The sequence below is a fragment of the Melozone crissalis genome, unplaced genomic scaffold (genome assembly GCF_028551555.1).
Source record: "Melozone crissalis strain CALT ecotype California unplaced genomic scaffold, PUWL_Pcris_2 ptg000017l_1, whole genome shotgun sequence".
Lineage (NCBI taxonomy): Eukaryota > Metazoa > Chordata > Aves > Passeriformes > Passerellidae > Melozone > Melozone crissalis.
In genome coordinates, this window is record NW_026535795.1 from 2,307,370 (window position 1) to 2,446,777 (window position 139,408).

The 139,408-nt window shown below is 47.2% G+C and overlaps 7 protein-coding genes across 8 annotated transcripts; 5 read left to right on the forward strand and 2 right to left on the reverse strand.

Annotated features, from left to right (window-relative positions):
• Positions 1-30,109: 30,109 nt before the first annotated feature.
• Positions 30,110-33,953, forward strand: FAM210B (family with sequence similarity 210 member B). Its single transcript, XM_054274940.1, has 3 exons — positions 30,110-30,238; positions 32,036-32,208; positions 33,706-33,953. Exons 1-3 carry the CDS (start codon positions 30,110-30,112, stop codon positions 33,920-33,922), a joined length of 519 nt encoding a protein of 172 aa, XP_054130915.1. The 3' UTR covers positions 33,923-33,953.
• Positions 33,954-37,132: 3,179 nt separating this feature from the next.
• AURKA (aurora kinase A) lies at positions 37,133-41,862 on the reverse strand. The gene is made up of 8 exons (XM_054274934.1): positions 41,797-41,862; positions 40,854-41,133; positions 40,267-40,342; positions 39,467-39,658; positions 39,103-39,241; positions 38,631-38,779; positions 37,951-38,125; positions 37,133-37,660 (listed from the first exon to the last, which is right to left on the reverse strand). Exons 1-8 carry the CDS (start codon positions 41,848-41,850, stop codon positions 37,475-37,477), a joined length of 1,251 nt encoding a protein of 416 aa, XP_054130909.1. The 5' UTR covers positions 41,851-41,862; the 3' UTR covers positions 37,133-37,474.
• Positions 41,863-42,736: 874 nt separating this feature from the next.
• On the forward strand, positions 42,737-52,100 carry CSTF1 (cleavage stimulation factor subunit 1). Of its 2 annotated transcripts, XM_054274932.1 has the most exons (7): positions 42,737-43,087; positions 43,972-44,133; positions 44,846-45,041; positions 46,829-47,106; positions 48,251-48,448; positions 48,932-49,322; positions 51,827-52,100. In XM_054274932.1, exons 1-7 carry the CDS (start codon positions 42,968-42,970, stop codon positions 52,084-52,086), a joined length of 1,605 nt encoding a protein of 534 aa, XP_054130907.1. In that variant the 5' UTR covers positions 42,737-42,967; the 3' UTR covers positions 52,087-52,100. The 2 variants fall into 2 exon arrangements, with proteins under 2 accessions (XP_054130907.1, XP_054130908.1); XM_054274933.1 differs by lacking the exon at positions 43,972-44,133.
• Positions 52,101-58,660: 6,560 nt separating this feature from the next.
• CASS4 (Cas scaffold protein family member 4) lies at positions 58,661-74,530 on the forward strand. The gene is made up of 7 exons (XM_054274717.1): positions 58,661-58,672; positions 65,736-66,116; positions 69,550-69,654; positions 70,746-70,892; positions 71,391-72,710; positions 73,442-73,501; positions 74,117-74,530. Exons 1-7 carry the CDS (start codon positions 58,661-58,663, stop codon positions 74,528-74,530), a joined length of 2,439 nt encoding a protein of 812 aa, XP_054130692.1.
• Positions 74,531-76,780: 2,250 nt separating this feature from the next.
• Positions 76,781-100,813, forward strand: RTF2 (replication termination factor 2). The gene is made up of 9 exons (XM_054274668.1): positions 76,781-76,861; positions 77,647-77,741; positions 78,352-78,445; positions 79,136-79,275; positions 80,898-80,976; positions 94,575-94,688; positions 98,622-98,676; positions 98,768-98,860; positions 100,484-100,813. The coding sequence occupies exons 1-9, from the start codon at positions 76,793-76,795 to the stop codon at positions 100,663-100,665; spliced, it is 921 nt and encodes a 306-aa protein (XP_054130643.1). The 5' UTR covers positions 76,781-76,792; the 3' UTR covers positions 100,666-100,813.
• LOC128936010 (beta-1,3-galactosyl-O-glycosyl-glycoprotein beta-1,6-N-acetylglucosaminyltransferase 7-like) lies at positions 83,346-90,704 on the reverse strand. Its single transcript, XM_054274667.1, has 6 exons — positions 90,625-90,704; positions 87,838-88,140; positions 87,252-87,344; positions 85,547-86,577; positions 85,035-85,130; positions 83,346-84,298 (listed from the first exon to the last, which is right to left on the reverse strand). Exons 4-6 carry the CDS (start codon positions 86,520-86,522, stop codon positions 84,072-84,074), a joined length of 1,299 nt encoding a protein of 432 aa, XP_054130642.1. The 5' UTR covers positions 86,523-86,577; positions 87,252-87,344; positions 87,838-88,140; positions 90,625-90,704; the 3' UTR covers positions 83,346-84,071.
• A 25,314-nt stretch (positions 100,814-126,127) lies between the features above and the next one.
• On the forward strand, positions 126,128-134,964 carry TFAP2C (transcription factor AP-2 gamma). The gene is made up of 7 exons (XM_054274640.1): positions 126,128-126,203; positions 127,354-127,830; positions 128,030-128,081; positions 129,470-129,692; positions 130,842-130,960; positions 132,210-132,351; positions 134,302-134,964. The coding sequence occupies exons 1-7, from the start codon at positions 126,156-126,158 to the stop codon at positions 134,585-134,587; spliced, it is 1,347 nt and encodes a 448-aa protein (XP_054130615.1). The 5' UTR covers positions 126,128-126,155; the 3' UTR covers positions 134,588-134,964.
• Positions 134,965-139,408: the final 4,444 nt, after the last annotated feature.

A 139,408-nucleotide genomic window follows, 5' to 3' on the forward strand; every position in this document is an offset into this window, starting at 1 on the left:
ATTTAAGACAAATATTTGAATTCCTAAGAACAGGAGTTATCCCACTAAGTCAACTCCACACAGCATATTCTGCCAATTACAGACAGATTTGTTTCTTTCACATTAAATTCAGCACTGTGCAGGCAATTTCCCCATCAATAAGTGTCTAAATATTTTATAATTGACAGCATTTGTATTAATGGGCAAATAACCAAGTGAGGCACAGAACTCTGCAGCCAAACAAGGTCATTGTTCAGGCCATTGGTACAAACACTGCATTGCCACTGAAATAAAAATTTCTATTTGTTTGGGGCCTGGGTGGGGACCAGGGTTTGCTGTTTGGTGGCTTCACCTAAACCTAAATTTGGGAGGAAGCCACAGATGGGGTGTCACAAGAGACACTGGGAACCCCTTTGCTGTTTGCAGCCCAGAGCCCTGCACAGCACAGGGACACCAGGGGAGCAGCAACTGCCCCACAGCTCCCTGCCCCACTTCCAAGGGGAAAATCCACTCTTATGGGATGATTCAAGTCTTCAAAGTGAAACAGAGGGGGTTAAATGGGATATTGGGGAGGAATTGTGCCCTGGGAGGGTGCCCAGAGCAGCTGTGGCTGCCCTGCATCCCTGGCAGTGCCCAAGGACAGAGTTTGGAGCACCTGGCACAGTGGGAGTGTCCCTGCCATGGCAGGGGGGGCACTGGGTGGGTTTGAGGCCCCTCCCAACCCAAATTCCCAATTCCAGGATCCCCCAGCCCTGCCTGCAGCAGCAATGTGAGCACAGCACAGCTGCTCCTGGCAGGGCAATGCAGATTTTCCTCAACACCTCAAAGGGAAGATCAGGTAAAAAGAGAGGTAAGAGAAGGCTGGGTGGGCACAGAGTGTGAGCAGGCTGCAAAACAGCCCTGGGTGCACGGGGGGATGTGTGAGGTGTGGGAGAGGCCTGAGGGTGAATATCTGTGGTGCCAATCAGGACTCCACAAGTGTGAAATCAGGAGTCTGTAGCTAATTAAGACTTCATCCCTGTTCCTGTCTGATCTCCCAAAGCCTGCACGTTACTCCTGTCTTCAGCCTTCAAGACCAAAGAACCTCATCACAAAGCCCTTGTCTCTCACAGTGAGCCTGAGCTCATTCCTCACTTGGGCAAAACACCAGCCCTTGCCCTTGCAGCCTTTTATTGCCTCTGCTTCCAGTCAATTATGTGCTACTTGTGAACAAGTTTGCCTTTAGTAATCTTAAAATTGTACAGCATGTACTTGGAAAGGTCTAAATGTAAATCAAGGACTCGTAATTTCAGGGTTTGAAATGGCACAGGGGCGGTAAATAAATGTCATCTTTCATTTTCAAATTTCTCTGCATGAAAGGAACTGACTTGGGGAATCCAAAACTTTTTGGCAAAACAAACCAGAAAGGAGGCAGGACCAAATATGAGGCGTGCAGTAAATTTATTTGTAAGAAAGTAATTAATGTGTTTGAACATCCAGCTTGGTGTACAGAACTTAACCCAAACACTTCAGTGCTGTCATCACGAGGGACCTGCATTGTTTTGATGTTTGTGTAACAATCCATGTATTCCTCCTGAAGGACAGCTGTGTGTCTCAGTGAATCAGGGGCTATTTAAATCCACAAATCAAGGCAGAACAGCAGCCCCTGCATTGTGCTGTGACCTCAACACTCAGCTCCAGGGGAAGGCGACAGCAAAAATGGACACAGTGCTCATCAGTGATCACCAAAGCAGTGCTAAAACAGATTTTTTTTTTATTTTTTTTTTTTAACTGATTCTCTAAAATCAGTTTTCCTCTCAGGTTTGTTTAAGATGACAGGGACACCAAGAAGATGGGGTGGATGAGGCTGCTTTGGGTGTCCGTGCCCCTTGCCAGGCACAGCCCAGAGCTCTGGGCAGGCTCTCTGCTCTCCCCCTGCTCCTCTGCACCCCTCCCAAATGAAACCAAACAGACAAATAACTCCCCCCATCCCCTCAGTACTAAAAAAAAAAAATTTTTAAAAAGAAAATAAAATAAATAAAATATTTTATTTAAAAATAAAATTTAGAAAAATTGAGGTAGTAAAGAACTCAGACAAGTAAATGGAACATAATATTGGATTTCTGCAAGGCTTTTAACTGTTCAAATTCACTGGTACACTCAGGGAATATCTATAGTTATGTATATATTATCATGATGTCTTACACCTAACATGTAGATCCCTACAAGGAAATGTTTCCATTAACATTGTAGCTCATATTTAATTTTACTTAGAATAATGGAGATCATACAGATTGAAAAATCAAGAGCAACATATCTATTCATATGGGTCATAAATACTCTTCAATGAAATCAACATGGTGTCTTTCTATGAACCAGCTCTTATATAAAAACTTTGAATCATTAATTTCAAAGAACTGACTGAAAATTAAAAAAATCCTGATAGTCTGGAAATTCATAAGAAATTGGGTGTCTAAATCCAACACCAAATTTGACATGTTACATGTCACAAGGGTCTTTTCTTTTAAAATAAAACAGAGCTTCCCTGTTTAATGCTGGGAGAACTCCTAAAAAAACCCCAATAATCCATGTGTAACATGGCACAAAGCTGCCATGCCACAAATGAACCTGCAGCTGTGTGGCTCCAGTTGCTGGGATGTCATTGCTATTCCCCAAAAAATGCAGATGTGTGCCCAGGAGCAGCTCTGAGCATCTTCCTCTTGGCAAGCCCACTTTGGAGAGGCCAGAAGCAAACATTTAAAATCCACCCAGGTAAATTCAACCAGCCAGCATCACCCCACAGGGGATTCTTCATGAAATCAAAGCTCCCTTTGATTAAAATGAGAAGCAGCAGAAAAATGTGCGCTGAGGCACAGTTTAACAGTTCCTGTTAAATCAGGAATTGTGTGTATTTGCAGACAAAGGGACAGTTGCATATTTCTGTGGTGAAAAGCTTTTACTAATGAGCCATTGTTCTCTTTGGCTACCTGCATTTAGATTAAAAAACACACAGGGGTTTTGCTTTTAACGAAGCAAGAGAAGTTGAAACTGAAATTATTTCCAACTGAGAACAAGTACAAGTGGACTTGTGGGTGTAATAACAGTGCAAGCATTGTTTCCATCACTGATTCATGGAATTTAGCCTTTCTGTGGATGATCTGAGGTGCAATTTGATAAGTCTATCCTATTGTTATTGCCCAAAATCTATAGATTCTTTTGTTCTTAACACAAATCTCTTTAAAATAGGAACCACACCATAAATTCTGTAACAAAGATAATAACTACTAAATGCTATGTTTTAAATTCTGGGAAAATGGGAATGACATTGGAAACAAGCAAAACATCACAGAACAGTACATTTTTATCAAGAGATAAAGGAGTGTTCTTTCTTTTTCATAATTTCTATGAGTGGGTAATAAACAGGTACAAAATCTACTGAAATTAAACCAGGCACACATGGAATCAGACAGGGCACACATAAGTGACCAAATATTCTTTTTACAAACCAATTCACCAAGCAGAAAGGACATGATGTTCTCCAAGTTTCACTTCATTGCTTTCTTTTCTCATATCACATTATCTAACTTGGTCTGGAATTGATTTCTGCCTTCTCTGGGTGTTTATTTGGCAGCTTCACCAGGGGCTGACACACCACTGTGACTGCTCCTTGTAAAGGGTTTTTTCTCTTGTATTAAAATCCCTCCTTTGCTGGCTGACAGGAAAAGCTGCACTTCCCATGCTCAGCTATTTCCAGAGGCAAACCCAGAAATGAGGCAAGGGAACATTTGCCTCCACCCTGCTCCCTCAGCAAGAAGATTTTTATATTATTTTATCTACCACTGCTCATTCCCAAAAGGAAAACCTCCAAAAGATTCCAGAAAATTTTGCCCTGTGGCTTTGGCCTTTCTATTTTGGTATTGTTAATTTGTATTAGGTAAAACCATATTGTACTTGTAAGGGTTAAATGACAGATAAACCAATAATCCTTTCAAACTCAAAACTTAAAATACAGAGATTTAAAGCACCCAAGAGCAAATAATAAATTTAAATGACAAATAACCATTTATTTGTTTTATTTGTTCAAATAACAAAAAAAATATTGTAACAGGTGTCTCAGTTCTGTGTGATAGCAGAAGCACAGTGAAAATCAATGCCCTCCTTCAGAATGGAACTCATTATTTCTCAGGCAGGGTGGATTTTAAATATCATCTTTTGACCTCGTGCAGCTCCTCAGCAGAATCTAAGAGCTGTTAAATCACTGCCAGGCTGAAGGAAGGAGAAATATTCAAGCCCGGCTCAATTATGATGTGCAAAGCAATATGTGGAGAGGTGTTGGCTTTCCCACTGGGCACCTCAGGTTTGCTTTTCTTCAGGAAAGCTGCAGAAAGGGCTTGGCTTTCCCCTGGTAGATGCCTTGCAGACCCAAGTGGGACTCAAGTGGCGCCATGGACAGAAGGAACAGGATTTCTGATTCAGCCACCAAAACCTGCTGCTCAGGAGATCTCATCCTGCAAGGGGAGGTATCAGGGAATATGCAGGGGACCCCACACCTTCATCAAAGTCAAATAATGGAGCTGGAAAGGTTGGCAGGGAGGATATTTAGCAGGATTTTCAATAGAGAGCTCAGGGAGCAGAATTCCCTGGGAGGGCTGGAGCTGTGTGACAGTTCTGTGCTTTGTTTTCTTAAATGCTGTCCCTTTGGAAGTTCTCCTTAATGAAAAATTATTCAGCTATCCTGAAGTAATGCTTTCCTTTTAATGTGATAATTACTACCAATTTGCTGTCCAACTGCTGAGCAGAAAAGGCAAATAACTTGTGAGGCATATGCACAAATATTGCTATTGGGAAAATTAAATCACTGCTGGACTGCCCCTTCCTCGCCCTGCTGGGAGCTGGAATGAGCAGGACATGCCACACAAGGTCTAATATTACTTTTTCTGAAGAGATAAGTGCATCTGGGCAGCTCTGTAAATGGTGAGCAAGAGCCCTCCATGATCAAAACCACCAGATCAAAGAACCTGGAGCAATCTGATATTCTCAATAAAGGCAAAGACGGAATTAACTAAGAATACAGCTCCCACATTGAAGCAGCAGTGAATACGAGGTCATTAAGCCATCTGCATAATCAGTGAGCATGTGTTAAAAGCAAAAAGTAATTTCTGTAAGGGAGAAAAGTCTGGAAAAAGGCCTTTTCTGGTTGAAAAGTTGTAATTGTTCCCAAAAAAATTGCTTGGCACGCTCCTGTTAATGCTGTAATGAATGGATTTCAAACATCATTTTGTTTTCTTTGTGGATCCAACAGAGCCTTGTCCAGTGTGCTGGAAGCTGGATAATCACACCCACTCTGGCTGGATATTTATGGGGTCTAAGAAGCCAAAATGGGCATTTTCACATCCTGCAACTGGTAGCTCACAGTGAAAAACAGCAGCAGAACCTTCCAGTCCACATGAGTTATAGATGCATTTATACATATTTATATATATATCTATGCATTTATACCTGTGTGTGTATAAACCATGTTTCATTTCCCTTATGAAGCCACACTTGGAATCAGAGGCTGACAGTTCACAGAAAATCTGGAATTATCTGGGTTTTGCAGTCACCTTTGTGCCTTGCACACATGAAAGTTGTTTGTGTTCATGTTGTTTTAATGAGAATTTAAGCACCCTCCGTTCTGCTGCCTTACACCCAGCTAGTTTCAATTAAAATGTGGAAAACAAACGAGACCCACACATTTACAAGGGTCATTTGAAGAGAAACTGGCACAAAGCAATTTAGAATTTACTTAGGAAGATGAACCAAGACCAGGACCAGGACCAGGATCAGGAGCAGGAGCAGGAGCAGGATGAGGATCAGGATCAGGATGAGGATCAGGATCAGGATCAGGATCAGGATCAGGATCAAGATGAGGATCAGGGCCAAGACCAGGACCAGGACCAGGATCAGGATCAGGATCAGGACCAGAACCAGGATCAGGATCAAGATGAGGATCAGGGCCAGGACCAGGACCAGGATCAGGATCAAGATCAGGATCAGGATCAGGACCAGGATCAGGATCAGGATCAATATCAGGACCAGAATTAGGACCAGGACCAGAACCAGGATCAGAACCAGGACCAAGACCAGAATCAGGACCAGAACCAGGATCAGGATCAGGACCAGAACCAGGATCAGGACCAGGACCAGGATCAGGACCAGGACCAGGACCAGGATCAGGATCAGGACCAGAACCAGGACCAGGATCAGGACCAGGATCAGGACCAGGACCAGGACCAGAACCAAGACCAAGACCAGAACCAGAACCAGGATCAGGACCAGGACCAGAACCAGGATCAGGACCAGAACCAGGACAAGGATCAGGATCAGGACCAGAACCAGGACCAAGACCAGAACCAGGACCAGGACCAGAACCAGGACCAGGATCAGGATCAGGACCAGGCTCTCCACAGGCTCTCCACAAAGGCCCTGTCCTGCAGGAGGGCCTGGTTTTAAGCAGCTCCCACCAGCAATTCTGCTTTCTCCACCTGGCCACAAGTGTTTATGGACTCAGTGTTTCCCTGAGATTCATGCTGATCAACTCTAGAAGGAAATCAGCATTAGGAAGCAGAACAACAAATAATTGCCACGGACCAGTACTGCAAAACAGCCAATTTGGCTGAGATTCAAATGAAAAATTACTATTGCTTGGCCTTCATTTGCTATCTGCTGTATCAGAAGCTGTTATTAATCATATTCCTAGTTCAGACTCCAGAAATCGTACAGTTTAATACCCAGCAGGAAGTGATACATCCACATAATCACCAGAGTGTACATATTTTGGCTGAATAATTGCTTTCTTTCGAGGGAGGAAGATTGTGGCCCATCACAATTCTTGTTTTGACAAAAAACTTCATTTTAAACAGACACCACTATGGGAAGAGTCACTCAAGTGGAAAAATATAAGTATTGGATGGAACAGTGCACATTAAATGGCAATTAGAGCAGTTCCTTATTAAAAGCCAAACCCAAACCAAACCACATGCCCAAGACAAATTACAAATCAATTACCTCTTGCTGTCAAGCACATGATAATTAAAGCTTGCTTGATGCCACACTGTGAGAGACTGGCAGGGGTTTTCTAGTCTGAAAAATGCTGCAAGCTCTGACTTGTTACACTGGCCCACTTCAGTAGCAAAAATGCTTGAGAATGCCCAAAAACTGCTCCCAAAATCCATCAGAGGGCTCAGGGTGCTGCTGGGAGCCTCACTGGGAGGAGAACCCCAGAAATGGGACTGGGAGCAGCCACAAGACACAGCAGCAATGCAATGGCCCGTTGGTCACTGTGTGGTGTGGCTGCTGAAATGCAAGTATTTCCAACCCTAAACTCTCCATCAAATAAAATTAAACAGCCACTGCTGGCCGTGGGCATTGAAGGAAATGTCCACGGAGAATGAATGGGAGGAAAATCATTTCCAGTGCGTCAGCATCTTATATCATCAGTGATTCTGTTCATGCTGCTGTTATTGCCCAGGATGGTGGCAGTGGCACCGTCCCTGTGCTCCCTCAGGACGCAGATTTGTGCTCTGGCTGTCCCCTGGCTGCTCTCGTTTGTGACACGCTGCCACAATTCCACATCCGTGCCTCTCGTTCTCCTGTTCCTGTTAGAAAATGGGGGTTTTTGGACAATAGATGATTGTTCTCTCTCTGGGGGGCTCCTGCAAAGACAAAAAACCAGCTGTGAGGCTCACAGTGGTGCTTCTGAACAGTGGGGAGAGATCATCCCAAAATTTCACTCTGATTTACCCTGGCTGTGCCAGCCTGATTACATTTTCACTGCAGCCATGCTGCCACTTAAAAGTTTGCCATAATGCACTGCAAAGGGATTTTTTTTTCTCCTCCATATAAAAGGAAGGAAGACTGGAAAGATCCTGCTACATCTGTGATCAAAAGCAGACTTCACACACTTTTTAGCAAGTTTCAAAATGACCAAGACAGGATTTTGTGATTACTGCTGCAAGTACTAGGTCAGAGAAGAGTGTGAAAGAGTTAAAGGAGGAAAGCTTGTGCCACACATGGTAAATATTTCATGCTGAATTTATCTAAGAGACCTCTTTTCCTCAATACCTTGTTCAGCTGCTGGTTTTCCACACAGGTTTGAGGTAACTCCCCTCAGGAGGGGCTGCAGGAGAATTCCTGTTGGCAGAGCAAGTGGGGAGGCCCAAAGCAAGAGGTTCCTCCAACCCCTTCAAAAACTGAAGAATCAAACATTTTCCTGCCCCTTGCCAAGAGTTTTGATTATTTTTGATGTTTAGAGGTGGACTTTGATGTTTAGAGGCAGTGTGGGGTTCACAAGTAGACTCAATGAGCTTAAAGCACCCTCACCATTATTGATCCAACCTCAGAAATTCCATGGCTCTACAGACTCCCCCTGACAGCTGCTCCAGGGGGTTACATCCTCTTTGTTCCCCACACACCCTGATGGTGCAGCTCATGCCAAAGCTTTGCCATGCCATGGTGCAGCTCATGCCAAAGACCAGCAGCTCCATGTCGGAACTGGGAAGAGCTGTAATACAAACACTAATTTAATTTAGAGACTTAATTCTTCCCTCTCTTCTGTTCTCTTGTCCTCCAGGAGATGAATTCATGTTTTATGGAGGTATTTTTATGCTGCAGGGATAAGGGTGTAACTACAGAGTAAAACAGGACACACCAAAAGTTCCAAGAACCAGGAACACTCAGTTCTTTCCTTTCCTAGGACCTGTTGGCACAAAAGGATGGTGTGGGGTTTTTTTTCATCTTCTCACCTCTACTATCAATAGCAAAGATCATCCTCACAGCAGTTTCAGAGGAGGAGGTGACTGGAGGACATAACACAGCACTGTTTTCAAGGAAAATTGTTTTCAGGTCCCTGCCAAGCACCATCAATACATTAATCATGGTTGTGCTGACACAGCCAGGCAGGCACAGCCCTCCAGCAGTGCTCTGCCCACTGGCTGCTGCTGGGGCTGCTTTTATCATCCTTGAATATATAAATCACTAACAAATATTTCTGTTTTATCACAGAAAAACTCCTCAGTGTCCACCTGGTGTTGGTTACACCATCCAAGACCAGCATGTAGGAAACAGAAACAAAGATAAATAGCTCCTGCAGATTGTTTTTCATTATTGTGAAAATGAGATCCTTGATGGAAGCTTCAAACCAAGCACTACTTGGATAACCACAGAAAAATTAAAGCTGGGGAAATCTTTGCAGCCATTCAGTTCTGCAGCCTTTACAAGAAATTCACCTGCGCAAGAAGAAAACCAGGTGGGTCCTGGCAGTGGGGGAAATGTGCTCCAGCCTGAGCAGCTGGGCAGGAGCTCGGTTTGGTGGAGCTCTGGGATTATCCAGGCCTTTGTGCAGGCTGTGAGTGACCCCGCAGGGACCCAGAGCTGGATCCGTGTGCAGGTAGGCATACCTGAAACTCTCCAGATCCTTCATCAGCCAGGCCTCAAGGCAGGAGCAGCCTGGTGGCCTTGCACTGGAGAGTTCCCTCCTTGGGCAGGGAACAGGGAGTCCTTGTCCCTGTCTGCTTACAGAGACAGGCACCCCAGCAGGCACGGACAGTGTGCAGGGACACTGTGCAGGGACAGTGCTGTGACACTGTGCAGGGACAATGGTGTAACAGTGTGCAGGGACAATGTGCAGGGACAGTGCTGTGACACTGTGCAGGGACAATGGTGTAACAGTGTGCAGGGACAATGTGCAGGGACAGTGCTGTGACAATGTGCAGGGACAGTGTGCTGTGACAATGTGGTGTAACAATGTGCAGGGACACTGCTGTGACACTGTGCAGGGACAGTGTGCAGGGACTATGTGGTGTAACAATGTGCAGGGACAATGGTGTAACAGTGTGCAGGGACACTGTGCTGTGACAGTGCTGTGACACTGCTGTGACAATGTGCTGTGACAATGACACTCTGCTGTGACAATGACACTGTGCTGTGACAATGTGCTGTATCCCTTTTCTCTATGGAGACATGGTGCTTCAATATTAACCCCCCAAACTGAGGAATTTCTGTTATCTTGCACAAGATTTTTACTGTCAAATCTACAATCCTTAACTGCAAATTTACAGCTTTCAGAAACCTCCCAGAATCACAAACACATGGTAAGAAAACTTCCTCTTTTTTTTTTTTTTGTTTTGTTTGCTTGTTTCATGGTATCTAAAGATAAAAAGATAAAATAATTTTTCATGAACTTGAGTGTTAATCCTTCCCCATGTCTTGTAGATGAACTTTTTTTGCAGTATCTAAAGGGGCTTCAAGAGAGCTGGAGAGGAGCTTTCACAAGGGCAAGGAGTGACAGAGAATGGCTTCAAGTTGACAGCGGGAAGACTGGGATTAATTACAAGGAAAAAATTAAATATTAACTGAGAGGGTGGTGATGCCCTGGCCCAGGTGCCCAGAGCAGCTGTGGCTGCCCCTGGGTCCCTGGCAGTGCCCAAGGCCAGGCTGGGCAGGGCTGGGAGCAGCCTGGGACAGTGGGAGATCAGGGGGTGGAGATCCCTTTGAGCTGCCTCTCAAAGCAAATCGTTCTGTGAATGGAAATGTTCCAGACAAGAACATTTTCTGTTTCCTGTGCTGGTGACGTGGATGTTATGGCACACTGCACTCCAAGCACTTGCAGCAACCATTTAATGCTTTCATTTTTTTCATTATATGTAATTTGGGACTCCTGGATAAGGAAGTGTGGAGTGCATGGATAACCAAGCCAGCTAAAAGCTTTCAATTAGCTCAGTACATCGTTCAGTGCAATTAACATCAACAGGAGTTTGGATTTATACTTTTGTAAGCCAGCTTCTGAAACAGCTGCAGTGCTTAACTTTTAAAATCATTTCAGCATCACAACAACCTCAAAACTCCTGCTGCACTCAGGGAACTGAAGTAGGCTCCTTTCCACTAAAATTAGTGCAATTATAGCTGCCATAATGATGCCCCAAGCAGAGTGGAGAGCCTGTGGGCATTTTATTTTCTGTCCAAGAACAAGTTGGAGGCTATTTCTCCCTCTAAAAGCCTCAGGGAACCAGGAAGTTTTGTGAGAGAAGTAAAGCAGCAGAATGGAGACTTGTTCAATCTCTGACCCAGCATCCTGTGCCACACACAGAGATAAAAGTCTTTAAAAGAGAAGAAGCCAATCCATGCCAGGGTGGAAGATGTGCCCACACCTCTGGGCACTGCCAGCCCAGCCGTCCTTGAGGATGGCTCCACTCGGGGTGCTGGACACTGCTGGCAGGGCAGCAGAGCTGTTTGTGCAGCCTGGGGGAAATGAGGTCCTCAGAACCCACCTGGAGATTCTCCTGCAGGAGCCCTGCAGCTCCTGAGCTGCCTGACATGACCAGCCCGAGCTTCTCCTCTCACTGAGAGGGACCAGCCCTGCTTCGAGCAGCACAAATTACCAGCAAAGCCTCCAAAAGCACTGCTACATGCTGCTTAAATATTTTGCATCATTAATGACGGAAAAAATCCCAGTTTCATTAAATGCCACTGCCCAATTAGAAAGACCAAGAAACAAAAATGCCCAACATTTATACTGCTTTTTTATAATGAGCTGGGTCCTGATTCTGAGCACAATGTGGGATCTCTGAGCTTATCCAAAGTGCCTTTTTCCCAGCTGCATCTGTTATTCCTTTTGCAGGATAACTGATCATTTAGCTGCAGAGGATGCTCTGCTTTTTTTGTGCTCTCCTCTGGCTGCTGCAAACTCTGCTTTTCCCCCCAGAGCAACTTAATGAAGTTACTATGCATTGTTACTCTGCCAAGGGACACAGGGAGAGTGCTCAGCTTGCATTCGAGCTCAGAGAGAGGCAGAAACCAAAATGGGCAGAAACAGGAATGGGAATGGGATTAGGAATGGGAATGGGAATGGGAATGGGAATAGGAATAGGAATAGGAATAGGAATAGGAATAGGAAAGGAATGGAATAGGAATGGGAATGGGAATAGGAATAGGAATAGGAATGGAATAGGAATAGGAATAGGAATAGGAATAGGAATAGGAATAGGAATAGGAGCTGGTGTTCCTGTGAGAGGAGCCTGCAACCACAGAATTCCTGGCTACAACTACTCAGGCAGCAGGACTGGGCTCCAGATAATCCAAACACCAAAATTTTTGGTAATCTGAAGCATTTCTTTTTAATTTTTCCTATAAAGAAGTGCAGTGCTTAATCCATTTATTGGTTTAATTAACGAGTCATCGTGGCTGGTGGTTTGTCCTTATGGCTCACTGAGAATGGAGAAGTCAGTGGCACCAATGCCAGGGTGTGGGGGACAGCTGTGGTGGCTCTGTCACTTTTCTGTAGCTCAAGGCCACTCTGGATGTCACAGCCAGGAAGAAGAGAGCTCTGGCAAAGCTCAGCAATAGCTGAAGAATTTTGTTTCTGTTATAGAGTCTTGGAGTCACTAAGGATGGAAAGAACCTCCAGGAGCCCAAGCTGTGCCTGATCCCACCTTGTCACCAGCCCAGAGCACAGAGTGCCACATCCAGGGGTTCCTGGGACACCTGCAGGGGTGGGAAAGCACAGTGGCACCAACCCCAAACACATCAAGCCACGGCCCTCAAGTGAGCAAAAGTGCTCAGACACAATTCTGTAATTCCCAATTTGTTCCTTAACTGCTCTGCTTCCATTTTCTTTCATTTTTACATGGCGAACCAAGTGCTAATGAGCCTTGTGAATGGATGAGGAAAGGCAGAGCTGTGTCACTTCCTTGGTGTGTGCTGCATTGGAGACTCTCCTGGCACTCAGCTTCATTCTCTGCTCCCTCCTGATTCCCTGGAGCTCCATGACACGGCAGGGAGAGAACAGGAACAGCAGGAGCGGTGGCAGCCTCAGCACTGAGAGCTCTTGCTGATCACCAAAGGACTTGTGCAATCTCTGCCTTTATTTCGGAAATGGCCCCGTGAATGTGTCAGGTGCCTCCTTCAGGAGAGACAGCATCCTACAGACTGGCAGAGCTTCGGGCTGGGAAATGACACAGGAATGGAAAAACAAAGATCCTTAGGAAAGGATTTTTCACATGGAATGGGAAACAAAGATCTTTGGAAAAGGATTTTTCACATGGAATGGGAAACAAAGATCCTTGGAAAAGGATTTTTCACATGGAATGGGAAACAAAGATCTTTGGAAAAGGATTTTTCACAAGGAATGAAAAACAAAGATCCTTGGAAAAGGATTTTTCACATGGAATGGGAAACAAAGATCTTTGGAAAAGGATTTTTCACAAGGAATGAAAAACAAAGATCTTTGGAAAAGGATTTTTCACATGGAGTGGAAAACAAAGATCCTTGGAAAACGATTTTTCACAAGGAATGGGAAACAAAAATCTTTGGAAAAGGATTTTTCCAGATCTAGTAAAGTCCTGCTGGAAAAAGGAGCAGATCAGGGTAACTGTTAGCACAAGCAAGTTCAAATCTGCTGCTCCAATCCATTTATTGGGCTGCTTGGATGAAAAGCTGAACTAAATTGCATTGATTTGTAATAACTTGCCCAAACTCACTCAGAAAATCCATCTGATGACCTAATATATCCTTATGGATGGAGAATGTCCCATTCTCTTCCTCCTCCCAGTCTCCAATAACTCTGAACTGGGAAGAACAGAAGTGTGTTGCTTGAATTTCAGTGGGAGGCTTCTCAGAGTGCAGCATCTGTGCAGATTTCAAAGGTTTCTGAATGAAAAGAATCAGGAGATAAATGAGAATGAACTAACTCATCAGCATAATCAAAATAATAATTTAGTCACATTACAACTCAGACAGAAACAACAGCCCAAATGGGAAGCAGGATATAATTAGCCTCACTTTCCAGCAGTATTAATGAACCTAACAATCTGGTTAACATAGCTGCTTAGTAATTGATGCACGCAAATTTAATGTTTCTATTGCCATCAGTGGCAAAGAGAAGTTTGAGAGGAAATGACAGAATCTGTTTGAATGGATGCTCTGCAAGGTGAAAGGCAGAGCCCTGAGTGCTGTTTTGGCAGCCTGAATCCCAGCCTGATTCATCAGCTCAGGAACAGCTGCAGGACCCGGCCTGACCTGGGGATTGCGTGGGTTTGGGTCCCATCTCCACTGGGTGGAGTCTGAGCAACCTGGGAATGGTTCAGGATTCTGCTGAATCCTCGGCTGGGTCAGGATTCCACATCCAACACCCATTGCTGCTTTTTGGGAGATGGAATTGGATGTACAGAATCTTTACATGTTTACAAGGGCTGCTCTGAAAAAGCAACAAAAGTAATCCTGTGTATTTTTAAAAAGCAGGGTAGAATAGGGGAGAAATAAATCCATCAGACCACAAATTAATTTGCCACACAGGTAAAATAAACGTCACTATTTGATCATCACACGAGATTCATCACAATGGAAAAAAAAAGCCAAAACCAAGAATAATTAAGCCAATGTGCATATCAGATTCTGAATTGAGGGTAGAATAGGGGAGAAATAAATCCATCAGACCACAAATGAATTTGCCACACAGGTAAAATAAACGTCACTATTTGATCATCACACAAGATTCATCACAATGGAAAAAAAAAAGCCAAAACCAAGAATAATTAAGCCAATGTGCATATCAGATTCTGAACTGAGCAAATTTGCTGCACTGAGCCTAGAATTTAAATGATCTTGTCTGTGGATGACTAAAGGTTACTGCTCTCACAGTTCAAATGGAAAAATGTGTTCATCAAAAACATATCTATTAGCCTCACAACAGTAAGCACTCTGTGAATACAAAGAAGTTTCTTAGGAATAGGTAATGCTGAAGGTTTACCCAGAAATGGGGAGCTGCCAATTTTCAGAAACAATTACTCAATTTGCCAGCAAACATATTTTCCTTCCTAGCTCTGGAAGGAGAGGTCTGGTTGTACTCACTCACTAATGCCCATGTTTGCAGCTCTATATACTTCGGTATTTTTAATTTTCTGGTAACTTGTCTTGATATAATTTTAGAGATTCTATTAAATATTTTATAGAGCAGCCCATTGTAAATCAATCTCCGACATAATGTACCATTATTTCCCATAGATCTTTTTCTGCAGCTCAAAAGCATTTCAATAAAGCTCTAAAAGCCCTGGCAATGACAACACTCCGTGTTGTGCATCACCATGGCAATGCTTCAGAAAATAGCTTTGATTTGGGGTCGGAAAGATCAAACATTAGATTAGATTGAAAGTACAGAGTTCATCCTGATACAACCTGAAACTATCGTGGCCTAACTGGGCGTTCTCAGCTGCTGAGGCTGCAGGCAAGGCTGGGGCAGGAGGAATCCTGCTGGATGCTGAGGGGATTCAGATCTTCCACAGGACACGGTCAGAAAGTCTCAGAGCAGGGTTGAGGTCCAGTTCCCCAGAGCCTGGAATTCAAAGTTTGAGCCAAAAGGCAAAATTTCAGAAGAATTAATAAGAATTCAAAAGAAGAAACTGTTCTGCATTGTCTGTGGCTTTGTGTATCACTTACCCTTTCACTTAATGCTGCAATGATGCAGCTGGACTGCTCTGAGGTGTGAATGGTGCTTTTGCCTTGGTGTGAAAGAGAAAATAACGTGGCACATTTGAAAGTTTTCCTGCTCAGTTATCACCCCCAGAGCCCGCTGTGGGTAAGCCCTGCTGTGACAAACAGCCCTGCTGTGGCCTGGGCACAGCCTGGATGTGCTTTGGGTCCCCTGAGAGCACATCCCAGTCCCAGCTCTTCTGCAGTTCATCCCTCCGCACCCCCAAACCCTGACAGAGCTCCCCCAGGCTGGCAGCTCCATGGTTAATCTCAGCCCTAGAAAAGCACGACAGCAAGAAAGGAACTTTTTTATTAGAGAGGGTCGGTTGAGAGGTTTTTTGTGTTGCTTTATTGTGGGCTGTTTGTTTGGTTGTTTGGTTTTTTTTAACCACAGATATTTTTTCAAGCACAAAAAAAAAGCCCCCATCCTTGTTTGTGGGGTCAAGGTGGGTAGAAGAAACCCACAGATTGTTTCTTCCTCCTTTCCTCCTCCCCTCTTAGGATAACTTCACAACTTGATTCAAAGGAACAGGCGTTGTTTCGAGTCCAGTGAAGTTCCTTCCTGCCCTCTGCCATGCAATATTCTCTCTCCATGGGAAGGATCCCTCTTCAAAACCTCCTCTCACTCTGCCTGCACTCAGGGCACTCAACCTCGGGGTGTCCCAGCACTCAGAGGCTGCTGCTCCCTGCAGACAAAAAAGAAATCAAGGGCTCCGTGGCAGGAATTTCGCTTTATCACACAAAGGATTTTTAAGGACTCTTCCAGAGCTGGCAACTTGCAGAGGTCAGCTCTGCCACCCCAGGGTACAAAACCACGGGAGCACAGAAAATGGAAGAAGGGGACAAAGGATGGATGTGGAGGAGGCAGGGAGTTATCACCGGGCAGTTCAATCCCAGCTCTGTGTGTGAGATATGGCTGCTTCAATTCAAAAATGGCAAAAATATGTGAAGGGAGAAAAATCCTGTGTTAGCTTGGAGGCTGGGGTGGCCACCCTGGAGAGCCCGTGCAAGGTTTCATCAGTGCCAGCTGAAAATCAAACACAGAGACAAAGAAACAAATGACCTGTGAGTGATACAGGGGAGAATTCATCAGCAATGCTTAGCTGCAGACTGAGGGTGACTCAGAGCCAGGATATACAAAAGAGAGATGTCAAAGCAACGAAAAACAAAAGAAAATTTAAAATATTCCCTGGTCTTTCCAAAAGCTTGTGTCATCCATGTACTCTTTTATAAACACAAAAGCAATTGAAATTGTAGATATTCCATTGGACAGTAAGGCTGTGTTTAAGAGCACTGTCCAGGCTCCATTCTCACCCAGGGACATAAAATGAGACATGGAGCTGCTCATGCAGTAATGCCAGCTTTGTAAAACCAAGAGATGACTTATTTACTGGTTAGTACTCTGCCAGACTATCCCTTCTTCCTGGGAAAGCCAGGATTTAATGTGAGCTTTGCTGCCAGCAGAGCTGCAGGATGGGGCACTCAGCCTGTTCCCTCCCTGGGGATAATTCAGAATATCCACGTGTGAGCCTCCTCTCTGCCTTCTCAGAACCCCAGAATCCCAAAAAGCCCATCTAAAGCCACGGGAAATCACATTTCCTTCAGCTTTTCTTCCAGCGGGCAGTCCAAAGAGTTTTCAATTTGGAAATCGTTCTATTAACTTCAAATTCTTTGCTCATTTCTATGGGCAGCTCTCCGCTAAAGGAGATGAGGTTTTTGTCTTCAGCTCCGTGAATTTCAATCACTTCAGCTAAATTCAGATTACCTGATAATGGATGAATCACATCCAGGTCATTAACAGCTGCACCTTCTGGAGATGGCGCTGAGCTCCGAGGGGAATTTGAAGGAATTGGATGATTTTCTCCTTCACCTTCCTGGCCGAGAGAGTGCCCAGAGCTCAGGAGATATCCCAGTGTGAGCCTGAAGGTGCACCAGGCTGCTGAGGCGCTGCCAGAGCATTAATTAGTCCTTCATTAAGGCTCGGGATCTGCATATTGGATTAATGCTCAGAGCAGCTGGCCAGCAAGGAGCTGTCCCACACCCCGTGGGCAGCCAGCAGGACACAAGGCAGCACCAAGCAGCCCACAGTGCTCGTTAAAAAGCACTTTACAAAGGGATTTATTCTTCAATAAAAACAAAATTTCATGTGAATGAGGAAGCAGCTACGTTCAAACATTTCTGCAGCAGAGGACAAGCGCTGTTTGGGTTTTTTACAGAGATGCGAATGCAGCTTTGAAGTACTTGCTCACCGCCAGAATTCTTTTTATGTGCTTCAAGAAGTGTTCAAAAAAGCCACCAAATTTTTCTGAGGTACAATTAAACCTGAGCCTGAGAGCTCACAGTAGTCTTACACTGTGGCTTACAAAAGAATGTGAAGAAGAAATCTGAATTGTTTGCAAATCAGAGACAAGTCTGTTAATCAGATTTTTTCCTGTGCTCAGACACCCCAAGAAACCCCAAAACCCCCAAAGCAGAACCAGAATTCATTACAGGTTATTCATCTGGGTTTGTTTTCTAGTTGCAACCTCTGAGCATTCAAATGTGCAACCTTCAGGTCCTTTCATATTAACAAAGATATGAGAATGGGAATGTCACAAACTCTGTAACCTTTATGAAATGCACAACTGCATGTTTAGAACAAAATTGTATATTTAGAAGAGAAAAACAGTTGGTGATGTTCCATGATCTTCAAAAAATGTCCAGAAAGTTGAATATTGGACACTCTTGACCTTTCTAATGCACAAAAATACAAAAATGCTTCAGCTACAGAAGAAAAATGTAAAGTTTGCCCCTGATATTCTACAGCAGGAAATAAAAAGCTGGATGAGGTGAGGTTTTTAAGTTAACATTAGGAATGTTTTTCCCTAAAAGTAAAGGTGCCTTCATTCATTTGAAGCATTTGTAACAACTAAATTAAAAGCATGTAATCATGTAATAGAGACCCTAATTTGAGAGCACCTATGGCTGCTGCCTTAGGAATTCAATTCAGATGTTGATACCAACCAGTTAAATATAATGCTGGTACCCACCAAAATTATTCCAAATTTTATCTTCACTCCATTTAAAGTTTGCAGGAAATTATTTTAAGCACTTTTTGAAAGCTCCAGCGGCTTATGCAAGAACCCCTATTGTTAACCTAGATGGAAAACACTTTTCTAGCTGGCATTTCACATCATTTAAAAAAAAATAAATCTACTGCTGAGCGTGAATATACATCTTAACATTTCAATTGGATTGGCATTGTCCACTGAAGTATTTCCTGTGAACTAATTATCTCCTCATTCCTTCAACTAAAAATCTGAACAGCCCCAAGGTTTTTTAAGCATTTCTTGCTCACACCATGGTCTGTGCAAGGTCAGGCTGTGTTTGGCAGCGTGGGCAGAGGCAAATGTTGCCATGTGCACCCAGGGTCACATTTTCTGTCTGTTCCAGCCTAAAAGGGAAACTTTCTGAAAGGAGGGAAATTCCAGTTCCTGGTGCTGGAGCTGCTCAGTGCAGAAGAGTTCAGAGGAGCAGGCAGGAGTGGCACAGGGGTGTCACCCTGGTTTTTTAAGATTTTCTCAGCTTTCTGATGTTGACATTCTTGCAGTGAACTTTCTCACACACTTTCTGTAAATAACTCATTGTTTTGCATTCCTTTATGGAAGAAGAGAGAGTTGACAGACTGTTGGTCTGTCCAGTGTCATTGGAGAGGTGGCACTGTCACCCTCCAATCCGCTGTCACTTTTAGAAAACTGTAAATGTTAAAGTCAGAAAATAAACTTCCTTTTTTCCTTCACCTTGAGAACAGCAGTGTGAGCTTGTGTTCTTTCATGTCCTATAGGGACACAGGGGAGCCAGGGCTGCCTCTCTGCTTCTGGAGACAACAGCTGGTTCTGGAGAAACAGCTGTGCAGACAGCTGGGGAGAAATCCTGTTCCAAGAGAAACTGGGAGACACCTGAGGAGAACATCTGGTTTCAAGAGAAACAGCTGTGGAGACATCTGAGGAGAAATCCTATTCCAAGAGAAGCTGTGGGAGACACCTGGGGAGAACATCTGGTACCACGATAAACAGCTATGGGAGACATCTGGGGAGAACATCTGGTTTCAAGAGAAACAGCTGTGCAGACACCTGGGTACAATATCTGAACAGCTGTGCAGACATCTGGGGAGAATTCCTATTCCAAGAGAAACTGTGGGAGACACCTGGGGAGAAATCCTGTTCCAAGAGGAACTGTGGGAGACTGGAGAAAAGAGAAAAGAGCTGCACCAGAGCCACTGTGGGCCCTCTGAACCTCCCCCACTCTGTGACACCAGAGCAGCACGAGCTCCAGACTATTCCTTCCCCATTTCACATGTGTGCACTTGCTGGAGGTGACTCAGGAGCTGCTTTATGGAAGTTATTGATCCGGGGTCCATCAGCTGCTAAAAATTCCTGTCTGCCACTGGTGGGTGAGAAAATCTACTCAGCTATCACAGCTGGATGACACTGTCCCCAAAAGCAGAGGACAGCTGACCTGGCTCTTAATTAACATAACCTGGCTCTTAATTAACAGTTTCTATTAATTTCATCATCCCCAGCCCTGGTGGTGATGTCACACTGGAGCAACAGTGACCCAGCTAAAAGTGACGCTGCCCAGGCAGTTCCAGTCTTGTTGCATTAATAAAGGACATTTTCTGTAGTCACTATCCCCTGGCAGCTGCTCCTCAAATCACTTCTGCCCCCATTCCCACCCTCTGCTGCTTCTCAGATCATTTCTGCCCCCATTCCCAGCCTGTTCTTTCCCTTCCCTGCCCCTGCAGTTACCAGGAAAGGCAGAGGGTTTTTCCAGGCTGGTTTCCTCTTTTTTTCACTGCCTGTTTCCACGCCAGGTTATTATTCTGGGGTCTCTGTGAGTGCTGAATGCTCTGTTTGTCACTTCAGTGCCATCTCTTCAACTTCAAAATGGACCAAAGGGTTCATAATTTCCTCCTAAATTCTTGAGTTTATTCTGAAAATAAAAAGAAATTATCTGAACTGAGCTCAAGCCCTTTCTGCTTGCTGAGAATTAAATACTGATATTAAATACTGGCTTACAAAAACTGCCATGTTCATCAGGAGAGTTCCTCTGCAAGTAAAACGAAGATAAAACAGAATTATAAATGCTCACGAGACTTCTGTCTGCACAGTGTTTTCCTGTCACAAGCATTTAGAAACACTTAATCCCTCACAAAATCAGAATTAAACATTTCTGGGCCCCATTGCATCAGAGTGTGAACTGCTTCACCCCAGCTTTTAGAATCAATTATTTTGGTGTAAAAATCCACAAAAGATGTGTACATTTTTCTCCCATTCTTTAAATAGCTTTTAATGTTATTTCCATGGGAACCACTCAGAAGCCCATGCCTGATGTTTGTGGGTTCAAGGATCATCCAGGAGCTCCAAACCCCAAAGGCTGCATCAACAAGCTGAATTCCTAAGGTCCATTCCCAGCAATTGAGACACACTGATGTTTATTTACTTCCCAAGCCAGCAGAAAACAGAGCTGCTTAGCCCAGAGAAGTTTAGAGCACAGAATGTGTATTTTAGGGCTTTTTCTCTAGTACAATTACTTGTCCTGCCGTACTGTCTGAGGCAGCTGAAAGCTTTTAAATAACAGGCAAAATTGGGTTTTGTAACACCAAAAATGAGGAATTCTTTCTTTTCAGGCCAGCAAAATTTGTTCCCACATTGGCAGCAGCAGGACTTCTCCCAAACCAAAGCCTCTTGGTTAGCTGTGGTGAATGTCACATCCATTAAAAGCTGATTATTCCCCAAACAACTCAGAACAAAGCAGGCAGCACCAGAGAAAGCTCAGGGTTTCTGGTTATTAGCAAACTCTTCAGTTTCTCAAGGGTTTAATACATCTGACACCCAATTAGAAGCAAAATATTCTCCCAATTCATTATTTTTCTTAATTACCTTGAAAGCATTTCTAGAAGGCAAGTGACCAATTAGTCTGTGGGGTGAGACACCACAGAAACCACTTGGGGCTTGCACAGGACTGGATCTGCTCTTCTGTCAGACTGGCAATTAAGGCACAGATCACTCTGATTTACATCCATTTTATAATTGCAGCACTACTCGTGTCACTGAGCTGCACCCAGCTAAACCAAGAGTGTTTGCAGGTTGAGTTTCTTTGGGATCTTTTGGAATTGGGTTATTTTTCCAGGTTTCTGGAAGAAGATCTGTTCACAGACAGCTTTTCTTCTAACCTTCCCTTCCATTTCTTCTGTTTCTTCTTTGCCTTGAATGCTTAATAACTTTTGTACAACATTCAAGGTCCTTATAGCTTTCCATTTTTCAGCTCTCCTTTCTGATTCCCCTTTTAAATTCACCTTACTCTATGTCCTTGCTCTTCTTTCCCATTTTACCAACTCTGGGATCACAACGGTGTAATTAAGAATTTGCCTCAGCGAGCTCAAGCGAGCAGTCTGCGACAAACCAATAAATTTGCTAAATCCATGAATAATAAGTGAATTCTCATGCCCTATCCCATAGGATAACAAATAACGAGGAATGTGTTACTCATTATTAATAGGAAATAATGAATAATGGGATATTGGGAAGGATTTCCTCGCTGTGAGGGAGGTGAGATCCTGGAACAGAGGGCTCAGAGCAGCTGTGGCTGCCCCTGGATCCCTGGAATGCCCAAGGCCAGGCTGGGCAGGGCTGGGAGTACCTGGGGCAGTGGAAGGTGTCCATGGCAGGGGTGGGATGGGCTGGTCTTTAGGATCCCTCCCAACCCAAACCATTCCACTCCCCACAAGGGCTGGGCAGTGAGGGTGCTGGGCTGGGGCCACTCTCACCCTGGCAGAGCCCAGGGCCTGTCCCCATCCCTGCTCCAGGATCTGGCTGCCCCAAGGCTGCTGGAGGAGCCCCTTCCCACCGGCTGGTTTTACAGCAGTGAGTCACAAATGCACTTCAGAATTCAGCTCCCCAGAGCAGCCCAGCTGTGGAAAGCCAGCAGTGCCATCCATTGACTGAAGGATGTAAGGCAAGAGCTGGCAGGGCACAAATACCATCTGCAGGCTGGAAACATCCCTCTGGTGCAGGGATCTTGGCAAAGTCTTCCTGACTGGAGCCTGGTCTCCAGCAAGTTCCTGCAGTTCCTCTTCAGGTTTGTTAAAGGCTATGACAGCTGTCAGGTATGTTAAAGGATGTGTCAGGTATGTCAAAGGATGTGCCAGCTGTCAGGTATGTTAAAGGATGTGTCAGGTATGTCAAAGGATGTGCCAGCTGTCAGGTGTTAAAGGATTTCACTGATACACACAGAACATCTCTGCTCACACCCAGCGTGAGGGATGGGCACCTGTGCCAGTGTGACAGAGAACACACCAAATCACAGGTGGGCACACTCCCAGAGCCACAGAGAGCCTCTCTGCTCCTCCTGAGATCACACAGTCAGCACCACCATGAAGGAAGAACAGAACACTCCTGGCACTATAACACAGCTGGGAGCATACCCAGGGCCCCAGGAAAGGTTCCTTGCTTTGTAAGGTCTCAAAGCCAACAATCTCAGACACAATGACTCTATTTATAGTGGTTCTACTTCACCAATTCACACTTGAAAACATGGCATAAATCTTTTACAAATGATAGGTTAGATGCTTTAACAGAATGTTCCCCATTGTTAAATGTTAGAAAGATCTGCAGACCAAAAAGCTGCTTATAGCTGTGCCTGCAATTGACATTGTTCCCTAGCCATGGGTTGGTTCTAAGCTACTCACATCTGTGAAATGCCTGTAGAGATGCAATATTATCATTATTTAGAGTCTGGTTATTCAAGTAGGTTCAATTTTTGGTGTATCTCAAATTCTGGCTGAAAAGGAGAGCAGAAGAAGACACTAAAAGAAGGCACCAGCTCTCCTGCTGGTGTCAGGACACTCAAAATCACAGAAACATGGAATGGTTTGAGTTGGAACTTAAAGACCACCCCAGCTATGGCAGGGACACCTCCCACCATCCCAGGCTGCTCCAAGCCCTGTCCAGCCTGGCCTTGAGCACTGCCAGGGATCCAGGGGCAGCCACAGCTGCTCTGGGCACCTGTGCCAGGGCCTCACCTCCCTCTCAGACAAGAATTATTTGTAAATATCCCATCTAACCCTGTACCAGGTGCAAGAACAGAGATAAGGTGCAAGCATGGGGCCTCCCCTTGTGCAGAATTGCTGTTTGTCCTTCTGCAGAGCGTAGGGCCGGCAGGGTTTGAGGACCCCGTGGTCCCTTTCTCCTGCTGTAGGGCTGTTCACAGGCGGGTTTCTCCCGGCCAGTCCCACCAGGACCTGCTGTACAAAGCAAAGGTGTGTGTCCCTTGGAGCACAGAGTGCGTCACTCCTCCCCAAGGCCGTGTCCCAGCACAGCACCTGCAAGATGTGACAATTTCCAGTCACCTCGGACGAACAGGGGCTAATCACCGTGCCCAGCAATTCCCAGCAGCCTTTTGCGAGTACAGATTGAATATTGCATTGCACTGAACCGTCTGACCAGAATCTCATTATGGCATTATGCAGTGAGAGGTGGAAAAGAGGGAATGTGGCCTTGGCTGGTACTTGTTCCATTTAAATGGACTGACAATTGGCTTTACAGCAATATTGGTGAGGAGCAAAGGGCAGCAAAATCTGCCCTTGGGAATGTGAGTTATGGGCTGCTACAAGAGGATGTTATCAACTATTTACACAGCTTTCCAGCCTGAAGGGGAAAGAACAACTGGCTCTTATACTGGGAAAACAATTTGAAATTGCTGAACATTTAGAAAAACAAACACAAACCACGTAGAATGGTTTGGGTTGGAGGAGATTTTCAGGATCATCCCGTCCCACCATGGTCAGGGACACCTCCTACTGTCCCAGGCTGACCCAAGCCCCATCCAACCTGGCCTTGGACAATCTCTTCCCTAACTGCCTGGAACATTTCTTGCCTAATTTTTCTTAAGTTCTCATGAAGCTAAATTATCATCAGTAGGGAGAGGAATCAAAAATTAAATCTAAAGTAGTGGCTTTTAAATTTAAAGAAGAATCTCAATGCAAATTTAAAAGTCCATGGGAATCAAATGAGGTGTGAAACACCTTGGTGAGGCAAAGCAGTTTAAACACTCAGCTGCCAAATTTAGCCCCATCATTTTTCACCATCACAAAATACCACTTTGCCTGCGTTAGTGGCAGCAGATGTTAAACAGAACTCGGCACACAGCATCATTTGCAGCCTCTCAGTGTTTAGCAATCAGCACAAGACATTGCACTTTTGCTGGGCTGCTCCAAGTTTGAAAGCTCATTTCTAGAGGTGCGGGTCTGGAGCAGACACCTCACCTCAGAGTGGGCTGCACTGAATGACAAATAGAGTGGGCTGCACTGAATGATAAATAAATAACCATCAAAAATCTTCTCCAAATGCCAAAGCCCAGGTACAGGAGTGACTATTTGCACTTCAGTGCAACATAAATATCAATCTAAAGGTAGAAAATGATAAATTCTTCACAGACATGAGTTATGCAAACTTTGCTGGGTACCAAAATGTGGAAGGATAGAATGTAAGAAAATAAAGATAGCGCAGAAGGTGGTCTCACACCTGAGGAGTTGCAGCTGCACCAATCACCAAAGATTAGGAACAGGCCTGCCCTTAACAGGCCACAGCTGCGTCCAATACAAAGAGTGCTACAAAAGAGTGGGTTAGCTGGGTGAGGGGAGAGAGATGGAGTTTGTTGGCTGTGCTGAGAAGGAGGAGCCGCCACCCATGAGAAATCACTGAGAAGTTATGGGACTTTTGCAATAAGATGGCAACACCAAAAAAGATGAGTTTACGTTAAAGCCTGTGTTCCGATGGAGAACGGCTCCTTGACAACCACATCTCAAGGAACCAGCAGTGGGTACAGCAGTCGTTGCTCCTCACACGTGGCCCAGGTGAGTGGTTTCAGCAAGGTGAGAGCTGCAGTGCTGCTGTGAAGGGAGGTTTGTGTGCCCCAGAGCTGCCAGAGCCAGGGCAGAAGGAGCTGTTGGGACATGGAGCTGAGCCACCCTTAGGGTGACACACAGCGGGTGCCAAGGAAGAGGTTCTGCTGTCACCGCTGTAGTTCAGCTGCCCTGTGAGGAAATAACCTCCCTGCTCTGCCGGGCTGTCAATCGCACACCCGGCAGGATGTGATTTGCACTCACACGTACCCAAAAGGCTGCACATCACACCGGCCAAATGGAAAAACATCTCATCAGAGGATCACTGGTGAGGATCTTGTGGAGAGGAGAATTAATGCTGCTGCCTTGTGTCAACCAAGGTGTTGGAAAATATACCAAGTTTAATTTTTTTTTTTTTATTTTATAACTTTAGTCAGTTTTCACAGGATCATGGAATGAACTGGGTTGGAAAAGGCTTTTGGTATCATCAAGTGCAGCCTGTGTTCGCTTTTGCCCTGGGGAAGGGAATTAGAGTTTCTATCCATGAGCATTGTCTCAACAGACTGAGAGTGGTACAGAGGACACTCAAAGGAGAACATCCATCAACAGCAATTAACGAACCATCAGCTCCAAACAACAGCCTGGGGTGGTCTGAGGCACCTGGTCTGGGAAGAAGAGATAAGAATGAGGAGCAAATTAGCATCAGAAGTGATCTGTAACCAATAGGAAACCAAACACTGAGAACTACGTGGCTTGCAACCAATGAATCCCTGTGGGTTTTGACTGCATAAAATTGGTGGAAAATCCAGTCAAATCCATGTGTCATGGAATGATTTTCTCTGCATACCCGGGCTGTGTGTAGGTGAAATTATTTCTGTGATACATCCTGGCCAGAAATAGAGTAGGGTTAAAGAGCAAGACCTGCTGGGTAGGGGAAGTTCCCCATTGTGCAGAGGATCCCACAAGTCATCATGTAAATTTCCCGATTAAGGAGGATTTGAGTTGAACCCACTGTTCCCCTTGCTTGGACAATCAGGGATTCCCACATCTCCAGGATAGGCCCACACAGCCCCGTCCTTCAAGGATTTCCAGGTAAAATAAACAAGTAATTCCTTCTTTGCTGTCCTGTTGAGAAGTTTTTCTTGCCCTGAAGTCCTCTCAAAGATGAAAATGCCTGGGCTGGATTTCAGTGGATTTAGCAATCCTAGCACTGCACTCTTCTCCCATTTGAACAGAAGATACCAGGAGTTAATGACTTTCTACTGGTTTTGCTTGAGAAGAACGATGTCCCTGAAAGCTGATTGCATGTACCCAAGGATCCGTGACCCAGAACTTCACTAATAAGTATGTTTATCAACTGCAGATGGATATTCCTTTCCTGATATCATTTTTATTCTTATTCAACTTATCAACTACCCCATTATCTTGTCTTCATGATTCAAACACTCTGGGAACATGATGTGAAAAAGCCAATGTACTAAAGAACAGGGCTACTTAAAACTAGTTCACATACCATGCCCTTAATTTACTATAATATGAAAAAATTTACCCTAGCTTCTGTTCAAAATGAGGTTCATGATCAGTTCACAGCTCATCTCATTACATTTCTATGCATGACATTACTACATCTGTATTAATACTAAATGACACAGCTTCCAGCACGAAGAAGAAATTGCCTCCCACTCTCACACAGGAACCACTTCCTACGTGTCCATTAGAAGGCATTAAATTTTGGTGCCAGCACATTCACAATCCCTGAATTATTTGTAGATTAAAAAATTCTAAAAACATGTAATGAATCTGCTCTCATGCAATTTAGAAAACTTAGCAGACTTCTAAGATTTCTTCATCATCAAAACATCCTTGTAGGTTGGCTAAGACATTCTCCCAAGCTGTTACTGAATTACTGATCTCATTTATCCCTGCAAATGGATTTAACTCCTAAAGCTGCTCACTGCAGTCCCACAGGCAGCAGTGGTTGTATTTAGCTTGGGCTCTCAGCAAAGCACAGACTGAACAACTCTGCATCCTGGATTTCTGGTTACAGAAATTGTACATCAGAGCACACTTCAGTTCTGGCACTGTTCCTACAGCACTGTCAAACCAAGAGAGATTTTGACTTCAGAAAGTCAAATTATGGAAGGGAAATTGTTATCTAAGAGGTTTATAATAGATACCTTGATAAAGAGTACCCCCTGTGTCACTACATAATACACATTCTGATAAAAACATGACAAACCTTTCTGACAAATTATAGAGGATGGTCATTATGGAAAAGTCTTTGCCTCACAGGAATTCAAATGCATCTCCTGGTGATATTTTACCTACTGCCTCTTCAATAGCTCTCAGCTCAATTCCCAGCTTCCCTTTTACTGATGATAAACAGTGACTGCAATAACACAAATAACACAAAACCAGAGCAGCACTCTCTGCCTGTAGGAAAATTGCAAATGGAAAATAAGAGTTTATCTATGTAGGGACAGGCTGAGGGATGGAACAGGGGTTCAGACAGAGCACAAATGTAGTAGATAAAGTGTGTCAGTAATTTAGGTTTATTTTTAAATAACATATCCCTGAGCCATCTGGAATTGGGGTTCACATCTCCACACCCCACACTTGTGTTTCAGGACTGCAGGACACACTGTTGAGATCTGTGCATTTTTTTAGCATTTTGTAGCATGCCTCTTTTCAGTGTATCTTATATTTAGTGCAGACACCAAAACATTTTGAGATGTGTTTGTAGATATGTGTGTCTGTGCAGAAGCCTTTTCTTGAGCTGTTTCTGAAAGCTGTACCTTCTCCCCTTGGTTTTAGTTACAATGAGCAGGACAGATCTAATGTCTTTTTCTTATAAACCATCTTCACATTAAGGTGTCTCCAGCCTGGCTGTTTGCTCCCTTTTCACTGAGCATATATCACTGGCTGTTTATCATATTGTTCCTTCCTGCTTCCAAACAAAACCTCCCACTGAGATTTGGGGGCAGCAGACAGCCAGGCTGTGCATATACAAGTGCCAGCCCTAATGCTTTCATGCCTCATTAAGTGACCTCCTGCTCTTTTCTGCACTTGCCCAGGATTTTTGGCTGTCCAGCAGCAGCCACACATCTGTCACAGGAGAGCAGCTCCCTGGTCTCTGTCCCAGAGAGGCTCTGATGGATCTCCCAGGCAGACACAGTGTTCCTATGCAGAGCCCAGAGCTGCCCCTGACATCTCCTTTGCTGAGACCAGAATTAACTCCTGGGATTTTTTTATTATTTAGAAAGAAAACAGACAAAGTTATAGTGTGGTCTGCTCAGAGCACTGCCATGCCAATATCACCTGTCTGCTCCAGTGGTGTTGGTGTGTAAGTGTGTAAACAGTCACAGAAAACACACAGCAAATTGCTTTGGAGCAGTAATAAACATTGAAATTGTGTTCTGAGAATTGTGTTCTTCTCCAAAGCATTCAGAGAGGGGCTGGATTTATGAAGCAAGAACTACAGGCAGTGTAAAGCATGGAACTGGCAGTGCTGTTGAGACAGAACAGGTTGTTTCAATACAAGAAAAGCTCTCAGCCTCTCTTCCCCTGAGATCCTTTCTGAAACCCATCTGTTCTGTGGAGCCTTGCACTCGACAGCAGCCACCCAGCAGCACTGCACCACGCCGTGCTGGCCTGTGCAGCTCCACTCCGGGCTCCTGAACGGCAAATTCCTCTTATTTATCGACACAGTCCTCCCATTGTCCTCAGGCCTGTGTGCTCGCATGGCTGTGGAAACACAGCGTGCCTGAAGAGGAAAGGCTTTGCAGCTGGCAGAGAGCAGGATTTCATTGCTGGGGCTCGACCTGGGGAGGCAGTGTCAGTGATAGTCACCCTTCACCCTGCCATGAGCAGCTGTGTCTGTGGTGGCACAGAAAAATGCATTTTTTTCTGCATTGCAGAAAAATTATGGGATGAAACCCTTGTGATCACAGTTATGAGGGCAAGCTTGTGACAGCTCCCAGCTGTGTCGGGTGGTCATGCACTGGAGGAACGGGTGGCATCCAGAGGGACCTGGACAGGCTTCAGAGGTGAGACTGTGAACCTGGTGAAGCTCATTCAGCAAGGCCACACGCAAGGTGCTGTGACAGGACCCAGGGACTGGCTGGAGCTGTGCCAGGGAGGGTTAGGCTGGATTTTGGGAAAGGTTCTTCCCCAGAGGTGCTGGGCACTGCCCAGGCTCCCCAGGAAATGGGCACTGACCAAGGTGCACATTCAGACAGCGCTGCCAGGGATGGGATTGTTGCAATTTTTGGGATTGTTGGGCTGTGAATTTCCCCTCTCTATGTTTGAAGCCATTCTCCCTCGCCCTGTCACTGCAGTTCCTGAGGAAGAATCCCTCTCGTTTGTTGGGGAATGTTGGGGCGTTCTGTGCAGAACCTGGAGCTGAACTGGATCATCCTTGTGGGTGCAGCCCAACTCGGGATATTCTGTAGCTCTGTGACCATTTATAAGTGCTTGGAGTGACATGATGAGAGGACATGACTTCAAAATGAAAGAGGGAAGGATTAGACGGGATATTAGGACGAAATAATTGGCGGTGAGGCCCTAACACAGGCTGCCAAGAGGAGCCGAGACTGCCGCATCGCTGAGGTGTCCGAGAGAAACGGTCGGGACGAACCCCCGGTGCCACAGCACATCCGCGCCTCACCAACGCGAACGCTGCGGCTTTAAGGAGGCGGTCGGGGCGTGTGCCCGGCCCGTCATGCCGCTCGGGGGGCCGGGCCGCTGCCGTGTGCCGGCGGTGCCGCCATGTACCGCCTGTGCCGGCCGTCCCCGCTGCTGTCGCCGCTGCTGTCGCCGCTCCGCCTGCCCCGCTCCCCCTGCCCCGCCTGGGCCGCGCTGCCGCCGGGGCCGGGCCCGCGCCGCGCCCGCGCCAAGGTACGTGAGGGCTGAGGGGCCGCCTGCCCGGTGGCGCTGAACGCCCCTGTCTCACCCTGCTCCTCGGCTTTTTGGGGTGTATTTCCGTGTTTTTCACCTCAATCCCCTCTTCCAGCCCCCGTGGGATCAATAAATCCTGTTTATCGTGTTTCTGTGGGAGCTGGTTCGCACCTGCTGGTGGGCACGTTGGCAGTGTGAGCTTTAATGTCTGCAGCGTAATTTGCAGCGTGGTTTCTGCTGCCTCGTTGTGAAGGATCACGGGGTGTTTTAGGTGTGTTTTCATGCTTCAAATCGCCTGAATGATGCGAATAAAATCGGCTTTTTAGCTGGAATATTGTCGCAGAGTGACATGGAAATTGGCAGCGGCTTTACTTGCTAAGCTGGGCATTATTCCCTACGTGACTGCCCTGGATACTCCAAATTATATCTGTTGAAATGGTTCTTTTTTTATGTTTTGCTTCAATACCATTCCTGGTGTGCGAGCCTGTGAATACAGGGGAATTGGAATGGACTTGAAATATCAGAACAAGCAATTTTTCAGTCCTTATGATCCATCCCTAAGACCCAGAGTTTATGCGTCACAAAAGAAAAATCCGAAGTTTTAGAACGACAAGAATCAGGATAAGCTAAGCTACACAATTTCCTGTTTCTGTATTTGTATGACTTCCTGTCAAAATGAAATACAGAGTTACACAAATAATTACAAAAGAGAAAACCAGCAAACAAGTGTGGGGTTAGGGTTTGGGCGGGTGGTGTGCTTGCCTTGAGGGTTGTAAGACTGTCTTATATGCTAATTTACACTCTTAGCAAGTGCAATAATTAATCAAGAATATTTTTCTTCGAATTTGTATACCTTGAAACCACAGTGGGACAGTGGTGGCAGGCACCTGGTGGCTCTGCCTGTCCTGTGGTGGTGTCACATCCTCACAACTGCTGCTAAGCTCAGCTGGAAAGAAAGGACTCCTCTAATGTTTCCTGACTAGAGACAAATCCTGAGGTTTTTGTGGAAATGTTTTCTTCCTGTCAGTATTTCTTCTCTGGCAAGCATGGAGAGTTTCCAAGGGCTGCCAGCACAGCTGCCCTCCTTTGATTTCTTTTCAGATTGCTTTGGGATATGGTTTAGTACGAAGTTCTGCACTTGAGAGGTACCCAAATAGAAATCTATCAATGACTTCTGCTGTGACAAATATTTTCAGTGCAGTTGGGCTCTCAGCACCAGCCCTGGACTGTCCCTGCAGTTGTTGTCTACACCATAGCAGCAGAATTACTTGTGGCTGTCAACACTTGCAGTTCTCCCTTTGATCAGCTCATCCATTAAGGGTGATTTAAAGGAACTTAAACTTGGGATCTCTTCCATCGGGGAGCTGTTGTTTAGCGGTACCAGGCGGGCTTGCAGTGCCCCTGGAACAAAGAGCGGTGCTGCTTCGGGGAGTCACTGGGTGAGGCTGGGCAGCGGGTGGAAGCAAATAGCTCTCACACCTCAGTCTCGTGGCTCCAGCAGCTGTCTGGGCGTGCCTTGGCACACATTGGGATCAAATAATCTGCTTTTAATTATGAAACCTGAATTGTGTAAGAGTTTACACCACGATCAGTGCATTCCTTTGACAGGAATAGGTGGGAGAAGGGAGCTTGTCTGGGCTCTGCCCCAGCATCTGCTGTGCTGATGTGCAGGAGCAGAAGTGAGTTTCTGTCTTCCCAAATCACTCTGTGGGCAAAACACTTCTTTCATAATTTCAGCTAAGTGTAATATGATCTTTGCTTTATGCTAACAAATACTTCTAATTGTTTTCTTTTTAGGATGCAGCTGAACCCCTCAAAAACGCAGCCACTGATCCCAGTGCTGAAAACAAGAAACTCAACAAATCCCAGCAGCTGAAACAAATTTTTAAAGAGTACGGTGCTGTAGGGGTTTCCTTCCATGTTGGAATTTCCTTAGTATCTCTGGGAATCTTCTACCTGGCTGTGTCAAGGTGAGGTTTCTACAGCTGTCTGTCACCTCTAGGTAGTGATAAAAGTAAAATAAATATTTACCATTGTGCTCATCCCTGACAGGAGACAGGCACTTTATGCCTGTTGGACCTTCCCTCCTGCATTTTGAGTATGGATGGGTCCATAAATGGACCTGATCTCCCATCAGGCATGAGACAGCAGAGTTGTACATGCACATTTTGCACAGGTTCATCAGCAGGGAAAACAGCAGGCACAGCACCACCATAACTGACCAGAGAGAAAATGTATTTGTTCTGCAGATAGCTTTTGTTCTTGTTTGGTCTGGGGAGATAGAGCCATGCAAAAGTGCTCTGGGGCTTAGAGATAAAGGTATTTTTCTGGGTGTTGAACACAGTTTGTGCAGTTGAACTGCAGAAAATAACAGCCACTAGAAGAGGATTAGAGTGAAAATACAGGAGTCAGGTGGGGAATTGTGTGTGTGGCTTTGTTGGAATGCGTGTTACACAAGGTATTCCAGCTGAGGAGACGGGGGAACATGTTATTACCCCAAACAGTCCCTGCTGCTCATTCCTGACTCCAGTGGGAATAGATGAATGCCTCATTTCTCCTGTTTACTGCATTGTGGCACAGGGTGACAACATTTTTTTCCTTCAAGTCTGGTTGAATCCCTGATGAAATCTGCTATGTCTGTATTAATGAATTTGGTGGATAATGCCCATTTGAGCTCCTCAACACTTCCTTCCCTTGCTAGATTTTAGCTAATTTGTCATTTTGTAACCCTAAGCCTAACAGCAGGTACCTCATTTGGTTTGTGCTTAGGTGATACATTTCCCCAAGACGCAGAATATAGTTTAATATAAATTTGGGAAGATGAAACTCCAACACAGATTCACAGTAACTCTTTAAGTATCACTTTGCAGAGAAACTTCACAGTACTTCTTTAAGAATCACTTTGCAGAGAAACTCCATCTCTAAAGTCTAAGTAGAACCGTGACACATGAAACTTTGTGAGCAAGCCCCCAGCAGTTTGTGTTTTTAATCCTAATCTAAAGCAGCATCTCCTCTCTGCCATGGCATGGACATGAACATGGTGCTCATGGGCTGTGCCACAGCACCTGCTGTGCTGATGGGGAGGAGCAGAAGTGAGTTTGTCTTCCCAAATCATTCTGTGTGCAAGACACTTCTTTCATAATTTCTGCTAAGTGTAATATAGATTCACACTAACTCTTTAAGAATCGCTGCAGAGAAGCTCCATCTCCAAAGGCTGAGTAGAACCGTGATACATGAACCTTTGTGAGCAAACCCCTAGCAGTTCATATGTTTAGTCCTAACCTAAAGCAGCATCTCCTCTCTGCCAACTTCACTTAAGTTACTTCACAGTAACTCTTTAAGAATCGCTGCAGACAAACTTCATCTCTGAAGGCTGAGTAGAGCTGTGACACATGAACCTTTATGAGCAAACCCCTAGCAGTTTATATTTTCCATGCTAACCTAAAGCAGCACCTCTCTCTCCGCAGCGGCGTGGACATGAGCGCGGTGCTGCTCAAGCTGGGTTTCAGCGAGGCCTCTCTGCAGTCCCGGATGGCAGCTGGCACCAGCACCTTCGTGCTGGCCTATGCTGTGCACAAGCTCTTCGCCCCCGTGCGCATCAGCATCACCGTGGTGTCCGTGCCCTTCGTGGTGCGCTACTGCCGCAAGGCTGGCCTCTTCAAACCCCCTGCCTCCAGCCCCTGAGCCCCTGACTGGCCTCTTCAAACCCCCTGCCTCCAGCCCCTGAGCCCCTGGCTGGCCTCTTCAAACCCCCTGAGCCCCTGGCTGGCCTCTTCAAGCCCCCTGCCTCCAGCCCCTGAGCCCCTGGCCAGCCTCTTCAAACCCCCTGAGCCCCTGGCTGGCCTCTTCAAACCCCCTGAGCCCCTGGCTGGCCTCTTCAAGCCCCCTGCCTCCAGCCCCTGAGCTCTTCAAACCCCCTGCCTCCAGCCCCTGAGCCCCTGGCCAGCCTCTTCAAACCCCCTGAGCCCCTGGCTGGCCTCTTCAAGCCCCCTGCCTCCAGCCCCTGAGCTCCTGAGCCCCTGGCTGGCCTCTTCAAACCCCCTGCCTCCAGCCCCTGAGCCCCTGGCTGGCCTCTTCAAACCCCCTGAGCCCCTGGCTGGCCTCTTCAAACCCCCTGCCTCCAGCCCCTGAGCTCCTGAGCCCCTGGCTGGCCTCTTCAAACCCCCTGAGCCCCTGGCCGGCCTCTTCAAACCCCCTGCTTCCAGCCCCTGAGCCCCTGGCCAGCCTCTTCAAACCCCCTGCCTCCAGCCCCTGAGCCCCTGGCTGGCCTCTTCAAACCCCCTGCCTCCAGCCCCTGAGCCCCTGGCTGGCCTCTTCAAACCCCCTGAGCCCCTGGCCGGCCTCTTCAAACCCCCTGCCTCCAGCCCCTGAGCCCCTGGCTGGCCTCTTCAAACCCCCTGCCTCCAGCCCCTGAGCCCCTGGCTGGCCTCTTCAAACCCCCTGAGCCCCTGGCTGGCCTCTTCAAACCCCCTGCCTCCAGCCCCTGAGCTCCTGCCCTGCTCTCCAGGGCAGACACACAGCTCTGTAGGGCAAACGTTTCTTTCAAAGACTGCTCTGGGTTCAGGTCAATCTCATCTTGGTTTCTCACTTGTTCCTTCACTGTGAAAAATGCTGTCCCTGTCTCCTGTCCCTTTTGCTGCTTATTCTTAGGACAAACCTGTTCAAATGGGAATATAAATGCTTGACAGTGAGCATAGTTCTGGGTCTTTATAAGCCAGCTTTTGAGCCTTTTTTTTTTCTCTTTTAAAAACAGTCATAGCTTTCATTTTTTGCTGTGTAGCTGGGAAACTGAGAGTCTCTTTCTAGCAGAATAAACAAAATCTCACTACATGGGTACTTCTCTTGATAAGGGTGGTATTGGAATCTAAAGTGGCAGGTGGGTGTTCCTTCTGTTAGAAGAGGCTTTTGTTATAGCCCTTCTTGCAGTACAACACAGGCACTGAACTGACTTCTGTAGGAGTACCCATATGATAAAGTATTGCAGTCATAATTGGTTTAGGCACAATAGGTGAAGCACTGTTCTGAAACTGTGCGTGTTGCTTCCATAGTCAGGGATTTTATTGTTTGAAAATGTGCTGGCTGGGAGCCAGCCTTACTAAAGTCCCTTTGTTTTTAAATGTCTATAGACTCAGAAGAAGCCCTGAGCCTACTGCAATCAGTGTAACCAGACTTACCCATGTGAACATACTCCAAACAGCATCAAGGCAGAGAGCAGCTGGGGGGTTTTAATAGTTTGAGATCTGGCTTTGTGCTGGAAACACTTTTCTAAAAGTCTAAACTAACCCCAGCTGCTTTCTGCTCCCGTGGGTGAAACTCAAATCATCTGCACCAGAAGTGCAAACATTCCAAATCCCAGCTTCCCAGGAAGAATTCCCGTGCTTTGGGCTGAGACTGGTGAATGTAGCAATGAGGGGGCTTTGCCTTTCCCTAGGGGGACACTGTGGTGTTAGGATGTACTTACAGGGGTGGATATTCCACTCTAGCTGCAGCCTGATCCTACAGCTGATAAATTATTGTCACACTGGGGTAGGCCTGGGTTTGTGTCAGGCCTGTGCTGCTGTGAGAGCCTGAGCAAGAGCTGGGGCTGTTTGGGACCTGCTGGCTGCTCTGAGTTATCTCTGTGCTTGCACTTACCCAGAGTGGCTCTGACAGATCTGATTATACAGAACTCTGATTTAAGTAAAATAGCAGGAAGATACTCTGAAATAGCTTTCTAGTTTTGCTAAAATTTAGTGAATAGAGGAAGAAAGGGTGGAGTTTTGATAAGAGCTGGCTGAGGGAAGAAAGGAGCAAATAACTTCTTGTTATCATCAGCCTCCTGCCCTCCCTCAGCCAGAACATTAAATTGCACCTTAACTCCTTCCCCCCCACAGAAATGCCCAGGTTTCATGTGGATCAAGGATAAGAATTCCAAAATAACTCTGAGGCAGCCTTGTTTACTTCAGTTAGAATAATTTCTGAGAAAGATGCTTTGTCTTAAATGTAATAAGGAAGGAATATTCAAAGTTTTTTCAAAATCATACAAAATCATTTAAAACAATAAAATCATTTACAAGCCAGTAGAAGGCACCCAGCACTAGAGTTTTCTTCTGTAAAGAAACAGCTTCATATAAATTGTGGCCAGAATTCTGATTACTTTTGTGGTTGTATATACTACTGGCAGTTTGTTTAGATGAAGATTTTTGCAAAGTATATTTTAAATTAATTTGAGAATATATTTTGAATTCTGGAATCCTTGCTTGTAGAAGGATCATTTTTTAAAACTGTTTGTAAAATAGCAAAGTCTTATTCTGAAAAGACAATAAATTGCTTTCTCTTAGTTTGCTTTAAGTGTTTTCCTGGAAAAGAGTTGGCATTGATTTTGGTGGCAAGGGGCCTGACCCTTGGTGCATTTTAAGGAGTGTCTAATAAACATCTGGTCTTGCTCTTTGCTGTTACCCAACAATCTGAAAGTACTCCTGAGAGAAAGGGCTGGGAAATGTTTGAATAAATTAATTGGAAAAAGGACAGAGCAGGCCAAGCTCTGAATAAACCAAGCAGGTGAAGTAGCAACACATTTGGTACTTACCTTACAACCCTAAATTGGGGCTGTGGGATGGTCAATGACTGCGTGGCACCAGCACTTTGAGCTTCCCTTCTGACAGAGGTGGGAATTCTGCTTTGGGAATTCACCCCTGGGAGCAGCAGCTCAGCTGTGCTGGTGCTCACCAAGCAGTGCCACAAGGAAGCTCACCCTGCTGGATGCAGTATAACAAGTCTTTATTTTACAAATTGAGTGCTCACATTTAAAACTAGAGACAAAACCAATTGCCACATCATTTTTGGAACACTTGAAAAAGGCATTCAGCTCAGTTTCAGGTTACACCACAGGTTACACCCTGAGCAGCCCAGGGAGGGAGGAGCAGGCATCTCCAGGATATTGCACTGTTCCATAAGCCAGAACAACTTCCTCGTGGTGGAACAACAACCATTTCAGCACAAGAGCCTCCAACAGCTTCATACTTACACCAGCAAACTGGCCCACATGGAACTGGTTTCAAGTACATTAAATATTCCACAAGCTCCAAAGAAAAGTCAAATAATTTTATGCTGCAATTCGAGTTTAAGACACCAGCCAACCCAAGGATTTGCATCCCAATTGCCACTAATTCCAAGACCTGCTTTTCCTATTTTAAGCATTACAGTAGTCACAGTACAGGGCTCCTCTTGTCCATCCCACAAGTCACCCTCCTCAAGCTATGTTTTGGAGGGGGCAGCACCATCACTCTTCCTGCTGGTGGGAGTCTTGGTGGAGTTTGCTGTGATCCAGGGATGGAGCAGCACATCCTTCAGGGGCAGCCGGTGGAAGGGGTTGTGCTTCAGGAGCTTGGAAATCAAATCCCTTGCACCTTCTGTTACAAATGGAGGAAACTTGAATTCCACCTAAGGAAAAAAAGGACAGTAACAATCATGCAAAAGTTCTTTAGCAATAACCAAATGATAGAACCAAAGGGCTCTCCTCAAGTTACCCCTTGAAAGCTGTGCCAGCCTTGCGGGCTGTGCACCTTCTGCCTATTGCTAAAATAACTTCATTATAACCCCAAACAAGCTTCTCACTGCTTGTGAAAATTTGTATATTCTTATGTTTGGCTTCATTATGCTTCAAAGTTTGCTGAAACCTCTCTAGAACTAAAAGCATGGCCCAGCTAATCCAGATAAGCACTGGCACTTACCCTTGAAATAGCTCTGTAGGTTTCTTGATAGGTTTTTGTTTCAAAAGGTGGTTTCCCTACAAGGAACTCATAGCACAGAACTCCCAGGCTCCAAATATCCACCTTTTCATCATGTGTTCTTCCCTCAATCATTTCAGGAGGTAGGTAGTCAAGTGTTCCACAGAGAGTTGTTCTCCTGAAGAAAAGTCCAAGTTAATTATTGATTAAGATAATTAAAGGATATATTTCAAGAGCCAGATAAGAAGTAATGCTGGTAATAATCTGTACCTCAGCACCACCCAGAACAGCTGGGAAAGAAAAGCCAGCAGGGCATTTTCTACTTCTGAAAGTAACTCAGTCCCTGCAATCAGTCAGTCCCAGCTCCTTTCTTCACCCCACGTGCTAGAACAAACCTGTTCCTCCCTTCTCAGGTGCAATTTCCCACTGTCTCAGAAATAACCAAATTGCCACAATAATGTTTGAGTCCAAGTGCAGGTACACCAACATTCCTCTGAGGGTCAGCAAGGTTTGAACTAAAACCCAGGACAACAACCCTCTGTCACACCAGGTGCCTGTCAGGCCCTTTGTCACAGCAGCATTCCCCAGGATTTCCAGAAGCTCCCATGAACCTCCCTTCCACAGCTGTGTGACAAAACTGACTCTACAGAAGGATTTCAGTGCACAAGAGACTGAATTCTCACCTAGAGGATGGAGCATGCACAGACCACCCAAAGTCAGCAATTTTTAACTCTCCATTGGATCCCAGCAGCAAGTTCTCTGGCTTGATGTCCCTGTGGATCACACGCTTGGAGTGACAGTACGAGAGGGCATCTGCCAGTTCTGTGATGTACTGGGTGCAGAAAGAACAACCTTTAAGCCACAATCTTTAAGATACTCTCACTTGAGTTATCTGGCTGCAGCAGGCATAATTATAATTTTAACTTAAAGCAATTATTCCTTAACCCTTGAAGCCTGGCAATCCAGGCTGTGCCTTGCAATATTAAACAATTCTGAACATAAATTCCTGCACAGCCCTACGTCTCCCCAGTCATTCCCTGCCCAGATGCCAACCAGCAGCTAAGGAATCTCAGTTCCCCCAGAACTGAAGGGCTGGCTCTGTCCTGCAGAGATCCCAGACACAAGAGGAATGGAGAGGAAGTTGGAACAACCTACAGTAGCAGTTCTTTGCTCATCAAACTTGGTGAGCCTCTGGAGCTCCCTGTAGACCTCCCCACGAGGTGCATGCTCCAGGATCAGGTAGACTCTTGTCACATCATGGAAGTAGCCATACAATCTGAGAATGTTGGGGTGCCTGCAAAGAGAGTTCAGTGTTCTTCTGAATCCAGTGTTTGTCCAAAACCTTTAATTTCCCTGTCCTGCTCCCCCCACTTCCAAGGAAAGCATGGAATTTCAGCTCATCCATGTTCCTTCAGTTCACAACACACAAAATTTTATCATAAAGAAATCTTATCATAATGAAGGTTACTTTGTTTATTGGCATGCAAACAAAGCAGAGTGAATAGCCACTAAACCTTACCTAAGGTGAGACTGTATTTCCACTTCTCTTCGCAGCTGATGCTCCACACCAGCCTCCTCAAGCTGTGTTTTAAAGAGCACTTTCAGTGCAAGAATGAATTTGCTCTGTTTTTCACGTGCCAGGTACACATTCCCAAATTTTCCTTTCCCCAGAGGACGACCAATTTCAAAATCATCAAGGGACCATTGCCTTCTGCAAGAGGAAAGTTAAAAGCTGGAGTTGTGTTGGCTTTGACTCCAATTTACAGTTTATAACATTCCTGTTCAAGAGATGTTGAGTGCTCTAAACTAGATTTTAGTCTTTATGAAAACACCAAGAGAATGAAGGCATTGAGATTTCAAAAGGAAGTTCCAAAAGCTATTTTCTTCCCTCCTGAGGCTTCTGCAGACACTGCACCAACCACACTAGAACAAAATGAAGACTGTTTACCAAGCTGGGCTCCTTAGATACTCCTAACCCAGACACATCACCAGGGCATGGCAAAACAACCTGAAGTTGCCATAAACAAACCCGGCTTCATCCCAAATTAGCCTGCAGCCTCCTGCCCAGATGAAGGAGGTTTTGTTTTCAGGAGCACATCTCGTGACTGGGGCAGAGCTATCAGTGCTCTCTCCTGGGACGAGCTACTCTGCATTTAGCCCAAAGTTTTCTTTAGATTACAGCAAGTCCTTGCTCCTGGCAATTACCAGGTCAAAGGCTGCTTTCCTTGTGTGTGCCTGCACAGTGTGGGGGTCACCAGGCTCCAGAGCAAAGGAGCTCAAGCAGGGCTCTGTTATCTAGAGGTTAGGCACAGAACTTACTTTTTAGTCTCTTCACTTTTCTTCTTGGTCTCTTCAGTTTTCTGTTTTGAGGTGTTTTCTGCTTCAGGATTCTGTGCTGTGTACAGAGAAGGAAATCAATTCATGAACCAGACCCATGGGAACACATCTAACCCCTGAGCATCATCCGGAGCAGCTTTTAGAATCCTTTCCATGACAATTTAAGCAACCTAGCACAGCTGACTGCTGGGAAACAAACAGCCCTGGCAAAATGCAACTTAAAAGGCTTTCTGAGCATAAAAACCCATTAATTCTTTCCCCTCCCCAAACAAAAGTATCCTTGTGCATGAATCTTGGAAAATTTGTGAGGTCTCAACACAAATTACATTAACACCCAGCTGGCTGCTGAGCACCTGGAAGTTTTTAACACTATATTGTCTCTAATTGGTTAATTCAGAGATAAATTCACAAGGATGGTGCAGCAACACCCAAGGTGAACCATGTGCTGCTCTTCTGTTTGGGGGCACAACAAAGAACTTCGCTCCAGGACCATCCCTGGATCAGCAGCAGCTTTAGGAGCATCCTGAGTGTCACAGCTGGGCTCACAGGGAAATCACCCTCACAATTACCAGGTGCTGCAGCCTGGGGAGGTTTCTCACTGCTCTTGCTGGCAGCCTGAGGTCTCACAGTGGCCTGCTGGGGCGCTTTGGGCCGGGGCTGCTGCGCTGTTTTGTTGCTGGGTGGTTTTAAGGCTGTCAGTGCAGGTTTTTGGGGCTGCACTGGGACTCGCTGGGCGAAGTTTGCAGGACACAGAACTCGGGCTGGAGCTCCACTGGTGAGTGAGCGGCTCTGGGCTGAGGGCTGTGACACGGGGACACGCTTGGGGGCATCCCCGATGGGATTGGCGACCTTCAGAGAGAAAGGAGAACGTGTTAATTGTGCAGCAGCACAGCAGAACCTTCACAGTCCCACTCAGGATGGCAAAACCACACAGAAGCACTTCAACAGAAACGCTAAAAAACATGCATTGAGTAGTTAATTAAAAGGAAATTTTGCTTATGCTATTCCAAAAACTTACCAGGCCTATTTGGTTTTATATAAACTAGTCAGACAGTGTCTGTATTTCTAAATGGAAAAAAAGACAATAATCAGGGTGATCTTGAGCACTGCTGCACATGTGTATCCATAGTAACGTTTGCACAGTGCTTGCTTTTAGAAACTCTATCTAAAACAATTTGATTATACACATGCACTTTCTCTTTAAGGGCTCTTAAATACTTATAATATAAAGAGGATTTCCCCATGTAATAAGATATGCTAACATTAACAGTAGTTTTTAAAAATCAGCTATGGGTTGTTTTCTCTAGGTGAAAGCTACTGAAAGACAAATTACTAGTTTGAAACCTGTAATTAATATGAAACAGGGAGAAACAAACCCAAAAAGTAAAAACTAAAGACCAGCCCTTGAACAGACCAGAATTTTAATGGCAAACTCCCAGGCATAGAGAAAAAGGATGCAGCAGAGGAAGCTACTCAGGCAGAGGCACACAAACCGCGTATTTCACACCTCACCTTGGCAGCGCGGCCTGAGTACGCGGCGTGGTTCTCCTTCATGTTCCTGTCCATAGCGCCAGAGCGGGAGCGGCCCGTGCGGCTCGGGCTGAGGGCGAGAGGGGCTCGGTGAGCGGAGCACAGGGAATCCGGGTCCCTTATCGATGACCACTCGTTACCGACAGCGGGCCGGGACCGATCCCCCCTGCCCGCCCCACGCTCCCGCGGAGCCGCCGCCGCCTCAGGGCCGCCGGAGCTGTTTGAATTCAAACTGCCGCGCCTTAAATACCCCTTTAAACCCCCGCCGCCCGCCATTGGCCGCGCTCCCGCGGCCCGCGCGCGCTGATTGGCTCATCCCGGGGGCGGCCCGCCCGCCCATTGGCTGCCGGACGCGCTCCGCCGCGCCGCGAGGGGCGCACGCGCCGCGCCCGCCCCTCCGCCGGCGTTGTCGCCGCGCGGCGCGTTACGCAGTTTGCGTAGCGCCGCGCCCCCCGGCGCGCGCCGCCCGCGCACTTCCCGCCGGCCGAGCCGCCGCTTCCGCTACGCAAATCGCGTAACGCGCCGCGCTCCCACCTGTGGCCGCCGCCGCCTCCGCTCCGCTCCGCGCCCGGGAGCGCTGCCAGGTCAGTCCCGCTGCCGCCAGACTCCCCCCGAGACACCCCCGTCCACCCCCGGGCCAGGCCGGGGAGCGGCGCTGCTGCCACCGCGCGTGGGGCCGAGCGCGAGCGGGGCCATTGTGTGGGTGCCCCCCCGGACGGGCCGAGCAGGGCCGGAGCCTCCCGGTGCGTCCCGGCCGAGCCGCCCCGGGCAGCGCCACGTGCCGCCAGCGCTGCGGGCCGAGCGCCAAGCGCCAAGGCACCGCCCGGGCCGGACCCCTCGCACCGCAGCCCCCGGCAGCGCCCAGAGCCGCGCGGCTCCCGAGGGGACGCCGGGACAGCGGGAGCGTGGCCGGTCAGCGAACGCGGCCCGCGAGCAGCGCAGCGAGCGCGGCGTGAGGCGCTGCCAGCCCGGAGCCCGCGGGTCCCCGCGAGGCGCTGCGGAGCGAGGAAACTCCAGCCGGCGCTCGGGGCTTGCGAAGAACTGCGATCCAAGGGAACTTTTCAGTGTCTCCGCGGTGCTGAAAACAAGAGCGAAGGAGAGCCTGGTTGTGTGTGTTGGTGTTTACAAGTGGTTCAGGATAGGTAAAAAGAAGATGTCGGGTCGCCGTGTCGCTGCAGCGTGTGACAGACGACAGCTGCCCCGGGGCATGGGGAGCATGGCAGCCCCGCTGCTCGACCCGCGCCCGCTCCGGCTGCCCTTTCTCGAGGCTGACGTGAGTAGCACTCGGGGAGGGGACGGTTTGCGCTGGGGACGGGGCCGGGCCGGGCAGCAGCGCCAGCCGCTTCATTCCCAGCCCGTTCACGTCGCCGTGTTTGGGATCCGGGGTCTGGCGGAAGCGGCGCTCCGGAGCTTTGCGGCTGCGACACAAAAGAAGCCCCGGGCTCCCCCCGCGCCCGCTGGGGGCCGGGCCAGCGCCGCTCCCCCGCCCGCGATCCCGCCCCGAGCGCGGCTCTGCGGCCTCCGCTAGGGCCCCGCTGCCCCCGGAAGGGGAACGGGATGGACCCTCGGGATCCCCGGAAGGGGAGGAATGGGGAGAGCGACCCCCGGGATCCCTGGAAAGGAGAATGGGGAGCGGGACCCCCGCAGGGGCCGGAATGGAGAGAAGGGACCCCCGGAAGGGGCGAAATGGCGAGAGGGGCCCCCAGGACCCCCGGAAGGGGGAACGGCGAGAAGGACCCCGGGATCGCCAGCGCGGCGAGGGGGGCGGAATAGGGATCGGGGTCCACAAAGCGGGGTCGGGGATCGGGACCCCCAGAGCGGGAACGGGGATCGAGGCCCCCCAAAGTGGGGTTGGGGATGGGGGTCCCCAAAGCGGCGTCGGGGTCCCTGGAGCGGGGTTGAGGATGGGGGTCCCCGGAGCGAGGTCGGGAATGGTGGTCCCCAAAACGGGATCGTGTTCCCCGAAGCGGGGTCGGGGATGGGGGTCCCCAAAACGGGATCGAGGCCCCCAAAGCGGGGTCGGGGGTCCCCAAAACGGGACCGGGGTCCCCGCGGTCTCCCCCCCGTCCCCCACCGCGGGGGGCTCCCGCCTCCCGCACGTGACGCGGGGGGTGTGGCGCTCACGTGACGCCGCCCCGTTGTGTCGCCCCCCCCAAGAGCCGCCTCCCATCGATGTGCGGGCGCTCGATGCAGCAGCCTTCGCGGAGGAGCGTCCTGCGGGCCCGGCCGCCCCCGCCGCTGCCGCCGCCGCCGCTCGATGCGCTCCGCGCTCCCGCCGCCATCTTAGGGGCAGAGCGCGGGCGGCAGAAGGAAGGCTCGGTACGTACCGGCACCGCCGGGGCCGCCCGCCCGCGGCTCCGGCACCGCCCGCGCGGGGCCGCGGCCCCTCCGCGCCGGCGGGAGGGCGGGGAGGGCGCGGGGCGGGCGGCGGGGCCGGCGCGGCGCCGGGCTGTGCTGTGCTGTGCTGCGCGCCCCGTGCATCCATCCATCGGAGCCCGGGCCCGCCGGCAGCACCGGCGGCTCCGCTGGCACATGCTGCCGCCTCTGCTCCGCTCGGCACGGCCCGCCTCGCTGTGTGGGCCAGGTTTGCATTGACACAGAGAACAAGCGCAACAGGTTTTTCCTCCCCTTTTCCTTCCCTTTCCCCCCCTCTTTTCCTCCCTCTTACCTCCCCCTTTTCCTCTCGTTTTCCTTTCTTTTCTCCTCTCTCTTTTTCCTCTTTTCTCCCCTCTCTTCTTCCCCGTTCTTCCCTGTCTTCCTCCCCTGTCTCCGTTCTTTTCCTGTCCTTTTCTTCCCTTTCCTCCTGCCTCTTCCTCCCCCTTCTCCCTTTTCCTTCCCTTTCTCCCACCTTTTCTTCACCCTTTCCTCTTCTTTCTCTCCCTTTTTCCTCCTCTTTCCCCTTGCTTTTCTTTCCCCATCTCTGCTCTCCACCAAAACCACAGCAGTATTTAGTGCCTGCCCTGAGGTTTGTTCCAAGGTTCTGGTGGTTTCATGCAACTCTCTTGTATGTGATTTCTGTTCTTCATTCCAGGCCCCCCCAAGGCAGTCCCTGCTCACAATGTATAGGACAAAAGTCAGTTTGAAAGACCGCCAGCAACTTTACAAACTGATAATTAGCCAGCTGCTTTATGATGGATACATCAACATTGCCAATGGCTTGATAAATGAGATCAAACCACAGTCTGTGTGTGCACCCTCTGAACAACTGCTGCACCTAATTAAGTTAGGTAAGCTGGAATCAAAAGCTGACATAAAAGTCTAGTTTCTAATTCCCCAGTGAGTTAAGAGGTTGGTGTTACTGCAAAGACACCTTTGATGCAAAGGTGGTGTCTGGTAATAGCACAGCACTTGTACATCTGGTACAGCCTTTGCCTCTGTGGGGTTTGAAGGGCATTCCTGTTTCATTACCAACAAACCAGATCCCTGAGTGCTGCCCAAATCTGTTTGGCCTCCTCTTAGGACACTCAGGGTTCTGGGGGAGTGGCAGAACACCCCAGTGAATGGGATCACTGACCGCCAGATCTGAGGGAAGATCACACCCTCACAGTTCTGCTGACTTCAGAAAGAAATAATTCCAATCTGGCTGTTCCTGACAGTGTTGGAGAGGGAGCAAGTCCTTCCATTGGCAATCTTTGCTGGCTTTTATAGATCAGTCCCCAGGAGACAGCTGCACACTCTGGGGTCTCAGCAGGGCTGTCACCTGTTCTCTCCCTGTGCTTCCCTCTGGAAGTGCCACAGTGTGGGGATAGCAGGGAAACCCCTGAGCTGCTGTTGGAAGAAGCTGGCCAAGTCCTGGAAGAGCTCTGGCCATGACACCGTGTGTAACTCAACTGGTTCTGCTGCCTGAACTAGCTGAGTTCTGAGGGTACAAATCTGTGAAGCTTTGTGTCTGTTTGAAATGCAAATTCTAGACTTGAAAGCAGCAAAAAGATCACCACTGGACTGAAAACTCCTGTGTCTGCCCTGTTGCCTCTCCCAGTGCTGAACTCTCTGGTCTGCAGCTGCATCCTGGAAATAAAGATAATTGTCTGGGAAGTGGGCTTGGAGACCAGCAGGCTTTTCCCTTACAGTGCAGGGATAGTTTGGCTTCAGAGTAATTAAATAGGAAAAGAATCAGTAAATACTTTGGGTTTTATACTTTAAAACTCATGTAACAGTGTTGGGGCTTGTTGCTCCTCTGTGACCACAGGGCTGTGACTGATTGTCAGTGCATTTATCAGCACTTCCCAATCTGATAAATTCCCAGAGCATTGGTTGATCAGCCCTTCCTACTCCTCACTGGGGTATTCCCAGAGCATTGATCATTCCCAGTCCTCACTGGGGGAATTCCAGAGCATTGATCAGCACTTCCCAGTCCTTACTGGGGTATTCCCAGAGCATTGATCAGCCTTTCCCAGTCCTCACTGGGGTATTCCCAGAGCATTGATCAGCCTTTCCCAATCGTCACTGGAGTATTCCCAGAGCATTGATCAGCCTTTCCCAATCGTCACTGGGGTATTCCCAGAGCATTGATCAGCCTTTCCCAGTCGTCACTGGGGTATTCCCAGAGCATTGATCAGCCTTTCCCAATCGTCACTGGGGTATTCCCAGAGCATTGATCAGCCTTTCCCAGTCCTCACTGGGGCACTCCCAGAGCATTGATCAGCCTTTCCCAATCGTCACTGGGGTATTCCCAGAGCATTGATCAGCCTTTCCCAGTCCTCACTGGGGTACTCCCAGAGCATTGATCATCCTTTCCCAATCGTCACTGGGGTATTCCCAGAGCATTGATCAGCCTTTCCCAGTCCTCACTGGGGTATTCCCAGATCATTTATCAGCCTTTCCCAGTCCTCACTGGGGCACTCCCAGAGCTCCTGAGGAGCTGTGCCAGCTCCAGCCCAGCTGTCCCTCACTCCTCCCCAGAGCTGTGGGACCAAACCCGCTCTGCCAGCTCAGCTCTCCCCCCAGGGCTGCCTTTCCCAGGAGCGTGGCAGGCTCTGAGGAGCAGTGCTGAGTGCCACCCTGCTGTCCCCAGGCATGGAGAACGATGACAGTGCCGTGCAGTATGCCATCGGCCGCTCGGACACCGTGGCGCCGGGCACCGGCATCGACCTGGAGTTCGATGCTGACGTGCAGACCATGTCCCCCGAGGCCTCCGAGTACGAGACCTGCTATGTGACATCCCACAAGGGACCCTGCCGCGTGGCCACCTACAGCAGAGACGGGCAGCTGATAGCCACGGGCTCGGCCGACGCCTCCATCAAAATCCTGGACACCGAGAGGATGCTGGCCAAGAGCGCCATGCCCATCGAGGTGAGGGCTTGTACCAGGTGGGAATTGTGTCTGTGCCATGCCCATCGAGGTGAGGGGTTGTACCAGGCTGGGAATTGTGTCTGTGCCATGCCCATTGAGGTGAGGGGTTGTACCAGGTGGGAATTGTGTGTGTGCCATGCCCATCGAGGTGAGGGCTTGTACCAGGTGGGAATTGTGTCTGTGCCATGCCCATTGAGGTGAGGGGTTGTACCACGCTGGGAATCACATCCATGCCATGGCCATTGAAATAATGAGTTGTAATCAATTGAAATCCTGTTCGTGCTATGCCCACTGGAATAATGGATTGTCATCACTCTGAGAATCCTGCCCATGCCATGCCTATTGGGATAATGAATTGTAATCAATTTGAATCCCATCCATGCCATGCCCACTGGGATAATCGATTGTAACCACTCTGGGAGTTCTCTCCATTTCATATCTGTACCTTGTGGCTGCCTCAGTGGGTTGGACTAAATACCTGTCTCAGCATATTCCCTACTTCAGCAGCTGCTCATAAAGTCCCTTTGAAGGAGGAAGAACCAGGGCAAGGACACTGGTGTCACCCCTGGCAGCAGGGAGAGAGCTGAGCCAGGAGTGGCTTCTGCTGGGTGCTGATTGTGGCTGTGATGTCTGAGCACAGTTCATGTTAAACCCACCTGTGGCCTTGCAGCCCCCTGGCCACCTGTGTTTTCTCTGGGTATTTCAGAACTGTTTCACACATTGCTTTGCTTTATGTTTTTCCAAGGCAGTTATCAGGTGGCAATGAAAAGTGGGATTTTTTTGCACAGAGCACACACCAGATTCTCAGCAGAGAGCTGCAGGTTTGGTGCAGCTTCTCTTGATTCTTCTCAGCAGTCAGTGTTTTGCTTTGGGCTGTTTATGAAGGTGATGTTTTCTTGCACCAGTTGTCTGCTACTGAAGTAGTTTGTCCTTGAGCCAAGTTGTTTTGACCTTCATAAAGACACAGGGATCTTATTTGTTGACCTATAAAGGGCCTTCAGATAACCAAGGGAACAGATTGTGTGCCTGGTTGTGTCAGAGAGGAGCTGCTGTTCAGCCACTCTGGCAAGCCTAAAACCTACTTTTCCTGTCAGAAACCTGCTTTATTTTCCAAGAGCAGCAACCTGTTGAATGTTGTTTGTAGGTGATGATGAATGAGACAGCCCAGCAGAACATGGAGAACCACCCGGTGATCCGGACTCTGTACGATCACGTGGATGAGGTGACGTGTTTGGCTTTCCACCCAACAGAACAGATCCTGGCTTCTGGCTCAAGGGACTACACACTGAAATTGTTTGATTATTCAAAGCCTTCTGCCAAAAGAGCCTTCAAGTACATCCAGGTGAGACACTGCTCAGAGCAGGCACGGCTCAGATGTCTGAGTGCCGAGGTGGTGTGGGCTGAGCTGTGCCTCAGGTGATCAGGGGTGCAGGAGCTCACAGGCACAGCATTTGCAGACCTTACAGAGATGGTGTCTCAATTCTGTGCGTCATGGACACTTGTATTTAAGAATAGAACCTGCCAGCTTTTTATTCATTAGACCAACTCTAATCTGAATTGACTTGGAAGTCAGTTCTGTTACTTTGATTTGGACGAATATTTGGGGTTAGATGGTGGGCTTGGGGGGGGATGATATCCTAAAATAAGGAGGCACTGCAGGCTGCTCTAGGACAAAAACAATGCAGCCTGTCATTTCAATCCCACAGGAAACATTTTCCATTTTGTGCTGATAATTCCAGTAGGTTTTTTAGCACTTTATCAGCACCAACCCTTCCAGCTGAGCTTTTTCCCCTCCTCACCCCGCCGTGTGTTTGTAACCCCCCAGGAAGCAGAGATGTTACGCTCCATTTCTTTCCACCCTTCTGGGGATTTCATCCTGGTGGGAACCCAGCACCCAACCCTTCGTCTGTACGACATCAACACCTTCCAGTGCTTCGTGTCCTGCAACCCCCAGGACCAGCACACGGACGCCATCTGCTCCGTCAACTACAACGCCAGCGCCAACATGTACGTGACAGGCAGCAAGGATGGCTGCATCAAACTCTGGGATGGGGTCTCCAACCGCTGCATCACCACCTTTGAGAAGGCACATGATGGAGCTGAAGTCTGTTCTGCTATTTTTTCCAAAAATTCCAAGTATATTTTGTCCAGTGGGAAAGACTCTGTGGCTAAGCTCTGGGAGATATCCACCGGGCGGACGCTGGTGAAATACACAGGTATGTGGCAGGTGACCTTCCAGACACTTTCTTTTCCAGGTGCTGAGCTGTGGCAGGGCTGGAAATACTGTCAGAAAATAATAATTCCTAAAGGCAGTGGAGAAACTGCTGCTTTGAGCATAAATTGCCCAGGATTTTTGAAAACATTTCCATTAGACCAATTCCAGAAGAGAAGCTTGAAGCTTCTTTGTATCAGTGTACAAATATTTTAGTCTGAGTAGATTTTGGAGAATTTTCTGACATCATTACTCACTGCATTGTTCTGGAGGGAAGTTATCACTGAATTGGGGAAAAATAAGAAGAAACACTGAAGCTACTTCAGGGCAGTTGATGTAATCATTAACTCTGTGGCTCTGTAGCCATGGCAGTGCTCTGAAATGTACCTGCAGCTGGTTTGTTCCCTTTTTTGTGTATTTTTCCCCAGGGATGCAGTTGTGTGTAAGGTACTCTGACAGTGCCATGCTTGGATTCAGCAGGATTTAGGGAATAATGAAGGCTGTGGAAGCTTTGCATGTGACAGCAGCTGTGTGAGAAGCTTTGGGGTCAAGCACTGATGTGTTTAAGCAATAGGAGCACAAAAGATGCTGGAAATGGAAATGGTGTGTGTCAGCTTTTGGGGTTTGCAGTCAGCTCTGCTGGGAGCAGCCAGCAGGGAGCAGCACCTTCCCGGGAAACCCTGCAGGATCCCGGGAGGGTCTGTGGGAAGCACTCTTTATCTGAGGGCATGGCCAAGGCAGCTCATACTGCCTGTGCTGTGTGAGAAACGCACCGAAAGGTCCTCAAGGATTGTCAGGCTCTCTGGGTTCTCCTCTCCTTGGTCACAGCTGAAAGCCTCATGCGGAAATATCAGGCAGAAATACTCCTAGGTAAAGGATTGGACATGGCACAGCTGGAGAAGGTATTCCTTCTGTCCTCTAAGGAATTTTAGCATCTATACACGGGCAGCAGAGGAATTTCCCCATGGAAAGGGTGGTCAGGGGCTGCCCAGGGAGGTTTGGAGGTGTCCAGGGAACACCTGGAGGTGGCACTCAGTGCTCTGGTGATAAGGTGGGGATGGGGCACAGGCTGGACTCAAATCTTTCTGGTCCTGTGATACAACTACAAAAGAATATTTGTTATTGCACCACCTGTTGCTTGTGGAAGTAGTAGAATAGCAGAGAAAATTGATAGAAAATTGATGCTTAGGGAAAATGACTCAGAGATGTGGTGGTGTTCACAGGGGTCCCAGGACGAGGGAAGAGATGAGAATCTTGACTCTGTGTTTCAGAAGGCTGGTTTATTATTTTATGATATATATTATATTAAAAGAAAATTATGTATTATATTAAAAGAAACTTATGTGTTAAAACTATAGTAAAAGAATAGAAGAAAGGATTTCATCAGAAGGCTAGCAAGGAATAGAAAGGAATAATAAAATCTTGTGACTGACCAGAGAGTTTGACACAGCTGGACTGTGATTGGCCATTAATTAGAAACAACCACATGAGACCAATCACAGATGCACCTGTTGCATTCCACAGGAGCAGATCGTCATTGTTTGTTTCATTTCTGCATTCATTTCTTCTCTCAGCTTCTTAGGAGAAAGGATTTTTCATAAAATACATCCGTGACACTTAGCTATGAAAACTCCTAACGCCCCTGTTGTGCTGTGTGTGTATAAAACATGCCTGTGACACACATGTATGAAAGCTCCTAACCCCCCGTTGTGCTGTGTGTGTATAGAACACGTCTGTGACACACATGTATGAAATCTCCTAACCCCCATTGTGCTGTGTGTGTATAGAACATGTCTGTGACACACATGTATGACAGCTCCTAACCCCCATTGTGCTGTGTGTGTATAAAATACATCCATGACACATGTATGGAAACTCCTCATGCCCCCATTGTGCCGTGTGTGTATAAAACATGCCTGTGACACACATGTATGAAATCTAACCCCGTTGTGCTGTGTGTATAAAACACGTCTGTGACACACATGTATGAAAGCTCCTAACCCCCGTTGTGTTGTGTGTGTATAAAACACGCCTGTGACACACATGTATGAAAGCTCCTAACCCCCGTTGTGCTGTGTGTGTATAGAACACGCCTGTGACACACATGTATGACAGCTCCTAACCCCCGTTGTGCTGTGTGTGTATAGAACACGCCTGTGACACACATGTATGACAGCTCCTAACCCCCGTTGTGCTGTGTGTGTATAGAACACGCCTGTGACACACATGTATGAAAGCTCCTAACCCCCGTTGTGCTGTGTGTGTATAAAATAAATTCATGACACATGTATGAAAGCTCCTAACCCCCGTTGTGCTGTGTGTGTATAGAACACGCCTGTGACACACATGTATGACAGCTCCTAACCCCCGTTGTGCTGTGTGTGTATAGAACACGCCTGTGACACACACGTATGACAGCTCCTAACCCCCGTTGTGCTGTGTGTGTATAGAACACGCCTGTGACACACACGTATGACAGCTCCTAACCCCGTTGTGCCGTGTGCGCAGGTGCAGGTCTGAGCGGGCGCCAGGTGCACAGGACTCAGGCTGTGTTCAACCACACGGAGGACTACGTGCTGCTGCCCGACGAGAGGACCATCAGCCTGTGCTGCTGGGACTCGCGCACGGCCGAGCGCAGGAACCTGCTGTCGCTGGGCCACAACAGCATCGTGCGCTGCATCGTGCACTCGCCCACCAACCCCGGCTTCATGACCTGCAGCGACGACTACCGGGCCAGGTTCTGGTACCGGAGATCCACCACGGACTGAGGCGGCTCTGCAGGGCTGGGCCGCTGGCATTCTGTCACACCTGGCAGGAAAATTGCGAATATTGAGACTTTGCACCCCACGCTAAATTTTTTATTAGTGTGCGTGGTTTAATTTTTTGTAAGTCATCTCTAATTGTACTGAAGGGAGGGGGTGGAGGATGAAATGATCCTGGCAGGAAGGGCTAAGCTTGTTCCCCTGCCTGGAATCACACACGTGATAATGGGACTGTGTCCTGCTCAGAAGGAGCCGGTTCTGCTCTGTGTTGTGTCTGTGCAATCCCTCTGAACTCTGGCAGAGAAGAGATCACACAAAGAGCAGCAGAACTTGGTGTAGAAACTTTAACAAAGCCTTAAGCTGCCTTCAGCCACAATTCATTATTTGTAAAGCTCTGGTTTGTATCCTTCAGTCTGGGGTTTTGGTGAATTCTTTTGTGTTTTTTGTTTCTTGGCCGAGTAGGCCTGCGGTTCTGAGTTGTGCCATAAGAATTCTAACAGGATTTTCAATTGTTTAGATGAATTCAAGAAATGGTCTTCTAGTTCTCGTGTTAAAGTCAGACTTCATCTCGTCCTCTTCTGAATTTATCTTAACAAGTGGGACCTCAAAGTGAATTCCTAATAGTTTTAAGGAATATCCACATTGCAATTCAAATGTGACAGTGCTGCTGCAAGTGAAAATAATTTTGCCTTAGAGACCTTTAATATCCTCTCAAAGAAAGAAACCTGTGCATCTGAATTTTTGTATGTGTACCTCAGAAATGTCACTGTTTCATTTGACTGAGAAATCTTCATCTATGTCTTACACAGCACTTCAATGACATTCTTTTTTAATTAGTCACAAACCCAGTGCCCATTGTTGAGAAACTGTGCTTAAAACTTCTCCAAGTTGGAAAATTCACTACTTATTCTCCCAGAGATCTGCCTGAGCAGAGCCTTAAATTTGTTTTTTGAGGCCTCCTCGTGCAGAGCTCCTGGGCATCACAGCTGGGAGGCTCCTTGGGTCAGAGCTCAGCACTTGCCTTGGTGAGGGTTTTGAAATTGAGGTGGTTCTTGCTGCTGGATTAACTTCCATTATTACACTGAGGAATTGTCAAGGGCTGGTGAGGGTACAGCTTTTGTCTGTATTTAAATAAAGATTGCCTTTTAAAAAGCTCTTTGATACATAAAGAAGGAATTGTATTTGTTTTCTGTAAAACAAAGGAGAAATGGTCAAATATGGGAGGCTGGGGCTTGGGAATGATGCATTTGTTGTGTTCCACCTGTATCAGGTACAATTACAGACTTGAGATGTAGAATGTGGGAGATTTTTATTTAAATAATGAAATTTAATTTTCTCTTGAGAAGCTCCCTCTGTGCAGAACATTTCTGAGGCTGGATCCTCTTTGCTCCTCCTGTGCCTCTGTGTCCTCACCCTTCAGGGGCAGTGGTGCTGAGGGTTGGTGGTGCTGGTGCCTTTTTGGTGGGGAAACCAGGAGAGGCAGAGCTGGGGGCAGGGAAAGGGAAGTCCTGGCACAGTCACTGAGGCGTGATGTGGGATGGGTGACAGCAGTGGCTTTTTTACTTTTTGGAGTGCCACCTTCTTTTTAATTCTGCTAAAGCACCTGTCTGTAATTCATGCACTTGTTAGTGGTGTTTGGAATCTGCTTTTACCACCCTCTTTTTGTGGTTCATGTGTTGAAACACCGCTGTGGCTGTGAACTGGGGGAGCTCTCACCTCAAGCTTCCGTAGCTCTGGGGGCTTGAACTCACAGGGCAAGAGCAAAAAGTCACTTCTTCAACACAAAACCATCCTGGCCTTGGCACTTTGCTGCCTTTCCATATCCTGCACATCCTCCTGAGGCCACGAGGTTGTTGGAGAAAGAAGGGCTGGGAGAAACAACTAATCCTGTTGAGGGAGAAAACCCCAGGGTGAAATTCAGTGCGCATGGCCGGGCTGGATGGGCTCGGCACAGCCTGCTCTGCTGGAAGGTGTCCCTGCCCATTGAATGAGGTGGTCCCTGAGCCCCTTCCAAGCCAAAGCATTCCCTGACTCTGGGAACACCTTTCCCTGTGCGACTCTGGAGCTGCCTGGAATTCCTGACACTCCTGCTGCTCATGCTGAGAGCTGAGACTGCCTGGAAAGCCGGAGGAGCTGCAGTGGAATCCTGCCCTGCTGGCCCTGAGGCAGGGCTGCCTTATCAGGGCAGTGCAGCTCCTCGCTGTGCCACAGCCCTGCTCTCACTGCTGCAAAAGAGGAAACAGGAGCAGGGGCAGAGGGCTCACACTTCCCACTGCTCAACTGCGACAAGCTGCTGCAGGAAGACCGAGGAAAATCCCGCTTGACGCGGCGCTTTCTTACTCCAGTCGCCAAAAGGGCTTTTCTTGGGTTTCACTCTGCCCTCCTTTCACCTCTGCTGTCTCAGATATTATCTATCACACATGAGCAGCTTGTCTGCAGGCTGCGAGTGCTGCTAGGGCAGAGCTGCCAGATGCACTTGGCTGAGGGGAGATCCCCACACGGGCACGGCTCGAGGGTCCCCATCCCTCTGGTTCCTCTGGTTCTCTGTGCTGCTCCAGGCGCACAATGACAACCATGGATAAAATCCCCAGGAGCAGCACACCTGCAAAGGTAGGGCTGGGTTTTGGGTAGGGAAGGGTTTGGTGGTTGAATTCAGTGGGATTCTTGGTGATGTTGGAGTGGCAGCGATGAGATCCCTCCAGGTCTGGCTCTTCATGGCCAGAGAGACACTGAGGGGCTGGAGCTGTCCAGGGCAGGGAATGGAGCTGGGAGGGAATGGAGAATTCCTGAGGAGTGGGAAGGGAATGGAGAATCCCTGAGGAGCTGGAAGGGAATGGAGAATTCCTGAGGGGCTGGGAAGGGAATGGAGAATTCCTGAGGGAACTGGGAAGGGAATGGAGAATTCCTGAGGAGTGGGAAGGGAACGGAGAATCCCTGAGGAGTGGGAAGGGAATGGAGAATCCCTGAGGAGTGGGAAGGGAATGGAGAATTGCTGAGGGGTGGGAAGGGGCTCACCTGGAGCACAGGGGGATCCCCAGGGATCTTTTCCCTCTCTGCAATTCCCTGCCAGGAGGGGACAGGAGCAGGAACAGGGACAGGAGCAGAGGGAACGGCCCCAGGGCAGCTCAGGGTGGGCACAGCAGGAATTTCCCCATGGAAAGGGGGTCAGACACTGGAAATGCCCAGGAGGGTTCAGTGCCCATCCTGGAGGTGCCCCAGGAACTCCTGGAGGTGGCACTCAGGGCTCTGGGCTGGCACAGGGTGGGGATGGGCACAGCTGGCACTCAGAGGTCTCAGAGGTCTCTGCAAGCCTCATTCTGTGGCTCTGTGAAGTTTTTGGATTCCTCATCTTGGGGAGACAGAAGGCTCCTGTACCTGATGTCCCCCTGTGCTTTTCATGGTGACAAAATCACTGACTGGGAGGAACATGATCTTGGTGAGGATGCTGGATAAAGCAGAATTGAGCTGGAAATAAACACATTTTGAAATTATAAAGATACAAAGTCAAGGTTGCACCTTACTGCTGTGCTGCAGTGACATCGGAGACACGGATCCTTTCTCTGCCAGCCCTGGTGCCCTCTTGCATGACAGAATTTCTTTCTGTTACATGCAAACCAGAAAACATTTTGAAACACTCTGTGTTCCTATTTTGAAAGACAGGACCCAGTGTATAAGGTTTGTTGCATTTATTTCTGTATCCACATTCCATCTAGATTAATTCTCTGTAGATCAGAGGCCCTGCTGCAGCTGTAAGGGTTGGAGAATGCTGAAATCTTGATTCAGAGTCAATGCCTTGCTGTCCTGCTCTCTGCAAGCACAATAAGTGACTGGAATTAGGATTTTCATTGTGGATTATGATCTCAGTGTTTACTGCAAACAAACTGCCTCCTGGAAATTTAATACAAAATGTGGTGGGGGAAAAAGCTTAGTAGGAGCTCAATGAGTCATTTTTTTTTACACTCCAAATTTTCCATCAAGGCTTGTAAAGATTAGGGGGCAACTTTTCACATTGAGTCATCAGTAACTGAGGCAGGGTATTTTTCATACCTATATAGAACAATTTTCTATTTTTACATATATTTCCAGTTCTCTTGAGTGGATTGTCAATAAACCAATGTAATGGTAGCAAACTGATCGCCTGTTCTGCTGTGAGCATTGTAGACATGGCCAGAGTGCACCCAGTCAACTTCAGCTGAGTAATAAACCACCAAAATTATTTCTGCAACATCATTGACGAACTCTTTATAAGTCCCCTACCACCCTGGCAGTATGTTTATTATAATACTTGAATGATATAAAAATACAAAGGGTTTTTTTATTTCTCTCTGGACTCCCTGAAGTGTCAGCAGCGTGGCTGTGACAGGAAATGCTCTGCAATGATCCCTGTGCCCCAGCTATTGCACCTGCAGGGGAAAGCCCCTGTGAGGAGCTCGGGGTGAGTTCAGCAGGGCTGTTGTTTTGTTTGGTTGTTGTTGTCGCGTCTCCAGGGCCAGCACAGGAAGCCTCGCAGCCCTTGCTGCAACCTCAAACCCCTCCGAGCTCCTGCAGGGCCACAGCTTTGGCCGAGGGAAAACGGGAGAGTCCTTGGACGTGCTCCAAGCGGATCTGGAGTTTTTCTCTCCCCTAAAATGCCCCATTCACATCTCCCCTCCTCATCCATGAATCCATACTCGTGGGGGTGACAGAGACTCCGTGCCCAGGTCAGAGGGAGCTCCCCTGCCCAGCCCTGGCACCTGGGGGGAGCTGGGGCTGCTGGGGAGGGCCCAGAGGAGGCTCCAGGGTGGGCAGAGGGATGGAGCAGAGCTGGCATTGCTCACCTGCACAGGAGAAGCTCTGGGGTGAGCTCAGGGTGGCCTTGCGGGGCCTGAAGGAGCTGCAGGAAAGAGGATTGACAAGGAACAGCAAACAGGGAATGGCTTCAAACTGACAGAGAATAGGTTTAGGTGGGATATTAGGGAAAAATCCCTATGAGGGTGCTGAGCCCTGGCACAGGTGCCCAGAGCAGCCCCTGGATCCCTGGCAGTGCCCAAGGCCAGTCTGGAGCCCCCTGGGACAGTGGGAGGTGTCTGCATAGCAGGAATTCCCTCTGGGGTTCATTCATGGGAACATTTAATCGTATTTTAAAGCAGTTCTGTGGCCACAAGCTGTGGGTTTGTAACTGATACCACCCCATCACTTCAAATGCTGGAGCACCTGAGAAACTCCAGGGCAGCAAATGAACGGCTCCTGATCAGCTGCATGAGGCGTCTGAAGGGCTCAAGCTGCTGCTCCTGGTGTTTAAAAAATAAAAAAGAAAGAAGAGAAAAACCACAAAGGCATTGAAACGGGCTGGTTTGTGCCAGGAATTCTTTCTCCTCTGGACAGCAGCTCCCACCCCAGAGGTATAGATTTGGTTGATGAAGGTTTTCAATTCAGCATTTTCTATTCAAGATATTAAAGTCTTTTCTAGCTGCAGGATTGTGGCTTTGGGAGCCAATGTCTAATTTAATCTTGAAGCTACTGTGGAAAGAGGAAGGAAGAGGCTTTTACCAGAGAAAAGCCAACGTGTACAAAGGCAAAACCAGTAAAAATTTGCCAACCCTCAAGATATCCTGAGTCCAAAGTGGTAAAACCTGTGCACCAGCATGACCAGGACTCAGCTGCTGCCAAGCAAATAGCAACCAGTAATAATTTTAAATAACATTATACCTTAATAATATTCAAGGATTTTTTTAAAATAGTCTAAGAAAGAAAGCCCTTCAGCTGCAGGTCATGTTGAGCTTTCCTCCTTGGCTTTTCTGCCTCTGCAGGGGGAGGTGGTTTTGCAGGGGATTTATAACCACCAAGGGGATCTGTTCAGTTTTCTAAAGACTGATTAGAAGTGTATCAAAACTCACAGCACTTTGAAGTTAAAAAAAAAATAAATTTAAAAACCTAAACAAACAAACAAAAAGCAAAACACAACAAACCAGGAGTAAAAAACGCTGCAGAAAAACGCTTCCCAATGCAGCCCTTTTCGTGGTGCAGCCCGGGTTTTGTGTTAGAGCAGGGCAGGCTCTCCCTGCAGGGCTCTGTGTGTCCTGCACATCACCAGCTGCAGCCAGAGCTGCCTGCAGACAATTCTGCCACGTAATGAGCTCCCCCCATTGCCAGCGCTGCTGTCCTGGGGCTCCCAGAGCAGGAGGAGGCAGAGGCTGAGCTTTGCCTCCCCCGGCTCCCAGGCAGAGCCTGCAGAGCTGCCTGAGCCGCCGGCAGGGCTGGGACATCCTCCTCATCCTCCTCATCCTCCTCATCCTCCTCATCCTCCTCATCCTCCTCCTCCTCCTCCTCCTCATCCTCCTCCTCATCCTCCTCATCCTCATCCTCCTCCTCCTCCTCCTCCTCCTCCTCCTCATCCTCATCCTCCTCCTCATCCTCCTCATCCTCATCCTCCTCCTCCTCCTCCTCCTCATCCTCCTCATCCTCATCCTCCTCCTCATCCTCCTCATCCTCCTCATCCTCCTCATCCTCCTCCTCATCCTCCTCCTCCTCATCCTCCTCATCCTCCTCATCCTCCTCCTCCTCCTCCTCAGGTGATGGACTAACAGGGACACACAGCAAAATGAAGGTCAGTGTGAGTTCTGGGCTCTTTTCTTTCTGCTGCAGTTGATTCAGTGACTTTCCTGATTCCATTTGTAGTGGGCAGAGGGTAAAATCTGCATCTGGCGGGGTCTCTTTGCAGTGTGTGTGTGTGTTCAGCTGATTTGCACATCACTAACTGAATTTTTAAAATATAACCCAAATTAACCGTTTCTCAAGAGCACCAGCGTGGCAGAGGAGAGTGAGGGTTTGCTCTGTGTGCATTGAGTAATGACAAGTTTATTAGAAATGATCAGGAGTGACTCAGACTGGTCACTTCCACATTTTCTTGGGGAAAAAAAAACGAAGTTAAGAGTTGAGCAGTGCTTTACCTCAAAAGAGATGATGGTTTTGCATTGACTCCTAGAAAATGGGTAATGGAAATGTCTCAAGAATTGAGGTCACTGTGTGATGAGGAAAAAGCCAAGTAATTTCAGTCTGAGCTCTGTGAGCCTGGGAAAGCCTTTGCACTCGAGGGTGAGGACTGGCCACATCCTGCAGGGGAGGAAAGCAGCGCTCATTTTTGGGAAATACTCCTTTTTGGGAAATACTCATTTTTGGGAAATACTCTTTTCTCCTGGTGTGGGGGGGGATGAGTGATGGATCAAACCCATTCTGCAGCCGTTTGTGCCTGGGCTTTGTGCAGAGCAGGGCTGGGGCTGTGACAGGGGTGGCTCAGCTGGGCAGGCAGGCAGGGCTGGGCTGTCACCGTGTGTCCCCTGCTAATGACAGCCAGGGAGCAGAGCCCAGCTGCTGCCCGGACCTGGGCACTCTCACCGGGGATTAGCCCAGCTGCAAACCCCCTCTGCCCGGAGAAACGTGACAACTTCAGCGGTACCCACTCAGAAACCATCCACTCCTCCGTTTATTCAGTGCATCTCACTCATCTCACAAACACGACCCTTGCAGGGCTGGGCAGAGGGCAGGGTCAGGACAAGAATTTGGGGGTGAGGACAAGATTTTGGGGGTGAGGACAAGATTTTGGGGGTGAGAACAAGATTTTGGGGGCTGCTCAGTGCAGCCAGGAAGATGCAGCTGTGGGAGTTGTGCTGCTGCTGCTTCTGGGTGGATCAGAATTCCCCACCCTGCCCTCAGCTCCCCACTGCTGCCACAGCAGGGAAAAAGGGCACAGCATGCAGGGACAGCAGCCTGGCACCTCCAGCAGCAGGGATTCCTGAAAATTTCTATTTTTCAATGAAAAATGTCCATTTGCTCCTGCTGAGCTTCCCTGGGGATGTTTTGCCTGATTCACAGGAGGGTGAGGACCCTGCTATGGGGAGGACACTTGTAACATCAGGACTTTCTGTATCTGCAAAGCCACATCTAGAAATAAATGTAGTGAGGTGTAGTTAAGATACTAAAAGGTTTAAAAAAATTTAAAAACCCTGAAGTGATTGGGTGTAAATGGGAAAAAGAAAGGTTTGAGGACCCACACCCCTGGAATGGGCAGTTTATTCTCCCTTGAGCTTGGGCATGAGAGCACTCCTGTAAAAATGCTCTGAGTGGGGTGAAATCCTGGCTGCACTTTCCCCTTCTTGTGATTTTAACACACACAGAATTTGAATGACTTCATTTGTGGAGAAAAGAGAGTTCGGGGGAAATTAGCAGAACTGCAGCTTGTAATTCCCACCTCTGCAGCAGTGCCGTGTGAAGCTGCAGGATTTGTAAGCTTCGTTTTTTTAAGTGCTGCTTCTGTATTTGATCAAATTTAAAATTCAAAACCTGTGATCAACACCTGCTTCCACCCCCACAAAATCAATAAAAGCAACAAAAGCAAGTCCTGATGTTCATCCCTCCTCGAAGCTCACACAAAACTTCTGCATGAGCTGAACATTTCTTTTCCAAAACACACAAACAAAGCAAAGAAATGCAGAAGGACTTTCTGCAGGTCACAGGAAATGCTGCACATGCAGGTGGAGAATGATCTGAGCTTTTAAGGTAAATTTTCCTCTTTTCCTGTGGATGTTGATGTGAACCCTCTACAATTAGCTGAGCAAAACTTCAGTGACTCAGAGTGGTCTGGGGTTCACAGGGAATTCTCAGGGAAGGCTGTTCCCAGCTCAGGGATGCTGGGGGATGTTTATTTCTGCAGCTTTGCTGGGAGGTGAAGAGATTAACTGGAAGCTGCTCTGTAAACATGTCAGAGGTGTCTCTGATGGATGAGCAGAACTGTTTAGCAAACACAGCCCTCTATCTCTTCCTCCTCAAATATTTTAAGTCCCACTTTCCTGCAGTAAAAGAGCTCACTCATATATTGATGTGCAACATGAGAAATATTTCAATCCACAAAAACTCCCAGGATTAAAGTGGGAGTTTGTTCTCAGTTTATAGAGAATAAACTCCCAGTTTATGTACATGATCTCAACAGGGGTTTTTAAGAAGCAAATTGAAGATAGTAAATGAAAAATATATTTTTTATCTGAAATGCTGTGAAATAGTGCAGTACCCATTCACATGGAATAATACAGGGTAGCAAATTGAGATTTCCAAATACAAACTGAGTGGGATGGGGGCATAGAGAAATAATTTTGTGAGGCTTGTGGTGAAGATGCTGAAATTCTCACGTGCTGAACATCACTGTGTCCACTTGGATTTTTCTAGCAATGTTTTTATATATTTAATAATGATATTTTTTCTCTGTTGCATGAAGATCAGGCTTGGGATAGGAGAGGCACCAGGAGATTTTAGTAACAGTGGGACGTTCCATCCTTAGCATAAATATCTATTGTGTACACAGAGCACAGATGTCACTCTGAGGGTATAAAATTTTACATTATAGACCTGGGCACTGATCAGCTTTACTGCCCTTAATTACAGTTTCTCCATTAATAAACATGAGGGAGCAGCTTTCATCCCTACTGCTCCCAGGGGCTGCCAGGGCTGGGCAAGGATCTGCAAACAACAAAGATGAGACCAGTCCAGTTTGGAGGGGAATTACCCTGTCCACATCTGAGCCACAATCCAATAAGGAGATGCACTTGCAGCAGGATGAGAACTTTTGGGGTGAAGCTGTTCCAGGACCTGCACTGTCACTCCCCCAGTGTGGGACCCGCCTGCCTTGCCCTGTGGGCTCTGGGGTCCCAGTGCCTCGGCAGGGGCTGCAGGGGACACTCTTTGGTCTTTTCCAGCTTGTGTAAACCCACCCAGTGAGAGCAGAGCGCCAGCACTGCCTCTCAAGGTGCTTTTTGTGGGGCTTTTTGATGTTCTCTGTCTTAGGAGAGGTTTTGCAAGGCTGCCGATGGGGATGAGGCAGCAAGCAAAGAAGGAAAATCACTTGGACCTCACCTGGGCTGCTTTAGTGCTTTTTACACGTTGGGTATTTAAGGACACAACACACAAAGCACCAGAGAACGCTGCACAGCCAGATATCAGGGATACCAGGGTATCAGTGCTGGGTATCAGGGAAATGCAGCTCCCAGTGGCCCAGCACAGCCCCTGCTCCCTGAGCATCCCGAGGGCTCGGGGTCTGGGAATGCAGCCCTTGTTTGGAGCCAGGGCAGGGCAGGGATGTGGTGCTCACAGGGGGATCCCTCACAGACCCCCGGGGAGCTGGGGGAGCAGGCAGGGCCGGGCTCTGCCCACAGCCCTGCAGAGAACCCCGACCGTGGCCCTGCAGGCACAGGGGCAGCGAGCACCCACCCCCTGAGCTGCTGCTGGGCTGCTGAAACGCTCTGCACCTTCCTGAAATGCTCTGCACCTTCCTGACACACTCTATTCCTTGCTGACATACTCTGCACCTTGCTGAAATACTGTACATTTTGCTGAAATACTGAAATACGACGGGGGATGGCAAAGATGTGCTCTCCAGATCCACAGTATTGAGGGTTTGTCCTGAAACTTGGAATTTAATTTAATTAAGCCCTGCCTTAGCTGGAAAACCTTTAGGGTTTGTTTTTTGGGTTTAATTTCCTTTCTAATCTCTTCTTTTTGAGAGCTCCACTGACCCCGCCTGTGCATGGTCTGACAATCTCAGTTCAGTCATGTTCTACAGACCGGAGTTTAGGGTTTGTCTCCATCACTTCTCTGGTCAAAGTTTTCATTTTTCCCTCCCATCTCTCTGGATGGGATATGAGATGATCCATGAACAGATCTGTTTTATAGCCAGGTCAGGTCTCCCAGAGTGCCCTATGATTTAATTGATTCATTAATAATCTCCTGCTTGGCTTGATTTGGGATGATTCTAGAGGTCCTGGGTTTGTGTTGATCACAGATGTCAGCTCCAGAAATGCAAAATCTGAGCCACAGTGTTCAGCCTCAGCCTGGCTCGGGCTGGGGGCTGCTGGCCCAAATATAAATATCTGCACATCTTCATTGGCCAAGCCAAAGGATTGTGTGCTGTGCCTCCAGCAGGGACCCCTCTGATGGAAAGGTTTGGGTCTCTGGTTATAAAATGAGGCTCAGCAGCATCTTGAGGGTGCTGTTTCCACAGGAAAAGGGAAATGTCAATATTTAGATGCCTTCTAAAACCACAGTGTGAACCAAAGGTTTCTCTCAGCTGTGTGGGTGCACGTAGGAAGGGCAACCTTGCTGTGTGTGCCCACCAAGGCTCACACCCTGAGCCCAGCCTTGCTGTGTGTGCCCAGCCAGGCTCAGACTGAGCCCAGCCTTGCTGTGTGTGCCCCTCCAGGCTCACACCCTGAGCCCAGCCTTGCTGGCCCTTCACCCTTTTCCTGTGTGTGCCTGGATGAGGCTCTTCATGTGGAAAAGGGGCAGAAGAAGAGGGTCTGTCCCTCAGGAGTGTGTCTGTGCAGTACCCAGCCCAAGGAGCCAGCAGTGTTGAAGGATAACAGGAAAAGTTGGCTGTTCTCCTTTTTTTGAGAGGACCTGTCCCTCAGGAGTGTGGTTGTGCAGCACCCAGCCCAAGGAGCCAGCAGTGTTTATGGATAACATGAAAAGTTGGCTGTTCTCCATTTTTTTGTCAGTGTGGAGCCCCAGCCTGGCCCAGGGGGGATTCCTGACTCCAACATTTGGCATTGTCCCCATCCAAAGTGACTCCCATGTTCCAGGCACGAGCCAGGCTGGAGCAGGAGGCCAAGGGGGCTGCTGTCCCCCCTGGCAGCTGCCCCGTCCCACAAAAAGCCATTGTTCAGGAAATGCCTGCAGCCAACAGCGGGCCCTGGTCGCCAGCTGAGCTGACACATTTGAGTTCTTGTGCTGCAGCCTCAGGCCAGCTGCTGCCTCACAGCAAATGCTCTGCACAAAAATACAGGGCATCACGTTTCCTATTTGGGTGCTATCTCTCTGGACATTACTTGCACTTTCTGATAAGGAATTCATGCTGAGGCACAGCCAGTGTCCCACTGACCTGGGAGCAGACAGTCCATTTTAAAGCTAAAAGCAGTATCTATCTTGTACTGAAAAAAACCTAAAAAATGACATCCACAGCTTTCTCTACCCTTTGCAAAAAAGCCTCAGGTGACTGAAGCTACCTGCTGGCTCTGGCTGCCCCATCCCTGGAAGGCTGGACAGGGCTTGGAGCACCCTGGGACAGTGGAAGGTGTCCCTGCCATGGCAGGGGTGGGATGGGATGTTATTTAATGTCCCTTCCCACCCAAATCATTCCATGATTCTGTGATCTTGTAATGAGTAATTATGAGATGAAGAATTCACAGACAATGGGAAAAATGCCTATTTTTCATATAGGGATCACAGACTAGATCCCTGTTTTTCATGTAGGGATCACAGAACAGATCCCTGGTTTTTATATAGGGATCACAGAATAGATCCCTGTTTTTCATATAGGGATCACAGAACAGATCCCTAGTTTTCATATAGGGATCACAGAATAGATCCCTATTTTTTTCTATAGGGATCACAGACTAGATCCCTGTTTTTCATATAGGGATCACAGAACAGATCCCTATTTTTCATATAGGGATCACAGAATAGATCCCTGTTTTTTGTATAAGCCATTAGGGTTGAAAAGGACCTCTGGAGATCACCGAGTCCAGCCCCAGCCCCAAGGCAGGGTGACAAGGCAGGAATGCACCCACCCAGGTGGATTTGGGTGTCTCCAGAGAGGCAGATCCACACCCTCCCTGGGCAGCTGTTCCAGGGCTCTCATGGAAAGAGGTTCTTCCTCATTTTGAGGTGGAGCTTCTTGTGTTTTAGCTTACAAATTCAATATATGTAAGTCTAATATAATAAATCTAAATAATGATTAGCAGTGCTCTTTAAAGGCCTCAAGCAGGAAAAGGTGATGAAGAAACGTATCACAGTAATTTTATTATCTATTTCTTTATTGCACTGACCATAGCAGACACAAAGTATGGGAATAAATCACACGGACTCCATTTTCTTCAAGGTGGAACAAGCCCATTCTTTATTCACATAACTCCTTTTTATACAGTTTTACAGACCTGGTGTGGGACTCCCAATTGATCAGGAGCTTGCTTGTTAATTATTTTATTGGTCATTAACAAGTTGTTATCCTGTATTGATTGGTCACTCAAACCCCAGTGTGGACATGCAGGAAAAGTTGTTTGTGAGGGATAGTTTTCATTTCTCTATCTAATGGTGTGAAAACTGTTTGCTTTTCACCCAGGAATAGATTGTTATGTTAACAAACAGCTCATACCAGGATTGTTTTACATGGGAACTTGCACAGTGCCAGCTTGTCTTAGAGGAAAAACAGGCCAGCCAGAGCAGCCTGATTTTATGAAGCCTTTCTTGATGATTTTCCTGCCTTACTGCAACCACAAAGTGCCACATTTAACTGTGATGGCAAAGATGTGCTCTCCAGCTCCACAGTATGGAGGGTCTGTCCTGAAAGTTGGAATTTAATTAAGCCCTGCCTTAGCTGGAAAACCTTTAGGGTTTGTTTTTTGGGTTTTATTTCCTTTCTAATCTCTTTTGAAGAGCTCCACTGACCCTGCTTGATGATTTTCCAGCTCAGTGCTGGAGAGAAGCTGTTCAACGTGCAGAGGGGTGGGTGAATCAAACCGAGACCCAGGTGGGGAAAGGATCCCAGCAGGGTGGGAACAGCAGGGTGGAAGTGAGGCCTGGCATGGGTATGACAGTGTGACAGTGTGACAGTGTGGGTGTGCTCGTGTCCCCAGCACAGCCTGGCCAAGGCGCTCTACGACAACAAGGCGGAGTGCTCGGACGAGCTGGCGTTCCGCAGAGGGGACATCGTGACGGTGCTGGAGCAGCACGTGGCGGGCAGCCAGGGCTGGTGGCACTGCTCCCTGCACGGCCACCACGGGCTGGCCCCTGCCAACCGCCTGCAGCTGCTGCCGCCCTGCCCGGAGCCGCCAGCCGCACACGGCATCTACCAGGTGCCCTCCGTGCCCTCCGTGCCAACAATGCCCACGGTGCCCACGGCGCCCTCGGCCACCTACGAGAAGATGGAGGGCTGGGTCCAGCCCCAGCTCGTGTACCAGGTGCCAGCCCTGGCGGCACAGCTGCTCAGCGAGAGGACCAAGCACTCCACGCACCAGGTGAGCTCCCAAAAACCAGGTGTTGGTGTTAAAATAATGGCTGGGAGGGGGGAATAAGGAAACCTGAGATTTTCAGTGGAGTTTGCAGCTAAGGGATGGATAGTGTTTAGGAAATTCCCATCAATTTATGAATGCTCAGCGAGAGGACCAAGCGCTCCACACACCAGGTGAGCTCGAAAAACTCAGATGTTTTGTTAAAACAATGGCTGGGGGCACGGAAATAAGGAAACCTGGGATTTTCAGTGCAGTTTGCAGCAGAAGAATGGATGGTGTTTAGGAAATACCCCTCAGTTTATAGCATGGGGTGAGAAATGCTGCTCTGGGTGACAGATTCTCTACATTCTGTGCTCCCTCACCTTTCTGACAGTTTGAAACAGCTGTAAAACAGGGCAGGAAGTAAAGAATATACCATTTGTTTGGGAGAATCTATAAATTATTTACAAAGTTAAAATAACAAGACACAGAACCTTCTCCAGCAGCCATCCAGAGCCCTCCGGGCACATGTGGAGTCTTTACATCCATCTGCACAGGAACACGATTCATAATTTTTTAAAAAATCACCCTTTGGTGTGTGATTGCTGGGTTTGCTCTGGGTTTTACTGTCTCCAGCAGCTCAGCAAGCTCAGAATGCTGCTGCCTGTCTTTTGTGCTGTCATTTGCACCAAGCAGCAGCCCCTGCCAGACACAGAAGGACACAAAGTTTTGCTCTGTGCCCTCAGTTTCTCTCCCAGCCCTTTATTGCTGCTGCTGAGATGTTGACCAAGGTGTACAGGAGGAGAGCTGCCACCAGTTCCCCCAGTTACAGAGGAGAACAAACTGGTTTTCCAGAGTTTCATTACAGCTCCATAGCCTGGCTCTTCTTTCTCTCAGTTTGACTTTCAAGCATACATGGAACATGCAATTTGATTACATCTCACTGGTTTTTACCATCAAAACCTTGTGCTTTCTTCAGGAAAAAAATGAGTGGGGAATGTTTCATAATGAAAGGGAAATAGAGCAGGTGGGGACAGAGTTTGAGTGTGAGGTTTTGTTCAGTTCTGTGAGCTCTCCAGCCCTGGGTGGCTCTTTATCCTGTGTATGGAAATCACATTTGAAATGCTAATTGAGAAAGGAAAAGGAAGAAGGTTCAGCTATATGGTGTTTTAGGCTGATTTAATGATGGTTTGATTTATGGGGCTCATTGAGCCCCCTTGCCTCCTGCTGTGGGGAAGGCCAGTGATGGAAACCTCCTTGCTGCTTCCTGCTGGGTGCCAGCTGGGGGCTGGAAAACAACAAACTCAGGGCATCCCTGGTGACCAGAACCTCCTTTTCAGCTGCACTGCACAACCACAGCTCAAACTCAAACCGAGTACAGCTACACGAGACTCCTCTGCACTTGCTGTCATTGATTTCCCCACATTCCTGACCCTCAAGGAGCCTCTGGCAAACTGAATCAGAGACTGGCATCCATTTTCCATGTTGTGCCAGCAAATCAGGTGGAAAATGTCATCTATTCATTATGTGGATGAATGGTCTGGCAGAGCAGCTCCTTGGCTCTCCCTGCCTCATTTCATGAGTTTATCCACCTAAGCTGTGCCTTGTCTGAGAATGACAAAGAATGGAGAATGACAAAGAATGGAGAATGACAAAGAATGGAGAATGAAAAAGAATGGAGAATGACAAAGAATGAAGAATGAAAAAGAATGAAGAATGAAAAAGAAATGTCCCATTTGATGGTTATCCAGAAGCTGAGAGTGGGGCTGCCTGTGGCACAGTGTCCCAGCTGTCCCCACACCAGCTGCACCCCGGTGGTCACGGGCTGTCCCCAAGGCAGGGGAGCTCAGGGAGCACAGAACAATCCAGACCATCCCACAGAGATCCTGTGGCACAGCTGGCAAAGCTCCTGCCATACTCAGCTGTGCTCTGAGCAGCTGGGAAAAGCCACTGTGAGTCTTTGGGGGAGCTGAGTGAAAGCAGTGAAACAAGAATGAATCCCTCAGAGCCGGGGTGTTTCACCCCACAGAGAAACCTCCTTGCTTCTGCCTCACACCCAGGGCACCTTCTGGTTCTACTGCCACTGACAGGACTGGCCAAAAGTGCCAACATGTAACATCCAGTGAGTTTCCTTTCTGCTGGATTGTCAGATTTGTCCATCTGGAAGCAGACCTGGCCTAAGGATGGTTTTTACCTTTTACCCTTTCACTCAGGGAAGTTGTGCCTCTGATTGTAAGGAAGATGCTCGAATTCAGGCACAGGCTGCCCAGGATTCCCCATCCCTGGAGGAGTTCCAGCCCACACTGGAGGGGGTTTGGAGCAGCCTGGGATAGTGGAAGGTGTCCCTGTCCTTTGCAGGGGGTGGAAGAGATGGTCTTGCAGATCCCTCCCAACCCAAACCATTTTGTGGCTCTGTGATTCTCTATCACAGCACTCAGGGGATTTGTGCTCACTCCTCATTCCCTGTTCCCACATGAGAGCTGAACCAGGCAGAGTGAAGCTGCACTCTTCCTCCTCTCCCATATTTCCCCCACATTTAGCTGCTGCAGGACTTGCACGATGGGAATCACTCCCTCCAGTTCAAAACCAGTTTAACATTTCCTGTAACACCTCACCCCAGCAGTGTTTCTGGAGGTCAGTGCTTTGCTGAGGGCAGCCAGGCTCAAGGCAGGCTGGATGAACAAAATTCCATCTTTTGGTGGTTGATTCTAAAAATCTAAAAGAAATCTAAAAAATCTAAAATCTAAAGAAAAGTCCTAACCCAGCATTCATATTTTGTGACATAAATTGTCCCACAGATCTGGTCATGGCTGCTCAAATTATGTTTTAATCAATCTGACTGCAAAGATACAATTCCCTGTTGATGGAGCCGGACAGGACATCAAGGTTTAATCCTTCCAAATGAGTCATTTGTTCATAACTACAGAGTAATGCTCAGCCTGCACTTTTCTGCTGCTCTGACATTAAATTGGCTTGACCCAATGACTGTGGCCTTGGAGAAGTCGAAATTTCCCCACTTCCTTTTTTAAGTGGTTCTGCTTTTGGGCAGTTTAAAGCTTTAAGTGATAACTGCAGCTGGATTTTCTCCAAATCTTTTCTGCCCTGTGGTTAGTAAGGCAGATTGTCTTTGTGCCAGGTCAGATCTTATCTAAAATGCACCAGAAATGCTGGTGAGGGAGAATTATTTGAGAATAAACATGCTATTGCCTGTGAGGTCAGCTCCTGTCTCTCACTTTCAGTGAAGAGCTGAAGGTTTTTATCATTTAAGAGTGATTACTCCAACAGTGGATTTTTGGGATTACATCAGTGGATTTTTCAGCTGAATGACTTTTCAAAGCTTCTTGCTGATGCAGTTGTTTAATAATAATAATAATAATAATAATAATAATAATAATAATAAATACTACTATTATTAATATTATTAATATTGTTATTATTACTATTTTTTCTCCCCTCCAAGCACCTGCTTACCCTGCCCAGAGCCTGCAGGGCCTCAGCCCCCAACATCAGGGGTGAGGTGTACGATGTCCCCTCCTCGCAGCACCGAGGGTCCCCCCTGCCACAGGTGAGTCCTGTCCCCTCCCTCCCTGCAGCTGCCACCCTGGAGCACCTCAGAGCACATCTGCAGCTCAGTTCTACTGTCACCCTGTTTGCTTTTTGCCAAATTGGGAAGAAAATCATCTGGTTTTAGCTCAAAACCTCAGTTCTCCAGAGTTTCTTAAATATTTAGAGCAATGTGTCTTAAGTCTGCTGCATATCTAATAAATATTTCCATTTTTTCTGTCAGTAAGGCATTTCCCCATGGATTCTGAAGCAGAGGGGTTGACACTGATACAGAAAATTCAGTAAGACATCAGTAGTGTCACCCTCTCTGCCTTGGAATTATAATAGAAAAAATGGAAGTGCTTACTAGAAATGCACCAGATTTAAGACACGTTGCTCTCTAAATTTCTGAGAAACTCAGGAGAACTGAGGTTTTGAGCTAAAAATAGATTATTTTCTTCCCAATTTTACAGAAAGCAAATAGGGTGACAGTAGAATTGACCTGTCTCCCTCTCTGCCTTGGAATCCATGAGGAAATGTGGTGCTGTCATTTGCTGGGGGTGATTTGGGAGTGTTCAGAGAAGAGTCACAAGCCCACGTCCACAAGAAATTAAATGTCACCCCACCATCCTCCTCCTGGGAAAAACACACCCTGGATTTGGTCACACCACTGTGACGTGTCCTGTTACACAATCCTGTCCCTGCTGCTGCTGTCCCACTGCCCTGAGCTCAGTGAATGTCACATGTCACCCTGATTTTTTAAGATTTTCTAAACCTTCTGATGGTTACATTCTTGTAACGAACTTTCTCACACACTTTATGTAAATAACTCATTGTTTTGCATTCTTTTATGGAGGAGGAAAAATCTGATAGACTGTTGGTTTGTCCAGTGTCATTGGAGAGGTGGCACTGTCACCCTCCAACCCGCTGTCACTTTTGGAAACCTATAAATGTTGGAGTGCAGGCTTGAGCCCATCATTATCCACAGATTTCCTGGGTGATCCTTGCTCAGACCCAACCCACTCATGTCTCGCCCAAAGCCTTTGATCCCACTCAGGGCCCCAGTGGGCTCTAAAAGGATTAAAATAAACAATTTATTTTCCTTTTGAGCAGAGTGGTGCCACTCCCCCCAGCACAAGGAAGGGCTCCATGCTGGGCAGATCCACTGAGAGCTTCCAGGCAGAGCAGAAGCAGCTTTACAAGACCCCATCCAAGGCAGAAAGAGGAGGAGCTGGCAGCCAGGACTCACCAGCAGGCAATGTAAGTAATGCTTGGTGGGCACACAATAATCTGTCACTCCTGCCTTGGAGCAGGGACAGGTTTCCCATCTCTTCCCCACTGTTTCTTACACAACAGAAGGTCCTGAATGCCCCTTTCCCAGCGTAGACTCCAGCTGTACACACAAATATCTGTATGAAGCAAAAATTAAATTTATTAGTGTTTGAGCATATTCAGTTATGTCTGTTGGTGATTTATTGCTTGAAAAGGTGTGCATGTGAGGGGGGAAAAATCAAGTGTCTACAGATTTCACTGGCTGGGGACTCTGCTGTAGGATCTAATCACCTGTGCTCCAAATACTTTACCTTTTATACATGCAGCTTGTGCATGCTAGAAAATAAAAAATACAGGCAGCCTTTCTGTGGTGCTGTTCCATCGACATCAGTGGAGCTGCACACATTTGTGTGCTCTGAGAATTCAGTTCTGCTTCTCATTCTCATTTATAAAGATGGCTTATGAACCCTCTGTGCTCTGTTGCAGTTATATGATGTCCCTCCCAAAAGAGAGCTCGATGACTCAGGAAATAAATCTCAGAGGAAGTTCTGGGGCCATTACAACACCTTGCCAAACCCTCGGAAGTCCGAATGGATTTACGATATCCCAGTATCCCCTGAAAATTCCGGATTCAAACCCAGCCCTCCCGGGCAGGCTGGGGAGAAGCAGGTGCTGTATGACATTCCCCCAGCCAGGTACAAGGCTCCAGCTGAAGCCAAGGCTGGGAACCCACAGCTGTACGACATTCCACCGCCAGCACAGCGGAAATTAACGCTTCCAGAAATCCCCCTGTACGACGTCCCACCCTCACGGGACGCGCTCCTCCTGCCACACAACGGCAGCTCTGAGCTGCCCCCGAGGCTCCTGGCTGCCAAGGCTGACAGCCAGATCTCTGAGGAGAGCGTTTATGATATTCCCAAAGGTTTGCCCAGTGCTGGGCACTGCAAGAAAGAGATGGAAAACAACAGTGACCAAGCACACGGTGCTTCTCCACAGCTCTCCATGGATGCCAAGTCGGAAAATGACACTTTGTGTGTCTCTAGCGTGGACAGCAGAAGCAGCACTCTCTCCTCATCCTCCAACCCTTCTGCTGAGTCGTTTTCTAGGCTGTCACCATCACCAGAGCCTGTCCAAGAGATCAAACTGGAGCTGGAAGCAGCCATCGAGACCCTGACCCGGCTGCAGCACGGCGTGTCCAGCTCCGTCGCCAGTTTAATGATCTTTGTGAGCAGCAAGTGGAGGTTGCAGGAGCACCTGGAGAAAAACCTGGAGGAGATCCACAGAGCAGTGGACCACATAAAGGTGTCACTGGGAGAATTCCTGGCCTTTGCTCAAGCCCTGAAGGGAAACGCCTCCAACGTCACGGATAGCAACCTGCAGGCCAGAATTAAAAAGCAGCTGGAAATCCTCATGAACTCCTATAAAATATTGACAGAAACGAGGGAAGCTCTCAACAGCTGCAGCTGGGCCCTGGAGGCTTTGGTGCTCAGGAAGCCCCAGAGCAACCCTGATGACCTGGATCGCTTTGTTATGGTGGCCAGGACAATTCCAGATGATATCAAGAGGTTTGTGTCCATCATCATCGCCAATGGGAAACTGCTCTTCAAGAGGAATGAGAAAGAGCAAGAAAAGAAGCAACCAAAAGTGAATCCGGAATGCAAAATGGCAAAACAGATCCCAATGCCAAGAAGAGTAGAAATTGAGTCACTGCAGAGAAATGCTCCTGAGAAACCCAGCCAAAGCCAGGTCCCTGTGCAGAAACCAGAGGAAAACTGCAGTGAGGATTGTGATTATGTCCAGTTACAGGTCAGTGGCACCGGGGTTTCCTCTCTTCACTACTCACCCTTTGCAGATGTTGGGCTGTTCACTAGCAGCACTATTTTACTTAGCAGTGCCACATTCAGTTTGCACTACATCCCCCTTTCCAGATTTACAAAGATCCAGGATTTTGGGACAGTGCTGGATGGCACGTGTACAATGAGCAGTAATTTTAATCAACAGAGGAAATCAAGTATTTTTATCATTCTTGCCAGCTTGAATTCATTTGGGAAGTAGGTTTCATTGGAAGTTAGCAATACCTTACTTCTCTTTTTTCTCTTCCTGCCACTACATTGTGTTTGGCACGACAAGAGATGTTCCTTCCTAACTTGGATGGAAATCTCATTTGCATAGAAATTAAACTCTGTGAATTATCTGTTGGAACAATTCTGGATGATTGTAAGAATCTCCTCAGAATCACTAAAGTATCTACTAAGAATATCTCCCTTAGTTTCCCAAAGAAATGCTGTTTGTCCTTAAAATTTAGGGAATGTTACACTGAAATGTTTTGTTGATGTTGGTTTCAGTCTCAGATCTTGCAGGATCATTTTTAGGAGGAAAAAACCTGCAGCTCCTTCTAAAAAATCCCCCATTTCTATTTGCAACATGAAGGCTGCAGAGCAAGTAATTGTTTCCCCATGAAATAAGAGAAAACCACATTTATATTTAAATACTTTATGTAGTTGTTTCAACTTTGCTTTCATTTTAATTTGCAACAGGCACAGAAAGTCATTTCAGGTAAAGAAGTAGCAAAGAAGAGTACAGAGTCAAACTCAAAGGTATTTCTGACTTTGAAAATATTATTTATGAGGGCTTTTAGTCTCTGATTTCTGTGCTTGCTAAAACTCAGAGTAATTTGCATTCAGGCATGCATCTCTACACATAGAGTCCTATCTGCTTCTCAGAGATCATTTCCCAGAATTACCACTGAAAACCGGTGAAGAGCACTTATTTTCCACTCCAGTTTAAAGTCATACAGTTTATTTTATTGCCTTTCAGCATCATTTGAGATAAGGCTGTGAGAATCAGTATTTCAAAGTACCTTATCCTGCACTGGCACTAAACTGACTCCTGTTTTGTGCATTTTAATCATTCATAACCCCAATTAGGTCCATTAAAGATCAATGTTTTGTATTATTTGAAAGCTTCAAGGCCAGACTGTGTAAAGGACTGATGTTCAGCTGCAGCACTTTGTGTGCTATCCAATATTAAAACTGTATTTAGGGGAAAAAAGCAATCAGGAGAATTTCCAACACTTTGTGGAAAGAGAAATTACTGTAAAGGCTCCGGGGTGTGGCGATTTGGAGACCACAAAAATTCAGGGTAGAGCAACCAAAGAACCACCAGCGTGTGACACCAGGCTGAATATTTTCCTGTTTTAACTCTTTCTCCAGGTCTTGCCATGTTCAAAAAAGACTGAAAACGCCAGCAGGCAGGAGCCTGGCAGGAGAATGCCCCTCCCCGAGCACTGCAGGCTGTGCTTCGCCGCCCTGCACAAGGCCCTGGGCGTGTTCAGCGCCAGCCTCAGCAGCCAGCAGCCCCCCGAAATCTTCATCTCCCACAGCAAGCTCATCATCATGGTGGGCCAGAGGCTGGTGGATGCCCTGTGCCAGGAGAGCCAGGACAGGGAGGCCCGCAGCGACATCCTGCACAGCAGCAGCCGCTTCTGCAGCCTGCTCAAGAACCTGGCCCTGGCCACCAAAAGCGCCGCCCTGAAATTCCCCAACGCCGAAGCCAGCCGGGAGCTGCGGGAGCAGGCCGAGCAGCTGGCCCAGTACACGCAGCAGTTCAGGGCCATGATGGACTGAGGGGCCACTGCTGCTCCTGGGCACCGGGGAACACCCTGAGCTCCACCAGGGACTCCCTGGCAGCAGGTGGAGATCTCCCCACTCAGAACTCCCACTAGGAGTTCCCTGGGTGCTGCTTCTGGTGCAGATCCCCACTCTGAATTCCCTCCAGGAACTCTCTGGGTGCTGGTGCAGATCCCCTCACTCAGAATTTCCACCAGGGACTCCCTGGGTGCTGGTTCTGGTGCAGATCCCCACTCTGAGTTCCACCAGGGACTCCCTGGGTGCTGGTTCTGTTGAAGATCCCCACACTCAGAATTCCCACCAGGGACTCCCTGGGTGCTGGTTCTGGTGAACATCCCCACCCTGAGCTCCACCAGGGACTACCTGTGGGATCCCCTCATTCAGAATTCCCACCAGGAGCTCCCTGGGTGCTGGTTCTGGTGAACATCCCCACTCTGAGCTCCACCAGGAACTCCCTGGGTGCTGGTGCAGATGCCTACACTCAGAATTCCTACCAGGAATGCCCTGGGTGCTGATTCAGGTGAAGATTCCCCCACTCAGAATTCCCTCCAGGAATTCCCTGAGTGCTGGTTGAGGTGAAGATCTCCCCCACTTGGAATTCCCACCAGGAATTGCCTGGGAGCAGTTGAAGATCCCCACACTCAGAACTCTCACCAGGAATTCCCTGGTTCAGGTACAGATCCCCTCACTCAGAATTCCCTCCAGGAACACCCTGGTAGCAGATGGAGATTCCCCACTCAGAATTCCCACTAGGAATTCCCTGGGTGTTGGTTCAGGTGCAGATCCCCTCAAGCAGAATTCCCACCAGGAATTTCCCTGGTAGCAGGTGAACATCCCCCCATTCAGAATTCCCACCACGAGCTCCCTGGGTGCCACTGCAGTTGAAGATCCCCACAGCAGCTGATGCAGAATTAAATCTGCACTTTCTTCTCCACTGTTCACATCCTGCCTGGAAATGTCATTGTCACAGTGGCCAGGTGGGAATGTTTGCTGTGTATTGGAGCAAAAGCTGTTGATTATTGGACTGATTTCTTATTTTTTTGTTCTCTATGTATGTCTGATAAATGTATTTTCCTTTTCAATTGTTTTTTTCTATTCCTGTAAAGTCTGTCTTTAAACGTAGCTGCACAATGTTCTGTAACTTATCCCAATATCGATTGTTTCCTGAGGACTTTACTCAAAGGTTTTAATTACAAGGTTGTTTGGGTTTGTTTTTTTTAAACAGTTGCAAAGCTAATTTGTGGTTTTAACAAATGCAACACGGTACAAAATCTGGTGAATAGGAAATGCACCAGGCTGGTACCTGAGCACAGAGGGAAACTTTGGGAGAAGCCCTGACTCTGATAAATTCCCAGGGAGCACACCATCCTCTGTCACAGCCTGGAGCTTAGAGCACTCATCCAGCTGAGAAAAACCCATTTATTTCTAAATAAATAATCACTAAAGGCGCAGAGGCTTGGGGCAGCTGGACAGGAGATGTTGTTCCCTGCTGGGGGCTCCAGCCCAGCCCTCAGAGCATCGGCCTGCACAGCTTTTTAATTTTATCCCTTAATTTTCTGGACAAGAACATTTCAGGGTGTGACAAAGACACTGCAGCCTCACGGGGCTACACCCGCGCTCACTGTAGTTCTAATTAATTTATTTTACGGCTGCTGGGTGTCCGCCCTCACAAGGGACAATCACGGTGTGAGCAGCCCCGACGACCCGCTGCCCCCTCAGCACGGTTCTCCTTGTATCCCTCGTGTTTTCGGGGTGATTTATCGCCGACATGGGTCACTATATCGCGACATCGCTCTCGGGGCAGCGCTCGCATCCCACAGGGAATTCCTGTGGGTTAAACTCGCTCCGGTACCGCGGTGACAGCGCTGAGGGCGGGACGCGCCTCCTCAGCGCCCCCGCCAGCCCGCACCGCCCCGGGAGCGCCCGCTTTGGCCGGAAATCCTCCCAAAATGGGTGTCCCGGGGGATTTCCTCATAAAAATAAAGGATAAACCCGCGGAAAAGGGGCGGGAAGGGCGCTGGGAACACCCCCTCCTCCCCCCACGCGCTGAGTTGGTACGTTCCGCACGCCCCCGGTCTCGGCGCGATGGGCTCGCCCGTCCCGCCCCGCCCTACAGCCATGGCCACGCCCCCAGCCGCTCGTTGCTAAGCAACAATAGCGCCGCTAAGTGATCGTTGCTAGGCAACAGCGTCATTGGAATGCGCCGGAAATGGGTCTGCGTAACCGGAAGTGCGCGAGGAAGGAGAACCCGGAAGCGCCATGGGATGCGATGGCGGCACCATCCCCAAGCGGCACGAGCTGGTCAAGGGACCCCGCAAAGTCGAGAAGGTCCGGGGGGGGATATCCGTGAGGGCCGGGGGGCTGCGGGGACGGGGAGGCCCGGCCCGGGGGCCCTGTGTTAGTGTGGCGCTGGGGGCGGCTCAGGGCGGGCCCTGTGTGCTGTGGGGAGGGAATGGAGAATCCCTGAGGGAGCTGGAAGGGAATGGAGAATTCCTGAGGGAGCTGGGAAGGGAATGGAGAATTCCTGAAGAGTGGGAAGGGAATGGAGAATTCCTGAGGAGCTGGAAGGGAATGGAGAATTCCTGAGGGTCTGGGAAGGGAATGGAGAATTCCTGAGGAGTGGGAAGGGAATGGAGAATCCCTGAGGAGTGGGAAGGGAATGGAGAATTCCTGAGGGTCTGGGAAGGGAATGGAGAATCCCTGAGGAGTGGGAAGGGGATGGAGAATTGCTGAGGGGTGGGAAGGGGCTCACCTGGAGCACAGGAGGATCCCCAGGGATCTTTTCCCTCTCTGCAATTCCCTGCCAGGAGGGGACAGGAGCAGGAGCAGGGACAGGAGCAGAGGGAACGGCCCCAGGGCAGCTCAGGGTGGGCACAGCAGGAATTTCCCCATGGAAAGGGGGTCAGACACTGGAACTGCCCAAGGAGGTGCTGGAGAACTGATCAGGAATTTTGCCAAAATCTTTGGCTGAAGTTATTTTATGAATTAACTCTGAGTGCACAAAGCAGGTTTGGTGAGAAAGCTGGGATTTGATGAATGCTTCACGTATGAGCTGATTTTATGCTTAAATAATTTACAAGTTTTTTAACTAATGAGTGTTTTTCTCCCTGCAGGTTGACAAAGTTGCTGAGTTGGTGGCCAGGTGGTTCTACTGTGCCCTGAGCCAGGAGAAGCTGCGCCGGCCCATCGTGGCCTGTGAGCTGGGCAGGTGGGAATGTGCCAGGGACTCCTCAGGACTTAAAATAAAATTATAAATTCTAAATACAACGTTAAATAATGCTGTAAAAATTAATCAAAATATATTAAAGTAATTTTATATGCAAATGTAAAATCCATTAAAATTTTAAGTATAAATTCTAAATGCAAAATTAAATAATATAAAGTTAATTTAAATATATCAAAATCAATTTTAATGTAGTATATTAAATATTAATTATATAATGCATTGTAACATTATAGTAGTATATTATATTTTTCATTATAACATTATATTAGCATATTAAAAATAATTAAATGGAGAAATATATAATCGATTATATAATTTAATTTAATTTATTAATAATTTAAGTTGATGAATAATTAAACTTATAGATAGAAAATTATAAATACAAAATTAAATAATATCAATTTAATACAGATATATTAAAACTAATTTTAATGTCATGTATTAAATATTAATTATATATTATAGCATTATATTAATATATTAAAATTACTTAAATATAAAAATATAGAATAAATGAAAGTTATAAATATAAAATTATAAGTACAAAACACTGTGGCAACCCAATATAACCACTGGGATTTTTATGTTGCAGGCTGTACAACAAAGATGCCATCATTGAATATTTGTTGGACAAATCCCCTGATAAAACCCCCATGGAATCTGCATCCCATATCAAGAGCATTAAGGTAAACAGCTTGTGTTTAACTTCATGGGAAGTCAAAACAAAATGTTAATTCATGAGTCCTGCTGTAACTATAGATTAAAGTGTTCAAACAACAAAACACAATGGCAAAAATGTTAGGGATTGTTATAAGGGTGGCTCAAAAATCATGAGGAAAAAAGCTGAAGGTTTCACAGAATTCCCTGAATGACCAAGTTGAGGAGATCGTAAAGATCATCGAGTCCAGCCCAGGCCCAGCACCTCAACTGAACCCTGGCACCCAGTGCCACATCCAGGCTTTGTCAAACACCCCCAGGGATGGGGACTCCAGCACCTCCCTGGGCAGAACATTCCAGAGCTTGATCACCTTGCTGGAAAAAACCTTTTTCTAAAATCCAGCCTGTATTTCCCTTGGGCAGCTGGACACTGTGTCCTCTGGTTGTGTCAGTTCCTGGAGAAAGAGCCCAGCCCAGCTGAGCACAGGCACCTTTCAGGGGGGGTTTAAAGAGTGATGGGGACACCCCTGAGTCTCCTTTCCTGCAGGCTGAGCACCCCCAGCTCCCTCAGGGCTCCTCTGAGGGTTTGTGCTCCCAGCCCCTCTCCAGCCCCTCCATGTCCTCCCCAGACTGAGGGCCCAGAGCTGGCCCAGCACTCCAGCTGTGCCCCCAGCAGTGCCCTCCTGTTCCTGATGCAGGTTTGTGTTTTTCCTTTGCAGAACGTGACAGAGCTGCAGCTGGTGGATAACCCAGCCTGGTGTGGGGACAAGGAGAGCATCAAGGGGGACAAGTACGACGACCTGCAGGCTGCACGCTTCATCTGCCCCGTGGTGGGGCTGGAGATGAACGGCAGGCACAGGTCAGGGCTCTGCAAACTGCACTCAGAGCAGGGAAACTGCCTGGGAATGGGAACCAGGAGCTAACCAGGGCTGGGGGGGAATATCTGCCTGGCTGGCTGTTGGAGATTTTTGCTCAGACATGGCTTGAAGGAAAAAGGCCATGAAAATATACAGCTGATGGAAAAGTAAAAGGCTGCTGTAAGCAGCTAATTCTCACAGCCTGTTTCTGTAAACAACAAGAGTTCTCAGGCATGTTTATGTAAACAGCAGAAGTTCTCAGGTTGTTTTTAATAACAAGTAAATATCTTGTCCTCGGATAAGGTATGGGAAAGCAAAAGTGACAAACATGAAGGCCTTGAGAACCTTTCATACCAGGGTTCTCAGGCAGTTTTCTCATAACAGGTGAACATTCTATCTTTGGCTGTTTTGGGAAAGTAAAAGTAAGTTTTGAGAACACAAATCTTGGTATTGAAAACAAAAGGAGGGGTTGATGTGTAATCTCTGACCTATGGTGAGCTCGAATTTTGCAATATGCATGAAGTTAATTAACACTGTTATAAAAGGTGGCTGATTTGATCAATAAATCGGAGTCGATGCTGATCAGCAAAGATGGGTTGTCTCCCTTCTCTTTCAACAGCTGGCAGCTTTAAAGGTTGAACTTTCAGAGTTCAAGAGGCTTCTGGGTGTCCTTTCATGGTATATTTAAGAGGAAAGATAAAAGTTCACCTTTTCCTGAATGAATTGAGATGTATAATGAAGGAGAAAGGGCAATGTTGGCAGAGGAAAATGCCTAAAGGTTGTTGGGGGCTGAAGCACAGGAGATGGGATGTGACCTCCCCTGGAGTCACATCAAGCAGTTGGAGTCATGGATTGATTTGGGTTGGGAGGGACCTTAAAGCTCCTCCAGTGCCGCCCCTGCCATGGCAGGGACACCTTCCACTGTCCCAGAGGGCTCCAGCCTGGCCTTGGGCACTGCCAGGGATCCAGGGGCAGCCCCAGCTGCTCTGGGCAAGGATATTCCTGCCCAGTATCCATCCATCCCTGCCCCCTGGCTGTCTGAAGCCATTCCCTGTGTGCTGTCCCTCCATCCCTGTCCAAACTCTCTCTCCATCTTTCTGCAGCTCCTCCAGGCCCTGCAGGGCCACACTGAGCTCACCCCAAAGTTTCTCCTCTGAACAATCCCAGCTTTCCCAGCCTTTGCTCACATTCTGTCTCTCCCTGTGCCAGATCAGACTGGAGATGGATTCTCTGTCCCAGCCCTGCAGTAAATCTGTATTTTACTGCTCTGGGGCAGGGGATTTCCTCACAGCCTGGTTGGGGCAGAGCAGCAACTTCTGTGTCACCTGAGGGATGACAAGAGGAGTTCACAGCTAATGGTTGCAAAGAATTTCTTCTCCAGAGAGGGATTAGCCAGGAGATACTCAAGATAAAAAACCAAAATACCTCTTGTGGTTTAATGTAGCCAGTATTTTTCATTCATTTTTTACTTTGTGCAAATTAATAATAAATTAATTACCCACTTAACTATGCTGATAATTTGATTAGGTGCAAGAACTTGTAAAGAAGGTGGGCTGTGACCTGCCAGCACTGCACAGATCTCTCTTAATTCCCCAAAAATTATTGTGTTGTCTTTTGTTGGCAGGTTTTGCTTCCTGAGGAACTGTGGCTGTGTGTTCTCTGAGCGTGCTCTCAAGGAAATCAAAGCAGAAGTTTGTCACAAGGTGAGTTTTGCCAGCTGTGGAAGCAGCTGGGCCATGTGTGTGTTTATACAATTGTATTTGCTGCTCTAAAAAGGGAGTTTTTAATCTCAGTATGCAAATTGAAATGGAACTTGTGAAAGTTCTGTTCCATGATGGCCTTAAGTATTTCTACATGGCCTTTTAAATTAAAAAAATATTCTAAATAATTACAAAAGTGAGTATTTTTGTTCTCAGAGTTATATTTAGCAGTTACTGCTTTTTTCCCAATATTTGGTACTAATTTCAGTTTTTTTAAAGGGTGATTGGTTTGGTTCTGGGAGTTTTGTTTGATGGGTAATTTTTGGCATTGCTTTTTTTGTTATTTTTGGGTGGGGCCAACTTTGTAGAATTCTCAGCAGTTCTATAAATTATTGCAGGAAATACTGACCTAATTTCACATAGGTGATCTCATTGTACAGGTTTTTTTGTAGCTAAGGACAATGATAAAATGAGCAAATACCCTTTTTTCCTATCACTACTTTCATTATCAGCAAGATTGGGCAGTTATTTAATTTCTGTGAACACCCTGATATTGTATAAAATATGGAATATATTTATATTAAACAAGACCTGGGAAGGAAACACTTTTGTCTTGGTAAATTGTTGAATTTTGTAAGGTTTAATCTCGTATTTCTGCTTTCAGTGCTCATTTTGTTCTGTCCTAATGGCTTTGTTTCCTCTTGGCATATGCATTTATATTTAATGAGGTTTTTTTGTTAGCATTTAAATTTTTGTTGATGGATGGGTGTAACCAGAGCACAAAATGCAGGAATGAGATGTTTTGTCCAGGGTTTGCCCAGTCTGATAATTTTATAAAAACCAAATGAATCTCACATATTTTTCCCTGGCCTTTTTTCAGTAATGAGTATTTAACATGGAGCTGGAAATTCTTCATAACATTCAGAAAGATTCTTCTAGAAATAATTGATAAAGAAGTTCCTATGCATGTCAAATATGTTAGAAGTGTGTGGGGACAGGATAGAGGTGATGGGATTGGTGCTGGAGTCCTTCTGGGGGTCACTTTGAGAGTTACATTCAACTTTCAGAAATGTAATCAAAGATTGCATTTAAAATGTACTTTCTTGGATCACTCCAAAGTTTATTCTGGACTTGTTTTCAGAGTCAAGTAAACACAGACTTGAACTAGTGCCCTAAATATTCAGCTCTGTGCCATACCAAACACTTAACCCCAGGTTTAATTTAGATATGAAGTTTTTCTGAATTTATGCCATGGCTGTCAGAGGCAGAGCTGAGTGTGCAGCAGTGGTTCCTGGGTCACTTTGGAACTTTCTGCTCCTCGGGCACCAAATTAACAAATATTTGCTGAGGGCTGACTGAGCAACTCTCAACATAATAACCCAGAATTCATGAAAGCTTTCCATGTGTGTTTCAAGGTGATGTGGTCATGTAATCACAATAATGAGCTGAATACTATTTATTATTACTTGAGAATGGTTTAATGATGATTTTCCTAAAATTTTGTTTCAAATCCAAAATCCTTTCAGCAAAGAAGGTCATGCTGCAAAGATATTCCAAGTCATACCAAAATTGTATTTTCAGAGGCCTTTTTGTGCTGTTTTTTTGCCTGGTTCAGTTTTTGCAAAAGGAGCCCATGATATACAGTGCCTGGCTATTGAACTTTTCATTTTAATTCAATTTGCAAGTGATGCACAACAATTTTTCTATGTGGTGGTGCCAGGGGTGAAAGCTGGAGACTGGATTTGCTGCACTGATGGCAATGAGGAACCTTCCATTCTCATTTTAAAAGACATCGTGGAGTGGATAAATGCTGGCAGTGCCCCACAGTGGACTGGAGAGAAATTAATTATGAATATTGCTGTGATTAGTACATGCCAGACATCCATTAGCTTCAGTCATGGTTTGGAGAGAGACTCCCAACAAGCTCAGCATGAACATGTGCCTGGCTTTTATTTTCCTTTTCTTTTTTAGCTTTATTCCCCTCCATAAAAAAAACTATCTCCAGCAATATTTATCCTCAGGATAAGTCCTGGATTATCCATGAAACCCAGCACAGGCCTTTGGGTTGAGTTTGTAAATAAATAGGGACCAGATGGCCTTTCTTTAGGTTAAAGTTCATTTGCAGAAATGATGTTTCCAATAAACTTGTGTGGGAAAATGAGGAGTAAAGTTCCAGCAACCTGGGAATAAGTTTGGAACAAGGAAATTCCATGTCCTGTTGTTGGGTCATTTGATTTTTTTGGGAACAGGCTCAATCTGTAGCCAGTTTTCTTGTAAAAACTCAGGGATGTTTTGGGTGCATATAGAAGATTGCATTGAAATTGCTCCTTTTAAAATTTTATTATTTATTTATTTCATTTTTATTTGCAGTTTTTAATCAAGTGAGTTGTCCAGGTGTTACTGCACTCGCTGGAGGCTCTTTGCTTCTCTCAGTCAGGGATGGAAAAACATTTGAAAAATGGCTTTTTGCTCAGTTTTCCTGTAATCCCTGGCCTCACATTTTCCCTGTCTCCTTGCCCTAAACTCCTGCAGAGACTCAAACAGAGACTTGGAGATAAACATGTGCTGCAGGATCCTTCTGTCATTAGGAGCAAAGCCTGGAAGAGCAGCAGTGATGTTGCCATGCTACAAAATGAAATTAGGGACGTGGCTGGCCATGGGAAACAAAAACAACTCCTCACCCCCCAGTGGCATGGGCTGTGTCACAAGCTGCTTGTCACTTATGTACAAGCTCTGAAATTTTAACATCAACTTCGTTATTCAAAACATTTCACGAGACATTCAGTGGCCATGACTTTAATCTGTTATTTCTCTGTATTTTATCTTTGTTCAGTCACTGCTTCCATTTTATTATTTTCATGCTTTGGCTGTGAACATGAGGAATATTAATTTTCCAGCTAAACAAGTCACTTAATGAACTATGAACTTCCCCCCTTGAATTCTGGCATTGTTTGGGAACGAACCCATCGCTACGGGAATAAACAAACCCGTTTATGTGCCGGATTGTGCTTTACCCTCGATGCACAGAGTGAAGCTGTGGCTGTGAATATCCGCATTTCCTGCAGTTTGCTGCCCAGGACGTGCTGTGAGGGGCTGGCTCACACATCCAGCTGCATGTTGAAGGGGCTGTGCTCCTGCAGGCGCCAGTGCTGCTCGATGGGCACCCGAGCCTGGCGCAGCGCCTTGAGCCGCAGCCGCCGCTCCAGGCACTCCAGGGCCAGCGGGTTGCTGCCAGCCTCAAACTTGTTGGCAAACAGGTGGGGGGACTCAATAATCCACTGCAGGTCCCCCAGGCCATAAATGCAGATGTCTCTGACGTAATGACCTGCCGAGATAAATTGGAGAGGTGTGGCAGCAGCGGGAAGATGAGCGGAAGCGTTTTTTAAAAGAGTTTTTCACCTTTGGATTTCTGCATAGAAATGGAGCTGGAGGATAATGCCACAATTTATAAAGACATTTAGAATGTTTATGTTTTACATAAATAGATGTTTGTTACCTCCAGCTGCTTCCCTGCCATGTTGCTCTGCTCAATAAATTCTTGTAGGTGGGCATCAGATGTTCTGAGCTCCTGCTGGGATTCCCTGCTCAATCACACCCGGGCTCAGCTTGCACACTTGGGGATTTTAATTATTTCTGCATGCTTTCCATGTGGCCAGCACTATTCTGTCCTATTGTTGTTCAGATTGAAGGGATTCAAGCCAATATTGATGAAAGTTCCTGACAAACATCCTTGTCAGGTAAAGCCCCTCCACTGAGACCTGATCAGACAAATTAGTGCATTGGTAATTAGGGGCTGAAAGAAGGGTTGTCAGTGGATAGATACTGTGCTCATATCAAAATATATAAAATATGTAACTCATATATTAATTTAACATATATATCAAAATCTCTTCAATTGGATATAGTGCAGTAATTTACAGGGTGCTTTGTTTTATTTAACACTTTCAAAATAAATTATATATGACCACTGAGGCACATTTAACAGCTGCATTAAATAATATGTAATCAATTAATGCTCACCAGTGAATGAAATTTAAGTTCATGATCAAAACTGACGTTACCTTTGCAGCCTTTGTGTGAGAGCCCTTCTTGATCTTTCCATTTAATGGCTCTTAGGTCTCCGTCCCAGCCTGCATTGGGTGTAGCCCCTGGAGCATCTTTCAAAACAAAAGGCTCTGATAAGATTCTTTTCTACTTATTACAGGGAAAATTTTCACTGCTGGACATTTCTTAACTGCACTCACATTAAGTATTTATTTGCAGATATTTATGTCATAAGAACAAGGTATCGTTCTCAGTATTATTGCTTTTTAAAATTTCTTTAGAGCAAAAGCTTTCATGCAGCAAAAGCCTTCTTTTTAACCAGCATTTTTCCAAATCCTGGTCTGCACTGCCATAGCCATTTCCTGCAATCAAGCTTTGTTTCTCAGCCACCAGAGATGACTTTTCAAAAGGGCAGCAGCAAAGCTGAAGGAATTATTTTATTTCTGCATTTCAGAGCTGTTCAGCTCCGAGCTCACAGCCTCTCCCCGCCCTGCTGGGTTGATTTGTGGCACAAATGCCCAACTCTTACCAGGTAATCGATTGAGGGTGACCCAGTAGTGCTCATCAGGGCTGTAGGTGTCCCTGGACCACTCCAGCAGAGCTTTAGCCCGGGCATCACTCAGGGTGAACTGCACAAAGGCCCTGCTGAGGATGTAATAGGCACTGCCAAAATAGATGGTGAGGTTGTGCGGGGGCTGAGCCTTCCTGACCTTTGCTGGGTACACGTAGGGCACTCCCGAGTGCACAAACTCCCTGTAGCTGACCTCTGTCCTGTGCTTCACATGCAGCGGCTGCACTATCCCAGGAGTGACGTTCTTACCATTCCACTTGGTTTTTATATATTCTATGATTTCTTTATTTGTTTTCAGGGGGTAGTCTTGCCCACACAAATTAATAACATAATTCCACTGAACTTTGGAGTTAACGAGGTCTCTCATGCAATTAATGTCAGCTTGTAATCTTGAAAACCCTGCATAAACGACGTGTTCTCTTTTGGAGGAAATGAAAATATTTTCAAAGCAGTTAACGATGTTCTGTACAGCAGTTTTATAACCTCTGGGTGACTTTTCATCAATGTGGATGCAGTAAATATTCTGAGGCATATAAATAGCTCTTAGCAGCCTCACAAACATTTCCAGCTCCTTGTGAATTGTAATAATGTATGCCAAGGAGAAATTTCCTTCTTCCTCTGACAGTGGGCTGGTGATAAAATGCAAAGTCTTCGGCACTGTGGAGCAGCTGCAGGAAGTCTGAATGCAGCTGAGGGCTTTGGGCTGGTAGGACTTCTGACAAAAGTTTCCAATTTTAGAGGCTGCAGGTTTCCCCACAAAAAGTGCAGAGCAGAGTTCATCGGGGTAAAAACCACACTCTGCTCTTTTGACCTGGAATTTTTGCTCATCTGACTCATCATAAAGTGGAACCGTCAGGTAAATGAAGGTGTAGATGGACATACAGGCAGCAACACACACTAAAAATCTGGATTTCTTTGCATGAAGTGGGTTCATCTTTTACTTCCAGCTCCTGTCTTCTTATCATACTCCAATTAAACGTTCAGATCATCTGAAAGGAAAAGTGAGATAGAGGGAAAGAACCTGTTTATTTTTTTAATAGATGCCACGTTTGTGCTGCATTTATAAATGTTGGGATTGCTACCAGGAGGAACTGTGTGCGCCCACTCAGCACTCAGCCCTGGCAATGCAGAGCCACAAGACAGGAATTTTGTCTTTCCAGGACAAAATGATCTCAAAATGGTACAAAAGGACCCAAAATGGCTTTGAATTCTTCCCTGCTTGACCAAGGTCTGAGCCCCTCAGGTGGGAGATCCCTGTGCTCAGAAGTGAGCTCTGAGTGCTCAGGAGCTGCTGCTGCTGAGATTTCCTCAAGGCCTGGGAAACTTGAAGTTCTGCCAGAGGATCAGAATTCAGTAAATTAAATCAACAGAAAATTTATTAAATAAACAGAAGGAAGAGGCTAAAACGTAATCCAGAAAATACACTGGGTTTTATCCTTATAAAGTCAGCTAATGTTTCTGACTCTGAGATTTTTATTTTTTCTTTCCTCTGACAGCTTTGTATTTGAGCTTTGGAAAACTGAACAAGGGGACAACACTCATTTCTTATTTTTGGTATCTGTGCAGACCCTGAGATAAGGACAGTGCCAGTATTGGTATTCTGAGATAACCAATTTGCAGCAGTAGTAGCACAGGAGTTTTTCCAATGTGGTTTTTTCCTTACCTTTGCCTTGTTGAACAGTCAGAAGAATGAGAGTGCAGCAGTCCTGAATCCCACAGCAATTACATGAAGTCTTTATCCTTGAAGCACAAAGTTCTAGAGAAAAATACCAAGGAGAAGGTGCATCAATTCCCATTGAGCTCAATAGTTAATTTTTTAAAAGATTCTAAATTCATTTTAAAGGTAATTAATTTTCTCTTTCATTCAATTATTTTCTTAAACAAAATTTGCATTGAAATATTTTACATGTTGCAGCTGTCAAAATCATGAAGTTTTTGGCTTTACACAGGAACAGAGAAAACCAGATTTTTATACAGATAGTTTCATTAGAAGAATGCTGCTGTGGTTAGAAGGCTCGAGGTTTTCATTAGAAAGAAGTGGAAAATACTTTTTTTTAATAAAACATTCAGTATGTTCTTTAAAAGCGTGAAAATAGAGAGGGCATTGTAGTTAAAGCAGCAACAAGACATGAAATTGAAAAAGCATCAAGAAAACAAACTGAACCCAGGGAAGGGATCCTCCTTATTCCCACATTTTTAAGATCTTGTTAGGCTGTTGGGAAGGAATGTATTTATCTTTTTCTCCTTACTGGTATGCACTGGATTTCATGCTGGAATGGTGCCTCCTTCCCTCTGGCATTGCAGAAAGCAGAGCTGCCTGTTAGGTGCAGGGCTCCTCCATCTTCCTGGGATGTTCTTCAGGCAGCTCAAAGCAAAACAGGAGGCAGGCAGCTCCCAGGAGGGGATTTCAGCCTTGCAGCTCCTCAGGGATCCATTTACTGGGTAAACAACCTTGATGGGAGCCTTCCATCCACCCGAGCAAAACGCTGCAGCAAATCAGGTCCGTGGCAACCTCTGGGTGCTGTGCAGAAAGCAGCAGAGCAGGGATGCCACTGCAAGGGGAAAAGCAGCATTTCTGCATTAAAAATGACATTAAATCCATTAATTTGATTTTCACAGAAGCCTCTCTGTGCCAGAGCCCACAGGGGTTTCTTGAGGACCATGATGTTCATACCCAGGGGCTGGATTTGGGGAAACACTGATTTCTGTGGAGCCCTAATTACCCTCATTACACAATATTACTTGAACTTATGAAGAAGAAGGTAAAGAAGAATGTGAAGAAGGACTACCTTCTGCTCTAAAACTTCTATTTTGCTTTATATATATATTACTATATTCGAAACCTTTAAATTTTAAGTTTTCTATTATGTGATATTGCACACTTCTATTCAAACTACACACTTAGAATCTTAGTTCTGTTATTTAATTTTGGAAGCTTTTTTATGGCTTCAGGTTAAATGTACTGTTCTCTTGGGGGTTAGTGTCTGGTAGTACAGAAAGTTTAAAATTCTCAGCAGCTAGGATTCTAACAGAGCTGGACTTGGATAAACTCTTTATTCTGAGGGAAAAATTGGCAGGAGGAACATTGAGGTTCCTTTGAATTAGCGAATGTCATGAGATCTCTGTGGTGTCACAGGGAAGGTTCATTCTGAATATAAGAATTACACTAAAAACAGCAGGCAGCTGTAAAAATATTTAGGATTTTATACCTGATTAAATATAAAACATCTTAACACCAAGACTGTGGGTTCATCACTGTACAGATCATTTACTTGGGGGTTGAACTCAATGATCCTTGTGGGTCCCTTCCAACTTGGAATATTCTCTGAACCTGTCCAGAATGAGGGTGCTTGGGAGGTTTTTTTCCTTAAATACATTTTGGACAGGTTGCAAAGTGTAATTGCAGAGAGCCAAGCTGTAAGATGCTTGTTTCATACCCCTGAATTTTTATTACCCTGCAAGTAATAGCTGCTGGGGCTTTTCAGGCTGTTAAGTGCTTACCATGGATTTTTTCCTACCGGACTGTGTGACATCTAGAAACTGTATTTTTATGGCAGCATAAAAGTACACAAACAGCCCATAATCAGGTAAGAGCAGCAATTCCTCTCCAGTGTTAACATGTTTATGGGGAACTGCAAGAGCATTTGACATCTTTCAGCCTCGGGAGGATATTATGGAATAAAAGCTTTTTGGTACCAGACCTAGAGCTGGAATTGCAGCTGTCAGTGCCACTGGATATGAAATTTGTTGTTTAGCAGCATTCTCTCAGCCCTGTCTGCTGGAAGGATTTTTATCCCAAATTTCCTGCTGCCCTTGAGGAGCAAGAGATCCTGTTGGGAATGTCCACTGTCCATGATGACCCTGCTGGGACTGTCTTGCCCTTGAGTCTCGTTATGTAAGAGTGCCATGACAAGGATTTTCTGTTAGCAGAATGTCTCTGAAACTCAGCATTTCTTACTTATGCACAGATTTTCTAAATCTAGAGTTGTATGAATTTTTAAAACTCCTGCAAGTAGTGTGTGACATTCTTGGAATAACAGAAAAAACAGCAGAGATTTCCAAGCACCTTTGTGGATGCTTTTAAGGACATGGCTTTACAGAAAATTGCTGTAAGCCTAAGATACTCCATCTCAATTAACAAAGTAAACTCTAGAGGAAAGGGGAATGATGATGATGCCTGGAAAAGGCTGTGAAATGGAGACCCCATTAGCACACACTGTGCCTTTTGTGGTATCAACTCCTTTTGCTTTTTGCCATTGCATTTAGGACTGCATCACTGCACCTCAAATCATTCTGGTTTCTCTGTGCTCTTTGCTTTTGCCTAATGTTAAAGTTTAGATCAAGTTTGCTTCGTATGACCTTGTAATTTATTGATACAAATGACTTGGGAATGCTTCATCTTCTAATGAAATGCTGAAAAAGCATTAAATACTGCATTAAATACTTATTTCAACTTTTTTACAGCTGATTTTTTTTTTTGTTTGAAAGGTATTTACACAGGTATTAATGTAGACATTTTATAAACAAGAGAAGACTAATTCAATCCTTTTAAAAATGTTAAAATCAGTTCTTTTAAACGCTTTTCCCACTGCTTTGTTTTTTGTTTAAAAGGGGGTCAGAACATGGAGTCTGCTTCTGGACTTTGAGATGCATTGAGTAAAAACAGTTCTCCATCAAACCCAGTTATTTAAATAATTATTTTAAAAAACTGCGTAATTTGCATATACAGCCAATTTATGAAGTTTTAGTGTTTGTCTTTGCTATTTTTCCTCTTTTCCTGTTACGTTTTTTCCCCTTGTGTATTTGACCTCACAGTAATTTAAAACAAAAACAATGCAAGCTACTTAAACCCTTAAGTTCTAGAACTGTAAAATGATAAGTTGCATAAATACTGTGATTTTTAGAATACAATTAGCACTAATGACCTCCATCCTTCGTAAAGAAGGAAAGGAAGTGTAAAGCTTAGCGTAGCGTTTTCTCAGTAAAATGACCACTTTACATAAGGAAAAAGCAAGAAGAAAGAGATGCAGCCTTACCTGGTCCAGGAGACGGCAGCATAATAATAATTATAATAATAAAAAAGATGATTTTGGGGCTCATTGTCCTTCAGCAGGGCTGGCGGCGCCGTTAACCATTAACGGAGCGCTCCATCCCGCAGTGCTGTCCGGGAACGCTGCAGAACAGCCGGAACCGGGCTGGGAATATTAACCCAGGGGCTGGGAATATCACCCAGGAGAAGGGGATATCACCCAAGGGCTGGGAATATCACCCAGGGGCTGGGAATATCACCCAGGAGCAGGAACAACGCCGTGTGTGCCCCCTGATCCCACCTGAGCCCCCCGAGCTGCGGCTGCAGCCCTGGGAGCTGCCGCTGCCGCTGCCGCCTCCTCTTCCTCCTCCTCCTCCTCCTCCCCCTGGCCTTAACTGTTCGCCTGCCGAAACTTTCCGGTTCTGCTGCCCGGCATTCGCAGGGGACTGGCAGCTGAAAAGAGAATAAATCTCCTTGAAAAGGATGTCTCTTGAAAAGAGAAATATCTCCTGGAAGCACAGACCTCTCCTGGGAGAAGCGGCTTAGCGGGAGTTAGAAAGAATTAAAGTGTTAAGTCAGCGAAAGAATTCAGTGTGAGTGCCTCTTATAAATGTAACAGCCTCTGCAAAACGGGGATCAAGCTCTGAGATAAGACAAAAAGGGTTTGACTGGAACTGCTGGCACTTTTGCAGAGCAGGGTCTGGCCCTGGTGGGTCAGGAAATAAGGAGGAGGTTTAGGTGTGACTGCTGTGGCTGAACGCTTCTGTCAGCAAAGGAGCAGCCCTGCTGGGCCAGGAAAATGAGAAGAGCTGATACAAAAGGCTAGAAAAACAGATTGGTAATGGATAGGAAACAGAAGGTTAATAAAAAACCATAATTATAAATCACAGCTATAAACAGAATGTAAGCGTTGTAGCAGTAAAGGGAGGTGTGTGTGATAAATATGTGTGGTGGAACCGTGTGACGTGTTTGGAACACTCAGATAAAGAAACCACAAGTTCTGTAAGATACCAGCCCTTCAAACTCTAATTTTTAGATTAGCAAACAAACAAGGGCAGACCCCAGAATTGTAAAATTACAAAAGTTTGTGTGAAATGTACTCCAGGCAGAAATGCAGCAGGAGGTGTTAACCCTATGTGCTCTCTGGTGCAGAAAGGTTTGCTGTGCAATGCTCTGCTGTGGAGCAGATTCCTTTGAACCTTCACACACACACTGTTTGCTGTTACAGCCTTTTAAAGGTTCTTTAATAAGTGGAAAGTTGAGGTTAAATGTGCTGGGATTGGGAGGAAACATTCTGATAAAAATAGCATGTTGGTCTGAAATAAACAGAGATAACCTCGAAGTTCAGGCGCAGCTGAAGGTATGACAGGTACAAAATTATCAGTGATTTGAAGAGAAACTCTGTAAATTGAGGCTTTTTTTTGAGCTGGTTTGGGAGCAAATGCTGCAGCTCCTGAGTGGAAGTTCACATTCTGTGAATGACTAGGTGGGAAATTTCCACTGCTCCCAACTTGTCCTTTGCTCCCTGACCCATTGCATGTCTGGCTTAGGTGACATTTAAAAAAAAAAAAACATGTTCAGCAAATCTTACACTCCTGAACATTTAATGGCTAAACCTCTGGAAAATTCTCTTTCTTAAAACAAGTTTTAGTTAAATGTGGCAAGCAAGAATAATTTTTAATACATGAGCTTGTGTGGCTGGGAGATGAACAATGAGATGATCAATGTCCCTGTTTGAAGAGGGACACTCAGGTTGTGGCCATCCATGTCCCATATCCTGGTGGGAATTTTGCATTTCCTGGTAATGATCATGTTCAGGAGAACTGCAGGAATTCACTGTTAAAATGTGGGAAAGAGCCTTTAGGTTTCTCTGAAGACGCCAGGCAGTAACACTGGTGTAAATACTTAGACATGAAAACATATCTGCCTGTTGTTTATTTGTGTTACATTAAGACTGGAGTAGTCATGCACAGAACTACATTTTAGATGCCATAAAAAAAAATAAATGTGTCCGTGTAGTTTACAGCAGGAAATAATGTACAACTCTTTTTTTAGGCAGCTGAAACTGTAAACTCTAGAATTCGGAAAGTCATCTTAAATTAAGAGTTCATTAGTACTTTAAAAATCTTGTATTTTATACTTTAATGTAATTTAGGAATGTCCACTATTCAAGCTGCTAAAAACTCAGCAAGTGCCTTCATATATATTTAAAGGCCCAGGATAAACAAGGCACAGCAGAGGAGACCCTGTGATATCATAAAAGAAACATCTGCCCCAAGACCTTAATTAATCTGAAGGAAGAAACATCTGAATTTGCAGAACTGAAACTTCTTTCTGCTTTTTATCTCATTAAGATGTTTAGAAGGGTATGGTCTCTGACATAATCCAATGTTGTCATGGCAAATTTTTTTTTTTTTTCAGGGAATGGAAAGAACACTGTCCTCATTTCCTTGTTTCTTGTAAATACTTTTCAGTTTTGAACAATTCAGCCTGTGTTTTCCAGAAGGGAACCTGAATTTGCTTGCTCTTTTAAAAATGCGACATTTAATGGAATTAGTCTGCTGACAAAATGTTTGAAAAATGCTGTGTCAGGAAACCACCCCAGAAAAGAAATTGTGGGGTTTCTGTAAAGGAATTTGTGGAGCTTCTTTAGAGCCAAGTCAGCTGCCAGCTTCTGTCACAGAGTGAAGACTGAAATTCTTGATTTTGACTTTGAATTTCTTCAATTCTTGATTTGACTTTCAATTTTGACAATCAATTTCTTGATTTTGGACTGAAATTCTTGATTTTTTTTCTTCTCACTCCCAAGTGTGAGATCACCCCAGGCTGGGATTTCTCCATGAGTAGAAATGGAGAAATGTGAGCTACTCCCCCATTTCCTGGGTGTGACTTTTCCTCTTCCTGCCTGCTGTGCCTCTCTCTAACCCTGGTTCTCCTCTCAGTCTCAGGTTCATTTTTGAAGCTGTGCTCAGCACTTGAGCAAAGTCCTGCCCATATGTCCTCTCATTTGTTTAATTCCTCCTGCAAATACAGGAGTAACCTTTCTAAACCTTCATTTAGAAAAAGGAGATTAATGGCAGAGGTAGGATTATAAATTAATCTTGCAGATTAATAGAAAGCATTTAACAAGATAACAAAAAAACAAAACCCAAAACCAACCAAGCAAGCAAGCAAAAACCAAAAACCCAAAAACAAACAAACAACCCCAAAAAACCAACCACAAAAAAACCCAGAACAAAAACAAATAAACAAAAAAAAAGGCAAGTTGAGATCTTAGACAAGAAAACGTCATGGTCAATGGGCTGGTACATCAAATTATTGCAAATGTGCACAGGAAAACATTTGTGCCTTCAACCATGAAACATGTGGAGGTACACAGAGCACATTACAGCCATTATCCAGATTAATTTATGAAAGAAGTTGGAAACTTGGGAGTGTTTGATAAATCAGATAAGGGTATGGTCTCTGTGATACAATCCAGTGAGGCAGCCAGGCAAGGGTAATGAATTATTCTGCTTTTATGACTCCTTTTTATTCCCACAGTAAAATTAAATCAAACAACCAAAGAAACCCAAATAAAAAAACCCTTCATGTTTTTCTGTTTACCAGTTGAAGAGAAAAATTGCTGGCTGTTCCACATGTGGAGGAATAACACCTTTGCTCCCATCAGTTATTATTTCTTATCGAAGGTGAAAGACAAATTCAAGAGCAGAATGGCATCCGGCTCTTAATCAGATGCATTCATAACTAAAAATCAGAAAGTACTTTTGGGTTTTAGCTGTGGGATTCAGTAAATTGAGTAGATTCTAATTAGGAATACTTTCAAGTTTGTTTGTGCCAGTAAAACAAGGAAACCATGAAAAGAAAATACACACATAAAATAATTAGTTCAGAGTGTTGTTTATAGGAGACAGAAAAAGAAATATGCAATTTTGTCCTTTCTTTTCTTTCATGAAGTGTGGTGTTCCCTTTCAAGAGGAAGATGTGATTGTCCTTAATGGTAATAAAGAGGATGTGGAAATTCTGAAGAAAAGGATGGAGGAAAGAAGACTTAAAAGTAAATTGGAAAAGGTGAGATTTTTATACATTATTTATTATTATTTATTATCTAATTAGATTTCTATCTTTTTATATAATTGTATTTATTATATAATTATAATTTATTGTAAAATGGAAATAATTCTTGTCTGCAATGGATCTGCTCTTAGATTTGCTGATCTTTATAAAGATGGAGGAATTTACTCCATGAGCTGTGCTGTATTTAAACACTACTTTGAAAAGCTGTGGGGTTTTTTGTTTGTGTTTGGCCAATAACATCTTGTAGTTGTACATCCTAAACTCTCTCCTGACCAGCAGGAAGTGCCTTGTGCACTCAGAATGGGTAAAATGGAACGATATTTTGTGGTTTTCTTGAAATGAATTCATTCTAGTAATGAGCTACATCATCCCCGTATTTCTTGTGGCAGTTCCTGATGACAGCATCAGTTTTTTGATCTTATAAAATAAGATGGTTTTTATTGGCCTCTGTCAGAACCAGGATGTTGGGGTCTGTGCATTCCTGGGCTGGTGCTGTAAGGGTGTAGAAATTGAGGATGTTTTGTGGTTCTCCCAGTCCTCAGCAATCACTGCTGCCCTAATTGCCACCGTGCTGTTGAGGCCTTTGCATTTTGGTGTCTGCCCAGGTAAAATGCAGTGGAAATGAAATCCCTCAGCTCTGCCCTGGGAGCTGGGAGCTGTTCTGTGCTGCTGAGCTGTCAGATGGCACTTCTGCATTTGGGGGTTTGTCAGCACTGCTGTTTTCCCTGAACTCCTGGAGGATGCCAGAGCAAGCCAACCTTTGGTGCTGACTCAGTTCAGGGTGCTCAGGCTTAGCTGGATCTCAGGAACATAAATCATAAATCATAAATCATAAATCTGATGCTTTCAACCTCTGAGACTTGAGATGGAGGTTTCATCCTTGATTTTGCCATGCAAATATTTCCCTGGTTTGTTTTCAAACAAATGCTTGTTTACTTGCTGGGGAGCATATGATTCCTCCTCATCACAGGGGCTTTATTCATCTGTGCCAGTGCAGCATCTCTGGGCCTGGGCAATACATCAAAAGGATGCTTTTCCATAAAAGTCCTGCTGCTCTGCTTCCTGTTTTTCACAGTCTCTGCATCTCATGTCTGATGACTTCTGGCATAAAAGTGATAATCTCATGGTGTCTGTTCAGAGGGTTTTTTCTTTTTTTTCCCTCCGTACTTGGTAGTTCAAAGTTTGGGGTAAAAAATCCATTTATAATTTGCTGCTAGACTGTTGCAGATCTCAGCAGATGAGTGAGTGGTTGGTTGCATTGGTTTTCTTTAGAAACAGGGCCCTAAAAAGCACCTGTAGCTTTGGAGCAAATAATATTGAATAATCTGGGAGGTGATGCTGCCCACAATTTCTGCCCAGCAAAGTGCCTGAGTGTGCAGGGCAGCTGTGGCTTTAGGGTGACAGCACAAAAGGACACCGTGCCCTGCTCCTGGGGCTCTGTGTGCCCTGGAGGAACATGCAAATGGGATTTGTTCGGTTGGTGGAGAATTACAGGATGGGATTTGCAAATCTCCCAACCTCAGGTGGTGACCTTGGTGCCCCAGCTGGTCCCTGCAGCTGGAACCAGCTCTGCTGTCCCTGCACTTCTGAGGCCTGGGAGCCCCAGTGCCAGTGGCAGCACAATTCCCACTGTCCTGGTGCTGCTATCCAGATCCCTTCCCTTCCCTTCCCTTCCCTTCCCTTCCCTTCCCTTCCCTTCCCTTCCCTTCCCTTCCCTTCCCTTCCCTTCCCTTCCCTGTTTGGGGCAGGAAGCACAAACTCCTTTTCTTTATCCCCATGACACAAAGCCTCAGGAAGATGCTGCTGGGACCAGGATAAAAATGATTCGAGCTCAGCTGTCACTGTGCCCATATTGAAACCTCTCCAGTCTATGTTCTGCATGGTGAATTTATGCATCCATGGAGTTATAAACATCTGGGAAATGACTTTGCTTTGGGAATCCACCCCTAGAAAAGGTGGGAATCCCCTGCACTGTGACCGTGTTCACAGGGGTTCTTGGATGAGGGAAGAGACAAGGATCTGACTCCATGTTTCAGAAGGCTGATTTATTATTTTATTATATATATTACATTAAAACTATACTAAAGGAATAGCAGAAAAGGTTTCATCAGAAGGCTGGCCAAGCTAAGAATAGAATTAGCAAGAATGATAACAAAGGTTTGTGGCTCGCTCTCTGTCTGAGCCAGCTGACTGTGATTGGCCATAAATTAGAAACAACCGCATAAGACCAATCCCAGATGCACCTGTTGCATTCCACAGCAGCAGATAACCATTGTTCACATTTTGTTCCCGAGGCCTCTCAGGAACAAATCCTTTCCTAAAGAAAGGCTTTTTCATGAAAAGATGTCTGTGACATGTCACTGGGGTTCTCCAGGAGCCTGAAGGGCCCAATGGACAGGACTGGTCTGTCTGGGGAAGGTTTCTGGGATGAGCTTTAGGGTCCTGCCCACCCAAAGCATTCCTGGAGCTGCCCCAGCACAGCCCTGATCCTCTGCCACCTTGTCCCGTGCTCGGCTGTTTCTGATGGCCTGGAAAGGCTCGGGATGGCCTTGGGACAGCCCGCGCTCCAAAGGGCGAAAAGAGTCTTCAGGTTTTTTCTCGGTCTTCAGTGTTTGTTAATTTTTATCTACAATATTTTCTCTCGGCCCGACAGAGCACAGCACGTCAGCCATGAGCACACTGAGAGCCCTCGGGGCGGTCACTTATCTTTATACCCAAAACTACGTGTAAGATATTTACCTATTTTCCCCAATGCTTTTCACCCTTATTGACAAGTGCACTTTTAGTAAGAACCAATCCCAAAGTGCCACCACCACCACAGGAGATGGAGGCCAAGAAGAAGAAGAAGAAGGCCAGGACACGCCCTAATTCCTCCATCTTGTTTCTCTAGACCCCCCTGTACCGAAATTCTAAACCCTGTGTTTCGCACTATAATTAACCCATCCCTTCACCATTTATCCCCGTGGGATCCTCCCATCCTCATACAGGTGTTGTTTCCCGTGAAGGATCAAAGTCCAGCCACCAGACACTTCTGGCAACATTCCAGGACCTCCGAGCCCCCCAAGGGTTGTCTTGGTGATTCTGCACATCAGGGCTGCTGTGCTGAGATCCCACACCACCCCCTCCTGGGGCAGCCTTGCAGCACCATTGGCTGTGGCATTTGCTCCTCTGCTTCACAGCACGGGCTCTCCTGAGCTTTAGGACAGAATTCAATATATTTATTTTCTTTGAGTTCGTGCAGCTGTCTTACAACATGTTCACAATTCAGAATGTGTCCAGTGAGAATAATGCTAATGCCTGTTATAATGCGTCTTTCTTTTTATGTAATCAAAGCCAGTAATGGGATTCTTCTTGTTCTTTTCTGTTTCTTAATCTGTACAAACGTAAATTAATTTGGAAAATCTGCTGCACAGATGCTTTTTTAAAAGTTAGAGTAACTATTTGCATCTTTTCTTCCCAAGCAATCCTGCAGCAGAGGGTTCAGTTATTGGCAGGTGTCCAGGAGGAATTTTTTATGGACTAAACAAAATTGAGTGGATACAAGATTCCAGATTCTTCTGACATTTTTATTGAAAAACATATTTATTTATTACAATTAATTGTGTCTTATTAATGTTGTGCAATTTATTGTGCTGCTGGGTGGGTTCTGATGATCAGTTAATGAGAATAACACACCCCCCCTTTCAAAGTATGCAACCCAAAATATTAAATCCAGACAAATCCAATCTGCATAGTTTTCTTTAATGTAACTGCAGGGTTCTCAAGATTATTGTTTTTTCCATGTAGAAATAATACAAAAAATGTGGAAGTAAGAGTTCTCCTGGGTAAGAAATAAAAATGTTGTGAATTCAATTGTGTGTCTATCAAATATGAATTGGGAGTATTTCTCCTTTCAGTCTTTACAGATTTCTGCTTGTGTTGTTTCAGAAATCAAAGAAAGGCAAGACAGCAGCAGCAGCATCTCAGCAAGAGCCCTCTGCAGGTGATATTCTCAAATTCTGTCTCACCTGCTGAGTCCTGAAGCTGTCAGGATTTCATTTTTCTGGTTTTTAATTTTTTATTTATTTATTTAAATTCTCCAGGCCCGTCAAAAGCTAAGAGTGGAAAGGATTGTGTCAATTCCAGCTCTGGGGAAAGCAGGCAGATAATCTTCACCAAAAGTTCAGGTTGGTGATTAATCCTGATGTGAAAATGGGGCCAGATTTGCTTGTTTATGTCATTCTAATATTGCTTTCAGTTGGGAACTTGACTTCATGAAATTAGAGATTCTTATTTACACACTCTTGGGTTTGCTGTGTCTGTTTGCCTGGCTGTGATGTAGTAGGGGAGAATTTGCAGTTTCCTGATGTACAGTTGATCAAAATCTATGGTATGCAATTTATTTGAATGAATTTTGTTAAAAACCCCTGATTATTTAACTTCTAATCCTCTGCTTTATCTGCTGATTTGCTGTGGGACCTTGGGAACACTGGAATAGAACTTTGGGATGAACTGATGAAGCCTTAAATCCAAAGAGTGGTGCCTTCTCTTTATTCAATATTTATTTATTCTGCTATTTAATGTCCCCAGACTGATATTTTCAAACAGAATAGGTACATCTTTAAAGTCTGAGGTTTCTGTGGGAAGAATTGTATCTTAAAAAATCAGAATAATTGGAAGAATCTGAGAATGATGATCTGTAGATAAACTGGGAGAAGCTGAAATTCCATCAGCAATGCCTGACCTGCCCTCTACTGTCTGCTTTTATACGGGAGAGGCTTTTAAAAATATTTCATCCCAGATGATGAGAATTGCCCCTGGATGTTGAGCAACCTCGTAATTTTAATAATATTAATGAATTTTTTATTTCCTGAGGGTGTAAAAGAAAAAAAGTGCTTTTTGAAACTGTTTCTGTTGGGATTGCACACCCAATTCTGTGAGGATTTAGGTTTACACACACAATTCTGGGGTTGCACACCTAATACTGTGAGGATTTGGGGTTGCACACACAATTTTGGGGTTGCACACTCAATTCTGTGAGGATTTAGGGTTGCACATCCAATTCTGTGAGGATTTGGGATTAATTCTGTGAGGATTTAGGGTTGCACACCCAATTCTGTGAGGATTTGGGATTAATTCTGTGAGGATTTAGGGTTGCACACCCAATTCTTGGGAACCCCTGTGCCTTACTTTGACTCGGGATGTTGAATTTCTGCATTCATTTCTCTTCACCAGAGACTTGGCTTTTTCAAACACCATCCTGCAACTTGGGAGATGAAATAGTAAAAAAAAAAAAGGATTTTTATGGTGCAGGAGATAAAATACACTGAGAGAAATGGTCTGAGGAGCAGAGGATGGGCATTTCCCCACTGCAGACATCTCATGATGCTGAGCATTGTTGTTGGCCATAACTTTGCAGAGAATGGAGGGAGCAGAGGGGTTCCCTGGGGAAAGGTGTGGCACAAGCTCAGTTTTTGGCATTTGGGAGCTGATTTCCAAACAATACTGCAGGCTGTGGGGGCTTTCCTGTTGCTAAACACCAGAGCTCATCAGGCATTTTTCACTTGGAGGAATGGGTGTTGTCAGTTCTGAATTGCAGTGCAAGAGATTTGCAGAATTCCTCTCTCAAGATTTCTAAATCTGTTTTGAGTGTGAATTCTAAAAGCTGTTGCATCCAGTTATGGGAGATATTTACGAGAGAGCTGAAAAATGCATATATTTAAATTTTCAAACACTGTTTTTCATCTTTATTGAACCACCTTTGTCCATCGTAAGCTGTCGTGCTTCTTTGTGTTCCTTTTTCCCCTCAGAGAATGGAACCCCAGCAGTCCCAGGAAAAGTCAATAAAGCTTCCAGCAGCACCAAGAGATCCATTGCAGACAGCGAGGACAAGTCTGAGGCTTACAAATCTATTTTTACAACTCACAGCTCAGCGAAACGTTCCAAGGAGGAGTGTTCCAACTGGGTTACTCACACAGCTTACTATTTCTGAAACAGTAAGGAGCACCCTGGCTCCTTCCCTCCTTCCCATGGCTCTCCCTGTGCAGAACTTTTGTGCTGCAATTCCTCTTTGTGAGTTGGTTATAAACCTGATCATAGCTGGAGAACCTGTGTCAGCTGCAGCTTCTGGTGAATAAGGAGAATCCGTGTTGCAGCAGCAGATTTCATTCTGAAATGTTGGAATTTTTGCACAAAAATTCTCCTTTTCTCCTCCCAGTTGGGTGTTATCCTCAGTCACAGTGTCCTCAGGAGGAGGAGAGGAGAGGTTCCTGCTCTCCTCCTCTGTTGATTTGTGCCACAAAATAATTGTGTAATTACAGCTTTCAGTGTGCTACTACAGAATTCAAGCCCTCTGTAACTTTCTGACAGCAAAAATAGAAATAATGTCATTCTTTTTTTTTTTTTTTTGTCAAGCCAACTGGGCCCTCAGCAGAACTCTATATTTCTAAAAGCTTCTGCAGATTTTTTCAAATAATTTACCTTTTGACAGAGTAGATGAGAGCACAGTCATGAAAATGTTTGTGCAACATCCCTGTCCACGTTGTTGTAGCCTGTTTCTAGCAGCAGAATATTCCCTTGCTAATGTCTGAATCCCAGAATACCCACATGGAATGACCAGAGGGAAGGCTGGAACTTCTTCACTTTCCTCTCTCCCTCTTTTAAAATTGAAATCTGCTTTTCTAATCCTGGCACAAACTAACCAGAATAGAAATGCAGAAAGTAGGAGGCTTTAAAAACCACTGCATGATGTTACCTTGTTACCTTTGTGTGTGAAAATGATTAATTATCCTTGTAATAGAATTTTAAAGGTGTCCCCATGTATAATTGGCAGTAGTTACCTGGAGATTCAAATGCTCTGTTGATATTTGCATAGGTGGTCTCCATGATTCAAACAGCTTGAATGAAACTGCTGGGATTTTATTATTATTTTGATAGGTATAATTAAAAATTGGTTTGCTGTAGAATTTCTATGGTGGTAATAAGAATTTTTTGTTTCCCAGAGATGTGAGCACATCAAACAGTTTGAGGTTTGCTGCAGCTTCCAGGAAGCACTCAGGCACATTTTGTATGCATGGCTGGGGATCAGCTTTGTTCTCCTTTCTCTGGATTCTTTTCATTATGATCCTTTATTATTTGTTGCTTACAGATGATGAAATTTCTGCACTAAAGGTGTCCCATAGTAGGGTTTTTATTTGCAGTTTAATTCTGTTTGACAACGCATGTTAAAATCCTATTGCTGTTTTATAGGACTGCACTTTTCTTCTACTTCCAGCAGTTATAAATCCTAAAGGGAATTACTTAATGCTTTTGATTTAGTTAATACCTTGCTAAAAATACACAGAGAAACATAATATTCAGTTTATTTGTCTTTGTTAGTGATAAATCAGGCAGAGTCCAAGCTGTTGGTCCCAGGTTTTCTGCCCACTGGGCCATAACAGAAACTCTTTTTCTTCTGATTTTCTCATTTATTAGAACAAATTCCTGCCTGATTCCTCCTGTACCCCTGGGTCCATCAGCTCTGCCTCTCTGCCAGGGCTGTGTCCAATATTCCCCCATCCCCGCCTTAAAACATTGATGGAGGTGTTTGCAGTGGGGGCTTTTCCTTGCCTTTACAGAGCTCCAGCTGGGAAGGAATGTGATGTATTGCTGGCATGTGGGATATGAAATCTGGCTGGAATATGAAATGTTTCTGGCCTGTGATGCAGTTTTTGCCACAGCTGGTGGCAGACAGGAGCCCAGAGTGCCACTGGTGCTGTTGGCAGCCCGGGATGGGCACTGCAGCGTTGACTTGGCAATTTTTAATGGATTCAAGGGAATGGTTTGCTGCAGGATGTTTGCTTTGTTGTGGTTTGCTCTTTGTTGGAGAGGGCAATTTCATTTTCTTTTAATGGAGGTGAATTTGAATGCTGGTGAAAGTTGAAGACTGCAGAAGCCTCAGAATGTGAAATCTGTGTTTTGTGAGGTGCCACATGAGGCTCTGGCAGCACTGCATCCATGGGGCTGTTCCGGGGAATTCATGGGGCAGTTTTGCTTCCATGCTGCTCAAACCTTGGCCTCCCTTCTGAAAAGCTTAAAAAAAATCCAGTTAATGCCAGTTGTGTAACTGGGGGCTGTTCTGGTGTGGAATTTGAGGATGGGATTGAAATGCAGCAAATTCCTTCTCACTCTGATGGTGAAAGCTGGCCCAGGTGTGCACCAGGGGAAGGTTCTGTGTCCTGAATCAGCATCCTGGAGCTGCCTCAGTCCTTTCCACATTGCTGCCTCTGAATCCCAAAACCTGAGGGAGTTCCCACACCCAGCCCATCCTCGGCGGTCAGAGCTGCAGCTTCATTTGTTCTCCAGCTGCCACACCATGAGATCATCACATGCCACTCAAATTGGCCAAAAAAGCTGAAAATTCCCTTCAAAACATGATGCCTGTTAGATTAAAATATTTCTTACTAATCTCCTATTCTTAGCTGAACTGAACAAACAGAGTTGTCTGTGAGTGTCCTGCCTTGTGTGAGCCCAGACCCCAGTGCACTTGGGAGATTCTGCTTCAGATTCAGACCCTGCCAAATAGTTTCTTGGTTTCATTTAAAAATAAAAAGGCTGTTTAGACATTACAATCCACAGAGGGGCTGAAATCAGCGTGTCCTAAGCTGAATACAAATCACAGACAAAAAGGGTTTTGTTGGGAGGGTCACAAATGGAACTGATTACTGCTAGACAGTGTGGATTTCCTTCTGGAGGATGGAGCTGATGGAATTCCTTCCTGACAGCTAGAAATTGTAATTGAGTTGGGTTTTTTTCTGTGCTTCAAACTTAACCAAGCTTCAAAATGAGTAAGAGGGATGGAATCCAAATCCAGCTGCAGCTCTGCCTATAAACCAGGGTTTTAATGTGAATATCCATCCCAGAGCCCAGATCCTGGGGAGGAGCTGCTGCCCACGTCAGAGCTGTGGCTTTGTCAAGCTCTGAACTTCTTGTGGATCCAAGGATCTCGTACAGGTCAGTGACAGAATTCAATTTACAGACTGACCACAGATCTCATTTGGGAAAGAACCGGTTTCATGATGGCTTTGAGTAAAATGAAATTCTCTTTTGAAAATGTTTCCCTGCCAGCTCTTTGTGACACATCCAGCAGAGCCCAGCCTTTGTGTGGGATCTCTGAGAGGTTTTCTCAAAACTCAGGGGCTCACTGCTGGATAAACCCCTTCCCCTTGCAGATGTGTTCAGCTCTGCTGCTTTTTCCACCCAGTTTTCCCCTTGTTTCTTTTGTTTCTTTTGTCTCTTTCTTTCTGCTGCCCTCAGAAATGTCCTCAGTGATGGAGGAGGGCAGGGAACGGGGAATGATGAGGGTGATGAGGCTCTGGTTTTTCAGCCCCTTTTGCTCTCTTGGGGCTGATCTGCATTTGTCCTGCAGCCAAGTCTGGGTAAATTTTCTCCTCGTTCCAGGTCATGTCCTGAATGTGACAGGGGCTGGAGTCAGGATAGATTTGGAGTTTGTCACTCCTCCATCAGCAGGAATTTCCCCATGGAAAGGCCTTGGAACTGCCCAGGGGGGATTTGGGGTGCCCATCCATCCCCGGGGGTGTCCTTGGAATTAGTTTTAATTAAAAGAAATTGCTCTTAATTAAAAAAAAAAAAAAGAGGAAACTCATAGCACAAAAATGTGATATTCATGACTGCTAGGAAAACTTAGACTGTCAAATTGTTTCTATTTTAGGCTAACAACATAGAATTTAGAGTCAGGTCAGCCTTGCAGAGAATTATGGAATTATTATGGTTGGAAAAGAGCTCCAGGACCATCCAGTCCCAGGTGGCACTCAGATCTCTGGGCTGGGGACAAGGTGAGGATCAGGCACAGCTGATCCACACAAATTCTATGTTGTTAGCCTAAAATAGAAACAATTTGACAGTCTAAGTTTTCCTAGCAGTCATGAATATCACATTTTTGTGCTATGAGTTTCCTCTTTTTTTTTTTTTTTTTTAATTAAGAGCAATTTCTTTTAATTAAAACTAATTCCAAGGAATGCCTTGGTCTCAGTGATAAGTGAGGTTTGCCCTGTGCTGGCCGGGATGGGTGCAGCTTTCTGCAACTTGCCTACAAAGCTAAAGAAATGCAAAGCAGCTTATTGCTCAATTCTGCTGACTTTGGCAACTGGGGAGGACAAATTAAAAAAAGAAAAAGGAGAATATCTAGTCTCAACCTGGGCATTTAATGGGTCCCAAAATGTGCTGAACTCTTTAGTCTAAATGGGCTCTTTAGTGTGGTGTCAAATAAGTTAAAAAGCGAGGGAGCTTTACAAAGCTGCCTTCATTGTTTAAACTTGTTTCGCTCATGTTAAGGCTAATGTACATTTATTCAGACTGACAAAGTGCTGAATTTACACAACAGGGATAGTAATAATTAGGTCAGATACTTTTCAAATGGCAGCAGGGGGGTGGGAATACTTGACTCTTTCATGCTTATGAATGGCAATGGTTATTAGCGCTGGCCAGGCCAACCACAATACCTGCAAATAAATGCTCCTGTCAGCCCTGGATTGCCCTGCACGGGCCGGTGCCACCTCCAGCTGCTCCCTGCCTGCCCCAGCTGCTGGGAACACCCATTCCCAAAGGCAGCACTTGGAATTTTAGTGAGCCCAGCGCTGAACTTTGGGTCTGAGCTCCTCTTCACTGCTGGGACCAATAAATTAAATTAACAAAATTGAGAAGCTGGCCATTCAAACGGCATTGTCTGCTCACTTGGATGGAGTTGAGCTCTGATATTTCACTTTAGATTACCCAGTTCTTACACCGATGGTGCTGCCCTGAACCATTCCAGTGTCCCGGGGCAGGTGAGGTGTCCACACCTCGCACCTTCCTCAGGTGTTTGGTGCTGCTGTCCTGGGACAGAGCCCCGCATTAGTCAGCTTGTGCAGCTCATCCAGCACTGCAGGATTGGTTTCTCCAAGAGCTTTTTTTCCCCCTTGTCTTTCCTAATATTTGAACAAGAGCTGTTGTTTCATTCAGTGCTGCCCAATCTGAATTGCTGTCAGCAGCTGCCGGCCTGGGCTGCTTGGATCTCTTAAACTGCAGCCATTTACTCCCGCATTGAGGTTTCAGCTGCCCCAAGCTCATTCGGTTTGCATGTTCCCATTCCTTTAGGAATCATTAAACCCATCCCAGCGCTCTGGTTCCAATGGATGCAGCGGGGAGGCTCCATGGGCAGCGCCAGCCGAGGCTCCAGTGGGCAAAATCCCCAAAAAAAAAGCTGGAATTTTACAGAACAGGCCAAGTTTCAGTGCCGCACACACCTTTCCCCAGCTCCCTGCCAACGAGCACCTGTAAATGAGAGGGGCGCTCCTGGGGATGGATCCCGGGCAATGCGGGATCCGCAGCAGGAGCAGGCGCCTGGAGCATCCCGAAATGCTGTGAATGCATCGATCCCGAAGGAATGGCTGGCACGGGGCTGGACTGAGCCTCTTGAAGACTTTTTTGGGTTTATTTTGTGTTATTTAAGGAGTTTGGAGCCAAAATCAGCCCGCGGGCTGAGGCCGGGCTGCGCTTCCGGGCGGCGGCCACGAGGGGGCGGCAGCGGCTCGGGCACGGCAGCGCCGGGAGCGGCCCGGGACAGACAGAGTGACAGAGAGGGGACAGACAGAGGGACATGGGCGGGATAAAGGGGACAGAGAGGGGACAGACAAAGGGACAGAGAGGGGACAGACAGAGAGACATGAGGGGATAGAGGGGGGACAGACAGAGGGACATGGGGGGACAGAGGGACAGCGGGGATAGAGAGGGACAGAGAGGGGACAGAGAGATGACAGACAGAGGGACATGGGGGGATAGAGGAGACAGAGAGGGGACAGACAGAGGGACAGACAGAGGGACAGACAGAGGGACATGGGGGGGATAGAAGGGACAACGGGGATAGAGAGGGACAGAGAGGGGATAGAGGAGACAGAGAGGGACAGGAGGGGTCAGAGGGGAGAGAGAGGGGACAGGAGAGGACAGGGGACATAGAGGGGACAGGGGGAATAGAGAGGGGATAGAGAGGGACAGGAGGGGATAGGGGGGACAGAGAGGGGAGAGAGGGAACAGAGAGGGACGGAGAGGGAACAGGGGGACAGAGGGGACAGGAGGGGACATAGAGGGGATAGGAGGGGACATAGAGGGGATAGGAGGGGACATAGAGGGGGTAGAGACGGGACAGAGAGGGGATGGGAGAGAAGGACAAGCAGGATAGAGGGGACAGACGGGGACGGGGGGGACAGTGGGGACAGAGAGGGACAAGAGAGGGGACAAAGAGGGGACAGGAGAACAGAACGGCCGGGCTGTCCATCCCCGCCGTGTCCATCCCCGTCTCTTCCCAGCCCCGGGCACCCCGAGCGGTTCCCAACCTCCCCTTTGCCCCCTCGGGCTGTGCCGCTGCCCCGGGGCACGGGCGGCGCTGCAGGAGCCGCTCTGCTGGGAAAATCCGGGATTTCGGGACAAATCCATCGCCTCTGCCCTCCTTCCCTGCTCTCTCTGTTTCACACACCCGATTTTTGTATACACCTCATACCGAGGGGTTCATCCCAGCTGGGACATCCATGGTGACAGAGAGGTGGCGGCACAAGGGAGAGGCAGAGCCCGAGCTCCCAAGTGACAGCAGCAGGATTCATTTCACTGCTTCATACGCTGATTTTGCAAAGCCAGTCGAACAGAAAATAAAGTTTGTTACACAGAAAATTCCAGTCTCTCAGAGCTTGTTACCATCCCAGATCAGAATGGAAAGCACAAACTGCTCCCCCAAGAAATGTTCTGTAAGACGATGGTTTGGGAGAATTGTTCCAGCGATGTTCAAATATTTTCTTAATAAAAACAAGCTACTCAGAGAATTAACATTGCATATATCAAAGTTGAAATTAAATCAAACATTTTGCTCTGACACCTCCTAAAAACAATGTAAATAGCTGCATGTTTAGGATTTAAATCCTATTTTCTGGCATCTGTATTAATTCGAAACATTTTCTCCTTGCAGTGTTTAGTGCTTCACATTTGATTTGGAGAGATCTTGGAGTCGAGTTGGAATTTCAGAAACAAAAGAGGGAAAGAAAAACTTGTCTTCTATTTTAGGGTCCTGCAGTACTGGAAATGCAAAGGCTGCAGAGTGAATATTTAATGAGTGCATGAGAATCCCAAAAAGTGTAAAGCAAATGCCATGCGGCAGTCGCCTTGCCTCGTTCAGCATTAAGACATTAAAAATAGATTTACAGATTTCATCATGCGATTGCAACATTCACACAGGTTGGGATTTTTAATTTAACTTTGAACTGGATCATGCAGATTGCAGGCAGACCAGAATGGACTTCATTCTAATGGGAGAATTTGCCTTATGCAGGATTAACATATCAAAGGCAGGGCAGGATTTGGGGAGAAGATGGCACAAGGATGGGTTGGCACCCAGGGGAGCTGCTGGCACTGGAGGAGATTTCAGGCCATGAATTTGGGTGGCACTTGCTCTGCTCTTGTCACATTCCTTGTGTTCCCATTGGGTTTGGTACAGGCTGATAAATTGTGCTCCAATCCTCCCTTGGTGTTTGAGCTCTGGGCAAACAGAGGCGGCACCATCCTGGTGTAAAAAATAACAAACATTAAGGAAAAGTGTGTTGGCACTGCTGGCTGGGTGAGTTAATTAGTGCTGGGTGAGTTAATTAGTGCTGGGTGAGCTAATCAGTGCCATCCCCTCCTGATCCCTCCTCACAGGTGCCAGCGCACCCTCTCTGAGGGGTGGCTGGTGATGGCTTCAACATCAGTCAGAAATTATTGACCGAGATAAATTCAAGGCAGGCAGCAGTTCCCAGGGTCTGTGTCCCCAGCAGGGCTGCAGCACTTGGGGGTGCAGTGGGAAGGGTGATGACAGAAAGGACAGGGGCAGGTCCTGGCCCCAGGGTGGTGCAGGGCATCCCTGCCTTGCTCTGGGTGCTCCCCTTGGGAACGCACCTGCAGCTGTGCTGGGTGTGACTGCTGCCCTTCAAACAGCCCCAACAATGGGATCCTCTGCTGTTCCACTCCAGCAGGACCAGAGAAACCTTCCCCAGAAAGGCAGGACACCTCTGTGAGCCCCCCAAGGGGTCATTTTGTGTCTGTCACACTTTACTGTGCACCCAGCACGAGGCCATCAGATGGCATCACACCCCTGCCACCTCCCAGGGCAGGATATCCATCAGCAGGAGCAGTCTGGTGTGAAAATGTGAAAATCCAATCCAGCTCTTTGAGCAGAGGCTCCCCTCAACAGCTGAATTCCCAGTGTCACATCAGTGAGTTTTTCCTGGCAGGATGGAATAAAACACTCTGCTCCCACTCAGCCCCTACTGCTGTGGTGGATTCTGAGTGCTCTGCAGGGCTGGTGGCACACAGAATGTCACCATCCCAGGGTTATCCCTGTTTCCCACTCAGAAAATGATCTGTGGTGGATTCTGTGTGCTCTGCAGGGCTGGTGACACATCACCCATGTCACCCTCACAGGGTTATCCCTGTTTCCCACTCACAAAATGATCCATATGAGAACAGCGCAGCAATGGCACGAACAAAAGGAATGAACACAACTCTGCAATTGTGTCTGAGAACTCTGGAGCCTTCTGGGAAGCACCGCTCAACCCCCAGCATGGAACATCCCCTCAGCCACAGCGTTGGGCAAGAGCCTTGACCAGAGCAACCATTACTGATTTCAAAACCTCCCAGAGCTGCGTGGCCGCAGCAACGCAGAGCAAAACTGGAGCAGGCAGGGCAGAGCAGAGCAGGGCAGGCTTGCAGAGATCCCTTCCTGCAGATATCCACAGTGCACAGCTTCCTGCAGGGACTTGCCTCGGCTGGGCTGCAGTGTGGGCATGGGCACACGCAGGGGAGAAATGCTGGATGGATTGGCAGGGAACAGAGAATTCCTGCTGGATTGGCAGGGAGCAGAGAGTTCCGGATGGATTGGGGCTGCTCAGGGAGAGGTGACCCATTCTGGTCATTGCCTGGCGACTGAGTTATCTCCTTCCATCCTCAGAAATGGAACATGAGGTGCTTTGTGAGCTCCTGGTGCTGAGAGCTGTCCTGAGGATGAGGATGCTGTGTTTTGCCAGAGCACAAATGAAGATCTTGCTTTAACACTTGGCCCTTTTTGGAAATGTGCATTTTCCAGCCAGCTCCAGCAGCTCAGGGCTTCGTGGGCCCTTTGCAAACAGCCTGTGCATGATAGCAAAGAAAAATAAACTTCTGCTCACTGTGTGCTGCTCCCTCAGATGCTCTGGGAGGAGGCTGAGGAATCTCCAAAGTGGGAGATGCTGAGAGCTGGCCTCTGTCAGCAGCTGGTCAGAAACAGCAAACCCAGCAAATCCTGCATTTGAGGGGCACAGACACTGCTCCGAGTGATCATTTTTTACACCAAAATGTTGGATTTTGGTAGTGCAGCAAACTGACAAGAAGATTATCCCACATAAAACACCCAAAGTGTCACAGCGGTTTTGTGTGATTTTTTCACATGATCTCTTTGCCTTGTTTCTTCTAAAGCAGAAATCACCTGCCTGAGGAGTCTGGGCTGTCTCAGAGGCTGAGATCCCTCCACAGTGTTTGCACGGTAGCATCTGCAACTGTTTTTGCTGATTTTATCTGCTCTTCTTTTCAGGTTATCCTGTATTTAATGAGAGGGGGAGTTTTTTCCTGAGATAAAATTTCAGATTTATCTGAAGCAAAGAAGCAAGTGCTTGTGAAATGGGTTCATTCCTTCCCATCAGAGCTGGGTTCAAGACTCAGAGATTATTGAAAGTGTTTTCACTCATTCAGCTTGGAGCATTCCCATGGGATTTTTAACCTCTGAGCATGTTTCCTTTCATCAGCAGCGATTGCAGAAGTCTGCAATGACTTTTTCTCCTTTGGTGCAAAAGTTAAATATGAATTTATGGCATGATTGCATTGAGATTTCAGAACTGGGCTGCAAAAATCGAAGTTGCTGTGATCTTACCTGCCTGGAGATTGCAGACAAATAACACTTGCTAAACACTCCATGCCTTGGATGATATATTGAGCTCCAGAGGATTTTTATTAAGCTGCTCTGAAATTATTCCCAAAGGATGCAAACCTCGGCTTAGCTACAACTGCTACCCACAGTCTTTAAAGAACATTCTGAAACCTTTTTGCTAAACAATCTGCTCAGCTCTTACCAGGTTTTACCCAATATTCAAATGACACTTCTTTCCTTTTCAACCCTTGCCAAGATGAGGTTATTAAGAAAGAGATACAAATTAAAAGGATTAAAAATGCAACTCTAATTAAACACATATGAGCAGTTAGAAGTCGGCTCTGCCCTGGTTATCTGCGCACACAGAAATATCACACACCACCCAAAGCAGCCAAAGTCTCCATTAGGAGCTCGCTGAAGGCACCAGCAGAGCAATCACACACTGTGCCTGCTCTGCAGCTGCTGCTGGGGAGGTCTCGAGATGCTTTTTTAGAATGGGTCTTGAAATATTTGTTAGGATGAGATGAGTCTTGAGGTATTTTTTAGAATGAGTCTTGAAGTGTTTTTTGGAACGAGATGAGTCTTGAGGTGTTTTTTTAGAATGAGTCTTGAAATATTTGTTAGAATGAGACGAGTATCGAAATATTGTTTTAGAATGAAATGAGTCTTGAAGTGTTTTTTAGAATGAGATGAGTCTTGAAATATTTGTTAGAATGAGATGAGTCTTGAGGTGCTTTTTTAGAATGGGTCTGAAATATTTGTTAGAATGGGATGAGTCTTGAAGTGTTTTTTAGAATGAGTATTGAAATATTTTTTAGAATGAGATGAGTATTGAAATATTGTTTTAGAATGAGATGAGTCTTGAAATATTTTTTAGTATGAGATGAGTATCGAAATATTTTTTAGTATGAGATGAGTCTTGAAATATTTTTTTAGAATGAGTCTTGAAATATTTTTTAGAATGAGATGAGTCTTGAAATATTTTTTAGAATGAGTCTTGAAATATTTTTTAGAATAAGTCTTGAAATATTTTTTAGAATGAGATGAGTCTTGAAATATTTTTTTAGAATGGGTCTTGAAATATTTTTTAGTATGAGTCTTGAAATATTGTTTAGAATGAATCTTGAAATATTTTTTAGAATAAGATGAGTCTGGAAGTGTTTTTTAGATGAGATGAGCCATTGCTCTCCCCACTTGCAAGGAAGAAGAAGCAGCTGAGGGTGGGAGGAAGGAGAGGAGCATTCTCCCCTTGCATCCCCCATGGGTTTGAGCTCTGTTGAGCTCTGGTTGTCCCCAAAATCTGTGCCAGTGGCACCAGGAGGGGGTGGCTGCCCTTTCCCAGCAGATCTTGGGTTTCTTTTGGGTTTCTCCTCACAAGAATGTGCTACAAAAACACACCAAGCCACGGTGAATCTCTCCATGACGAAAGTGAGTTGGTATCTCTTAAATAAGTATCCAAACAAGCCCTTGAAGACACATAATCACCAAGCAGCATCTGTGATCACAGCTCGGTGTTTTAAGGGATTAGGGGGGGATTAGGACCGTTTGTAAATTCCTCGCCGACCTTTTGTACGGGCAGGATGGAATATTTTTTTAAGGAATTCACAGACTGTCTGCTAAAAGCCTTTATTCCCCTGATTGGTGCTGGGTGTGGACTGCTCCGGGATTTTTTTTGAAAGGTAGCATAACATGGCTCACCAATGTAGGCTGCACATAAATCCTGATTTGTATGATTCCTAATGGGTTCCTGCTCCTCATCAGGAGTGGGAAAACCTCCTTGCACTGGGGAATAACAGGTCCTGTCATTGTGCCACTGGTGCTGCTGGTTTAACACCCCGCCGAGGGCAGGATTCCACCTGGGGGGGAAATGAGCAGGGTTTGATCCCCAAGAGGAGTTCCAGAAAAGCCTCTCATGGCTCCTGTGGGCCCAAATCATGATTGGCTTCAACACTAAATATTCAGGGTTATCCAGACAGGGTAACAGGAATTTCCTGCTTTTTCTGGGAATGGGAGAAGCTGGACAGGGGAGGAGAGGAACACCCTGCCCGTGCCTGCATCCAGGTGAGGTGAGCTGGCATCCTTTGGATGCAGTGAGGGTCAGACAGGGATGCTCAGAGCATCCCTTGGGCCAAGGGAATAGGAAATACTACATTTTAAAAAAAATCTGTGTGCTTGAATGGTTCATTTTTCCATATTCCTTCTGGCTGCTGTCATCTTCTCCCCAAAGGGAGAATTCCACCCTGCTGAGGGTGTGAGGATGGAATTCCTGTGCTGCCCAGCTCTGCCTGCAGCTCCCAGCCAGGTGCAGCAGTCCCTGCCTGTCTGCAGGTGTGCCAAGGACAGGGCACCAAAACAGCCTGCAAACTCTGAGCTTTCAGCTCATTTTTGTTCTCAGAAAAGTCTGAATGTTCAAAGCTCTGCAAGTGACATTTCCTCTGCAATTTAATCACTTTTCCTTTAGCCAAAAGCTAACCTTGACCATGAAATCTGCTTCTTGTGTGTGATCTCCTGCTGCTCTGGAGACAGAGCTGTGACCCTGGAGGTCTTCAGGGACTGAAGAATATTTCTGGACACCCCTTTAGGAGAGCAAAATCTGCCTTTGACAATTCTGCACCTTCTCATCTGCATTTTCCGATTTCTCTTATTTTTACAGATTTTACCAAGGTACTGCCATAAAGAATTGAAAAGATGGATGGATGGATGGATGGATGGATGGATAGATAGATAGATAGATAGATAGATAGATAGATATTAGATAGATACATACATAAATAGATATAGATAGATAGACAGATAGATTATAGATAGACAGACAGACAGACAGATAGATAGATAGATAGATAATAGATTAGATAATAAATAACAGATATTCCTGGCAGTGTCCAAGTCCAGTTTGGACAGGCTTGGAGCAGCCTGGTCTGGTGGAAGGTGTCCCTACCCATGGCAGGGGTGGAATGAGAGGAACTTCAAGGACCCTTCCAACCAAACCTTCTGTGATTTCACGATTTAGAGGGAGAGTCCCCTCAATGTCAGCCTTCTGACACTTTGCTGTTATCTGAGCTGGGGACTCAGGTGAAAATTGGGTTTTTGTTAAAAATCCAAGCACCAGCATCCTCCCTGCCAGGAAAAGAGAGAGGGATCCCATCCCATCCCATCCCATCCCATCCCATCCCATCCCTGTTTGGCAGCTCCTTTGCTCCCTCCTGCCTCTCCTTTGCCTGTATTTAGAGCAGGGTGCCCTTGCCAGGCCCTGAGTGTGGAATTAGGGCCCGGGATGTGAATTTTTGTCGCTGATTGTCCCTCAGAGGTGGCCCCAGGGCCGGGCTGAGGAGGTGCAGGAGCTCTGTGTGTCCCTAACCAAGGTGCAGGAGCTCTGTGTGTCCCCAAACAGAGGTGCAGGAGCTCTGTGTGTCCCTAACCAGATGTGCAGGACCTCTGTGTGTATGTGTGTCCCCAAACAGAGGTGCAGGAGCTCTGTGTGTCCCTAACCAGAGGTGCAGGAGCTCTGTGTGTCCCTAACCAAGGTGCAGGAGCTCTGTGTGTCCCCAAACAGAGGTGCAGGAGCTCTGTGTGTCCGTGTGTCCCCAAGCAGAGGTGCAGGAGCTCTGTGTGTCCATAACCAAGGTGCAGGAGCTCTGTGTGTCCCCAAACAGAGGTGCAGGAGCTCTGTGTGTCCGTGTGTCCCCAAGCAGAGGTGCAGGAGCTCTGTGTGTCTGTGTGTCCCTAACCAAGGTGCAGGAGCTCTGTGTGTCCCTAACCAAGGTGCAGGAGCTCTGTGTGTCCATAACCAAGGTGCAGGAGCTCTGTGTGTCCCCAAGCAGAGGTGCAGGAGCTCTGTGTGTCCCCAAACAGAGGTGCAGGAGCTCTGTGTGTCCGTGTGTCCCCAAGCAGAGGTGCAGGAGCTCTGTGTGTCCGTGTGTCCCCAAGCAGAGGTGCAGGAGCTCTGTGTGTCCCCAAACAGAGGTGCAGGAGCTCTGTGTGTCCCTAACCAGATGTGCAGGAGCTCTGTGTGTCCCTAACCAAGGTGCAGGAGCTCTGTGTGTCTGTGTGTCCCTAACCACGGTGCAGGAGCTCTGTGTGTCCATAACCAAGGTGCAGGAGCTCTGTGTGTCCCCAAACAGAGGTGCAGGAGCTCTGTGTGTCCGTGTGTCCCCAAGCAGAGGTGCAGGAGCTCTGTGTGTCCCCAAACAGAGGTGCAGGAGCTCTGTGTGTCTGTGTGTCCCTAACCAAGGTGCAGGAGCTCTGTGTGTCTGTGTGTCCATAACCAAGGTGCAGGAGCTCTGTGTGTCCCCAGACAGAGGTGCAGGAGCTCTGTGTGTCTGTGTGTCCCTAACCAAGGTGCAGGAGCTCTGTGTGTCCATAACCAAGGTGCAGGAGCTCTGTGTGTCCCCAGACAGAGGTGCAGGAGCTCTGTGTGTCTGTGTGTCCCTGACCAAGCTGCTCCTCTGCACAAACACCCCCACGGGGCTCTGCAGGGTCAGCCCCGAGGAAAGGCAGCAATTCACAGCAATTTAATTAACTGTGAAGCCACTGCAATGCAGTCACCTGCCGGGGAGAGCAGAGCCAGCCCCGTCGGGGTGTGAAATGGGGGAAATGTCCCGGTTTGGGAGCAGAGCGGGTGTGAACCTTCCCCTCAGAGTGGGCAGGGATCAGCACACACAGGCCCATTATTGCTAACTGCAGCTTCACCTTTTAGCTAGATATTAAAAAATTAGCTAATCCTTGCATATTTAATGCCTGTTTCTTCATGAGCACGGAGATTAATTGGGAAACGGGAGGAACTGGGAGAGAGGGGCAGGGGCAGAGCAGCCCTGGGGCGCCTGCCCTCCCTCCCTGCTGGGCAGGCAATGGAAAAGCACTTTAAAAATGAGGATTTTGCTCTTTTTGGTCTGTTTCTCTCCTTCTCCGTCCTTTAGTAATTCCTGGGTGACTGATAGCGACCTTCCAGGCCCGGAGTCTGCAGTTACCAGCCGGGAAATGCCCTTCCCATTGGTCATTATTAATTAGCAATATTTCACAAACGTGACAATGACACCGGGTGCCCTCTGCAGGGCTGGGGGCTGCGGAGCACTCGGCACCATTTCCCTGGGAAACCGCGCAGTCACAAAATTTCCTTGGAGTCACAAAATTTCCCAATTTTCTTTTTTTTTTTTTTCCCTTCTATTGCATTTCCTTTGATGAGAACTCCATTCCGGAGTGTTTGTAAGCCCTTCTTTTGTGTTTCCAGCATTTCTGTTTCCAGCTGAGGCCATGGCCAGGCCCAGGAGAGGTGCCTCCATCCCAGCTGTGCCACGAGGAAATTTATATTTATATTTTCCCAAATACAGTGCCTGGGAATGGGCTCTATCTCTGCCTGGCAGGGAGAGTGGTGGGAGAGGGAAGTGAATTTAATGTCCAGGAAAAGCAAAGCAGAAACTGCCCCGATGGGTGCCTGGTGCCCATGGGAGCCCTCTGGAGCCACTTCCATCACTGATCCAGCAGAAAATGCATGGAGTGACCCAGGAGCTGGGTCCTGCTGCTGGGGGAGCTCAAAAAGAGAAAAAGAGAAATCCCCCAGTCCCTGCTGCAGGTGGGCAGGGAATGGCTCATCTGGCCCTTGGTGCCTCCAGACAGGGTTTGGCATCTCCTGGCATTGAGGGAGTCACTCTGGGGCAGCAAATCCGTGTCACTAATTAAAGTGAGCTTCATCTGCAGGCTCTGAGTGCTTGGTGGATGTCCCAGGGGCTGTGGGATGAATGCAGAGAGCACAGCCTGGCCTGAGAGCTCCTGTCCTGCCAGGATCCTTGCAGGGAAGGATCACGAGGTGTGGAAATGTTCTCCCGTGTTAAATCACCAAATTAAAGGTGTGGAGCCAAACAGGAATACACCTGAAATAGTATTTACTACTGTAAATGGTGGATGGGATTCTGCTGAGCCACTGTAAGTGCACTCTGCAGGTTGCAGTTGTTCACTGGGGATCCCTGGGCTGCAGCCAACGTCTCTGTTTGCTTTGGAGAGCCAGAGTCCTTTTATTTGTGCTAATAGTGCCCCGGTGATGAGAGAGAAAAATCATAGAGATAAATCCAGCCTGCCACTGCAGCATTGCTGAGGGTGGGAGGAACACAAAGCAACTGCAGGGTCTCTGTTGAGAATGAGCTTTTGGAGGGTCACAGGTGATGGAGAACATCTCCTGCTCCATCCACCAAGCCCTGGATAAATCCCTGGCTGTCCCTGGGCCCTGTTTGCTTTTCCTCAGACCAGTTTCCCAGCTAATGCTTTTCAGAGACAGGCCTGAAATTAAGATTTCCATATTTATGTGCCTATTAACATAGATATATTAAAAAACTTAATGAGCTTATGTAACAAATTGCTGTGTGACACGGCTGGGGAGAGGATCTGTACTTAGGGAGATAAGGATGGCATTTGCAATGGCACCAGCTCGGGGAAAATTACAAGGAGCAGCAATTGCATGGTGCAGGGAGAGGCTGTGCTGGGACTGCAGCCTGCAGGGCTGTCCCAGCCTGGTGTGTGTGGGGAGCCTGCCCAGAGCCTCCTCCTGCCCATTCCAGCATTTCATTTCCCTTCCCGAAAGGAAGAAAAATGAAATTTCCTCTCGGGAAGGGAAATGAAATCTTGCAATTTCAATTGGGCAAGCTTTGGTGCATGTCCCTGCACTTGATGGCATCCCATGCCTTTTGATGGTTTTCACTTTGGCCAAGATTGTTTTAATTTATTTTTTTTTTTAAGTATCCATGCCATGTCCCTCATATCTTCCCCTCAAAGTTGTGTCCTTGATTTTTTTTTCTTCCTCCTCGACTTTTTCCCCTGTTTTTGCACCATCTCTGAGGTTAGTTGTGGCATATTTTGATCCTTTGCGTGCACCTCACGTAATCGCGGTTCATTTTCTTGTAGTCACAAAATTTCCCAATTTTTTCTCCTTCCATTGCATTTCCTTTGATGGGATCTCCATTCCAGAGTGCTTGCAAGCCCTCCTTTTCTGTTTCCAGCATTCACTGGGGATGTCACAGCCTCCACCCAGAGTTTTCCATGTCCCGGGGAGGGGATGAGGCCGCGCTGGGAGTCAGCATCGCTGGGCAAGGTGCTGTGGGCACATCTGCAGGGCCAGGGCTGTGCCTGGGCTGCTCAGGGCTGGCTGGGTGTGCCAGGGCTGGGGAGGCCTCCAGACACTGCTCAGAGGGAGCTGACACAGCTCCAGAGGCACTGACACAGCCCCTGGGTGTCCCAGCGCATCCAGGCCTCCGCAGCTCCCGGCTCAGCTCTGGGCAGCTCGGGGTGAGCTGCAGGTTTGCCGCTCGTAGAAATGCTTTAGGTGTGCCTGCTTCCTGCTGCCCTGCTCTAAACGAGGAAACAGCTCAGCCCAGGAGTGCTGGTGGTGCTCCCGCGTGTGTGGGTAGTGCAGGGCTGCTGAGGGCAGGCAGAGCGTGGCGCGTTCTCACTCTGGGGCTGCCGGAGATGTGGGTTCTCCTCCCCTGCTTGTGTGCAGACAGGATCCTCACCACTGACCATGGGCACAGCACGCTCTCCTGAGATCCTGAGGGGGGGTTTTAGGGAGGGAGGGCTCAGGATGTCAAAAGGAGAGTGCTCAAACTCTTTCCTTTCCAGTTTGTGCAGTTTTATACACACAATCAACAGCGTGGGGCTCTCCCGCTCATCATCCCAGGAAACCAGCACTGGGCAAAAGCTGTGGCAGCAGAGAGTGAACTCATCCCTCCCTCCATGCACTGGGAAGCCTCCCTGTGACCATCCACACCCCTGTGTTATTAAGGTTTGGGCTCCAGAAGACACTGTGGGCTCAGAGAGGTTTGGCTGGCTGTGCTGGAATGAGCCACAGGCACAGGGCATGGAGCCCATGTCCCTGGGCATGGACAGGGAGCCTGGGCATTGCTGGTGCCCTGGAGGACCCTCACACAGGGCCCTGTTTCCCTGTTTATTGATGTCTGGGCAGAGGAGGTGACTGTGATTCGGGAACAGGGAACAGCCTCTGGTCCCTGTCCCCAGCAGGGAGCACAGTAGGGATTTGGGAGCAGGGAGCAGCCCTGGTGCCCAGCTCAGTGCCAGTTCTGTGAGCAGCTCCCAGCCCAGCCCGGCAGAAGGAGTAAGGATTCCTTTGGCAGGAGGCAGCCAGGCTGAGCCCCACTGAAGGACGAGCACTTCATCTGGGCTGTTCTGTGTCTGCACAGGGCAGAGCAGCCTTTATCACTCTGCTCTGCTGGCACAGCTCCCCAAGGGCACAGGGAGAACCATCCATCCCATCCCATCCCATCCCACCCCATCCCATCCCATCCCACCCCATCCCACCCCATCCCATTCATCCCATCCCATCCCACCCCATCCCATCCATCCCATCCCATCCCATCCCACCCCATCCCATCCCATCCCATCCCACCCCATCCCATCCCATCCCACCCCATCCCATCCATCCCATCCCACCCCATCCCATCCATCCCATCCCATCCATCCCATCCCATCCCACCCCATCCCATCCCATCCCATCCCTTCCCATCCATCCCATCCCAGGGACTCTGTGCCAGGCTCCCCAGCACCCTGGCTGGGCTGGGGTGACCCTGAGCCCCCCTGTACCCTCCTGGCTGCCTGGCTGAGCTCTGGGCTGCCCCAGCATTTGCATGGGTGCAGCCTGACCTGCTTGGAGCCGTGTCTGCCGCTGCGTTTGCATCCCTGGGGCTGAGCTGGTTTTGTTTCGCTGCTGTGATTGTTTTCCATTCTAATGCAGCACCACAAGGAAGTGGTGACCTGGTTCCTGTCTCAGCACCAGGGCTGGCTCTCAAAGGCACCATCCACCTCACACCAGTGCAGCTCTCAGTGCAAGATCCGCCTTCCCTGCCCTCCGAATTCCCTCTCATTCCAAAGCACAGCTCCCCGTGTCCCAGAGCAGCTCTTCCCACATCCCCCGAGGCTTCCTTCCTTCCCTCAGCTGCTCTCCAAGGCTCCCAGCATTGCTAATCCCAGCTCTCTGGACACCCAGCTCCCCTAACAATCCAAATTTGGACCCAGGGCTGCCTTCCTGCCGAGTCACTCAAAGCACAGGGCTGGGGTCAGCTTTGGAGCTTCTGTGGATTGGTTTTGGGGACAGGGTGACAGACCAGGTCAGGCTGCAATGGTGTGGGCAAAAGACATCTCACACAGCATTAAACTGCTGCAAGTCACTGCCAGCTTCATTTTCAATGCATTTCCATTGGTACAGTGAATTTATACTGACTTAGGGCTTTCCAGTGTTGGATTTTCGTAGGAGGAGGAGATTTAAAGAGATTTAAAGCTGCTTGTGCTGTGTTGCCTGGTGGTATCTAGACTGTGACTCCTGAAGCCCAGAAATGCAGATGCCTGAAGTGCTGCCTGAATTCACATTGGAACTGAATCACCCTGAGCCATCTTGCCTCCGTTTTGTGGGGTTTTAATAGAAGAAGAATCACCTGGACACCCCAAACCTGTGTCCCTCTGCAGCCCCACCTCCATGAAATCACCTGGACGTGGACAAGAGCCTTCAAACCAGTGGGAATTCTTTCGCCTTGGAGTATCCCCTCTGTGCCTCTGCAGCACTAGTGTACAGGAATTGTCACAAATCATTTTACATGGAAAAAATAAATCTGTTAAAGAACCATTCAGCCCCTGCATGTGTTGGCTAGAGTGACCAAAATCAACTTGAGAGAGCTTGTCCCCCATTTGTGATGCAGTTCAGATTTTGTGCAGCTGAGTTAGATGGAGAGCTCCAGGGAAAAAAAATTACTATTTAGAGGGATTAGGAATTTTCAAGAAACTGGACCATGGAAGTCAGAGAGTAACTGAATATGTTTTCTTTACCTAAATTGCCTGCAGGGAAAATACTCAGCTTCAACTCACATGACCCATTGTCCTGGCATCAAGGTCAGTTCACTCATTTCATCACCCCTGAGCAGTGAAAGGTAACAAGAAATGAGGGAACTGCTCTGGAAATTCCTTCCCTCCTGCACAGGGACTGTCTGCATCTCTGCTTTATATTGTGCCCAAAGTCACCTTGGGAGGTGTTTGGGCAATTTTCCTCTCATGTCTGTGTGTATCTGTGGATGTACATGGAGAATGAGTGTTTTAAAAAAGATATTTTACACACTTGGTTGATACTCTGACAGTGCATGGGCTGCAGGAGCCCTCAAAGGCAGGGATGGAAAGGACCCTTTGTACCTGGTGCCCATCTCTGTCCACAAAGGAACCTTCCCCAAACATCAGCATTGTGCCCCAGCCACTGTTTGCATGAAACATCATCACCAACCTTTATTTTTTACAATATTAATTGCGTCTATTGAGCCAAGAGCCTGTTTATCTTTTTACTTACAGCCTAAGAATCCTGATTTTACTTTTAGTATTGTGGTGTTTTGGCTGTTTGGGGTTTTTTATCTTTTATTTTGAGCCTGTTCCCTGCAAGGGGAGCTGGATTTGGTTACACAGAGTCCAGCAATGACAGCCTTTGGAGCAACACTGGCTAACAGCTCCTGGTGGACAGAAAAAGGGGGGAATTTAAAAAAATCAGAGCATCTCTCCAGAATGGAAGGATCAGAGCCCTGAGGAGGCACCTTGGGGTCATTGGGCAGAGATGGGATCAGGGACCACAGCTCCCACTCCTCTCCTGCTTCCACCAGAGCTGAATCCAGCTCTGGCCACTGCTGGGATTGCCATCCTTGTTTTGTGAATGAGCAGAGCAGGGTAAATGCAGCTGCTGTCACATCTGTGGTCATGTCCGGCCTCAGGGACAGGGCCAGGCTGGGATCTGGCTGTTCCTGTGCCCTGTGCCCTGCTGTGGCTGCAGGCAGGCTCCTGGGAACCCTCTCTCTGCCAGGTACCCATCTCCTGCCTCAAACCACCCAGCCTGACAGAACTCCTGGTGCACAAAAGCCAGAGGAACTCCTCTGCAGGAGCCCCAGGCAGCTGCACATGGCTGCAGAGCCTCTGCCACATGCCAGGGAGCATCTCACCCTGGGCCCAGCAGTGCCTGGTGCCAGAGCCTGTCCCTGCTGCCCAGGAATTGCCCAACACCCTCTGGGCTGCAGGCTCAGGGCACACCATGGCCAGGGGACTCTGCTGCTCCAGCTCCAGAGGGAGGGAGCAGGAGGAAAACACAGCTGGGATGGTGTTTATTAAGGAAATTAATAGGTTGGGGGAAATGAAGAAAGTGTGGGCACTTATTGCTTCCTGCAGAGGTGAGGGCTGGAAGCTGAGGCTGGGAGCTGGGCAGGGGTTCATTCCTGCAGTGCAGCCCCTCTCCACTCCCCATCACCTTCACTTTTGGGGGGCCCAGCCCTCTCAGAGCCCTGATGGTGCAGAATGCGCTTCCCACACCGGTGTGGAATCACAGAATGACAGAGTGACAGAATGACAGAATGACAGAATCACAGAATCGCAGAATCACAGAATCACAGAATCACAGAATCACGGAATCACAGAATCACGGAGTCACGGAATCACGGAATTATGGAATCACAGAATCACAGAATCACAGAATCGCAGAATCGCAGAATCACAGATTCACAGAATCGGAGAATTGCAGAATCGCAGAATCACGGAATCACGGAATCGCAGAATCACGGAATCGCAGAATGACAGAATGACAGAATGACAGAATCACGGAATCGCAGAATCGCAGAGTGGTTTGGGCTGGGAGGGACCTGACAGACGGTGCAGCTCCAGCCCCGTGCCCTGGGCAGGGACCCCTCCCGCCAGCCCAGCTCGCTCCGAGCCCGGTCCAGGCTGCCCTTGGGCACAGCTGGCAGCGGGGCAGGTGCCCGGAGCCCCCGGGCTGCCATTCCCGGCCGCGGCAGCCTCGGGGGAGCTGCCCGGGGCTCTGCGGCCGGGGGGGCACGGCCAGGGCGAGGAGAGGCTCCCGGCAGGCAGGGATTCCAGGGATGCTCAGACACTCCCCCCGCATCCCCGGAGTGCCCCGAAGGGAGGAGAAACGGCGGAATAGCGGGGGAAAAGCTTGAGAACGTGCGGGCTGTGCTCGGCGGGGCGATCCGGCCGGGCTGGGTCTCGGTGCCTGGGCTGGGGACGGGAGGACATTGGGACGGGGTGCGGTGGGGATGCTCCCTCCGCGGGGCCGGCTGGCCATGGCTGTGCTACGGAGCATCCCCTGGCACGTTCGTACCGCGGCCCCGGTGCCGGGGTCCCCCTGAGCCCCCCGGGAGCTGCTCCGGCCCTGGGCTGCGGGCGGAGGTCCTGCCCCTCGGGGGGACACCCCGATCTGCGCCCCAACCCGCGCAGTGTCCCGGGGCAGCCCCCGCCTTTGTGCAGCTCGGCAGGAGCCCAGGCGACAATCCGGACAGGTTGCTGCAGCCTCATTAACAATACAGATATGTGTGTGTTTAAATAATTTTTTTAGAGGAAGAAGGATGTAACTAATTAGCATCCCCACGCTCTCTTTTAATTGCTGCCAAATAGGAAAACTACAGCGTGTGACAGAGGCGCAGCAGTGGGCTCTGGCTCCCCTCCCGAAGCGCGTTCACGCCCGGAGGTGCTCCGTGCTCCCCATGGGAAACTGCAGCCTCGTCAGAAAGGGAACTCATCCCCCACGGAGCAAGGCACCTCTTCTGCCCGGAATCAGGGGATATTCCCGGAGTTAGAGCACCAGTTTTAAAATACTTATTTATTATTATTTTTTAATAAGTAAATAAAAGCCGCCACCTGTCAGCACCCACCTCCCCGCCCGGCTGCGGGTCGGACCGCGCTCTGCCCATGTTTCAGAGGCGTGTCCGGGGCGGTTCGGTGTCCGTGCAGCAGCATCGCACACATCACACATCCCCGGAGCGCGCTGGGAGCGGAGCGTGTGGCCGGGCACGGCTGCGACTCCGCGGGGACCGACCCGGGCTCTGAGCGAGGCGCGGAGCGCTGCGGAACGGGATCGGGCCGGGAACGGCACCGGGCTGGGAACGGCACCGGGCAGGGAATGCCACCGGGCTGGGAACGGCACCGGGCTGGGAACGGCACCGGGCAGGGAATGCCACCGGGCTGGGAACGGCACCGGGCAGGGAACGGCACCGGGCCGGGAACGGCACCGGGCAGGGAACGGGATCGGGCCGGGAATGACACCGGGCCGGGAACGGCACCGGGCTGGGAACGGGACCGGGCCGGGAATGGCACCGGGCCGGGAACGCCACAGTGCCGGGAATGACACCGGGCTGGGAACGCCGCTGTGCCCAGAGGGAGCGGCTCCAAGAGCCTCAACCCTCCCCGAGCCCGCAGAGAGGAGCGGAGCAGCTGAGCTGCCGTGTGCCCGCACCACAGCATCCCTGGGCAGGGCCCGCATCCATCGCCTGCCGGGCACCCGTGCCCGCCCCTGCCCTGCCTTCCCCTCGCTCCCTGCCTTCCTTCCCTTCTTTTCCCTTCCCTTTTCCCCTCGAGCTCCCCTCGGCCCCCGGCAGCGGCTGCGAGCGCACAACGAGGAGCAAGTGGGTGTACGGGAAAGTTTCTCTCAAACTCGGTCGTGTTCAGCCTCCTCTCTGCTCTCTTGGCTTGCTGTTTAGGAAGCCAAGTGTTTATTTCGGTCGCCTTGTTTAGGTAATTTTTTAGACGTCCCGCATCCTCTTCCACGCTTCTATTTATGAATATTATTCCTAGATACACAATAAATAACGCGAATTCATCTTTGTGAGTTTGGCCGCCAAAACGAAGGTGTATAATCCCAAAGAATGATAAAATCATGTTCGTTTCTCAGTGTGACATTTCTGAGCAGAAAGAAAATCTGCCTTCCGAGGTTATAATAAAAATAACCAACGTTGTTACAATTCCCCTTTGGAAGGAAGAAGAGCTGATCCCAAACCAGGGAGGCTCGACGGTTCCCTTCCTCGTTTCTTTCTAAATCCATCTTGTCCCTTTAATACAAATGAACTTCAAGCTCCCCCTGTATTTTATTATTTAGATTCCTAGTCTTAATGACGCCAGGAGCAGCGCAAGCACACTCGCTAATAATCGTCGCGAACTGCATTTCAAAGAAACATCCCTGGAAGAAAAACACCGTCGTTAAAAAAAATAAAAATAAATAGAGACTCCACCAAAAATGATAATGTGGAGTCGCTGATGATGACGGGCTTAATGCAACTGCTGCAAATCAGCACCTGCGTGCTAGATAAGGCAGATAACACCTCCAACAGTTACTTCCAGCACCCCCGTCCTCCTCGCGTTTATTTTTAGATCATTCATTTAGTCTGATGGAGGGCTTTGTGGTGTTTGGATTTTTTTTTTATTTTAATTAACGCTCTTGTTATTTTTCTTCGCTGATCTTTAAGGGGGGGAAAGTGAGTGAAGTGTGAGCTGGTTAAATCTGGAGACGTGGGTCTATCTCGGGCCTTTAATAGCAGCTCTCGGGCTCGTCCCCGGCTCTGATAGCCGAGATCTCCGCAGCCAGCACTGCCCAGGGTCAGCTTTTGTCTCTGCCACAATAAACAAACACTTGCTCCTCTCATGGAAATGAGCAGCGATCCGGATGCACCTTAAAACGCTGGGAGAAGTCGTTGCTTTTGAAAACGATGTTCATTTTGTCTGACACACATAACTGCATAGATCAAATGCCTGCAGAAAGGTAGCAATTTGGCAGGGAAGTATTTTCTAAGCTTAGATGAAAGTGTGCTCACGGCGTCCGAAAATGCCTGTCTCACCTCCCACCTGCTTCCCCAGCCCCGAGTTTGCGCGAAAAGATTAGACAGACGGGATTTTCGTTAAAAAAAAAAAAAAAGTAAAAAAATTAAAGTAAAAAGAAGAGATGCAAGGAACCAGTTGCAAAATTCACAGAGCCCCGGATCGGGGACGCTGAATCAGGGCTGCTTTACCTACTGGGGCTTCGACACCACTGCAATAACCTTGTCGGATCATTAAGTAAATTACACCTTAAACATTGGTAGCTTACAAGTTGTAATCAGTAATTCAAACTCTTGACAATTATGCAAATTGAAACCTCGGCTGCGCTCGGACTTTCTCGCTTTCGCTGCCAGGACTTTTTCCCGAGTTTATTTCACCCAAAACCACGGCCGGCCGTGGGGGCGGCGCAGTGCGGGGTTCAGCAGAGCCCATACCCGCGTGGGGGAGCGGGGAAAACACGGCTCTGCGCCCCAAATCCGCGCAGAGCGGGGGAGCCGCGGCCAGCCCGGGGTGCCCACGCGTGCCCCCGTCGCTCCCCACGGCAGCGCCCCCGGCCCGCAGGCGCGGAGGGGCGCGGGCTCCGCGCTGCCCGCCCGCCCTGCGCGGCCGCGGAAGGAGTGGCTTGGGGCTGCGCGCTCCCTCCTGAGTGGCTGGCGGCCGCGGCGCCCGAGCCATCCCTGGGGAGGAGTTAGGATAATCCTATTGCCATTAAGGGCGTCTGGGCAGGGAAAAGAAGCCCGAGTGACCACGAGCAGCGCGGAGGGTTAGTCCGTCCGCTGCCTTCATGCCTGCCAACTGAGCTCCGTCCGGGGCGCCGCTGCTCTCGCCCAGCGCCGGCGTGGATTTACCGCCCGTGGCGGGGGCCGAGCTGTTCTGTCCGCGGCACCGCGCACCTGGTCCGGACGCTGGACGCCATGTTGTGGAAACTAGCAGATAATGTCAAGTACGAAGAGGACTGCGAGGTGAGAGGCTGCGCGGAGGGGTGGCCGCCGGGGGACGGGGGTGCAGCCGGGGCAGCGCGGGGCTCCGCCGCCCCCGGCCCCCTCGCTGCCAGTCCCGCCGCCTCCCCGCCGGAGCGGCAGCGCTCCCTGCCCCAACAGCCCGCTTGGCTTTTTTCCTTTTTCCTTTGGAGGTGCGAATTTTTATTTTCGCATTTTTATATTTTTCTATTTTTCTTTACCGAGTCTTTTGAACTCTTGAATTGAATGGGTCCCAGCTGGGAGAACCGGGCTCGCATCCCGCATGGAGCAGTTCCCGCACCCCGGAGCCGGGGGACTGTGGGAGCGGAGCGCACCGCAGGGATGCGGAGGGGCCGGCAGGTAGCAGCTGCTGAGCCGGGCAGGGCGAGCCCTTCCTTCCTTCCTTCCCACGTTTTTCCTCCCCGCGAGCAGCTCCCACCCGCCTCGAGGTGCTCCCGGGTTTTGATCTCTCCGAACTCGTCTGTGCCCCCCCGGCTCCGCCTGCTCGGCTCCTACAGATTAGCCGCAGCGCCCGCTTCACGCTCCATTGGGACCCCATTCACCTCTTATTAACTAGCCCTGTTATTTTAATGACCGTGAAGCCAGAAGCTGCTAAATCCCTGGATCAGCTCAATGTAGACATTTCAGCTCTGAGCGCTGGGATTGGAAATGGGGCAGGAGCGGCGATGGCACGGCTGGAGGCAGCACCGCGCTCCCTCCCGGCGGGCAGAGCCGGCAGCCCCGGCCCGGGCGCCCCTCGGGGTGTGGAGGATGGCAGGGCCGGGGGTCCCCATCGCTCCGAGCCCCCCTGGCCCCGCCGAGGCAGCGCGGCGGAAACGCGGCTGCGCCTCCGATTTGAATTTTTGTGATTTTAATGATTCCCCTGCTGACTCGCACAAGCGGGAGAAGGGTTGCTCTGGTGTAGTTGCGATGAGGAGAGCAGCAGCGAGACCTGCTTTGTAACCTCCTCCCTGGGAGCGGGGCCGATTCCTTCCGCGAAGCGCCTTAAAAACCCCAAACTCTGGGCAGCAGCGGGGCGGCTCTCGCTCTCCTCTCTCCTCTCTCCTTCCCAAGCGCCACCACCCGCGGCCGCCGCGTCCCCTGACCCTGCTGACGGCCACCGCGCTGTCCCCCGCCCCTGTGTGCTTTCCAGGACCGGCACGATGGCAGCAGCAACGGGAACCCGCGGCTGCCGCACCTCTCCGCCGTCAGCCAGCACCTGTACAGCCCGGCCCCGCCGCTCTCGCACTCGGGCGCCTCCGACTTCCAGCCGCCCTACTTCCCCCCGCCCTACCAGCCGCTGCCTTACTCGCAGTCCAGCGACCCCTACTCGCACCTCGGGGACCCCTTCTCCATCAACCCGCTGCACCAGCCGCCGCCGCCGCCGCCCAGCCAGCAGCAGAGCGCTTGGCCGAACCGGCAGAGCCAGGAGGCGGCGGCGCTGGCCCCGCACGGGCGCCCCGGGCTGGTGCCGCACCTCTCGGCGCTGGAGAGCGGCTCCGCCGGCAGCCGCCGCGACACTTTCCGCCGCTCCGAGCTGCTGCTGCCCCACGGGCACGGCCTGGACGCCTCGGCGCTGGCCGACAACCTGGGCCTGCACGACATGGCCCACCAGATGGAGGAGGTGCAGGTAAGGAGAGCCCGGAGCCCCCTCGGCAAAGCGGGGCAGGCGCCGTGTCCTCCCGCACATCCCATCCCCGTCCGTGCAGAGAAATCCGCGTTTTGTCCCCTTCGCCCCTCGGGGTGCGGGTGCGCGGGGAGGGAATGGGTTTCCCTAAACCCTCTCGGCTCTTCCAGGTGCGAAACTTTCTCTCCCTTTCTCTTTCCAGAATGTGGAAGATCAACACTTACTAATGCATGACCAGACAGTCATTAGAAAAGGTCAGTAAGGTGGCACCGCAGTTTTACTTTCCCTTGCCAATAGTTAAAAGTTTCATGACGCGCCGGTGAAGTGACGCCCTGTTATTTTTATAAAGAACGATCCTTTGGGATCGGGAGGGCGGAGGAGTTTTTATTCCACTCTTTGTCGCTGGATTTTTCTGATGCTGTCCGAGGGACAAACTGCCCTGGAGTGTGAGACACGACTGTCCCCCCTCGTGTGCTCTTGTGCTGTGGCTTTAATCGGAACCAGGACCTTGAACCGATTTTAATCTTTCCTGAAGTACGTGTGTGTAAAGTGACACGGGGCTTTTCTTTTGTTTGTTGGTTTAAAATTTTTTTGTTGCTGATAGCACTCGAAGATAGTTTTTTTTTTTTCCCCCAATTTTTTTTAACCTCTTTACAAGACCTGAGAAAATACCGAGTTCACTGGCAGAAGACTGTTTGGCTTTATCTTAATCGAAATTGGTTTGTAGCCGAGGTTTTGAGGAAGGAGGAAGACGTATTGACTCAATTTACAGTAATTTAGGTTTTTTTTTCCTTGGTTTTGTTTTTAAACAAATTTGTGCTTGAAAAAAAAAAATCAGAAGTTTCCTCTGAAGACTTCAAACAAATACCTAACTGAGGAAAAGCAGAAGTGTGTGTCAGAGCGCTGATTGCTGCCTTTAGCTCATGGGAGAATAATTTTGCTGTCAGATGCACCACTGACAAATCTTCCCCCTCCGGGAGTGGGGCCGACCTCGGCTCTTTAACCCTTTCAGCAGCAGAACCGGGCGGATTCGCGAGGGGATGGAAAAGCCGGATCTGCGGTTTGCTCCTTCCAAAGCCTTTGTTGTCCCTCCTCACCCAAAGGCTGAAGCTCCTAACGAGGAGCAGCTCCTTTACTTTCGGTTCTCCCCTGGGCTGCGTCCCTCCCTGTTGTGCTGCTCTCTGGTAGGAATTTGTTTGGGATTAAATTCCAAGGGCGGTTTCTCAAATCTGCGTGTGCGAGGTGGAAGATGAAGCCCAGCAGGAGCCGGGAGGTTTCTCCCTGCCCTGGCTCGGGAAGAGTTTTGGCAGTAGCTGGAGGATGCTAATTTGGAGTGTGTTGGCATCGTGGAGTTTTTGTGAGCGCGACTTTGCTACCTTGCAGCCTGCTGGTGTGGGGTTTGTGTGCCTTGAGCAGCATTCTTGGCTGTGTTCGGCAATCCGGTGGCAAAATCCAGCTGGCCAGGAATAGTTTTGGGGCCATTTGGGTGGATGGATGTTGGGAATGGGGACAGTGACGTGAGCATTTAACCCCAAACAAAATCTTCTCTCCCGGTTTGTTTTTGTAGAAAAAAACGCACTTGCCACTCTCTATTTAATTTCCCCTTTTATAAAAATCTCTGTTTTCCCTCCTCCACCCTCAGGTCCCATCTCCCTAACGAAGAACAGCGCTCTGAGCCTGCCCTGCCAGAAGGATGGCTTGCTCGGGGTGGTGATCAACCCCAACGAGGTGTTCTGCTCCGTGCCGGGCCGCCTGTCCCTGCTCAGCTCCACGTCCAAGTACAAAGTGACGGTGGCAGAGGTGCAGAGGCGGCTCTCGCCCCCGGAGTGTCTCAATGCCTCCCTGCTAGGAGGAGTCCTGCGAAGGTAGGACGCACCCTCCCTGCCCTGACAGCCTCCCCCCCCCATGCCCTGTTTGTGTTTGTATTGTGTGGAAGGTTGGATGGACCCTGCCTGCCCTGCCAGCCTCCCCCCCGTGCCCTGTTTGTATTTGTATTTTTCTTGTTTTACTGTGTGTGGAAAGTAGGATGGACCCCCCCTGCCCTGCCAGCCTCCTCCTGTGCTCTATTTGTATTTGTATTTTCCTTGTTTTGCCTGTGTGGAAGGTTGGATGGACCCTGCCTGCCCTGCCAGCCTCCCCCTGTGCCCTGTCTGTATTTTTATTTTCCTTGTTTTGCTGTGTGTGGAAGGTAGGATGGAGCATCCCTGCCCTGCCAGCCTCCCCCTGTGCCCTGTCTGTATTTGTATTTTCCTTGTTTTGCTGTGTGTGGAAGGTAGGATGGAGCATCCCTGCCCTGCCAGCCTCCCCCTGTGCCCTGTCTGTATTTGTATTTTCCTTGTTTTGCTGTGTGTGGAAGGTTGGATGGAGCCTCCCTGCCCTGCCAGCCTCTCACCCCTCTGCTCGTGTTTGTATTTTCCCTGTTTTGCTGTGTGTGAGCAGCACAGCCACACCAGCACAGCCACAGAGCCTCTCAGGCAGCTCCTGATTTTTTTCAGCAGCCCAACAACGACGCTGAATCCTAATAGGCTTTGGAAATAAAAACTTCTTTGCACTTCTGCTGCCTCTGGAGAAGTGCTATTAACAGCTCTGACAGCGATTCTCATTCTCTGTTTAGAGCTGAGGGTTTTGTCTCAAAACCAGCACGTGGAACTGTCTCTGATTCTCAAAACCCTGTGGAATTATTTTTTTTATTAAATCGCGTGGTCCTGATTAATCATTACAAGGACATTTTCCGCATCCTTTTCTGCATACACTTAATTTGGCTTGTGATCGTTCTACAACTGTTGGTTTCAGTGGTGCACTTTGAAATATTTTGATTTTGACCTGCTGTGTTTCATCCTGGCTGGATTGGAGTAGAGCATTTAAAAAGTAGGTCACTTGAAAAGAGCCTGTTTTTTATCTGCTCCCCACCCCAGTAGAACCCTATTGAATGTCAGTAACTGGAATTTCTCATCTTAAAAAGAAGCGTTCCCTGAAGATAAATAAGGCCAATTTTTTTTCCTCTTTAATTACAGAGCCAAATCTAAAAATGGTGGCAGATCATTAAGGGAGAAACTGGATAAAATTGGCTTGAATCTTCCTGCTGGCAGAAGGAAAGCTGCAAATGTGACACTATTGACATCTTTGGTGGAAGGTCAGTCCCCGAGTGTGTCTTACAAATAAACTTTCTCCCCTTGTGCACAGCTTTTATCCTCTGGACAAAGCATGGGAAGGTTAGAAAGTCCCTGAAATGAATATGGGGGTTTTTGTTTGTTTTGAAGTGAGCGTGGTGGGGATGTTGCAGCACCCAAGGAGGGGCTGTGCTGCTCTCTCATCCAAACCCAGCCGAACTGCAGGGATGCAGAATTCCTGCCGGCCAGGATGATGGGGCACCTTTGCCCACTCTGTCTCCCGAGGGATGTTTTGGGTTTCAAAAGGGGTGAAACTCGTGGCATTGCTGGGTTTGGTTTCTTGTTGGGAAACCCGGGGACTCTGGGGCAGCTGAGTGCAGCCCTGCCCCACCTCAGCGGTGTCCTCAGAAGCTTTGCTAATAAACAAGCTTATAAAGTGAGATTTATAGCTTTGGGCTTCCTGCTAGGAAACTGGAGCCCCTTTAATGTGGGCCATGCTCTGTGGACCCTCTGTCAGTGAGGCTGACCTGAAGGGTGTGTATAAATGTGTGTATAAACGTGTGTGTGTGTGTGGTTTACATTTGGTGTTCCTGTTCCAAGCAGCTCCTGGTAGTGGCACAGTTTAATAGGAATACAGGCAGCAACTGAAATGGGAAGAGTGAAAAATGATCTAACAATACCTTCCTGCTGTTTATAATGCAGCAAGTTGCTTTTAAAAGCTTTGCTTGGGAGTTTTGGAGAGCTGATGTGTGTGCACATGCACATTGCACTGATCGCACCAATCTTTTATTTTAGTTGTTTTAATGAAAAAAAAGTGACCTGGTTATACACCTTGCAGTTTGGTTTTCTGTCTGAAAATTCTTATGAAAAAATATTTCAAAAGCATACTAAACTGAAAACTTTTATTATAGTGTGAGATTTATTTGGCAGATATTTAAAAATATCAGTGGACAATTTAATCTTGACTGAATTGAGTCCTTTGCTGTGCAGTTATTCTGGATAGAGGCAGGAACTTTTCTTTCTAGTACTAAAGCAAGAGAATTCTTTTTTGTAGCAGTCACCCTGTAAATTTCTTTTTTCTCGATACAAACTTACAAAGAAACAGATCCATCAATTAAAATATCGTAGCAAGTGACAGAATGGTGCTGCTTTCCAAAACAGAAATACACTTCCGAAATCCACAATGTTTTTCCCTTTTCCCTTAACGTCCCTGCATTCCTTACAATAAATGATATTTTAGCATTTACCAAGCCCTCCCTTTCACCCCCCCAGGTGAAGCTGTGCATCTTGCTCGTGACTTTGGCTACGTGTGTGAGACAGAATTTCCTTCCAAAGCAGTGGCTGAGTATTTAACCAGACCACACATGGGCCGCAACGAGATGGCAAACAGGAAGAACATGCTGCTTGCTGCAAAGTAAGCTTCCAGCTTGGATTTTATTTCTTCTCCCCTTTTTGAACGTGTTTTTGTCTGACTCTGACTGTCTGCGACTGGGGGACAGCTTGGCGGATTTTTGTGTGTAATTTTAATTAGGAAGATGAAGCAATTCTTTTTATTTGGTTTTGGTTTGAATTCAGCTGTGGCAGCAGTTTTATTTCAGTCTCAACCAATAATAAGGGGTAACAATCCTGTAGGTAACTAAAGCAGTTTGGACCAGTTCTGTTCAGCTGCAGTAAAAACTTCAGGAAAAATGCTACACCAGGACAGCCCTAAGGAAAAGGTGACCCTAAGGAAAAGGTGTCTCTTGCAGCAGTTTTATTTTAGTCTGAAGCAATAATAAGGGTAACAGTTCTGTAGGTAACTAAAGTAGTTCGGACCAGTTCTGTTCAAATGCAGTGAAAGCTTCAGGAAAAATCCTAAACCAGGAGAGCCCTAAGGACAAGGTGACCCTAAGGACAAAGGGACCTTAAGGAAAAGGTGACCCTAAGGACAAAGGGACCTTAAGGACAAGGTGTCCCTAGGTGTGGCAGGGCCAGGAGTGGAGCAGGGGAAGCTCAGCCCCTCTGTGCTCCCTTTGGCAGCTCCTGGCTTCCCGTGGCACTCAGGAGCTGCTGGAGAGTCCCTTTCTCCCTGTTATGGCTGGAGATGTTTGTAGTTCACTGGAAGCATCCTTTGGAGGTGTGGAAAGTCCCTGTGCTCCAATAAATCCCTGTCACAGGCCTGGGGAAGGAGGGAGCTTTGTTCTGGCTGTGCTGCAGACCCTCGTGCCTGTGAGAAACCCTGTCCTGAGCAGGTCCCTGGGCTGAGTTAAGCTTATCTAAAACTGGTGTTTGTAGAGCTCACCTTTTCCCCTTTCCCTTGCTGAGCTCCTCTCCCAGGCTCAGGTTTGGCAGAGCTTTGGTTTGTTCTGCTCTGGGGTGGTTTCTGGTCTGGGGTGGATGGAATTCCCTGCTTTTGGCAGCACCCTCATTCTGCAGAGGGGCTGAGAAAAACCTGCCTGAACTGCTGAGAAAGGTGCCCTGGCTTTGTGCTCACATCAGGAGTGCAAAACACACTCCTGGTGTTGAATCCATTCAGCCTTCTTTTAAAAAAGATTTTTTTGTTACAATAGTATCTCTCTCAAAAATTTACAAATCTAGAAATCTAGTCTCCCTTGCCTATAGTTTAAACATTGTGCTAATTTTTCCCGAGCACTCCTCCTGCCCTTGAGTATTTTCCTTATTGGCATTGTTACTGGCACTCATAAAAATCCCCTGGAAGATGTTTGTGATTGAGAAATTCTGATAAAGTGATGATTCTGTTAAGATTGCTCAGCTCCTGTGAAATCCCTTCAAGGGGACAGATTTACAAGCAGCAAACAACATATGCTGGAGCATTATTAAGCACTCATGTTTTGCCGGGCATATGTGTGAGTGTTTGCAGGATCAGGGCCTCGGCCTCCCTGCATATACATGGAATATACGCAACTAAATTAAATCTCCTCTTCAGCTGCTCCAGCTGGGAAAGTTCTCAGAGGAACCAGCACTGAATTCCCACCCCAAATCTGCAGCAAACGATGCAGAGCCAGGCAGGCACCAGAGGTGCAGAGTTTATTTTGCAGAGTGTTTTTGTGATGGGGATGCAGCAGAAGGTTCGTCAGGAAGTGGTGCTAATAAACCAAAACCTGGAAATCCAATCCAGTTTGAACGCGATGCTAATTGGTTTTTTTTGTGTGTTAAATTTAGACGCTGCATTTCTCCTAGTTCCCGCCACAAATGCCGAACGTTCGATGCAGATCTCTTTGTTATTTCAGTTTATTTGTGATCTCTTTGTTATTTCAGTTTATTTGTGATTCACTCTCTGTGTCTAAGGATATTGCAGCTTCGTTCACGTATTTATTTGGGTTTGTTTCCGCGGTGTAAAGCGTGAGCCCCTTGTGTGTTGCAGGCAGATCTGTAAGGAATTCACAGACCTCCTCACTCAGGACAGAACCCCCCTCGGAAACACGCGGCCCAGCCCCATCTTGGACCCTGGCATCCAGGGCTGTTTGACTCATTTCAGCCTGATCACACACGGCTTTGGGAGCGCTGCCATCTGCGCTGCCATGACATCCGTGCAGAACTACCTAAACGAGGCGTTAAAAATAGCAGACAAATCCTACATGAACGCTGGCGACCAGAGCCCCGCAGAGACCAACAAAACCATCGACAAAATGGACAAGCACAGGAAGTGAGAGGAAAACCAGACTCTGCCCTTCCTCCTGCACAGACTCTCATCTTCTTGCCAGGGGGAACATAGAGATTTGGGTGGTTTTATTTTTTATTTTTTGTTTTTGGTTTTTTTTTTTTTTTTACGAAACAAGGGGAAAAAGGGGAGGAAAATAAAAATCATTCAGGATCTTCTTCACTCCTGCTGGATCCGTGGGACACAAGTGTTGCTAAAAGCTGCAGTATCCCTGTTGTGTGGAGCAATTGCCTGGAGATGAGTACTCGGGACAAGTGTATTGAATCCTTTGCTGTTACAGTGGTGCTATAAAGGGGGGGTTGATGGAATTATCCACAGAGATTTATTTAGATTCCTTTTCTACATCTCAGTATCTCGTGGCTGACCAGCTTCATGTGTAGTTTTTAAGAGACAGATTTTAGATGGAAGCCTGTTCTGCTCTCTGATACAATTTCAGGGTTCATTCTCTCAAAACACAACAGTAACAATAAAACAGTATTAAGCAGTGGTATAGAGATTTATGTACATTAAAATCTTTTTTATAAACACCTGAAAATAGTAAGATTATTCTGTGGGGTTGTTTTTTTAAATCCGTTTAGTTTCTTTATTTTCTTTTTTTTTTGTTCTCTTTTACTTTTTTTTTTTCCTTTATTTTCAGATTAACACAGAGTACTAAAATCCTACTAGACTTCAGATGGCATTTGACATGCTAATTTTTTACAGAAATATTCAGGCTTTTAAAAGCTGCAGCAATGTTGGCTGCAGTTTATATTATCTTGGTATTTTTTTAATGAGGACTAGTTCAAAATGAAAATACTTTTAGAAAATTCACTTTCTGTGTCTAAGGATATTGCAGCTTTATTCACATATTTATATTGTCTTGTTTTTAAATCTGGGGGGGAAACTTGAAAGAATAGGCACATAACTTTTTTTTTTAATTTTTTTTGCCTACTAAGGCCAAAAAATACTTCCAGGGAGGCTTTATGTGTATTAAGGGAAGCAGTGTGTTGAATGTAAATATTTATTTATGTGTAATTTAATCGGATTTGTAAATAATGGTGAACTTTTTAATACTTTTTTTTATAAATGGGTTTCAAATTTTAATTTTGGTAAGTATTTCAAAGGTAATGGGTAAGCTAAACATATCTTTAGGTTTATGCACAGGTATGTTATACAGGGTATTTAAGACTTTTTTTTTTTTAATCTCGATTCTTGCCACTGAAGATTAGATTTTAATCTGAGGTGTTTGTTCACAAAGCAATAATTTTGTGCATCATTCACCTGATAACTGAGTAGACATGCAAAAAAAAAACAAACCTGAGTGTGTGAGTTAGTGTGTATGTGAATAACGGAGGTTCTGAGCTATCTTCACATATTTGTAAATGTTCCCACTATAATTCTGATGTATATGATAACCATATAATAAAAGTATTCTGGCTAGAAGCATGGAATGTTTTGTTAACTGAGAGCAGCTCTGTTTTCTTTCTCTGCTGGGGGAATGTGGGGCACATGAGTAGCACTAGAGGACATTATGTATTGAGTCATAATTGCAGCACTTTGTTCGGATTAACAGAACAGAAAGATGAAGCTGTTTGCCAGTAAAACTAATGGTTTCAATTAAACACGTTATGTATCTCCAAGAATCTTTTTCTTTTTTTTTTTCCCCTCCCTTTTAAAGATGTCATGATCTTGCCTGTTTAACCAGGCAGCTCAAACACAAACCCTGCGAGGCTGCCTCTCCATAAAAACCAATCCCACCAGCTTTGTCTCCTGCTCAGTCTGCCTGCATTGCAATAATCTGTGTCCAAATATTCACAAAAAAATGGGGTGTGGGATTTGAGAGGTCTCCCATCCAGTTTTGGCCGAATTTTGCTGATTTGAGGAAGTTTAGGGTTTGCAGGAAGTTCTCAAAGTGTTTTGTGCCATGGGAGTGAGGCAGGAGCTGGAATTTTTGGTGTATCAGATGCAAAACAGTGGAACAAACCTTCCTGAAGAGAAATTTCGTTTGATTTTTCCAGTGCTTTCTGAAAAAGGAACCTAAATTGGGTTTTAGTGTGTGTCCTTGGCCCTGCCAGAGCTGCTCAGCCCTTGAGGAAGGTGGCACTGGGCTGTCAGTGAGAATCCAGGCCCCATCACGGCACTGCTTCTTCCAGAGGTGTGTAAAAGAGGCAAAATGTACCATTTCTGATCACCTTGCTTATAAACCGTTTTTACGTTCTCATTTTCCCTTTAAAGGACACAGGAAATCCACTGGAGGTGCGCAGGGAGAAGAAAGGAGAGGGAAGCACAAAGCCTCGAGTGCCTGTCGGTGCTGAAGTGGGAGGAAAAGCTGGGTTGGAGTGGCAATCCAGTCCCCTTCCCTCCTAAGGAGGTGTGAAATTCCAGCCTTTGCATTTGTGAGACTCATTGTAGCGTTTCAGAAATGAGCATTTTGGACCATCTGTAGGCACAGGCACAGCCAGGACACATGATGACTAACAGAACTCCTGAAAAACACAAACAAGCTGCCCTCCTGAAGGGTATTTTTGTGGAGTTTATATATTTATGCACAGAAATCTGCTGGGTACGGTGAGAGCTTGTTTAGAGAATGCAATGCCACAGTTCTGTGCCTTTTTTCCTCTCTTTTTTTTTTCCTCTTTTTTTTTCCTCTTTTTTTCCCTCTTTTTTTCCTTTTTTTTCTTTTTCTTTCCTCTTTTTTTCTCCTCTTTTTTTCTCCTCTTTTTTTTTCCTCTTTTTTTTTCCTCTTTTTTTCCCCTCTTTTTTTCCCCTCCTTTTTTTTCCCTCTTTTTTTTTCCCTCTTTTTTTCCCCTTTTTTTTTTTCCCTCTTTCTGTTGCTGGGCTGCTTACCCAGCATATATAGGAAAAGATATTTGAGCTACCAGACAATGAAATCTTGCTTTCTTTTTTTTTTTTCTTTTTTTTTCTTTTTTTTTAAATTTTTTTTTATTAATGCACAAAACCAGGCAGTGAAATAATTGCCCCTTGGGATAGGAAATAAGGATGTTTCCATTTATTCCTGCGTGCATTCAAGCAAAGCCAGTCAATTGTCTAATGTACTGACTGGGGTTCTATTCATATATGTGGGACACTGGAAATGTGGAGTTTCCATTACCTTACAGCTTTTCTTTACTCTTAATTTTCAACTGGGATATTCTTTTGAAGCCCAACCACCTTCTAAGCTGTGCCAGCACCATGAAACAACAGCAAAGTCTTCTGTTCCATCCCCTGAAAAGGACATTTTAGCTTGTCTCACCCAAAGTTATTAATCTTAAGGGATACGTGCACTCAAGAAGGCATGTGCTTCTTCCTGATCCTCAAAATTTCATGTTTTTACTGTTTTTACACTGATTATTCCTGAGCTGGCTAAAAGATAGAGAAGTTCTAGTGTAAGGCTCTTCAGAAATTCCATTTTTCATTTTCCTTTGAAAATGGACCATTCACATCACTCTGCCCAATCTTTGCCCATCTCCCATTTAAAGAAGAGGTTTGGTCATAATGTGAAGGAAAAGCTTTAAACTATCAGGGGTTTAAAAGTAAAAATTATTAAAGTGCTGCCCTCCTACAAAAATTTGATACCTAACCATAAAATAGTCGAATTTATGTCGCTCAGTAAAACATTGCCTTGTGGAAAAAGAAAATAAAGAAAATATTTCATCCATCTCTGGCCTGGGTGGATCCATGGAGCTGCTTCCTTCCTTCCCCCTGTGGCACCCAGGGCATCACCTGAGAGAGCCCTGATTACCACACAGCATTAATTGCAAATTAGGGTTAACCAAGAGTCCACCTCACCAAACTGTGCGACTTCACGGCATTGCTGCTTTCAGTTCAAAAAGCAACTTTTTTCCCTGTTGTTTGCAGCTTCAGAGAGAAATAATGATGAGAAACCAGTAAAATATTAAATAAAAATAGAAGTTTTGTCTTAATTTAGAAACTGATTTCAGTTCACTTTATTCCCGACTCAGTTTTAATTTGCCCTCCACTTATTCCACTGTTATTTATTGTTTCTCCATGACTCTTGGCTGCAGCCCTGCCGCCTGTCCCTTCAGAATTTTGCAATATGAACAAACCCAGAAATGCAGCCTGAAATGGGGCTGCCTTGCTGTGGTAGCTGGCTGTGCTTTGTTGCAGCCCTTTTTCCTCTGTTATTTTCCTGCATGGAGTGTTTATGTACATCCTTGTAGATATTTTGGCCTAATTATGGTTTGGAGCCTCCCTCCTGACAGGGGTTTGGGCTGCCTTTGGCAACTTATTCTGCAATAACTATTTTATTTTATTTTATTTTATTTTATTTTATTTCATTTCATTTTATTTCATTTTATTTTATTTCATTTTATTTCATTTTATTTCATTTTATTTTTATTTTTATTTATTTTATTTCATTTCATTTTTTATTTTATTTTATTTTATTTTGAAAAAAATGGGGTGCTGTTCACACTTTGCTCCCAAACTGTTACTTCACTTAGAGAACACAAGGTTAGGGACAAAGAAACTTCCCTGACACTAAAATAAATCTCTGAATGATATGTTTATTGCTAATGATGTTTTGTGTGGGGAACCTGGGACCGGTTTTTGTCAAAGCCTACAGAATCCATTTGGGATGGAGCCACAGGAGATGAATTTGGGGATTTGTTCCCAAACCCAGACGTGTTTTTGTGAAATCTGGGTGTTTTCCAAGCAGTTGTGGCACTCGGGACATTTCTGTGCCTCATGTCCCACCATCCATGGGTGACCTCTGCCAAAATCCCTCAGGGGCTCCCCTGGAACCATTTTTTAGGAGATTTTCAGATTCTGTCCTGTATCATTTGCTGCCTTCTCCCTCTTCCCTTTTCAC

What these genes read in the sequence shown, in the direction of transcription:
- AURKA (XM_054274934.1), bottom strand. Translation starts at nt 41,850, where the DNA reads ATGGACAGGAACATGAAGGAGAACCACGCCGCGTACTCAGGCCGCGCT. An exon ending in GAAATACAGTCTCACCTTAG is followed by an intron (nt 39,242 to 39,466) that starts GTAAGGTTTAGT and finishes CTCTCTTTGCAG; the next exon opens with GCACCCCAACATTCTCAGAT. An exon ending in GTGCATGCTCCATCCTCTAG is followed by an intron (nt 38,126 to 38,630) that starts GTGAGAATTCAG and finishes ACTTTTCTTCAG; the next exon opens with GAGAACAACTCTCTGTGGAA.
- TFAP2C (XM_054274640.1), top strand. Translation starts at nt 126,156, where the DNA reads ATGTTGTGGAAACTAGCAGATAATGTCAAGTACGAAGAGGACTGCGAG. An exon ending in AGTACGAAGAGGACTGCGAG is followed by an intron (nt 126,204 to 127,353) that starts GTGAGAGGCTGC and finishes TGTGCTTTCCAG; the next exon opens with GACCGGCACGATGGCAGCAG. An exon ending in ATTGACATCTTTGGTGGAAG is followed by an intron (nt 130,961 to 132,209) that starts GTCAGTCCCCGA and finishes TCACCCCCCCAG; the next exon opens with GTGAAGCTGTGCATCTTGCT.
- RTF2 (XM_054274668.1), top strand. Translation starts at nt 76,793, where the DNA reads ATGGGATGCGATGGCGGCACCATCCCCAAGCGGCACGAGCTGGTCAAG. An exon ending in GACCCCGCAAAGTCGAGAAG is followed by an intron (nt 76,862 to 77,646) that starts GTCCGGGGGGGG and finishes TTCTCCCTGCAG; the next exon opens with GTTGACAAAGTTGCTGAGTT. An exon ending in AAGCAGAAGTTTGTCACAAG is followed by an intron (nt 80,977 to 94,574) that starts GTGAGTTTTGCC and finishes TCTTTCATGAAG; the next exon opens with TGTGGTGTTCCCTTTCAAGA.
- FAM210B (XM_054274940.1), top strand. Translation starts at nt 30,110, where the DNA reads ATGTACCGCCTGTGCCGGCCGTCCCCGCTGCTGTCGCCGCTGCTGTCG. An exon ending in CGCGCCGCGCCCGCGCCAAG is followed by an intron (nt 30,239 to 32,035) that starts GTACGTGAGGGC and finishes TTTTCTTTTTAG; the next exon opens with GATGCAGCTGAACCCCTCAA. An exon ending in TTCTACCTGGCTGTGTCAAG is followed by an intron (nt 32,209 to 33,705) that starts GTGAGGTTTCTA and finishes CTCTCTCCGCAG; the next exon opens with CGGCGTGGACATGAGCGCGG.
- CASS4 (XM_054274717.1), top strand. An exon ending in CCAAGCACTCCACGCACCAG is followed by an intron (nt 66,117 to 69,549) that starts GTGAGCTCCCAA and finishes CTCCCCTCCAAG; the next exon opens with CACCTGCTTACCCTGCCCAG. An exon ending in GAGGGTCCCCCCTGCCACAG is followed by an intron (nt 69,655 to 70,745) that starts GTGAGTCCTGTC and finishes CCTTTTGAGCAG; the next exon opens with AGTGGTGCCACTCCCCCCAG.
- CSTF1 (XM_054274932.1), top strand. Translation starts at nt 42,968, where the DNA reads ATGTCGGGTCGCCGTGTCGCTGCAGCGTGTGACAGACGACAGCTGCCC. An exon ending in GCTGCACCTAATTAAGTTAG is followed by an intron (nt 45,042 to 46,828) that starts GTAAGCTGGAAT and finishes TGCTGTCCCCAG; the next exon opens with GCATGGAGAACGATGACAGT. An exon ending in GAGCCTTCAAGTACATCCAG is followed by an intron (nt 48,449 to 48,931) that starts GTGAGACACTGC and finishes GTAACCCCCCAG; the next exon opens with GAAGCAGAGATGTTACGCTC.
- LOC128936010 (XM_054274667.1), bottom strand. Translation starts at nt 86,522, where the DNA reads ATGAACCCACTTCATGCAAAGAAATCCAGATTTTTAGTGTGTGTTGCT. An exon ending in CACCCTCAATCGATTACCTG is followed by an intron (nt 85,131 to 85,546) that starts GTAAGAGTTGGG and finishes TTGTTTTGAAAG; the next exon opens with ATGCTCCAGGGGCTACACCC. An exon ending in CTCACACAAAGGCTGCAAAG is followed by an intron (nt 84,299 to 85,034) that starts GTAACGTCAGTT and finishes TTATCTCGGCAG; the next exon opens with GTCATTACGTCAGAGACATC.